Source organism: Ornithorhynchus anatinus, chromosome 20 (assembly GCF_004115215.2).
Source record: "Ornithorhynchus anatinus isolate Pmale09 chromosome 20, mOrnAna1.pri.v4, whole genome shotgun sequence".
In the NCBI taxonomy this organism is placed as follows: Eukaryota; Metazoa; Chordata; class Mammalia; order Monotremata; family Ornithorhynchidae; genus Ornithorhynchus; species Ornithorhynchus anatinus.
In genome coordinates, this window is record NC_041747.1 from 989,735 (window position 1) to 1,111,630 (window position 121,896).

The 121,896-nt window shown below is 46.6% G+C and overlaps 2 protein-coding genes and 1 long non-coding RNA gene across 7 annotated transcripts; 1 reads left to right on the plus strand and 2 right to left on the minus strand.

The window, feature by feature from the left end:
* The first annotated feature begins 20,297 nt into the window (after window positions 1–20,297).
* On the plus strand, window positions 20,298–69,815 carry SGCG (sarcoglycan gamma). Of its 3 annotated transcripts, none has more exons than XM_007664096.4 (8): window positions 20,298–20,520; window positions 50,502–50,699; window positions 56,797–56,898; window positions 59,147–59,234; window positions 60,498–60,617; window positions 62,903–62,975; window positions 66,159–66,282; window positions 67,948–69,815. In XM_007664096.4, exons 2-8 carry the CDS (start codon window positions 50,505–50,507, stop codon window positions 68,119–68,121), a joined length of 876 nt encoding a protein of 291 aa, XP_007662286.1. In that variant the 5' UTR covers window positions 20,298–20,520; window positions 50,502–50,504; the 3' UTR covers window positions 68,122–69,815. The 3 variants fall into 3 exon arrangements, with proteins under 3 accessions (XP_007662286.1, XP_001519219.2, XP_016082255.1); XM_001519169.5 differs by lacking the exon at window positions 20,298–20,520 and adding an exon at window positions 31,358–31,432; XM_016226769.2 differs by lacking the exon at window positions 20,298–20,520 and adding an exon at window positions 31,374–31,432 and having other exon boundaries at window positions 50,505–50,699.
* On the minus strand, window positions 55,300–62,906 carry LOC114805853. The gene is made up of 3 exons (XR_003753908.1): window positions 62,765–62,906; window positions 60,379–60,830; window positions 55,300–56,704 (listed from the first exon to the last, which is right to left on the minus strand). It is a non-coding gene; the product is annotated as an uncharacterized LOC114805853 (long non-coding RNA).
* Window positions 66,924–117,787, minus strand: SACS (sacsin molecular chaperone). 3 transcript variants are annotated; one of them, XM_007664095.3, is made up of 14 exons: window positions 117,285–117,787; window positions 114,938–115,038; window positions 114,493–114,539; window positions 98,467–98,617; window positions 94,342–94,432; window positions 92,450–92,535; window positions 91,793–91,904; window positions 91,340–91,486; window positions 88,292–89,774; window positions 87,271–87,362; window positions 72,833–84,387; window positions 70,823–70,875; window positions 70,326–70,425; window positions 66,924–67,565 (listed from the first exon to the last, which is right to left on the minus strand). In XM_007664095.3, exons 3-14 carry the CDS (start codon window positions 114,513–114,515, stop codon window positions 67,464–67,466), a joined length of 13,995 nt encoding a protein of 4,664 aa, XP_007662285.1. In that variant the 5' UTR covers window positions 114,516–114,539; window positions 114,938–115,038; window positions 117,285–117,787; the 3' UTR covers window positions 66,924–67,463. The 3 variants fall into 3 exon arrangements, with proteins under 3 accessions (XP_007662285.1, XP_028903954.1, XP_039770819.1); XM_029048121.2 differs by lacking the exons at window positions 114,493–114,539; window positions 114,938–115,038; window positions 117,285–117,787 and adding an exon at window positions 102,039–102,084; XM_039914885.1 differs by lacking the exons at window positions 66,924–67,565; window positions 70,326–70,425; window positions 70,823–70,875 and having other exon boundaries at window positions 71,308–84,387; window positions 117,285–117,786.
* Window positions 117,788–121,896: the final 4,109 nt, after the last annotated feature.

The window sequence follows — 121,896 nt, forward strand, 5'->3', positions numbered from 1 at the left end:
ATGGGGCAGGCCCGAGGTTTCTGCCTCCAGGGGAACAGGGTGGAGCTAGAGCGCCATCATGTGCGCACCTCGAAGAACCTCAGCTCCTGTGTGTCCTGATGCAACAATTGCCACAAAAATACAAATTGTCACCCCTGCGGGGTTTTCAGCGACAGTGCCTGGGCCCGAAAGCTGCACGGTGAAAAAACAGGATAGGAAGAACATCGATTCTTTTAAATGTGATGCTGGAGAAGACTTTAGCGCTTAGCAAACGGGAAGCGCTCAGTAAATACCACTGAATGAACTGCGATTAATAATAATGTTGGTATTTGTTAAGCGCTTACTATGTGCAGAGCACTGTTCTAACCGCTGGGGTAGATACAGGGTCATCAGGTTGTCCCACGTGAGGCTCACAGTCTTAATCCCCATTTTACAGATGAGGGAACTGAGGCCCAGAGAAGAGAAGTGACTTGCCCACAGTCACCCAGCTGACAAGTGGCAGAGCGGGGATACGAACCCATGACCTCTGACTCCCAAGCCCGGGCTCTTTCCACTGAGCCACGCTGCTTTTATTAAGCGCTAACTATGTGCAGAGCACTGTTCTAAGCGCTGGGGTAGATACAGGGTAATAAGGTTGTTCCATGTGAGGCTCACAGTCTTAATCCCCATTTTACAGATGAGGGAACTGAGGCCTAGAGAAGTGAAGTGACTTGCCCACAGTCACCCAGCTGACGAGTGGCAGAGCGGGGATTCGAACTCATGACCTCTGACTCCCAAGCCCGGGCTCTTTCCACTGAGCCACACTGCTTCTCTACCGTGGGCTAGACTGCCCGAAAAACAAACAAAGGGGTTTGGGAGCAAATTAAACCAAAGTGGTCTTTGGAAGGCCAAATGACTCGATTTAGATTAGCGTATTTTGGACACATAATCAGGAGGACTGATTCTTGGGAGAAGACACTCATGCTAGGAAAAGTCCAGGGAAGATGTGGAAGACAAGCAGCGTGGCTGAGTGGAAAGAGCATGGGCTTTGGAGTCAGAGGACATGGGTTCGAATCCCCGCTCTGCCACTTGTCAGCTGGGTGACTGTGGGCAAGTCACTTAACTTCTCTGGGCCTCAGTGACCTCATCTGTAAAATGGGGATTAAGACTGTGAGCCCCACGTGGGACAACCTGATTCCCCTGTGTCTACCCCAGCGTTTAGAACAGTGCTCTGCACATAGTAAGTGCTTAAATACCAACATTATTATTAACATTATTAAGAGGCAGACGGGCAGCTTGATGGAAGGAGACCATCACAACGATAAGGGAATAGCCATTAAAAAGGTTGAGGATTATGGCAGAGGACAGGACGTTCTGGAGAAAGTATATCCATGGAGTCTATGAATCGGAAACGACCAGGCGGCCCATAATAATAATAATAATACTAGTTTCTCATGCGGGAGATCACAAGCACTGTTTTTTCCTGCTTATTCAAACAGCACACCTGATTCCGGCCTCCCGGGACTCCTAGGTACAGAGAGCATACAGGGTATCTGGAAGTGGTGCAGTGTAAATCTCTAAAAGCCCCCCCATTCCCCCCACAACCCTACACCAAGGAACAACTCCGAGGCCATGACCGTATAAGCACATCAATTAATCCTTTTGTTTGACAAAAATAACGTCCCTAGGTCAGAGATTTTGTTTCTGTTGGGTTTTTGGGGGGAGGGGGGCGGTTCTTTAAATAGAAAGAAGAGTTTCCCCTGCTTCTTGATATCTGCAACCTTTCACGAGTTGGTTTCGCAAGCCTGAAGTACAAGGTCGATCCACCCATCAATTAATAATATCGATGGAGCCCCTACTGTGAGCAGAGCACTGTCAGTGAGCACTTGGGAGAGTTCAATAAAGAGATATGATCCCTTTATTTAAGGAGCCAACAGTCAAGTGGGGGAAGCAGACACTAAAAGAATTTACAGGCAAGAGGAAGGAGGAAAAGGGAACTGGACGTACTTTAGCGCTTAAATAGTAGGGCACGAAAGATCAGTACCTAAGTGCTTCAGGAGATTGTGACGACTCAAGTGGTGAAGTGGCCCGGAAGTGGGGACCTGGCATTTAGGGGCATGACCTGGCATGTGGAGCGTAGAGATCGGTCGGAGAAGACTTACCGGAGGAGTTGTGATTTCAGAAGGGCCTTGAATCAATCAACGGTATTTATTCATGAGCACTTACTGTGCGCAAAGTCCTTTATTAAGCACTAAGAAGTAGCTTGGCCTCGTGGACAGAGCAGAGCCTGGGACTAAGAAGGACCTGTATTCTAATCCCAGCTTCACCGCTTGTCTGCCGTGTGACCTTGGGCAATTTGCTAAACGCCTTGGTGCTTCAGCTTCCTCATCTGTAAAATGGGGATTAAGATTGTAGGACATGGATTGTGTCCAACCTGATTACTTTGAACTACATCGGCGCTTTAGGAAGTGCCTGGCACATAGTAAGTGCTTAACAAATGCCATAAAATAAAATGAAAAAAAAAAAAAAAACACCTTTTGGGACACAGTTTAAACAAAGACACCTTGCTCAGGGAGTCACGGGCTGGGAGAGTAGCTAGAGCTGGGGGTGGGAGTGTGGCGGAGCAGGAGACCCACTTTTCCACCCTTCATATTCCTGGCGGGAGCTCAGCTGTGTCCCCTCTGTGCCTCAGCAAGGCCTAGTGGATAGAGCACAGGCCTGGGAGGCAGAAGGACCCGGGTTCTAGCCCCGACTTCGCTACTTGTCTCCTGTGTGACCTTGGGAAAGTTGCTTCACTTCTCTTTGCCTCAGGTACCTCATCTGTAAAATGGGGATTAAGACTTGGAGCCCCATGTGGGATAAGGGCTGCGTTCAACCCGATTTGCTTGTATCCACCCCAGTGCTTAGTACAGTGCCCAACACAGAGTAAGCGCTTAGCAAATGCCACAATTATTATTATTATTACCTGAGATGGCAGTTGCAGGCTGCTGGGTCTCAAGGGAGGCAGGGGGACCGGCGGCTGGGATCGGGAAGATTCCTCCTTCGTTTCCAGGGGGAGCACGGCCGTGCGCCGCCAGGCTTTTGAGGGGAGATGTGAGCTCATCGTTGCTGCTATCTGTTAAGCACTTACTATGTGCCAGGCACTGTATTAAATGCAGGGAAGATACAAGCAAAGCGGGTTGGACACAATCCCTGTCCCACGTGGGGCTCCCAGTCTCAATCCCCATTTTACAGATGAGGGAACTGAGGTACAGAGAAACGAAGTGACCTGCCCCAGATCCCCCAGCAGACAAGTGATGGAGGTGGAAATAGAACCCATAACCTTCTGACTCCCAGGTCTGTGCTCTATCCACTTGCTTTATTCCCAAGCCTGGGTAACGGGAGGGAGAGAGCGTGGTTAGAGAAGCAGGGTAACTTAATGGAAAGAGCTCGAGCTTGGGAGTCAGAGGTCCTGGGAGTCCGAGGTCATGGGTTCAAATCCCGGCTCTGCCACTCGTCAGCTGTGTGACTGTGGGCAAGTCACTTTACTTCTCTGTGCCTCGGTTACCTCACCTGCAAAATGGGGATTAACTGTGAGCCTCACGTGGGACAACCTGATTACTCCGTATCTACTCCAGCGCTTAGAACAGTGCTCTGCACATAGTAAGCGCTTAACAAATACCAACATTATTATTAATCCCGGCTCTGCCACAAGTCAGCTGTGCGACGTTGGGCAATGTCCCTTCACTTCTCTGCGCCTCAGTTCCCTCAAGCGTAAAATGGGGGTGAAGTCTGTGAGCCCCACGTGGGACAACCTGATTACCCTGCCTCTATCCCAGTGCTTGGAACGGTGCTTGGCACAGAGTAAATGCTTAACAAATATCATCGTTATTATTATTTTCCGTGCTCAGGCCTCGCCCGGTGGCAGAGTTTGCTCGTCCCTCTGTCGCTTGGCTGTGGGCACCGCGCCCCGCTAGAGGGCGCCATCGCACCGCATTTTGCCCCTCAACGTTGGCCTTGGCAGCTCCTCCATCCCTAGGAGGGAGAAGGGGTTAAATCTCGGGGTCGGGCCCAGTTACCCCTAAACCTCCTCTCATGGAAGGTCCCCCTTTTAGTTCCTTTCTCTGGGGCTTCTCGGTCTCCAAGTCTCCGACCCGAGGGTTAGCTCCGACTAATACCAATAATGGCATCTGTTGCGCCTACTACGTGCCGAACGCTGTTCTAAGCACCGGGTACAAGGTAATCAGGTTGCCCCACGTGGGGCTCAGTCTTAATCCCCGTGTTACGGATGAGGGAACTGAGGCACAGAGGAGTTAAGTGACTCGCCCAAAGTCACAAGCTGATAAGTGGCGGGAGCCCGAATTAGAACCCACGACCTCTGACTCCCAACCCGAGCTCTTTCCACTCAGCCAAGTTGCTTCTCCAACTGGCAGAGCTGGGATGGGAACCCAAATACTTTCGATTCCTGGGCCCGGGCTCTACTAGTTGACCTCTCTGACCCTCAGTTTCCTCATCTGTAGAATGGGGGAAAAGGACTTGCTCTTTCTCCCTTTATGAATCCCATTATGGATGGACAGTGTTGCAGAGTGACTCCGGGGTATCGCAGAGCCTGCATTTGAAACACTGTCCTCCTCAGTTACAGGAGCTAGAAATAACTCTGCCAGTTTGTATTTATGCCCCGTAATCCCCCTGTGGGAACAGCAGGATCTATGCAGACATTACCTCATTAACCTTCACCATTTTCTCAGGAAATATAGACTCTCACAGGCAGATGAGGAACCTGAGACCCGAACAGGTCAGATGCAGCCCGGAGCTCCGGTGACGAGTTGGAGGGAGATGATGGAATAGAATTCACATTTCCTCCACGCGGGCCTGGGCCCCTGTCGCACTCCCATTGTCCGTGCCCTAAAACCAGAAGGATGTTGGATTACCAGAGGAGTTTGTCAGGTGACCACCCGCTAGGGGAATATCCAGAACCATACCACCTGGTTCCAGCTTTCATTTATCTGGGGAAGTGATTTGGCCTGGATTTCACCAGAACGCCATTGAACAGGAGAAATGAAACAGACTCTGCGTGCGTCTCCCCCGCCCTCCACTCCCCCATCTCCTGGGGGGCTTTTCCTGCTGCCTTCTGTTGGCCCTTGCTGAGTGATTGAGGCTGGAATGGGAAGCCCCATCCTCTGTAAAGGTTGACTTACCATTGGTCAGATTTGACTGCTGCTCCCAAGACTTATACACCATCTGTATACGCGTCCCTTCTTCCTCCTTCCTCCTATCTGTGGCTGTCTCCTCTGGTAGACTGTAAACTCCTCGAGGGCAGGGATCATCTGTTACTGTTATCATTATTATTTTGAAGTACTTGCTAAATGCCAAACACTATAATAAGTTCTGGGGTAGGTACTAATCAGGTTGGACACGGTCCTTTTCCCACAAGGGGCTCAAAGTCTAAATTAGAGTGAATAGGATGTAACCCCCATTTTACAGTTAAGGTAACTGAAACAGAGAAGTTAAAAGACATGCCCAAGGTCACACAGCAGACGAGTGGTGGGACCGGAATTAGAACCCAACTCGTCCTACTCCCAGTTCCGGGCTTCTCTAGTCTAACAACCTGATGGAGCTACAGAAGGGGAGGAAGGTTAGAAGCTGTGGGAGGTTGGGAGCAGAGAGCTTGGGAAGATGAAGCGAGACCACATCACCCCTGATCCAGCAGATCACGTCTTCCGCTCTCCCGTGTCGCGGTATTACTCAAACCAGATTTGTTGTGATGTGATAGCTTCATAGTCGATTAGTATTTGGTAATTAACGCCCCCTCAATTAATTTAGCACACAACCGGCCATACTAATCTCCTCAGGCATGGATCGAGGCTGAAATCATCTGTTGGACTCCGCACCTCTCTGACTGGGATTCAGGCCCACTTCAATCCATCTCCTGCAGAAGAGCGAAGTGCCATTTACAAGCCCAAAGGCATCACACTCACACCAAGGGCCCAGGGAAGAGCACTTGAGGTACTTAAATCTGAAGTGGTGTTAATTAATTTCCCTCTCAGGAGTAAAAGTGTAAGTAAGCTCCGCTTTATTGGTGGGTTCCTATGAAGTCTGTCCCCAGCCAGCCTTTACTCTGCTTTTCTTTTAACAGTTAACAGTCAAATGGGCTGGGTACGTATTGTAGTGGTGATAGTATTGATGGAGTTGGCAGCAGCAGCAGCAGCATTTATTGAGAGCCCACTGGGAACGATGCCTTATACTAGGCACTTGAGAAGAACGAAATAATAAAGTGACACATTCCTTGGCCATAAAGAGCTTACACTCTATCTGGGGAGAGAAAAATATTTACAACTGTGTAACAGGGCGGCTTACTGAAAAAAGCCCAGGCCTCAGATTCAGAGTCAATGTAATAATAAAAATAATAATTTTGATCTTTTAAAGCATTTACTTTGAGGCAAGCACTGTAATAAGCGCTGGAGTAGATTTGAGATAATCAGGTCCCATGTGGGGCTCTGAGTCCAAATAGGAGGGAGAACAGGCATTGAATCCTCATTTTGCAGATGAGGGAACTGAGGCCCAGAAAAGTTAAACGACCAAGCTCACACAGGAGGTAAGTGGCGGAGCCAGGATGGGAACTTAGGTCCTCTGACTCCCAAGCCCGTGCTTTTTCCGCTAGGCCACACTGGTTCTCACCATGTCCGTCCCCCCATCTAGACAGTAAGCTCGTGGGCAGGGAACGGGTCTACCAATTCTATTATTATATTGTACTCTCCCAAGAGTTTTAGTACACTGGTCCCCGCACAATAATCACTCAGTGAATATGATTGATCAACCGATGGAGGCGAAGGAGTCGAGAGTGAGGGACAGAAAGGTCAGTAACAGGATGAAGCTGCACAAGAGGGAAAATGTCCAGGGGAGCAGGGCTGGGAGAGGGCTGAAAGAAATTTGAAGACCTCTGTAACGAGCTCTAAGCATGCAGCGTTTGGAAAAAGCAGCTGTTCTTCCACTTTAAGTGGGTCTGTAACTTGCTTTTAACTAGGCAGACCGTACTTTCCCATGGCACCTTAACATTTCTGCCTACTCCCTGTATTTTTAGAAATACAATTATGAAAAGGTTATATGCATCATTTCTCCCTCTCCCGATGCCCCACCGCTGGTATTTCAAAGGAAAAGAATCTTTCCGCTTTCAAACGAATTCACCCTTGAGGCAAGAACAATGGGCAATTTTGAGCTCTGGAAACTTCATCAGAGCCACAGGGTCTCAAACACGGCATTTGGCATTTCAAGTCAATGGTCTGAGTGCAGGGGGCTGCCCTGCGAAATTCGATCCTGAAGGACAGAGCTGGTGAAACTAATTCATCAGGCCTTTCCTTTTGTTACCCAACTTTCCCTTGGTAATTCACAGACAGATAAATGGCATTTACTGAGCGCCCACTACAGTACTAACAGTATTTACCGAGTTCCTTCTGTAGTAGTAAATGTTTCTTGGTGAATGCCTACTTGGAATAATAATAACAGTGGCATTTGTTAAGCACATACTACGTGCCAGGCACCGTCATGAGCACTGGGATAGATACAAAACAAACAGTTGGGACACAGTCCAGCAACAAAACAGAAGCGTGAGGCCGGTCCCCTGCCCACGAAGAGCTTCCGCTCTAATAAATAAACCAGCGGCAGCCGCAGTTTCATCTTCCCCAGACCAGTGACAGTGACCAGCAAGTAGGTGAGGTGGGGAGGTCCCTGGCTTCCACCGGACAGGTGAGCTGAGGTAAAAAATTGGTCCTGCTCGTCCAGCTGGGTGTTTTTCCATTCGATATCGTGTTTCCCCTTCCTCTTCAGGCTAAGGTATGAGCTCGTATAAGGTGGTTCACTCGCATGTTTGGGGAGGTGCCCAGTTGGAATGCGGGGGGCAGAGGGCAGTTTCTGGTGCTGTTTTCTTTAACTCCCCGTCTCCCAAAGCCAGTGGCCAAGAAGAGCCACTTCTCTCCCACTGCCGCTTACCACGTGGTTTCTTGAGGTTCCCAGTGGGCTCCCAGTAGTCACTCTATCACCACCTCCACTGTGGTCTTCCAAGGGCTTGGTCCAGCACTGGGGACCCAGCAGGGGCTCGGGCCAACCCATCCATCGACGGGCCGAAGGCTCACTTGCAGCGGGGAGAAGCCGAGAAGTCAGATGTAGCATCAGTGGGACACTTAGGTGTCCTAGCTCTGGACAAGGATGGACCTTCTCTCCTGCCCTATTGGCCTGGAATCTGGATCGCTGTCATTGTCCTAGAGCCTGGACTGCTGTCATTGTCTAGACTCTGGATTGCTCTCCAGACTCAAGACTTCCCGGGGACTCAGCTCGTGACTCCAGAACATGTCGCGGGCCTCTGTTAGACACGTTATTAAACACTAACGGGTTTTCCCTTCTGCTTCTCGGCTCATCGTCACCCGACACCTTTTGGCTTGTTCTTTGGAAGAATCAATAGTTTTCTGCTACCGGGAGCTTGCTCCTGCCCAGAATTCTGCATGCGCAAGGATTTTATTCCACATCGGGCAACGCGATGCAGAGTCCAGGGAGGGCAGTTCAAGAACAGAGTAAATATTTAATGACTGCAATGAAAAAGGACAATTCATCACTTCTTCAAAGTCTCGCCTTCTAAACCTACAGCGTATAAAGATACATTAGGCGCTAGCCAAAGTCATTTCCTGTAATGCATGTATTTCTGGACAGACCCGTAATTTGGCATTCACGAGGAGGTTCTCCTCTTTGGGTCTCGACTCAACAGATTCTGGCATCGTGTTTACACCGTGATGGTTTTCTCCTTAGAGTGGCAGCAGGTTATATTTGATCAGAGCTCTACACACAGTGAACTCTCAATAAATACAGTTGATTGATTAATCATGGCACCAGCCATGTCAAATTAAAAGGTAAAACAGGATCACCACTAAAAATTACAGTTCATTACTCAAACCTAGACTTGAGGATCATCTGAGCATCAGGTCATCCCCTTGGCCAATCCAACAGCCATTACGGTTGACTCGGAGAGCCATGACCCTCTCGAGGGCAGTCTCCCCTCCCACAGTTGCACGGGGTGGGGGTGGGGGGCTCCCCATTCAGTCAGTTGATTAATCGCTTGCATTAAGTGCCTGCTGTTGCAGGAGACTGTACCAACATCTAGGGAACATACAATTAAGAGGGAATTACAACAGGTCCCTTCCTATAGAAACCACTGGAAAGCATTTATTGTTTCGTTTGTTTAATGGTGTTTGAATAATAATAATAATAATGTTGGTATTTGTTAAGCGCTTACTATGTGCCGAGCACTGTTCTAAGCGCTGGGGTAGACATAGGGGAATCAGGTTGTCCTATGTGGGGCTCACAGTCTTAATCCCCATTTTACAGATGAGGGAACTGAGGCACAGAGAAGTTAAGTGACTCGCCCACAGTCACACAGCCGACAAGTGGCAGAGCTGGGATTCGAACTCATGAGCCCTGACTCCAAAACCCGTGCTCTTTCCACTGAGCCTCGCTGCTTCTCCATGTTTGTTAAGCGGTTACTATGTTCCAGGCACTTTACTAAGCGCTGAGGTAGATACAAGCTTAAACAGGTTGGACACAGCCCATGTCCCACCTGGGGCTCCCAGTCGTAATCCCCATTTTACAAATGAGGTAACTGAGGCACGGAAAAGTGAAGTGACTTGCCCGTGATCTCACAGCGGCCAACTGGCGGAGCCGGGATTAGAAGCCAGGTCTTTATGACTCCGGGGCCCAGGCTCCATCCACTAGGCCACACTGCTTGTCCATTATTGAAAGCATGGGTCCGGCCCTCACTCCCTCTGTGGTGGACAGGACTGAAGCAGGCTTAGCAGATGGCTCCCGGAAGCAAATCTATTTCCCTGGTCTCTCTGCTCAGAACAAACATCGCGTCAGAGATGATCTCGCATTGTCCAGGGATCGGACATCGAGGTTCTGACATGGAAACGTGTAGACGGTATGAAAAACCTAGATGAAGCTGGGACTCGGGGCAGTGGGTCCCTCGAGGAGCAAAGAGAAGGACCCTGTCAAATCTCTACACAGCTGTGCCCGACTGGCATTTCGCATGCCAACTTCTACGTGAAGATGAAAACCGTGTACTTTTAAAATCTCTCCCTAGTTTGGCTGCGACGGAGAGCCTGGGGGTAAGGATATTCAGATGTCCCTGAAAGCTTTCAAACCAATCAATCAATCAGTGGTGTTCATTGAGCAGCTACGATGTGCAGTGAGTCAATCGGTTGTACTGACTGAGCACCTAATCTGTGCGGAGCAGTGTACTAAACCCATGGGAGAGTACAGTAGAATTAGTAGATACTGCCTCCAAGGATTTTACAGTCCAGCAGGGGAGACAGTCACTAGAATAAATTCCAGGGAAGGAGTGCACAAAACAATTACCATTTTGTACCCCAGGCAAAGCCCTGAGGTCAACCACTGTAAAGCAGCAAAAGAGAACTGAGGTCAGTTAGAAACAGGTAGCTTCTAAAAGCCCTACAATCAGTGTGCGTGCGGCTGTTCTGAACGTTTGCTGCTTCTCTAGGACCTGCTTCCGAGATGTCCAACCTCTCCACGCAGATGTTCTCTCTTTACTGAGGGAGTGAAAGAATAGGCTGGAAAAAAAAAACCACCATTCCATTTGACCTTGGGCAGAGTTGGTTTTTCGGGTGGGCAGCCAGATGGCAAGTGGCACTCTCAGGTCCTCTCCCACTCCATGTGCCATCTGGGTGAGGCTCCCATTCCTGCTGATTCCTATTGGGCTTCCTAGAGGGATGGGTGCCAGGCAGGAGGGGCCGGGATGGCTCGATCTACCCAACGCCCATTCCTACCACTCCCATTGTCTTCCCACCCGTGTGAATGGGTACTTGAATGGACCTATGGTCCACACTCCCATGGATCAAGAAGAAATTCTATGTTGCCCTGTCTTTTCCACTCAGGCACTGGAAGGATGCCGGGGGGGGGGGGTACCACTAGCGTTGTTCTGGGAGTGCTATGCCGCGTGCTAAGTGCTGACATTGATATCAGGGCTCGCTCATCAGATCAGTATCTGGCCCTGTCCCACCCAGGGCTCACTATCTATGCTGGAATCTAATCCAATATGAGCTAATCTAATCTGCAAAGCAGCATGGTCTAGTGGATAGAGCTCGGGGCTGGGAGTCAGAGGGACCTGGGTTCTAATCCCGGTTCTGCCACTTGTCTGCTGTGTGACCCGGGTGACCTCGGGTTAGTCACTTTACTTCTCTATGCCTCAGTTATCTCATCTGTAAAATGGGAATTAATACTGTGAGCCCCATGAGGGACATGGACTGCGTCCAACCTGATTAGCTCGTACCTACTCCAGGGCTTACTTATTACAGTGTCTGGCACGTAGTAAGCACTGAACAGGTACCATAAAAAAAAAAAAAGAGCAGGCTAACCCTGACCAGAGAAGAGCGCATCTATGATCAATTGAAGGTTTGATTATTTTTGTCAGACTCCATACTCAGCTCTTCTGGAGGTGAGAACCCAGGTCTCCTGACTCCCAGTCCTGTGCAGTTTTTAGATCACGAGCCCCCTCAGGGACAGGGACCAGGTCTAATTCCCAGCTGTGTATTCTTTCCAGCCCTTAATACACTGCTCCGTCCACAGGAAGCACTTAATTCGTATTACTACTGCTACGTTCCGCTAAGCCCCACGGAAAGCAACAGAAGGAAGGCTAAAGTCCATATGTGAGAAATGGCAAAGAAAAGTGGAAGCAAAATCAGAAGATGAATTCGGGCTGAGGAGCGGACGCTGGTGGGACCCGGCTGGTGGACACTAATGGGAACGGTCCAGTCAGGATGAGGATAAAACATAAACCTGTTTCAGGGCCTTAGCGGGCCAAGGCAGAACAGTGAGACCCGCTAGGGAAAGAGTTTCCAGATGCCCAATCCTCTTTGGGTGGCAGGAGGTAGGAATCACGGAGCCAAAACCTTCTGGCCGTTTCCAGAAAAGTCACAAACTAATGGTGATGAATTGCCCATAGCCAGACTTTAATGAAGAAGAGCGAATAGCAGCGGCAGTAGGGACGCACGTATTTCTCTAAGCCAGCGATTGAACTCGAGTCACATCTGGCAGGGGGCCACAAATTATTTCAACTCTCCCAGAACATCCAAGAAAGGATGAAAGTCTCAGGTAAAATCAGGACAGCCACATGGCCGCTGGAACTGTGATAGGCAAACAAATGTGATATTAAAAACGCAAACATCTGGGTAGAGAAATAGAATTGGCAGCCGGCTCGCTTCCATTATGGCCATAAAACCGGAGGTGTGCTGGATCCTGATGGAATATGAACTCTGGCAACTGAAGAAGCAGCACGGCCTAATAGAAAGTGTATGGGCCCGGAAGTCAGAGGAGGACCTGAGTTCTAATCCTGGTTCTTCCCATGGCCAGCTCTATGACCCTGAGCAAGCCATTTAGCTACTTTGTGCTTTAGTTTCCTCATCTGTAAAATGAGGATTCAACCCCTGCATTCCCTTCTCCCTGTGGGCAGGGAACATGTCTACCAACTCTGTTATACTCTCCCAAGCGCTAAATATAGTTCTCTGTACACAGGAAGTACTTAATAAGTATGATTGATTGATTGATTGATACTTAGATCCTGGTAAGGATTGCCTCCCTCCTGATTAATTTGTATCTACCCCAGCACTCATAACAGTGCTTGTCACAAAGTAAGCCCTTAACATATTCAATAATAAAAAATATGGAAACAAGGACAGCTGACTTACCCAGGAATTTGAAGCTCCACATAGAACAAAGCAGTGTGGTCTAATGGAAAGACCACCAGCCTGGGAATCAGAGGATCTGAGATCTACTCCCATCTGCATCGCTACTATGTGGCCTCAGACAGGTTACTTAACCACTCTGGGCCTCAGTTGGCTTGTCTGCCAACTCCAATTTCCGGTCCAATTGCTTTCTTGTTCCCTCTTCTTGTTCCCTTTTTTATCCCGAGGTCTCTTCTCTTTACTCAGTTCCTTTTTTGACTTCCAAAAGCCTTCCCATCTCAGTTCCAGAAAAGATTGATGAGTTTGGCAAACTATGTAAGTCTTTCATTCCATTTCTAGGAGTTAATCCAACCCTCAATGTGGATAGTAAAATAGTCAGGAAAAGTACGGACAATTGACTCTAATAAAAACTTTAGCAAGATTCACCAGACTTCCAACTAATGAGCCATGAGTCCAAAATACATTAAGATTTTTTCCTTTTCAAAATTGGTAATCCTCTCATTTCAGAATGGTAATGTGCTCTGATCCCATGTACCTCTCAGAACTAGCAAAAAACTGGTGAAAGGTGGGTGAACACACGAGAGAGGATGTGAAAAATATCTGCTTTATTCACCTTAGTTTTATCCCATCATTAAAAAGTAGCAAAGCTTTGACAAGGGAACGGTAAAGTTTTTGTCTTTGGCCGCTAAAAATCAGCACCTGGGGAAAGGAATTGAGGTTCATTGAAATTAGACATTTTCCCAACGAAGGAGTAGACACAGTTGGAAACTCCAAAATGCTGCCCCGCAGGAGACTGTGCTTCTAACTGCTAATCGACCCTCTTTGTATGTAAATAGCTGAATAATCTCAGCAGCCTCTGATGCTTCTGGACTTTCTAATCAAGGCAGTCATTCGGATCCAACTGAAATTCTGTCATATGTTGAAAAACAAATCTGTGTGTAGGGTGGCCAAGCGTCCGGGCCTGCCTGGTAGCAAAGACTCCGAACGCCCTTATGGCGGATACTTTGATTTCCAGCTTCTCTCTGCCACGGCTCCCGCTGCCGGGTTCTGCGGTTCGGAAGCGGCACCCCTGTTTGCCGGGAAGTGGGAAGGGAAGGCAGTGGCTCTGAAGAAAGATGGGGAGGGTCAGGGGTTCCCCCTGGGACACACTCTGGGTTCCACAGATTTCCCTCAAAGGATTCCGAGTGAGGTCATTACATTAATTTGTGCAGTCTGGAAAATGCATGGTAATGTCCTTTGTGGGTCTTATAACTGCCCGGTGGGCAGAGGGGCCTTCGGTCACCAGGGGTGTCGTCAAAATCTCAAGCTTATTTTCCCCTTCCCACTTAGCAGCAAGGTGACTCTCAGCTACATCAAGAGGGAGAAACCTAGGTATTTCCAGACTTACGGCTATCATATGCGGCAAAGGGCAATCCTTGTGTGTCCATAAATCAGTCAAACGGTGTCAGTCAAAGGTATTTATTGGGAGCGTGTGAACAGTGTATTAAGCACTAGGGAGAGTACAATAGAAGGGAGACATGTTTCCTGTCCTCAAGGAGTTTATCATTTAATGGAGAATGCAGGCAGGCATAGATCCCCATAGCAATTATGTAGATATTCGTCATCTATTTATTTGTATTAATGTCTGTCTCCTCTAGACTAAAAGCTCCTTGTAGGCAGGGAATGAGTCAAGCGACTCTGTCATATTGTTATATTGTATTCTCCAAGGACTTAGTACAGTGCTCTGCACACAGTAAGCCCTCAATAAATACGATCGATCGATTGATGATGGATTCCTAAGAGTAGTGGAAGTAAGGGGTTCAGTCAGTCAAGGGCCTTTACTGAGCACCTCCTGGGTTTCCTGCACTGGAGGAACTGAGTAAATAAATGAAAATTCAAATGAGAACATATTTTTGGCACAGAGTTAAAAAAAGGACTACACAGACTGTCTGACCTCCTCAGATCTCTTCCCAACATTTTGATTTTGCAAGTCTATGATATGCAGTTTTTGCATAAGCTTCCAGGCATAGGACTATTATGCCTTACTTTGAGGTAAGAATTTCAGGTGCTGAATTTAAATGTCTCTAGGGAACCACTCATGCACATGGATTTCATTAAGTTCAGTGAAGCAAATGAAATCTGTTGTTATGAAAGAGTCTCTGACAGCTCATAATTACAGAAAAATAAATGTGCCAGCCAAAGACAGGAATGAAATTAAGATGTCAGTACTGACGGGTCGCGTAACTAAATTTTCAAAAAGCATGTAAGGTCTGAGGAACCATTTTCTGTCTTGGGTGGTGATTGAATTAAAATGACTAAAAACTCTTCTTTTAAAAGTGTGCTTCTAGAAAAACTTCCTTGGGGAGCACGTTCAAAAGAAAAATAAATAATCCAGCATCCTTTGAGAGAGGCTCTACCAAGGCCTATATCAGTAATAATAATAATAATAGTTAAGTCCTTTCTAGGTGCCAAGCACTGAACTGAACAAGCACTGGGGTAGATTCAGGATAATCGTGTGAGACAGAGTCCCTGTCTCACACTGGGCACGGAGTCTAAGGGGAAGAGGAACAAGTATATTTTATCTCTATTTTACAGATGAGGAGACTGAGTCACGGAGAATTTAAATGACCTGTCCCAGGCGACACAGCAGACAAGTGATGGAGCCAAAATTGGAACCCAAGTCTCAGGCCTGTGCTCTTTCCACTAGTCTATACTGTCTCCTGAAACATTTTACCTTCTAAAAGATCAAATTTAGGTCTGGTAACTAAAGTGAAAAGAATGGAACACGTTTGCATAAATGGGAAAAAGAGTTAGCCACTGCACAGCCTAGTGGAAAGAGCACACGACTGGGAATGAGGAGACCTGGGTTTTATTCCTGGCTGTCACCAGCCTGCTATGTGACCTTGGACTAGTCGTCACTTAATCTCTCTGGGCCTCGGTTTCCTCAGTTGTAAATTGAGGGTGAGATGCGCGCTCTCTAGCTCTTAGATTGGGAGGCAGGGATTATGTACGACCCTATAGACTGTAAACTTCTTGTGGGCAGAGAACAAGTCTATTATATTGTACTCTCCCAGGCGCTTAGTACAGTGTTCTGCCACAGTAAGCACTCAATGAATACCAACGATTGATTGGTTATCTTATTTATACCCCAGTGCTTGGCAGGAAGAACGTGCTTAATAAATACCATTTTTTTAACCATTGATTAACTACTTTTGTACTAATCGAGAAGATCCTTGTTTTCTTTTTCCTATTCCCCGCTGGATTGATTTGCTAAATTGTATGGATTACTCAGTCACCGCTGTCGATCTGCAAAAGAGTTCCTCTGGTATGCAAGGGACTGCAGCTGATTTCTTCTATTTGGAAAACAGAAGAATTTATTCTCCATTAGATGAAATGTGAGGAGGGAGAATCTGGGCTGATCAGAGGCCCCGCACCTCCACTGATAGACAACAACTTCCTTTTTGAAGGCAAAAAAAAAAAAAAAGCATCTACTTTCACTCTCACCAGTCAGCCCAAAGTGTTCTCCCGGCAGTCTCTCACTCTTTACTTTTTAATCCTAGTTGCTTTCTCCATCTTTTTCAGTAAGTTATGGTTATAGCTTGCTTTTATAATGGTCTCCTTTTTAAAGGAATTATGTCCTAGTTTCAGAACATTCGAAATTATTAATCATTATGGCATTTTTAAGCACTTTCTAAAAGCTAAGCACTGGGATAGATTCAGGATAATCTGATCCCTGCCCCCACAGGGCTCGCACACTGAGGAAGAGCAGGTGTCATCCCTGTTGTATGGTTGAGGAAACTGAGGCCCAGAGGGGTTAAGTGACTTGTCCAAGATCACACAGTAGGCCTGAGCTGGGACTAGAAATCGGGTCTCCTGACTTCTAGCCGGGTGCTCAAGCCATTAGCCATGATACCTTCCATATATATATATATATATATATATGTATATAACCATTAGCCATGTTACCTTTACTTATTTTGATGTCTGTCTCCACCCTCCTAGAATGTAAGCCTAAAGTGGGCAGGGATTGTCTCTCTTTATTGCTGAATTGTACTTTCCAAGTGCTTACTATAGTGCTCTGCACACAGTAAGGGCTCAATAAATATGATCGAACGAAGGACCATTAGCCACGCTACCTTCCATAGGTATAATACATATATATACACAAATAGAGTGTACACATTGAGAAGCAGCGTGGCTCAGTGGAAAGAGCCCGGGCTTGGGAGTCAGAGGTCATGGGTTTGAACCCCGGCTCTGTCACTTGTCAGCTGTGTGACTGTGGGCAAGTCACTTCACTTCTCTGGGCCTCGGTTACCTCGTCTGTAAAATGGGAATTAAGCCTGTGAGCCTCACGTGGGACAACCTGACGACCCTGTATCTACCCCAGCACCTAGAACAGTGCTCTGCACACAGTCAGCGCTTAACAAATACCAACATTATTATTATTATTACTAATAATAGTAATAATGGTATTTCTTAAGCGCTTACCAATAACAGTAATAATGGTTATTTGTTAAGCGCTTACTAGGTGCCAAGCACGGTTCTAAGTACTTGAGGAGATACAAGGTCACCAGGTTGTCCCACGTGGGGCTCCCAGCCTTCATCCCCATTTGACAGATGAGGTCACTGAGGCCCAGAGAAGTGAAATGACTTGCCCAAAGTCACACAGCTGAGAAGTGGCGAAGGCGGGATGAGAACCCACGACCTCTGACTCCGCAGCTCGGGCTCTTTCCACCGCGCCTGCGTCGGCTGAGCCACCGGGCGAGGGACGGGCACGTGGCCGGGAGGGGGCGCTAAGGCGGGGGGGAGGTGTGAGGTGGGTGCGCGCGCAGCCCGGCTCCGAGGGGGCGGGAGGGGGGACGGGCACGTGGCCGGGAGGGAGCGCTCGCGCCCAGGGGGCGTTAGATGGGGGGGGAAGGTGTGAGGTGGGTGCGCGCGCAGCCCGGCTTCTGGGGGGTGGGGACGGGCACGTGGCCGGGAGGGGGCGCTAAGGGGGGAGGGGGGAGGTGGGTGCGCGCGCAGCCCGGCTTCTGGGGGGGGGACGGACACGTGGCCGGGAGGGGGCGCTAAGGTGGGGGGGAGGTGTGAGGTGGGTGCGCGCGCAGCCCGGCTTCTGGGGGGGGGGGGACGGACACGTGGCCGGGAGGGGGCGCTAAGGTGGGTGGGGGGGAGGTGTGAGGTGGGTGCGCGCGCAGCCCGGCTCCTAGGGCGCTGTGGGGGCCCGGGGCGCCTGGCGCCGCCATGGCCGTGGCCGTGGCCCCCATGGCGGGCGGGCGGGCTGCCGGCGCTCCCCGGCCCCATCCCCGCAAGGCGCCCGGCGGGGGACCGGCCGACCGCGGACCCCGGCGGGGACGGGACCGGACACCCGCGCTCCCGACACCCGCCAGGTAACCGCCTCCCGCGCGCCCCCGACCCACCCCGCGCGCCCCCGACCCACCCCGCGCGCCCCCGCCCCAGCACCGTCACCATGGGATTCCTTAAACGCTTCCTCTGTGCCCCGCGCTGCTCCAGGCCCTGGGGGAGATTATTATTATCATTATTATTAATAATAATAATGATAATAATGTTGGTATTGGTTTAAGCGCTTCCTATGTGCAGAGCACTGTCCTAAGCGCTGGGGGAGATCCAGGGCCATGAGGTAGTCCCACGTGAGGCTCGCAGTCTTCATCCCCATTTGACAGATGAGGTCACTGAGGCCCAGAGAATAATAATAATAATAATAATGTTAGTGTTTGTTAAGCGCTTCCTATGTGCCGAGCACTGTCCTAAGCGCTGGGGTAGACACAGGGGAATCAGGCGGTCCCACGTGGGGCTCACAGTCTTCATCCCCATTTTCCAGATGAGGTCACTGAGGCCCAGAGAAGGGAAGTGACTTGCCCACAGTCACCCAGCTGACAAGGGGCAGAGCCGGGATTCGAACCCATGACCTCAGACTCCCCAGGCCGGACTCTGGACACTGAGCCACGCTGCTTCTCTAAGCAGCAAATTCAAGGTCATCGGATTGTCCCACGTGGGGCCCACGGACTTCATCCCCATTTGACAGATGAGGGACCCGAGGCACGGAGAATAATAATAACGATGGTATTTCTTAAGTGCTTACTCTGTGCCATGCGCTGTTCGAGGTGCCGGGGGAGATCCAAAGTCATCGGATTGTCCCAAGTGGGGCCCACGGTCTTCATCCCCGTTTGACAGATGAAGGACCTGAGGCACGGAGAAAATCATAACGATGGTATTTCTTAATTTCTTTATCTGTGCCAAGCGCTGCTCTAGGCGCTGGGGGAGATTCAGAGTCATCGGATGGCCCTAGGTGGGGCTCACAGTCTTCATCCCCATTTCACAGATGAGAGACTCGAGGTACAGGTAACAATAATCATGGGATGTCTTAAGCGCTTACTCTGTGGCAAGCGCTGCTCTAGGCCCTGGGGGAGATACAGAGTCACCGGGTGGTCCCACGTGGGGCTCACAGTCTTCATCCCCATTTGACAGATGAGGGACCTGAGGCACGGAGAATAATAGTAGTCCAAGTAATAATGATGGTATTTGTTAAGCGCTTACTATGTGCCAAGCACTGTTCTAAGCGCTGGGGGAGATACAATAATAATAATGATGGTATTTCTTAAGCGCTTACTATGTGCCAGGCACTGTTCTAAGCGCTGGGGGAGATACAATAATAATAATGATGGTATTTCTTAAGCGCTTACTAGGTGCCAGGCACTGTTCTAAGCGCTGGGGGAGATACAAGCTCATCAGGTTGTCCCACGTGGGGCTCACAGTCTTATTCCCCATTTTACAGGTGAGGCAACTGAGGCACGGAGAATAATACTAATGATGGTATTTCTTAAGCCCTTACTCTGTGCCAAGCACTATTCTAAGCGCTGGGGGAGTTACAAGGTCATCAGGCTGTCTCACATGGGGCTCACTGTCTTCATCCCCATTTTACAGATGAGGGACCCGAGGCACGGAGACTAATAATAATGATGGTATTTCTTAAGCACTTACTAGGTGCCAGGCACTGTTCTAAGCGCTGGGGGAGATACAAGGTCATCCGGTTGTCCCACGTGGGGCGCAGGTCTTCATCCCCATTTTACAGATGAGAGACCTGAGGCACGGAGAATAATAATAATGATAATGGTATTTCTTAAGCGCTTACTAGGTGCCAGGCACTGTTCTAAGCGCTGGGGGAGATACAGGGTGATCAGGTTGTCCCACGAGGGGCTCACCGTCTTCATCCCCATTTTACAGATGGGGGACCCAGACCAATCCCGGCTCCGCCACCTATCAGCTGTGGGACTTTGGGCAAGTCACTTGACTTCTCGGTGCCTCCTCAGTCACCTCATCTGTAAAATGGGGATTAGGACTGTGAGCCTCAAGTGGGACAACCTGATGACCCTGCATCTCCCCCGGCGCTTAGAACGGTGCTCGGCACATAGGAAGCGCTTAACAAATACCAACGTTATTATTATTACAAGTGGGGGAGGCGGGATTAGAACCCACGTTCTTGGGGCTCCCAAGGTGATGCGTCCCCTCCCTCTCCAGGGCCACCGACGTCCCGTCCCCCCCCAGCCGCCTCTGTGCCCCCTCGGGGGGCTCAAAAACCCGCGGGTGGGCGGGGCGTCTCCCCCGCAGCCTCGGCCCAGCGCTTGGACGAAGGTCGGGGACCTTCACCCGGGCCCGAGGCCGAGGCTCCCTCCACCAAGCCCGCAGAGGTGAAAATCCGCAGGGCAAGTTTTCCCCCGGACCTGCAGGACTGATTGATCATTTTCGAGAAGAAAGGGAGGGGGAAAAAATGTACTTTTAGTCGTCGTCCGTGCCGGGAGTCCCCCACTCGCCCCTGGTTCCCCGAGTGGCCGAGTCGTCCTGCCAGGTGAGTTTGCTTTTGACGTGCCCGTGTTTACGTTTGGTCTTTTGCCCGTTTGTAAAGAGGGAAATATCAAATCGGACACGGGTCGTTTTCATCGCGAATAGATATGTTTTCAGTGTACACATTCCATAACAGACCTTTAAGCCAAAAATGGGAAGGAACCGTGCAAATCCCCGACCCTCAAATATATAGCAAAGAGTAAATAGTGTACAGTGCAGATACGGGATAGTTTGCCTTTTTGAAAGCAGGTAGTTGACGGGTGAAGAGAGAAACAAAAATAATACGATTTTCTAAAAAGGACAGACGGCATTTTGCATCGGAGGTTTTCTGCCTTCTTTAGATTTTTAGTCTGGGGAGGATGGAGACCCTTGTAATGGGGGTGGGGTGGGAGGGGGATGTATTTCCCCGGCAGGGGAAGCCCGATCTCATTATTTGGTACCACTGACGAAGTGCTATGTTAAGGCTGCCTCTTTTAGATACTTTTAGATACCAGGGAAAATGTAACAGCTTTGCCAAGTAAGATCATTTAGTATCAAGACAATGTATTTCTTCTGGCTAGCTAAAATTGTACTGTTAGCCTGAAATTAAAACATTTTAAACACCCGTTATTCTCTCTCCCCCTCCGCCCCCTCTCCCATATTGCATCCAAAATATTTTATAATGGTAATTCAGCATATGTGCCATTTACTCCATCCAAAATCAGAATGTTTCATAGTCAAATATGTTGTTCCGTGCATTCGCTTTGTAATTTATACGTTTCTCGTCATTTTAAACCTGTGTTCTAAATTTTAGGGGTGGAATGTGTGCTCCACACTCTAATGACCTAGGAGAAAATCTGACTTACTTGGGAAAAGGTAGAGTCTTGGTCTTCCACTGGTACAGAGCTTTGCACACAGTGAGCGCTCTATAAATGCAATTGATCGATCGGTTGATTCCGTCAGCGTACAAAACCTGTTCACCAGTGGATGGCCTCTCCTGAGATCACCAGAACAGAGCAGTTCTTCAGCATTCCCATTTTCCTGAAATTATAATCAATCAACCATATTTATTGAGCTCTGACTATATGCAGAGCACTGTACTAAGCTCTTGGGGGAGTACAATAGAACAGTATTGGTATATGTGTTCCCAGCCCGCAAGGAGCTTATAGTCCGAAGGGACTTAAACAGTGATGACTACTTTGGTTTTGTTTTATGTGCTTTTAGTGTTTTGTTGAATACTAACATTGTTACATAAAATACACAAAGTATTTTTGCGTCAGTTTCCCTTTTACTACAGTTTGGAGATATGTTTCGTCCTTCCTATGAAACTGATATTCCTTTTTAGACCGGTTGTTGGTATCTGAATTGCTGCATTCTGAGAGTCCTCCCCTTCTGCTGTGGCTGGACCAAATAAATATTAACAGTGTGTTTGCAGTCTCCCAGACAGGTACATCAGAAACACTACTGTGTTCATTTGGAGCACTTATGTACCCATCTGTAATTTATTTTAATGTCTGTCTTCACTGAAGATCCTCTAACTGGGTGGGGGTCTATCAGCTGTGTTGCACTCTCCTAAGTGCTTAGAACAGTGTTCTGCACCCAGTAAGCTCTCAGTAAATAAAATTGATTGACCAGATGTAACTCTTTACTATAAACAGGAAGAGTCATGAAAGTATTAAATAATTTTAAGTTTTACAGCCTATTTTTTCAGTGTATTCGGATTCAAAAATCCCATAGCGTCACTTGTCCACTCTAGTAAAATACATGTCAGTATGAAACTGCCTCATAAAATATTTCTAGTTGTGAGCATATTTAGTTGGTAAAAGCCATATGTTCCACTTACCGCAAAGTTCGAGTGCTTCATAATTAGACAAATATTCAGAGCGGGAGGAGCAAGTTTGTGGGAGGATTGGGACGGTGCCGGAAGGCTCAAGCTGTGGTCTTAGCCTGTGAGAAAGTGAGGAAGCGGGCCTTAAATTAAGAAGTGGTAAACATGAAATTCCTGAAGATGTCTACATAAAGTAAAACTGTGATGGAGGAAGATGCCCGTATTGACAGGGAACTGGTTGAATCTGGTCTTTGAAGATGAACTTACTGCCCTTAGTCCAAAAAGGGTGCAATTATTGAAGCCTTTCTGGTTTGGGGAGTTTGTTAGTTCATATATTTGGCAAGGGACTTTTGTTTGAGCAATGTGGTGACTGTAGAGGTGACTCTATTAAGTGAAGTGATTATTAATAATAATAATAATGTTGGTATTTGTTAAGCGCTTACTATGTGCCAAGCACTGTTCTAAGCACTGGGGTAGACACAGGGGAATCAGGATGTCCCACGTGGGGCTCACAGTCTTAATCCCCATTTTACAGATGAGGTAACTGAGGCACAGAGAAGTCAAGTGACTTGCCCACAGTCACACAGCTGACAAGTGGCAGAGCTGGGATTCGAACTCATGGCCTCTGACTCCAAAGCCCATGCTCTTTCCACTGAGCCACGCTGCTTCTCACTGAGCCACGCTGCTTTTCGGGTTGTATCTGGGGATTTGGAGATGTTGGCATGTCTCATTTTTTAAAGGAACCCATTGTTTGCCTTATTCAACCTTTTTCTTACATCAATCCTCAATTTTTCTGGAAAGAGAATGGTGTTGGTCTTTTCTCAGGACTCCGAATTTTCAAATATCAGCCATAAATTGATTGGCCGTGTTTTGTTTATATATCTCTTTATGCTAGTTTTATTAATCTTCCATGAAAGCATCTCCTATTGGTCTGTTGGAGTACCGGGACCAGGACAGTCAGTGCAGACCAGGCTTCTTGATTCTGACCATTCCCGAGTCAGAGTAGAGAAATTTGAGGAGAAATTTGAGGTAATCTCAAAGGTACGCCCTAGTGATGTGGCTGGCTGAGTCAGATTGGAACCATTCTGCCACCATAGGAAAAAAGTAAAATGAGGTCTAGTGCAAGGAGCACAGGCCTGGGAATCAGAAGACCTGGGTTCTAATCCCAGCTCCGCTGGTGGTCTCCTTCTTTGGGCCTCAGTTTCCTCATCTGTAAAATGAAGATTAAATTTTAGTTCCTCCTTAGACTGGGAGCCCCATTTGGGACAGGGACTGGGTTCAACCTGATTGGCTTGCATCCACCCCAGCACTTAGAACAGTGTTTGGCACATAGTAAGCACCTAACAAGTGCCATTATCATTTAGGAGATCATAAATCCAGGTTGATTCAGCCTCCGCTTAAATGCATTTAAGGATATGCCAGGGATTGGGAGCTAATGTTTGAAAAAACCTTCTGGTTCTCCAGAGATATTTTGAGCCGCCCCAGCAGCCCTCAGGAGGCATTCTTGAGCTCCTCCGTCCTGATAATGATGCACTCTTTTCTCAGGGATATTGACTGAATAAAATGTTTAGGTGGGAAGGGCAATGTTACAGTAATGACCTGCATGGGCTATTTCCTGGGAAAGAGTGCTCACTGGAATGGTTATATGAGGTCTTTATATACTACACAGATGTGGACGGCCACCTTCTTCCACTCCATGACATCTGTGACTTCTGAATCAGGAGAGCAAATAGAGGGTGGAATGAAGGAGCTGGGAAGCCGAGGGGGGCGGGTACTCATAGATACAGATGCTCAGCACATCAGAGATGTGATGATGTCGTGGGCATCTCATGAGGTTCCTGACTTTTTAAAAAATGGTATTTGTTAAATGCTTGCTATGTGTGAGGCAATCTGCTAATCACTGGAGTAGATATAAGGTAATCAGGTTGAACCTAGATTTTAATCCCGTTCCACCACTTGTCTGCGGTGTGACTTTGGGCAAATCACTTAATTTCTCTGAGCCTTAGTTCCCTCATTGTACAATGGGGATTAAGACTGTGAGTCCCATGTGGGACATGGACTGTGTCCAACCTGATTAGCTTTTATCTACCTTAGCTCTTAGTAAAGTACTTGGCACATAACAAACGCTTAACACATACCATAAAAAAACGTGGCAGAGCTGGGATTAGAACTCAGGTCCTCTGACTTCTAAGAAAACACAGTGCCAGCTAAAAATCTTGGTTTCTCACCCACTTGATCCCTCCTACCTAGTCTGTCGCCCTCTCCCACTACACCACAGAACGTAATCTTTATCCCTCACATATCAGCTTACTCCTGGGACCTGGTTCTTGCCTCTCCCACTGCCCACCTCTTGCTCACCCCTTCTCTACTGCCTGGAACTCCCTTCCTTTCACAGCCCTTCTGAATCACATCTCCTCCTGGAGGCCTTCTTTGATGAATCTCTCATCTCTCCATCATCTATCCTCACTTACTTCCACTTCAGCACATCCGTGTCTCCTAAGGATTTAGGTACTCTTCTCTCCCCCCAGGCCCCAACACACACTACCATGATGCTTATGTATATATCGTTATTCTCTATTGCTCCCTTCTATTTGCTGTAAGGAATTTCATTGTCTACCACACCATATTGTAAATTCCAATTTCATTGTACTCTCCCAAACATTTTTCTACAATGATCTGCATACAGGCACTCAATAAATACTATTGATTAATTGATCCGCGTTAAACTCTAACAAAGAACATTCCAAGACTCATCGAATCCTAGATCCCTCAATAGTTGTTCTTTTGGGAGGAGAGGTGAAAGTTAAGTTTTGTTTCTTATATTTATCTTGTGAAAAGGAAATGTCTCCCAGTGCATGAACAGCCAAAATGTTTCATGCAAATGTTTTCACCACCCGGAAGAAAGCAAGGGACCAGACGTTTTGAGTCGGTTTTGAGAAGTGCTAAGGAAATGCTTTCAAAAAGTTGCAACATACTCACTGGAAAAATGTTTTAGGCAAATTTTTTCTCTCAGTTAAAGCAAGCAGAGAAAACATTTAGACTTAAAAAAAGGTTTCACCACCTGGACTATCCCAGTATAAGAATTTTTACCTTAGAGAGCTTAATGGAAACATTTATTTTTGTTGGAAAAATATATCTTGGCTAATGACATTTGTTGTCTAAAACAGACATTGGGGTTTTTTTTTAGAGAACACTTGTCAGGATAGTGATAAATGTTTGTGATTAAAATTGACTATAATTACAGTACATGCCCTAGTTTGGCATCTTTAGAAGTTGAATAACCAAATTCCTCTACCATGAGAGGTTTGGTTTTTTTTCCATTTTGGTTGGGCTGTCTACCAAACACATTCACAGTCAATTTGGCAATTTATGAGAAAATTCCTACAGTTCCATTGTCCGTATTGCCACACTTCGCATGAGTCAGAGTCGGAGGCTGGAGAGCCAGAGTGCTGGACAGATCTCTCGTCCACTTGTTGCTCAGGCTGCTCCAGAGAGAAAACTCACCATCACCTAGGACTCCAACTCTGAAGTGTCTCTTCCCCAGCTGCCAGACCAGGAAGGGTGGGAAGGAACTCCGCTGATAGCCCCCGACTCCCTGCTTCAGAGGAGTCGGAGGAACAGAGTGAGGAAACCCAGGGACAGATCTCCATGTAGCCCACGTCCAGTATTTTTAGGACGTCTCTCTCCCTGAGCCCGACTCCTCACCTTCTGGGTTCATCTCCATCCTTATCTCCCCATGCACTCACTCATTCTTGTCCATCTCCGGGCCTTCCGCCACTGTGCCCAGCTGCGTTTACGGTGCCTAGGGGAGTGAGAGATGGGTAGGGGAAGGAGAGAGGGAGATCCAAGAAAAAAGCCATCCCTCAGCGAACCAGGAAGCGGGAAAGAAACCAGCCAGCGGTCAGTGCAGTGAGTCAGGTGGGCAGCTTTGCTTTAGCGGGGAGCAGGGGTTCACTGAGGGGGATTGTTGGCAGTGACTCCAGAAACATTGACTCTGTTCTGCACCTGCAATGCCCCCAGAGATTTAGAATGTTAAAAGTTTGTCCATTTTGTCCCTTGCAGGTTCCAGTCAAAAATAAATATTTCCTCAAGACAAAAAAACCCACCTTTCAATATGGGCATTTGTTTGGGATCCATTTTGCCACAGTGAAAGCAGATTACCTTTGGGTTTCATTTCCTCTCCCTCTACTCTGCAGGCTGGGACTGCCCAGCCCAAGGGAAGCATAGGATTGAACATCTAAATTGATATGCTCTATAAAGATAGGCCAGATATTTGGAGGCACTAAGAAGATTTTCAGACTCTGTGTTATCCCTAGTTATTAAGCTGTCTAGGTAAATCAGTCAGATAATTCCTCACTTCACTTGGGCTATGCAGACAGCTTACGTGCAGATATGTAATTAGTTTTTTGATGTTATTCGTTCCGTTCAGTAGGATATTAAATATAATGTGACTAGAAAGTATCCTTGCAACTGTTTGAAGCATCGAGGTTGCCTGATGCAGCGAGATGCATTCCGTTAGATCAGACAACGAAGCGTTCTTCCCCAGGACAGGTTGCCGTTAAGCGCACCGTCCTGGTTTCTGAAGCAGTTCTATTTCTACACATCTTTTCTCTGAGCACTGTCCTTACCCTGAAAAACTGGTTTGCTTGGGTCATTCCAGAATGCAGAAGACTTCATTTTCACCTAGATGATTCTATTTCCAGGGGAGGAAGTAACAGCACACACATACAAACAGGCTGTATTTTCAGTGGGGGTTGCTGTTTGTGCTCAAGGTACACACGAAAGAAAGAAGTAGATTGTCAAAACTCCCTCTCTGGCAAGGGCAGTGCATCTTCCTTCCCCTGTAGTAAATGGCCAGTGTTATCCCGTGCATCCTTAGCGGGCACTCACCATAAGCAGCATTAAAGAAATCAGATGGTGTAATGAATAGAGCCTGGGAGTCAGAAGGTCATGACTTCTAATCCCAGCTCCACCATTTTTCTGCTGTGTGGCATTGGGCAAGTAAGTCACTTTACTTCTCTCTGCCTCGGTTCCCTCATCTGTAAAATGGGGATTGAGACTGTGAGCCCCACTGAAACAGGGACTGTGTCCCACTCGATTTACTTGTATCCACTCCAGCACTTAATATAGTGCCTGGTACATAATAAACGCTTAATAAATATCACAATTAAAGGAGCAAGATCTTTCCAGTGGCCAGTCAGGCAGGACTGATTTGCAGGTCACGGCTTACCTTGCTAGGGACAACAGTTTAACAAGCCCGAGACATGTATTAAATAGGTTGCTTTCTTCCACTTCGGGAAACCTGAAACAAGTGCCAACAGGCAGAGAAGCAGGATGGCCTAGTGGAAAGAGCACAGACCTGGGAGTCAGAGGACCTGGGTTCTAATCCTGACTTGGCCACTTGCCTGCTATGACTTTGGGCAAGTGACTTTACACCTTGTGCCTCCGTTTCTTCATTGGTATAATAGGGATTAAATCCTCCTCCCTCCTACTTAAATTGTGAACCCCAGAGACTGTGTCTGACCTGGTTATCTTATATTTACCCTGTTGCTTATTACAATGCTTGGCACACTGTAAGCTTTTCACTTAAGCCACCATCCTTCTTAGAAGACATCCTTCCCACCCAATGTCGGGAAAAGTGGTTTTGTCTTTCCTTGGGAGGCTCCAGTTACCGTTTGGAGTTCTGAGAGTAGCCAAGGCATCTCCAAAGTGATAAAATGGAAAAAAAAAAACCCAAACCCTTCTTATCACGGATGGCAAGCACATGGCATCGATCACAGTAGCTTCAAAGGGTTTGGATGAGTTTGTAAATGAGAGGCCTTCAATGAGTGATTAGAGGCAACCTTAGGAATTAGAATATTAATAATCATGAGGGCCAGAGACACAGGCAGCATCGAAATGTTCCTTCAAATATAATGTTGCTGTTGTCAGAATAGTCTTAGTAGTAACAATGGTATTTACCGAACACCTACTGAACCCTGTACCAACAGCTCAAGAACCAATCGATCAGCAGTATTTATTGATCGCTTACTGTGTGCAGAACACTGTACTAGGCACTTACAAAAGTACAGGTAGCTGCAGTGCCTTCCCACAAGGAGTTCATAGCCTTCGGGGGAACAGACATTCAAATAAATTACAGGTAGGGAAATAGTAGAGTATAAGAATATTTACATAAGTGCCGTGGTGCTGGGATGAGGTTTGAATGCAAAAGAAGCACAATCTCTACCCATGATCTCTGCTTATACTGCTGATCCTGAGGTATATTTCCTGCCCCAAGATGGAATTTCTTCATTTTTTTCTGCATTAGCATGGGTTGATTTTTTTTTTTAAGGTAGGTGCACTAAATGGGTATCCGTGTTATTTGGAGTGACTACTGGTCTGGTAGCGAACACCCCAATAGTCTGAACACAATGAACTATTCAGCAGTGTATATTTAGAAGAAAAAAAGGATGTGCCCCTTAAGCACCACTCTTATTTAGTCACTTGTCTCAGACCCTTGGACACACTGCTTTTGGCAGAAGACATTCAGATGTGTGCAGCTCAAGAGTTGTTTGCTAAATAGACGAGTTTAGCGGTGGCATCATTATTAGCCCCTCTGCTGTCTGACTAGCCCTAGCCCCACCTTGTGATGGGGTTTATGTTTTCACTAAATAACAAAAGGAAACCAAATGTATCTGAAGTGGAAAAAAAATAAAGATCCTTAGCCGTTCGTTAGTCCTTAAATAGATTAAATACACAACACTAGAGAACACAGTGTGTATGTGCACAAATTCTATATTGTTCATTATGTATATTAAAGTGTGACTCTCCCTCTAGACTGCAAGCTCGTTGTGGGCACAGGACATATCTATCAACTGTTATATTCTTCCACATGCTTAGTACAATGTTCTGCATACAGTAAGCGCTCAATAAATACCACTGATTAATTGTACTACTTTGAATTAGGTGTGTGTTTTGTTTCTTCTCCATATCATAAATGGCTGTATCCTGAGGTTTATTTTCCCATAGAAGTACCTGTTGAAAATTGGAATTCACTTCCTGAGATTCTGGAGCCTTTACATGTGTGTTCTGTAAAATTGAACCTCACTAAACTATTATATGTTCTATATCACAGTAGACAAAATACCATATCACAGTGTGATGATTAGCAGTCTTTACAGGAGCCTGCGGCAGTAGAAGATTGCTCCGTTGCCTGTGGTAGTGAGATAGAGGGAAAAATTAGTCCGATTAAGGTGCAACCGTAGCTTCCTTTTTTCCTTTCTCCCACAATCATTTTTAAAAAGTTCACCTGCTTTCTTGAAGACTAATGCAAGAATACTTTATCCTAAAATCTTAGCTGGTAGATGACGCTCTGATTCTAGTCCCAGTGGCCGCCATAACAACTTATTCCACTTCATAAAGCGGCTTGGAGTAGGTGAAGTCCCTCTGAACATTCCTCTACCCCTTTATACTCCTTTCTCCCACAGTCATTTTTGAAAAGTTCATCTGCTTTCTGGACAGCTAATGCAAGAATATTTTATCCCAAAGTTTCAGCTGGTAGATGGCGCTCCGATTCTAGTCATAGTGGCAGTCAGTCATAACAACTTCTTCCACCTCCGCCTCCCGGGAGCAGAGGTTTCTCCCTTTCATTCTCAAGCAGCATGAGAGCCGAGGGAGGGAGAGGAACAGAGATTTAGACTGCTTTTTCTACCCTGTCGCCATTCGCCGCTGCTTTCGGATAGAGCGGGGAAGCCGGCCTCCAGTTGGTGTTCTGAAACAGACAGGGCGGGAGGGGAATTGAATTCCTTTCAATGAATGGACATCATGTCATACTTATTTTAAGGATGTGCAAATATGAAAATACTATTTTAGCGCCTGGTCAGGCATATAGCTGCCTATGGATTTGATTTGTGTAGGTCGAGGACCGTCACATATCGGTGCGTAATTTTCTGCCTGAAAATGAAGACTCGCTTTATGCTTCTGGAACTGAACTTGATAAAGGATTTCTAGGGAAATAATTCATAAAAGGAATGGAGTGCCTCCCAGGCCTGTGATTAGTTGTGTCTGTCAGTCCTATATTTATGGTCTGCAGCTGTTAGTTGCTCCATGTAAGTTTCAGCCTGCACCGAGTGGAGTGGGTGGTTATGGAACTAGAAAAAACTCTGAGAAGGAACATCCAGAAAAGGTGCTAAGGACTGTGGTCCCACTGCTCAAACCAGTGCTTTAGATGGTAATATCTTATCAGTCTTTCAAATGCATAATTTAAACATTTTAATGTATTTAGCATATATTTTATTCAACATAGGATAATAGGAGCCGAAGAATCTGAAACTTATCAGTTACCTATATTTACGCACATGTTTGTGCAATATCAAGTAATAGATTTGTTTAGTCATCTTAAAACTAAGACATCGGTAAGTGGGTAAATTTGATTAGAAGTTGTGGGCTCATATTAAACAAGAATCCCCTCATTTTTTTATCGACTTGTAAATTAATACTTATTCTACCTAGTTGCATGTGTATTATATCGATGATGTCAAAGGTGTCATTTTGATTTATTGCAAAAATTGGTTTTCATATAGTGAGGGGGATTAATGGACTTGTCAATGAATGAATATAATTTGCTCCTCGGCAAGCTCTAACCTTTGAGGGCTCCTTTTAAGTGGTGGGACTTGCCTCATGCCCCTGGAAACTACATCTGCAGTCAAAAGTTGGGGGGAAAGCGTTTGCCCCGTGTAACCAGAGGTGGAGAATGGTTTAGAATCTTGGAAAAATATTCTCTTCTCATTATAATCCAGGGATTAAAAGTTGAATTCAAAGGAATGCTCTCTTGCTTTTTTTGGCAAAGCTAAGCGGTGCGCTGGAACAAATGCCTAAGCAATTTCAAGTGTGGTGGGAGCTGTTTATGTCACAAGTAAAATTAGATGTGTCTGTTGCCAGTGGAAGGGGATGAAATGTAAGACGTGGCCAAACATGTGAATACATTTTCTTCCAATGATAGTTGGCTTGGCCCAAAATATCCTCCACTCCAGTTTTGAAAGTGGTGGAAAAGTTACACACAGTCTCTCTGGAGGAGACCAAGCAGCTTGTAGTTAGTTCGGCAGTGCCCTTTTTGAAAAACACATCCGAGGTAAGTTTTCCAGTTGCTTTAGTTAATAATTTCTCATAACTTTTTGAAATGTATGGAAATGAGTTATATGAAGTACCAAGAGTAAAATTTTCAAATCTCTTTAGTGAATTTCTCCCAGCTTTTGAAGTGTAAGGAAATGTGTGTTCTGAAGTACCAAGATTAAAAGAGGCTTGGTGTAATTTGTTAATGTGAAGCCTTTATAATAGGATTTCTTTGCGGAGTCCCTTAACAAAGAACTTTCTAACAAATTCATCCAGATGTAAAGAAAAAAATGATCATTTAGCAGCGTATTCATGATTTTTTTCCAAGTAGTTGCTTCTGATGTTATTTAGATGACTGTGACCGAGATTTTTAAGTATGATTCTATGTCAGTTTAACGGCGAACGTCTCTCTTATGTGGGATTTTTATTTTTGTAACTGGCCTATCAAAAAGGCATGATCCGTAAAAGAGAATCATTGGTTTTCCCCTTGAGCTTCTTCCTCTTCCCTCAGCCTGCCGATGGGCTGCGTGCCCTATGTCTCGGGGAGGGTGAAGCCAGAGTGAACTTGTCAGTGCCATTTTCTGGGTTAGCTGGCCGGAGAGCCCCCGATTGAGGAGAGATCAGCTTGGGGAGTGGGGTGGGGTGGGAAGCTGCCTGTCCCAGACCCAGGCATGAAGGCAGAGGATGACCCGCCTCAGCTGCCAGCCCCGAATCAGACGGCAACCTGCCGTTTCTCTCCGGGAGCACCCGGTAAACCCTGGCCGACGCCAGGATGGACCAGCCCCTCTTAAAGCTGCAGAAGTTGGCCCCACACGCCTGCCGGCCCCTTCCAGGTGGGACGCAAGATTTCAAGGGAGGTTATAGAAGGCAACATTTAGCTAAGCTGGATGGCTGATGTTCGCCAGAGATAGCAGCTGGAAGACCAAGCTATTGGAAAAGCGAGTTTATTCCAACCCAGTTAAAGATGTTTTCCTAAGTCTATCGGGAACTGTTTTCTTAAATAAATGAGCAAAAAGGTTTCGCTCAATGGTAGTTTGAAATAAATGTTTGGCGAGGGGTTGAAAGGTTAGTTTTGTGGACATTTTATATAAAGGTTAGTGTGTTGTTGTTTTTAAAGACAAGTTGAAAGTGCATATAAAGAGGATGTGGGTTTAATGGTTAGATTCCGTGATTTTCATGAACCCACCTTCCTGGAAGGTCTTGGGTCAGCCTCGTTTTTAAATCATGAAGTCAGCAGTGAAGTGTCATGCAGACAAGCAACTTCATAAACATCCTCTCTCTCTTGCCCTATGAATCTCTAGTGTCCTTTGTTCACACGTATTTTTAAGTAGTAAAATGAAAGTGTTGATTCAGGTAGGAAATATTCACTCAGTAGAATTTATTGAGTGCTTACTGTTTGCAGAGCACTGTACTGAGCGCTTGGGAGAGTACAATGCAACAATAAACAGACACATTCCCAGACCCTGACGGGTGAATGTGCTTGGTCCCACCTGGTCTCTCGCTTTCCCTCCCTCCTCCCCTTTTTCCCGCCTGCCCCCCTGCCCACATTTGGAACGTGCTGACCTGGAAGTGACCCAGAACCCAATTCTGGAGGACATGGTCTGCCCTGCATCCCTGGAAGAGAGATGTGGGCAATGACCGGTCCAGCGTAACTTGCTTCTGGATCCTCCATGCCCTGGAAACTGGGCCGTGACCAGTCTGGTGCCCCGCGAGGGCAGGGTCAGGGATGGGCCACGTTGGTCCCCAGGTTCTTAATGGGTGGAGGGTGCTGAAAGGGGAATCCAGCTGCCACCTGACACCCTGCACTTGCTCTACATTGTTTGGTAAGCACTCGACACGTGAGACTCTGGTGAAAAGAACAGTTTGAAAGGAGTCCGAAAAGGTCAGTCTCGCTCAAACGAAGAACTGAGCGGTCCACATGTCCTCCTAACTTGTAATGCCTCCTGTGTTGCGAAAAGCATTCAGGCATCAGATTCCAGTCCTGAAAGAAGAATGCTGTCCAAGGCAGAAATGTGTCTTGTGCTACTTAGGACACCATGAAAGAGATTCACCTCTATTTTTCTTGGATTTGGTGAGCCCAATAATTGTTCACCTGTTTCAATCATTTTCCTCATGCCTCAGCATTTAAACAAAATAAAATCACAAAATCTTCTCCTTCAAAATATCCAAATCATATATTAGAAGCTAAAACTCCATTGAAATGCTTTTCTTAAGGAACTCAACTTAAGGAACTTTGAGGATTGACTTGATTGCTAACTCCTTATTTTTTAAAAAAGCAAAAAGGTTAGGGTTGTTGTTTTTTTTTAAAGTTGGATATGAAGTTTTTTTCATATCACAAAAACCTTGTTTGTGTAGTCTACCAAAAACAGTGCTGACTGGGTTCAGAGCATTGATATGTTGGTTTTTAAAAATCTTTCAATCAGTGGTACTGATTGAGTTACTGATTGCAGAACACTGTACTTGGAACTTGAGAATCAATCAGTCAGTCAGTGGTACTTATTAAGCACTTACTATGTACAGAGCACTGTACTAAGTGCTTGGGAAAGTACAATACAGGAAGGTTGGTAAACGTTTTCCCTGCCAAAAAGAACTCAGTCTCTAGAGGAGGAGAATGACATTATTTTAAATAAATTACAGATATGTACCGAAGTGCTGTGGGGCCAAGCGTAGGGTGAATATCAAGTGCTTACAGGTACAGATCCAAGTGCTTAGACATCTCAGAGGAAGTAGGGGAAAAGAGGGCTTAATCGTGGAAGGTCTCTTGGATGAGGTGCAATTTTAATAAAGCTTTGAGGGTGGGGATAGAAGTGGTCTGCCTGATATAGTTGACGAGGGAAGAAGTTCCAGGTCAGAGAGAGGACATAGGTGAGGGGTCGCCGATGAGATTGAGGTACAGTGAGTAAATTGGCTTTAGAGGAGTGAAGTGTGTGGCCTGGATTTTAGTAGGAAATCAGGTAAGGTATGAGGCGGTGAGCTGATTGAAAGCTGGTGTTAAGGAATTTCTTTTGGATGTGGAGGTGGACGGCACCTGCTGGAGGTTCTTGAGGAGTGAGGAGATGTGACTGAATTATTTTCAGGGAAATGAAAGTGAAGCAGAGTGAAGTATGGACTGGGGTGGGGTGAGATAGGAGGCAGGGAGGTCAGGGAGGAGGCTGATGCCAAAGGCGAGGCAGGATTTGAAGAGTGCATAAACTAGCATGGTAGCAGTTTGAATGGAGAGGAAAGGGTGCATTGTAGTGATGTTGTGAAGGTAGAGCCTGTAGAATTTGGTGATGATTGCATATGTGGGTTAAATGAAAGTGATGAATCAAGGATAATACCAAAGTTACAGGGTTGTGAGATAGGGAGGAGAGTTGTGTTGTCTACTGATGGGAAAGACAGGAGGAAGAGGACAGGGTTTGGGTAGGAAGGTAAGGAGTTCTGTTTTGTACCTCTTAAGTTTAAGATGTTGGTGGGATAGCCCCATAGAAATGTCCCGAAGGTGGGAGGAAATGTGAGATTGCAGAAAAGGAGTGAGTTCAGACTTCTACATGGAGTTGGTAATTAAAGCTTCGGGAGTGAATGAGTTCTCCAGGGGAGTGGATATAGCTGGAGAATAGAAAGGACTAAGAACTGAGCCTTGAGGGACTCCCCAGTGTTAGAGAGAGAGAGGCAGAGGAGGAGCCTGCGAAAGAAACAGCAAAGGAGAAGTCAGAGACAGGAGGAAAACCAGGACAGGACAGTGTCAGTGAAGACACGGCTGGATAATGTTTCCAGGGGAAACATCCACAGTTTCGAAGGCAGCTGAAAGGTTGAGGAGGATTAGAAAGATGTAGAGGCTTTTGGATTTGGCAAAAGGAGAAACGACTGGACTTGCCAACAGAAGGTAGGGGTGAATCAAAGATTTCCATCTAAGTACCCCGGAGACAGTAAAAATAGAGGTGCCCTCTCTTAGCAGAGATGAGGAAGCTGGAAGATTTGGGGAGGACCCCATTGAGCCCAGTTTTAGATGGTGCACGGTACCTGAGAGTAGCTGATTTGGATGTGAAAGATTGAGATTATTTCATTTTGGACAGTGCGTTTTTAAAACCATATGGCTTATTGATCAAAATAGTTTGAAAATGCTTGGAGAAGTTCCTACCAAAATACCACTATTTTAATGGAACAATATATACATCACAGAGTACATGATTATGCATGAAAAAATTTCATAGACCATAAACCTTTCATATAGTAGTTACAGAGAATGCAATTTTTTAGGTTCTAAAGATTTCACTGGTATTACTATAAAGTGAGATAATGAACCCAAAAATGATGGATCTTGGTATGATTTCCTCAAGTAGTTGAAACATTAATTTCCACATTTGCATTTTTATTAAATTTGAACTGTTTTCTACTCCAGGTGTTTGGAAACTTAAACTTTTGTCCACGGTTCTTGGGGCAAGAATTCAGCTGCCATTACTTGAAAGGGATTATGAAGCATGGCTTGGATTTTATCCTTTTTACTAACCAGGCAAGCACTTTTGTTTTTAGAAAACATAACCCTCCCAGGGCACCAGCTCTGGGTACTCATTTCAGCTTAATTGGAGTTTTATTATCCATCTCCTAGGCTGTGGTTTTCTGGCTCTCACCAGCACTTAAATCAGCAGGACATTTCATGAATAAACTATGAAAAATACAATATACTACGTATAAGTCAATCAGTTACTTAAGCGATGAAGAATTGCTGGGACATACAGTACGTACTCTTCCTACTGCTCTGATGGGGAGCCCCGTTTGGGACACAGATGGCATCTGATCTGATTATCTTGTCCTTGGCACACAGCAGGTGCTTAGTAGTATAACTAAATTGGAAGAAGTATACTTAAATCGTATTGAACAAAAGTCATTAAAGCCTGTGGCTGAGGCCAGAATAGCTCTGGTTCTTTGTTCCGTCATTTCTGTTAAGATTTGTTTTCACAACTGAAAAAGGACTGCAAATACCTCTTTTTGTAATAGAGAGAACAGTAGATAGGGTGGCCATTGACAACTCTCAAAACTAACGGACATGGGTAATGGAACGTGATGTCACACACTGTGTTGGGGACAGAGTGTAACATGATGATGTCATGCTCCATATAGAACAGGGACTCTATCCAACCTAATTATCTCATATCTACCCCACTGCTTAGTTCGGTGTTTGGCACCTAGTAAGCACTTAAAAAAATGCCATTATCATCATTATTGCAGAACTGTACCAACCTTGCCCGAAATTCGCTCCAGTCCCGCCGGATCTGTCTGAGCCCAGTCATCTGTCCATGCAGTCAGATTTGGCAGCTGCAACTGATAGAGAGGGAGGCCAAACCATCAGTGGTATTTACTGAGCGCTTACTGTGCGGAGACCACCATACCAAAGTGCTTGGGAGAGTACAACAGAGTTGGTAGACTTGATTTCTGCCCACAAGGAGCTTTCAGTTTAGTGGCCAGGTACCAAACCTGGACCTAAAGACATCCGATGCAGACCCGAACAGGGGACAGGCCTGCTGAAAAATGGACTGGAATAAAACAAGACCACTGGCCACCGTAAGTCTAGAGACGTCAAACACCGGCGTGTAAATACCATCAGTTACTCCTTCCATTTTCATTTGAAATTCTGATTTTAATGAAAAATCGGGTGACATGCTTGCTCTTAAATTTGCCTGCAATTCCAAATCGGATTCTAAGCCGAAGTTCTTTGTGGTCCGGAAGGCCAGCTGCCCGGCAGTATACATCAATCAGTGGTATTAAATGAGCACTTTCTCTTGGCAAAATACTGTTCTAAGTCCTTGGGAGAGTACAGTAAAGTAAGCAGACACAATCTCTGTCCCCAAGAAACTTACAACCTAGCGGGGGAGACAGTAAAAAATAAATGACAGGTAGGAAAAGCAACTAAGGATAAAGATATGTACAGACTGTAAAATCGTTGTGAGCAGGGAATGTCTGTGATATTGCTATACTGTCCTCCTCTCCCAGGTGCCTAATACAGTGTTCTGCACACAGTAAACACTCAATAAATATGATTAACTGGTTGATAAGTGCTGTAGAGGTGGGGAAAAGGTTGAGTACCCAAGGGCTTATGGGTTAAGGATTCAGTAATTAAAAATAATTATGGTACTTAAGCACCTAATATATGCCAACCACTGTTCTAAGCACTGGAGTAGATACAAGTTAATCAGGTCGGACACTGTCGCCGTCCCACATGGAGCCCACAGTCTAAAGTAGGAGGGAGTAGGATTTAGTCTCCCTTTTACAGATGAGGTAACTGAGGCACAGGAAAGTGAATTGACTTGCCCAAGGTCACACAGCAGTCACATGGTAGAGCCGGGTTTAGAACCCACATCCTCCGACTCCCAAGCCCGTGCCTTTTGCCTCTAAGCCCCGCTGCTTCTTGTAGATGGAAAGAAGGGGAGAGTGGGTATGAAGTGGGAGGGGGTTCCAGGCAGGGAGAGGCCATGCACAAGGGGTCGTTGGCTAGAGTGATGAGAGTGAGGCACAGTGAGTAGGTTGGAATTAGAAGAGCCAAGTGTGCTGGCTGGGTTGTAATGGGAGAAGTGGGAGGATAAATGGCCCTCTCCTTGCTGTTTGAGTGCCTTGAAGCCAATTATGAAGTGTTTCTGCTCGATGTGGAGATGGATGGGCAAGCACTGGAGGCTCTGAGGACACGGCTCTATCCCCTTCCAAACCAATCCCCTGGGCAGTGTGGTCTTGTCTGAAAGCCACGAGCAATCGGGTAAATATGACTGCCTCCAAATTCTTTAATTTCTTGGCATACTTTTCCATCTGCTCTTTCTTGATTAAAGCACCGCCCTTTAAAAGCAGCAAAATGGTTTTGAAGTAAAGTTTTTGTTAACTGCCTATTCAACATTTTGAGGACTTGCATAACACAAAACAAATTTGAATTGCACTACACTGTAAATCCACCTTTATTCTACAAATGCAGACTTTTGTGTCTAAGTCACTTACAGATAGTGTTTCATAGGTAATTGGTACTTAATAATAATAATGTTGGTATTTGTTAAGCGCTTACTATGTGCCGAGCACTGTTCTAAGCGCTGGGGTAGACATAGGGGGTAGACAACATCAGGTTGTCCCACGTGGGGCTCACAGTCTTAATCCCCATTTTACAGATGAGGGAACTGAGGCACAGAGAAGTTAAGTGACTTGCCCACAGTCACACAGCCGACAAGTGGCAGAGCTGGGATTCGAACTCATGAGCCCTGACTCCAAAGCCCGTGCTCTTTCCACTGCGCCACGCTGCTTCTCTAAATCATCCAGAGGTACACAGATCCTCACTATATTTAGGTTAATTTTCAGCAGTGCGAACCTTCTGGAAATGAGACTACGTAGTGTAGGTACACTATGTTGTAGTCGATTCGCGTTGTGATGTAGATATATAAGTTTATGGTCCATTAACGCTTCTTTGACTCCTGTATTTATTCCTGATGAAGCATTTTTTCATCCATGTAAATTAATAGTTTTGACCCTTAGCTAAGGCGCTATTTGAGTCAAACAGAAATAGGCACATTACCAGCCAAACTTGAATTTAATAATTAAAAAAAAGGGGCAAAAGTTCTGGAATCCCTACCCACCAGGCCAGCTAAAGGAACCTTTACCAGCTCCTTTTCCATATGCCCATGAAAACCTGGGAGATCCCAAGATTTCACTGGGACTGAGGTTTGATGCAGTTTTTCCTGGCAACAGAAAAAACTGGAGAGAAAATCAGCGAAAGCTTCAACTGTGTTCTAGCTCAGATCAATCATTGTTACCTCATTGACATTTTAATGGCATCTTGTATTGTTTCTGAAATGGGGGAAATGATGCACGGTATTTCAGTAATGCCCTTGACAGCAACTGTAGAGATGTAGATTATTTTGTAATACAAAGCTTTAAAAGGCGATATAAAAATTCCTTCCATGGTAAATAGTGCCTGCCATATTGTACCCGAAATTGGAAACATGCCAAGGAATATAAAAACCAGGATCCCAGAAGGGTGTTAAAAGACAAGCCACAACCTCACTGCTTGGCTATGGTTGCCCTCAAAAACAGAGGTTCCCCGGAGGCAGCTTGGAAGGACCCCGGCTTCAAGACCCGCCACCGATGTGCTGAAGGGAGTCCAGTCTAGGATGCTTTGACCGTCTCGGACCCTGAACCCACAGTTGGGTTCACAGTCGTTTTCTATTGGAAAAAGTTCCCCGAGGAACCGGGGCAACCTCCGAGGGGAAAGCCAGAGACAAAGAGCCGTCAGTCAACCAGTGGTATTTATGAGAAGCAGCATGGTGTAGTGGATAGAGCACAGGCCTAGGAGTCAGAAGGTCCTGGGTTCTAGTCCCTGCTCTGCCACTTGCCTGCTGTGTGACCTTGGGCAAGACACTTCACTTCTCCATGCCTCAGTTACCTCATCTGTAAAATGGGGATCAAGACAGTGAGCCCCACGTGGGACAGGGACAATGTCCAACCCAATTTGCTTGTCTCCACCCAGCGCTTACAGCAGTGCCTGGCACATAGTAAGTGCTTAACAAATATAATAATAAATCCCATAATAATAATAATAACGGAATTTATTGAATGTGTCCTATGTTCAGACCACTGTACTGTGTGCAGAGCACTGTCCCATGTGCTGTAGGGAGTCAAGCCAGCCGGTGAACGAATGGCTATTTTACCCCCGAGAGAATATTCCAGGTGGGGAGGGGTCCTAAGCTGTAACCAGTGGACCCAGGATTCCCCCATGTGGGCAAGGATTTGTTGGTGCCCAGCCAGGCTGCAGGAAGAATTCTATAATGGGCCGGAGGAATACAGGCTGCTCTTCACTCTGCTTGTTTGGAGCAGAGGAATGTCACGGGGGAGCCCTGGACAGGGCTCCACAGGGGGTGGCGAGGTCTGGTCGGGCCGGCTAGAGCAGGACAGTTTGCGCTTGGGCGGGCCGGACCGGGCAGTGTTTGGGTGCAGACTCCCTTCGGGGAGCCAGAGCAGCACTCGGTTACTTTACATCTTCCAATTGGCCTCTCCTGGCTGGTGCCTCCTCCGTTAAGGCACGGTACAATACTTGCTCTCTGGTATGAAATCAGGCCAGTCAGAAATGGGCCCAGATCAACAAAGGGGGCTAGAAGGAAAGTTAGCTTTGCCACAAGCCGCCTCCGCGTGCAGGGCTCCGGGTCTATTTTTGGAGGTTAGAGACTGCACCAGGCAAGGGCGCCCCTGTGTTCTTCGAGAAGGAGGAGGAGGGTGGCAACTCGGCTCCATAAAAGCTGTGCTAAACAAAATGGAGTTATTTGAGGTTAAACTCTAATCCTTCGGTTAAAAAAAAATTACCCTCCTTAGGAATCAGAATAGAAACTTCTCCGAGAGAAAATTGTATTTTAGATTCAGACGTTCTTGTTAAATGTATCACAGGAATCCAGAGAGTAGAGGACACATCTTGCAGGTACTCACCGTACAGTGGGGTGAGGGCAGTGAAATCCCAAATAATGAGATTTTAATGTTCAGTGAGGAAAAGTGATGGAGATGCAAGTCCCCCATATGGATCCGCCCATGTTTTTTTTAAAATGGAGTCGGGGCAGATTGGGGGGCCGGCCCCCCACTCAGCGGAGAAACCAGAGACAGTCCTGGAGTGGTGGTAGGCAACAGGCCAGACCCGCTTTTTGCCAACTTTCACTGACCTGGAAGTGTGCAGCTAATTGGCATTTAGAGCCTCCCACCGAGGACCATTCAAATACTTGTTCAGCTGATAAATGTCCACCAATAATTTAGCTTTTTGGTTTGGCCAATAGGAATGTGACCGAATTATCTGCGGAGTTGGAAATATCCAGGTAATGGTGATGCAGAGAGGTTATGGGTGTGTTCAGAAAGCCTTTGTTGAGAGGTAACTCTGGGAATAAAGTTCACTATTTTGGAAGAAACTGGGTGAATCCTAGGGTGGTTCTAATCTGAACAAACCCGCAATATAATATACTTCATATTGCATGTGTCGCCTTGGCCATAATCATTGTTTATTTCAATAATCTTTGTTACCCCGCAATTAGCTTTTTTTTTCAAGAATGGGGTTTATTTACCAGGAAACGAGATAAATAGAAAAAAGAATAGGCTCGCGCCCTAAATTCTATGCCAGTAATATGTGTGTGTGTGTGTGTGTGTGTGTGTGTGTGTGTATCTGTCTCTCAAAGTGATAATATATACTTACATGCTACTTAATTGCAAAAATAAGTTATAAATTTAGAAACTTTTAAAGATTGTGTAACATTTTATATAAACTTTTCAAGTAAAAGATCTCTTCTCGAATGACTAAAAAATTCCAGGAGTGGGTGAGCTAAACTCAGTAAATAATTAAAATAACTAGGAAACACCCATCCAGCAAAATACCATTTTTCATGCACCCATGGGAAATGGAAGACTTTCTCCGGGTGGTCCTTAGTTATTTCAATCTGTGTGATTTTCCTATTTCAAAGTACAACCCTTAATGTGGCCAACTTTCACCTCTTCTAGTTGTGTATTTTTAGTCTATGAATAGAACCAGAATTGTCAGCTGATAAAACGCAGCAGGAACTGTTCATTAAAGTGGGTAAGACAGGCATAGTAAAACTTGGTAGCCATGTCATTCAAGTGGAGTTGGGAATCCTATAGAATGGCCCCTCCATATGGGTAATAGAACATGGCAAATTTACCCTGTTTCTTCTATAACACACGTTTTCATTACACCACTTCGATATAACATAATGGAGGAGCTAGGGAACATTTTCCCCACAACATGTTTCTTCTGTTTTAGCACAGTCTACAAGCAGGTAGCTGCAAGTCGGTTCGGTGTAAGAAGAAACAGTTGTGCGCGTCTGTGGTGTCCGTCAGTGCTTCTCAGCTCCTCCCTCTGCCTGAAAGTACCGTATCCTAAAGCATTTAGCATTTCTTTGTGTTTTTGCACCTTTACATTTTTAAATACAGTAAAATATCAAAGGTGACAAGGGTGTGAAACATTTTTTGCTAGTATCTTGAAACCATCCACTCCCTAACCCCTTCATTCCATGGAATTAATGGTTACTATACTGTGATTTTTTTATAATAATAATAATAATAATGGTATTTGTCAAGTGCTTACTATGTACCGAGCACTGTTCTAAGCCCTGGGGTAGATACAAGTTAATCAGGTTGGACACAGTCCCTGTCTCACATGGGGCTCACACTCATCCCCATTTTACAGATGAGGTAAATGAGGCACAGAGAAGTGAAGTGACTTACCCAAGGCTGCACAGCAGACATTTGGTGGAGTCAGGATTAGAACCCAGGCCCTTCTGAATCCCAGGCGCTGGGCTCTCTCCACTGAGCCACAGCATTCCTCCGTCACATGAGATTCTTCAAGATCACATCCCCAGTCTCCTGTGTTAGAGAACTCCCTGAAAGGATGTTTTGGGGCATGTGATGCTTTGCTACTCTTTTAACTTCCCTCTCCCTTCTGTGTCTCCCTTGCACAGAGTTTGTTTTGTCAGCACTTATATACAGATCCAAAATTTATTTATATTAATGTCTGTCTCCCCCAAACATGTTGCACAACTCTCTCATATTGCACTCTTCCAAACGTTTAGTACAATTCTATGCACACAATAAGTGCTTAATAAATAGGATTGATTGATGGGCCCTGAGGGAATTGCTAAACAGGATGGGCTGTCCAAAAATGTGAGAGCTGTGAGTTCCCAGTTTGCTGACCGGGGTCCCTGAGGAGCCTCCCTTTAACTCTCTCAAAAACTAAAGCAGATTTCCTTGCTCCTGAAATTGGTCTTGCCCCATGCCCCAAGTTTGAGGTGAAGCTGACGAGCGTTCTTGATTTTTGGCATACATAAACTTCTCTTGGTTCATTTGTTGACTCAGAAAATAGAGCGCATGTTTTGAATGTTTACTTCACCGAAAATTACTGCACCACCAAGCCATCACGAAATGTAGTTTTTAATGGTTTAGCTAGCTAGACTGGATTTTTCAAGTGTGGGGTTTCCTGGGCGTTGCCTTTGGTCGCATAGATTGTAGTAAAAGTCTCCCTAAATTTATGAGTGATCCAAGTTCCCTGGTAAATCCTGTGGCGCATTTTACTAGAAAAGACTTAAGGTGGCAGCAATTCTACTCAGGTGTCTCCTCCTTATGCTCGGCTGTCAATCGGTCACCAGGACGTATTGAGCGCCCACTGGGAGAGTGCAGCAGAAGCTAAACACTCGCTCCCTGCCCACAAGGAGCTTACAGTCTAATCGGGGAGCCAGGCATAAAATGTGTTGTCAAAGAACAGGGACCGGAGGAAGAGCAGTGATTTATCAGATGGTAAAGGCTATCCATCAAGCTGCTCTTCCTCTTTGATATACTTGAAGTAGTTGATTCCTGAGGTTTATCAGTGAATCCCCACCAAGTTAGTGCACAGAATTTGCGAGTTCTATGAGCCACATAATTCCACCTGTGTTATTATTACCATCTCCAAATACCCAGCACCTTATTATCCCAAGATTTATAAAATTCATTACTAAGCCAGCAAACCCTAACTGCTGTGAAGTGCAACATTTTATTATCCCACATTTTACATTCCCAAATGTATTTATGTGCAGCTATTCCAGTACATCTGGATGCCTTTGAGCCATAAACTACTTCTCAGAGCTCCAGATGGAAAATCATAAATCCAACTCCTGTATTTGTTGTTACACCGACTCACTCTTCAGTTTCTAAACTGGTGCTCGGAAAACTCAAGCCAGCCACGCTTATGGATAGGTATAAGTCCAGGGTGGGGAAGAAAGTTGTAGTATTTTAGCTAAGCCTGATTTATACCAAGCAGATTTCTGTTCTTTAAATTTACAAAGAGAGTTAGAAAGTTGCTAAATTCCAAACTTGATTTCAGTATTTGCTGATAGGTCTAAATTGCCGTCCTGTTGTTGAGATATTGCTGCATTTACAGTCCTTGTTATTAGACCTGCCTGTCTCTTATCTAAAACTCTATTAATATTCATTCATTTAATCATATTTATTGAGCGCTTACTGTGTGCAGAGCACTGTACTAAGCGCTTGGAAAGTACAATTCAGCAATAAAGAGAGACAATCCCTGCCCACAACGGGATCACAGTCTAGAAGGAGGGAGACAGACATCAAAACAAGTGAACAGGCATCAGAAAGAGACCTTAGTATTCAGATTTTATAGAGTACTGCTGTATCACTTGTTTTTCATTTAGGTTTAAAGTTTTTTCAGGAATTTGCATGTTATCTAGTTTATTACCCACAAGGTAGATGTTATAAGCATTGCTTTAGTACTGGTGGTCACACTGGTGTTGGTGCGAGACTTCACTGTTCAGAATCCAGTCTTGCCTGGATGCTGAGTATTCTGTCCCTTGCATAATCTGTGACCTTGGGCAAGTCACTTAACTGTGCCTCAGTTTCCTTCTTTGTAAAATGGGGATTCAGACCTGATCTTCCTCCTATTTAGATTGTGAGCTGCATGTGAGACAAGGGCTGTGTCCGAACTCATTATCTTATATCTATACCAATGCGTGGCACATGGTAAGCACTTAAAGTCCACAGTTACTGTTTTTATTATTCAATTTGGAATGGCACCGAAGGGTCTGTTCTAAATGTGTTTTTGGTAGGTCCAGGTCTCGGCAGTAAAGATGGCTGGACCCTGAGTTGTCTGTGTATTGTCCATTGATGCAATGGGGATTGCTTGATGATCCATTACACCAGTGCACTAAATTAACATGGATAATGTAAATGGGCTTGTCCATTTTGATAGGGAATATGTTAAGAAAAACTTAAAATGTTTCAAAAATGAAAATTGAGCATTTTCAAATGAAGCTAATTTTTAAAAGGTATGGGTATTAATCATGCAAATTAGTAACATTTCCTAAATCCACATTATATATTTTAATTATATACCTTTTTGTGTTCATTAATTCCTGAGAGATGCATTCTCTCTCTCTCTCTCTCCTCCTCCCCCCGGCGTTCCCCTCTCCCACACACCCACATTGAGTAAAGAGTGAAAACTATGGCTGCAAATTTACCTTTTAAGGAAAGAAATATATGTATGATTGTCCTTCACATTCAAAGAACACACTACTGATGATGAAATTCCCCTGTTTAGGGCATATTTGGCCGAAAGGCCAATTGCAGGACCCACAGTCCTGGCCACACCGTGCACACAAAAAGGCATGTTGTCCTTCAGAGAACATGATTACGTGACACTGCATTACATTACATGACAACCTGATTACCCTGTATCTCCCCCAGCGCTTGGAACAGTGCTCTGCACATAGTAAGCGCTTAACAAATGTCAACTAACAAATACTACCCTTGCTCAGCTCTGTGGATACAAAGGGGAACATCCATTGCAAGAACCAGGAAGTGAACACATTTAAGAGCCCCTCAAAAGTCTGGGGAGTTCACTGTTGGCTTACGAATGACAACAGGTCCACAAACTTCCAAGTTTCCATTCACAAGTGAGACTTCCCATCCACAAACTGAGCTGAATAGTGGTAGTTACTGAGGACTCCCTGAATACATTGCCCTGTACTAAGGGCTTAGGAAACAGTGGCAGATTCCCTGCCATCAAGAAACTTACATTCTAATGGGAACAGATGCAACATTTGATAGATTTCCTTTCCTACTTTGAGTTTACCTGGAGTTCAATTTCCTGTTTTCAGCACAATTTTACAAAACATGATTAAATTACATCTTTGTCCCTCTGCTAATTTATCCAGACTCATTAAAAACCCTCTTTGCCAGCCTCCTGCGGAGTGATCCTGTGTCTGTAATAAGCAAGTAGCTTAGAATGCTGACTGAAAATGGATAGGAATATCTGTGCTGTGCAAACCCTTCTCCCCTAAAAAAGACTGGACAGAAAAGCTTAAATTGAAAACTAAACATTTATGTACATAAAATTATCAGACTTCCTTTAGGAAAGCAAGTGTTATCAATTATGATTATTATGTGGGGCTCACAGTCTGTATTGAAGAGAGGAGGATTTAATCCCCATTTTAGAGATGAGGTCATAGGCACAGAGAAGTTAAGCGACTTACCCAAAGTCTCATATCAGGCAAGTGGTGGAGCCGGGATTAGAACCCAGGTGCCCGACTCTCGGACCCATGTTCTTTCCATTACGCCACACGGCTTCCCATTTGCATGTCTTTTTGTATTTATGCTTATAAAGTAGTCATCGGTAAAAAAAAGTCCCTGTTCCATACATTTGTCGTCTCCCGTCTGACAGGATGAAGAAACTGAGGCCCAGAGAGATTAAGTAACTTGTCCTCGGGCACCCTGAAGGCTAGTGGCAAAGCCAGAACTTGAACCCAGCTCTTCTGACTCCCAATTCTATGCTCTTTCCATGGGGCCATTACGTCTCCCTATATTGCTGGAAGAAAAGAATTTCTGAAAACCACAAATTTTTCCTCTAAACCCTTACTGATCCTTAGTTGCGACAGTAGGACTATTAAAATGGAAGTGGAATTTAGCGATAGAATGGTAGTTTAATGAGAGCATGAAGCACTCGTTTGGTGAATTCAGAGCATGGTCTTGTATTTGGGTCATTTTTCGGAGATTTTTAGATTGCTGAAAAAGTGTGAGGATGGCACCGATTCTTGTGTTCCCAGATCTTCCAGGGCTCTGCCTAGGCCACACGGTAGATGCCCGAGGCCATAGCCATCGCCCTGATTCTGGGGCTTTGCCACCCCGCAGAGCTCTTACCTTTCCTGCTGAGGGAGGGGTGGATTGGGTTGATGTGAACAGCATCCTGCACCCCCTTTCTCCTAGCATGCCCACATATGGCCCCTCTCTTCTACCTGCCTTCTTTCTCATCCTTTCCCAGGCCCTCCACAATGCTTGCCTTCAGTGCTGTTCCTCAGAAACACTCATTTTAAGAAAAGTGGCGGGTGTGGACGTCTTGCATCCTTCCCCCACCAGGAACTTCCTTTTAGCACCTTTGGGGTAGCAACAAAAAAGGCGGGAAGAGCCACAGAGGGATGTGGGGATGGAAAAAAACAAAATATTGACTGGCACTCAGGCAAACTGGAGGCAAAGACCCTGCATCATTGCAATCACTTCCATTGGCAATGCATTTGTGAACTGCAGAGAAGCAAAAATAATGATCCTGCTGAGTCAATTTACGTCTCTGCTTTTCATCTTTCTCGTCACTTGCCTCCTCCATCTGAGGGAGCACCCATTTTGTTAGCAGACCTTTTCATTTTAATTGGAAAAAGATCTTTTCTGAAGGTTTAAAGATGCCATTATGGCTAAGTTACGTTAGGCCTTAGGTTTCATCGGCTGTTCTGGCCAGCAGTGTTCAGACTGGGCAGGACAGCGATTTCATATGCTTCAGCTCAATCCATCTCTTGCTGGGGTTCAAAGGGCTCTGGGGATGGGGGAGGAGGAGCCAAGCTCTAATTTTAAATGATCTCAGACAATAATGGAGAAGGTGGTAGATTTATAAATTATTTTCCCAAACCTTTTATTGCTGTAATAAGATTGATGAGTATGTCATAATTCATTGGTAGAAACTTCTTTCATTTCACGTCTCATCAACCAAGCATGCTACTCCATTTTCCAGTATGATTATTAATTCAAAGCTCTCTTGGTCTGAACAGTTTATTTTATAGGTAGAGATCATACAAAGTTCCACTTCCACAAGTGGACTGATTTTAGATTTGAAAAGGCGATTAAATGGCACTGAAGCAAAGTTTATTCAATTTCTCTCTTGCCAGCCCGAACCAGATTTTTGTCCTATGCAGTGAGGAGAGCCTAAAGGTCTGGGGTTTGGGTGGGTTTGATGGAATCCTATGCTAAGTTCCTTATATAAGAACTTGGGTAGGTCAGGGATTTGAACTTCATTTGGGGAAAATGGTGCCTAAAATGTTCAACTACAGAGTCTTTTCTCATGTGTTGGTCAGTGTTGCCTGAGGTATTCCAGAAATGAAATGGCCACCGATTTTTCTTTTCCTGGCAATTTTAATGCTTTAAAACATGAAAGATTAGTGGTGTAAAATGGAGCCAGCAACGATGGATATCTCGGTACCGACCCACTCAAGGCACAGTAATAAGAGCTCTGTGGGGAGGAACTGAACGTCAGCAGAGGGAGAAGCAAAAGCAGCCTGGCCTAGTGGATACAGTCCGGCCCTGGGAGTCAGAAGGACCTGGGTTCTAATCCTGGCTCTGCCACTTGCCTTCTGTGTGACCTTAGGCAAGTCATTTCACTTCTCTGTGTTTCAGTTACCTCATCTGTAAAATGGGGGTGAAGACTGTGAGCCCCAAGTCATTCAATCGTACTTATTGGGACAAGGACAGTTTATATCTACCCCAGTGCGTAGAACAGTGCCTGGCACAAAGTAAGCACGTAACAAATATCATAAAGCGCGGAAGGAGGTGAAGGAAGAGCCAGCAAGAAGTCAGCACTGACTGTTAAAGAAAAGCTCGTCAGCACCACACATGAGCCTAATGCAATATTATTTTGTATTTCTCAAAAAGTGGCTCTTTGTGAGCAAATGCTTCATAAAGGGAGACAAAAAGGCAAAGAGAAAACAGCGCCAGGTGCTCCAAAGAGTAAATATGACAACACACCAAATAATAATAGTAATAATAATGATAATGTTGGTATTTGTTAAGTGCTCACCATGTGCAGAGCACTGTTCTAAGTGCTGGGGTAAATACAGGGTAATCAGGTTGTCCCTCGTGAGGCTCACAGTCTTAATCCCCATTTAACAGATGAGGTAACGGAGGCACAGAGAAGTGAAGTGACTTGCCCACAGTCACACAGCTGACAAGTGGCAGAGCCGGGATTCGAACCCATGACCTCAGAATCCCAAGGCCGTCCTCTTTCCACTGAGCCACGCTGCTTCCCAGTCTTGGGAAGCAGTCAGTTCACTGTGGGTTATGGCAGCAGCTGCATGTGGTTGAGTGCCCTTCTTATGACTGAAATGCAGATGTTGGTGAAAGCTCATCTTCACTGAGGCCTCTTCTTTTGGAAGAACGGAAAAAGAGAGAGTGTTCGTGCTTTAAGGGGGTTGGATTGTGGTAGGAAGTCTTTAAAGCATTTGGGCATTTAAAAAAATTACACTTTGGTTTTAATTAACTGCTTTTTGCCTCAGTTTCCTCATCTGTAAAATGGGGGTTCCATACCTGTTCTCCCTCCTACTCCTCCCTCCTGACCAAGCCCTCATTTCCTCTTCTCCCACTCCCTTCTGTGATGCCCTGATTTGCTTCCTTTGTTCACGCCTCCCTCAGTCCCACAGCACTTAACGTACATACCCGTAATTCATTTATTCAGTCTCCCTGTCTAGACTGTCACCTCGCTGTGGGCAGGGAACACGTCTACCGACTAGGTTATCTTGTTATATTGTACTCTCTCAAATACTTAGTGACTGGCACACAGTAAGTGCCCAGTAAATACTATTGATTGATTACTCAGACTGTGAGCTCCTTCTGGGATAGGGACTGTCCAACCTAATTAAACATCTACCTACCCCAGTGCCTAGAAGAGTCCCTGATACGTAGTCAGGGCTTAACAAATGCAATAACCATGATAATGATGACAGTAATGAAAGGATTTAGCGCTGGATTTGGTTCAAATCCAAAATGGAAAGAATTCATTGTTTTTCTTGACAGTATTTTGAGGTTTCTTACTTCTAGTCAAATATTCATGAAAACCTGGGTAGGTTAAGGTATTAGTAAAATAAATTGCTAGATGAACTGTTTAGGTTGGGAGCTACATATCTGTTTTGCTTAAGCATTGTTAAAAATGCAGTCAAGTCTCTAAGATTAAAACTATCTTTCACATTATTAACTCTCTGGCTTGAATACAGTTGAAGTGAAAATTCCTCTTGACTTTGTTTTTGACCATTTCTTTTCTTATAGGGATTATTAAGGGCATGTTTTGCTATTCTGACAGCCATAGATATATTGTATCTGAAACTATTTCAATCATGAAATTGTGAAAAAAAATATTTTTCTCCCTTTTCTTGTTGCCCTGCCATTTCCTTGTGGTGATATGTTTTGGGGGCATGAGACTACTTTTCCAGGCACAGGTTGGCTCTGTGATATAATTCTTTTACTTTTTAGGAAAACACAATTTTAATGTCTAATAAGTACTTTTTCTTCTTCTGTAGCAGATGGTACGCGAACAATATACTACAACGACACAAGGCACTAACCTAGAGAGGCCAGAGAACCAGTATGTCTACAAAATTGGCATTTATGGCTGGAGAAAGCGTTGCCTCTACCTATTTGTCCTCCTTCTACTTATCATCCTAGTTGTGAATTTTGCTCTGACAATTTGGATTCTTAAAGTGATGTGGTTTTCTCCAGTAAGTGTCTTCTTTTAATTTTCCATTCCATTTCCACTTCATGTTGAACATGTTCTTTCTCTTTTTGGCTTATTGTATCACTTGCCCTGTTTGGAAGGTGTCTTAGGAAGAAATTTGCTTTTACCTTTGCTCAGATGATGCTTTTCAATTCCCCTTAAAGTTTACAGAGAGCAACCATCATCTGTGAGCCTTTTCATTTCCACCTGCATCCACTGTGTTCTGTGTGTGTCTTCCTCGTTTACTAATGATCTGGGAGGCAGCATTATTTAAGAAAAAGAGCCTGGTCCCCAGTGTCAGGAAGTCCAGGTTTTAGTCCAACTCTGTCCCTTGACTGCTGTGTGACCTTGGACAAGACACTCAACTTCTCTGGGCCTCCCTTTTCTCATCTGAGCAAAAAAGGCTTGTTTGTCCTCCCACTTAGACTGGGAGCCCCAGAGGGACTGTGTCCAATTTGATTCTCTCGTATCTATCCCGGTGCTTAGCACAGAGTAAGGGCTTAATATTTACCATCATTATTATCTATAAATGTTGAATAATGTTTTGCTTGAAAAAGACTGCACTGCATTTGAATGAAAGAGTTTTGTTAGGGGATGTCTGCTTCTGTGTATGTCTATCATTTAGCCTTTTAAAATTATTTAGCGTTTAGATGTGACCACTTGCCTATGTTCTTTTATCACTGTAATTCAAATCTTATTTTCTGATCCACTGCTTTTTATAGTCTAAGATTCGACACCTAACTAGTACAGTGCTCTGCACTCAGCAAATGCTAAGAAAATACCATGGATTGATCTATCTCAGGGTTTCTCTGATTCCTGAATTGGCTAAGGGAATTCATGTTGTTCTGGTTTAGACTGAGAAATTATATATTTTCATAAGGACATGGGAGATTTTTCACTGCAGTATGCATGGGCATTTTGTGTAATTTTGTTCATGGTAATTTAAAGGACAACAGGCCTTAAAAATCTTCAAGATAGCACTTTTGTCAGCCAACAAGGAAACACTTCAGTGGATATCAAAGTTAATTTGATACAAATATGCCTTCTGATATGAACAGATGATTTAAATGAGGTCCTTACAAGAAAAGTAACAAAATTTATACGCTCGGCTCCTGCCATGCAATAGTGAGTGTCATTAAAGTGCCAATTAATTTGAGCTGTCTTTTTTATAGTATTACTAAGCACTTACTATGTTTAAAGTACTCTTCTAAGCAGTGGGGTAGATGCAAGTTAGTCGGGTTGGATGCAGCCCCTGTCCCTTAACGGGCTCACAGTGGGTTATATTGTACTCTCCCAAATACTTAGTACAGTGCTCTGCACACGGTAAGCACTCAGTAAATACGATTGAGTGAGTGACTGAGGGAGAAGAGGTGAAGAAACTGAAGCAAAGAGAAGTTAAATGACTTGCCCAAGTTCACCCAGCAAACGAGTGGCAGAGCCGGTATAGGTGCACTGACTTCCAGGCCTTTGCTTTTTCAACTAGGTCATTCTGCTTCTTAGAAAGGTTCTGCTTCTCAAATCACCTCTGTTTAAAAAAGTGAAATATCCAATGTTATTACTTAGTGCAGTGCTCTACACACAATAGACGTTCAATAAATACTACTGATTCATTTAAGGATTAGGTGATTGGGATCGGTGAATTCCCTCCCCAACACCTTACTTCCCCAGCTGTTCAACACATGTAAATGTATTTTATTTAATATCAATATCAGGAGAACCATAAATCTGAAAGGGCTTTATATGAAATTGTGTCTTCTTTAGTATTACGTCTGTAATTTACTCAGAAGATGTTGCACTTGGTTACGGGCCAAAAAATGCAGTAAAATGCAAGATGACCTTTCCCAGAGCTGGCTGTGATAACTAGTAAAGGTTTAAATCAAATATAGGTTTCAGGATTGGCTTTTTCCCATCAAAGACTCAGAGCCATTGTTGGTATCCCAAGCCTACATGAATAGAGCCTTTTTTCTCAGTTCCACAGAATACTGCAAGAACATTTTAGTTGATTATAGTATTTGTACTGTTTCTGAAATGCCACCTACAGAATCTTTTTTGTGAGTTTTATCAGCATTTGCTTAAATATAGTAAAATGTTTAAGTTCATTGTGTTGTTGCTTTATGCAGCTCATTTGAGTGAAGAATATAATAATAGTAATTGTGCAGTGTTCGTTAAGTACTTTACTACGTACTAGGCACTGTAATAAGTGCTAGGGTTGATACAAGATAATCGGGTAAATAATGTCTCTTGCTCACGTGGAGCTCACAGTTTAAGGGAGAGGGAGAAGAGGTATTTCACCCCATTTTACAGATGAGGAGAGTGAAGCTCAGAAAAGTTAAATGACTCACTCAAGATCTCACCACAGACAATTGGCAGAGACAACATTAGAACCCAGGTCCCCTGATTCCCAGGCCTGGTCTTTCTCTACAAGGCCAATATTTTGAATCATTTTATCACAAAAATATAGAATAACTGAAGCAGCTGCTGCCACCTTTCAATGGCCTCTAAGAGTCACACATATACTAGCTGGAATTGGAAGCTCCTCGTGGACAGGGTACATGTCTAGCAACTCTTGTTATACTGTACTCTCCCAAGTGCTTACTGCAGTGCTGTGCACCTAGTATACGCTCGATAAATACCATTCACTGATGCTTCATCCATACCATATTTAAATTCAGATGTTAATTTTGTATTATAATGTGACTAAGTAAATGGCATGTAGATGAATGCAAAACCCCTATTTTTATGCAAAATCTCTGTTGATTTTGGCACTTACTCTTGGCATGAAGCTGCCCTGACATTAAATTCACCTTTTCCCTGTGAAGAGGCTGCTAAAACTAGGTTCTCCCCCAACCCCATTCATCAACCAAGCAGGGGTTCTTTGTAACTTTTGGCTTCCGCAGTGATAGCTAGTATTAAGTCACTGGGTGGATAAATGGAGCTTATCTTTGTGTGCATAAACAGCACTGACATTAGGAGTGCTTGAGTTTTCAGAGTGCTCACAGCCAGCCAATATTTTCCATCAACTCTATGTTACAGCCATCCAGAATCTGACAACTTCTCAGTCAAGGATATGGAAGCAAACCACAGAAAGGGAAAACAAAATGAGACATAACTAATGTTATTACCCCATGCTCCTGTTTAGCGCTCAAGTAGATAATATGACTCAGACTCATCACATTCATTACCAACGCTGATTTTGCTGATCCTCTGCCCCAGCTCCGTTATCGCAGCTAAACGAGCCCACTTACTTGCCAAGCAGGTTCCCCAGAGGGTCATCCAACAAGAGGTACTACAGGAGGAAGTTGTTATAAAAAAAAGTCACTAATCGGACGGCCCTGGGGCCCAACCAGTGACATGATGCATGAGTCTGAGGTCTCCAAGATCTTTCAGGAGAGCAGCCCGGAAGGAGTTCGCTAAAAAATGTCTCCATTAGGTCACCCCACTGTTCCTGTTGTGCTTGTTTCTGATGTCAGTTTTATTTCATTTTTTACAGAGAGACTGTAAATGTTGGCAAAATGGACTGTGAGCCTGGGAGAAACCAAACTCTCCCCTCAGATGTTTCTAAGAGTTACAGCTCCTACGTCAGTGTGCCCTGCCCTTCCCTCCCTTCCTCTTTCACTGCTGTCTTTCCCTTCTTCATTTGGGCCCTACAAAGGCACAGGCAGCTGCCGCTGCAGCACTCACTGTAGCTGCGGTTTTAACTATTTAACTCCGAGTCGCCGGGAGCCCGAGGTTTGGCTTCTCCAGCACACGAGACCCTACTGCTTTTTGTTCTTGTTTTATGGCTTTGTCCGTGCCTTTAGCACGTCTGCATTTTATTGTTTCTTCTCTCCTATATACCGGCTGCCAGTCTCCTTTTACCCCCTTAAAATTTTAGATCAGTAGCCCACCCCCGAGGTCCAGAAACTCTGTAATTTCCACCTGTATGTTCTTTCACAGTGCGGAGTACAGTGCTCTGCACACAGTGAGTGTTTGAAAAATTCCATTATTAGTACCACTATTACTTTTGCCTGCCCCTAGGAATGGGGGAAGGATATCTCTGCTGTCTTGGTAACAACAGGCAGGGTGCCACTGATCCTATTTTTTTAATGATATTTGTTAAGCTCTTACTATGTGCTGAGCACTGTTCTAAGCTCTGATCCTTGACAAAAACCTGTTAGGGCCCTATTTCCCTTCATCTGATTTTTGAGAGTCTTGCTCTTCTTGGTCTTAGTTTATCGACTTTTCACGTGTGACCAACCTACCTCTACCCCTAAGCACTTAGATATTCACCCCAGCCCAAAGGACTTGTATATGTATCGTTATAAACAATTGCTTCTCCTGCCTGTGCTTAATTTACTGTCTGTGGGAATGGGCTACTTTGCCCACACATTTCAGAGGTAAGAACGAGGTAGCTGGGCAGGCCGCTGCGCCCAAGAAAGTGACTCGGCACATAGTAAGCGCTCAATAAATACCACTGATGATGATGTTGACGACGACTCCTCGCCAGATGCGGAGTGGGTGGAAGGAAGATGTTTTCTCCTCTTCAGCTGTTGAGGGTGGATACTGAATGCTGGACACTTTGAACAGGAATGTCAGTCAATTAATCAGTAATATCGATTAGGCAAAGCTGGGTGCAGAGCACTGTACTAAGCAGTCGGAGGAAAGAGTACCCTAGAAATAAGACGTGACCCCTACCCAAGATGAATTTACAATCTTACAGGAGAAACAAGCAGATATGATTTTATTTATAGATAATGGGAGCCAGAGGGAAAATATCAGTACAACTGGTAATATTGAAAGTATGGAAAAGTAAGTGGAGTACATGAGTGTGCTAGATAATTTATATTTTATACTTAAATCATCTATATGTTTATATAATACATAATGTATATTACATGCATGTACACATATAAAATTCATATAATGATACAATTGGGATGATGCTATTTGGGATGCTGAAATTTGAGATGCTGAGATTTAATCTGGGGAAACCTCCTAAAGGAGGTGGGATTTCAGGAGGTTTTCAAGTTGGGTAGGGCTGTGATCTGGTGGGTTTGAAGGGAGAAGGGCATGAGCAAGAAAGGAGAGGCAAGGGTGAGGGACGGTGAGAAAGTAATCTTGGAAGGAGGAGGAGTGTGAAGAGAACAGATATACAAGGCAAGAGCTGTGGAGAACTTTGAAGCTCATGATGGATTGGGAGTTTCTGCCTGATGCAGAGGGAAATGCAGAAGTCGTTGGGGAGTGGAGAGACAGAATCAGAGAAAGAACTCTCAGACTGCACCTGGGGGAGCAAAGGAGAGCCGAGAGCTGTTCTTCGTTTGTGCTTGCTGGTGTGATTCGTCAGTTTAGCCTTGGGCCAGAAAGAATCAAATGTAATTCATGTCCACCATTGACATTGGTTAATTTATTTCTCGAGTGATTGCCCTGTGTTGTTTTTGGAGAATATCAACCTCATGTTACCTTTATATAATCCGGAATTCCTGGGAAAAGCAGAAGAGAACATTTTAGAAGAGACCTGTTTGACAGTAGCCAAGCTGTTCTATTGCTCAACAGTAGTAGAGCCCCTCCTCCTCGTGCAGAGAGAACCATATGGAAACCTAACCTATCCTCTCCCACTTCTAACCCACGGCTTGTTCCTTTCTCCCCACCTGCCACTCTCTCCCCACTCAGCTTCTCCAGTTACATCTCTCCCCTCCTTCAGAGGCTTTCAAAAAGGCCACCTCCTCACTCCTCTTGTTCCCTCACGTCTCTTCTTTCCGGTCACGGGGTCCCTCAGCCATCTCAGAACCTTGTGCTTTGGCCTTTCCGTGTGACTCACCTGGACAGTTGTTTGTTTTTTTTAATTTGTCTACTCTCATCCTCTTTTAGCTATTTTTGTCAACTGCGTTTCCAACCTGTGTCTGATGCAGAGGTGTGCATACAGAAGGCACTCAAAAGATGCTGATGATGGCATTAATCTGTCAGACGTCGGGTAAAGTGAGAGTGTCTAACCGTAGAAACAAAGTTCCAGTGTAGATTGATCTTCGACTTCTGGAAAGTAATACAAATACAAAAAGTGAACCCTAAAAGGGAACTAAAAATTATTGAGCTATCATTTCCTCTTGTCCTTTTTTTTTTCTCAGACTGGAATGGGACATTTACGTGTCACAAAGGATGGACTTCGTCTAGAAGGGGAGTCAGAATTTTTATTTCCATTGTATGCCAAAGAAATTCACTCTAGAGTGGTAAGTCTAAGTAAAATATTTAAAATGATGTGGGATTGTATAAAAGTAGATTTTGATAGCTTTGGCCAAAATCTGTAATGTATTTTGGAGGTATTTTATATACCATATGCTCACCAAGCATCCATAAAAAATGAGATGTTTTATGTAAAATTATTGGAGTTTTAGCTAAGGAGTTTATCTCATGGTGCATAGGGATAGTCCAAATAATCCTAATTTTAATATACTTTGGAATTTGTATTAGTCTCCGGAATCTACACCTGAAATGAAAATCTTAATAACAAATATAATTCAAGCTCTATCCAGTAGTGCAAACCAATTTAAATTCAAGTGATTTTCAAAACATTTCAAATTGCTTGATGAGCACAGAATGAAATCTGTTTCCTAGTGGCTGACCTGTGCTAACTATGGAATAATGGGATGGTGGCATGATTTTTTTTTTCAGTTGATTCAGTATGACTATTAAAAATGATGCTAATAAAATAGGAATGTATTACTAAACCTTCCCCAATTTAAACTCCATTTTTCTCTGCAATACTAGACCACACTTGCCCTAGAATTCCACTGAGAACTCTTGTGAGATGTATGTTTCCATTCATCTTCATGCAGTTTTATAGGTTTAAGTTGAAATACAAAAGATTAGGTTATACCTAAAGGAGAATTTTTATCTCTGAGGGTTTTTGGGAGATGTGTGGGTGAGTTTCAAGGAGAGACTAGTTTAAAATCCAAGTCAACCTCCCATTTGAGGTGATTTAAGCCACTTTTTCACCAAAGGAAAGAGCCCAAATCAGAGCCGTGGAGTCTCTGACCAGTATCCAATTTCATCATCATCCAAAGACTGTTCCGACCCCTGGTTTTGCCAGTGTAGAAACCCTGGGCTATTCCGGGGACCAGCGTTTATGACCAAAATAGTGGGTCCTGACCGAGTCTGCCGTGGTCCAGCCCGGGACTGGCCATGGTTGGGATTCCCTGTTTCATGGCAAATTCCAGTCCAGGGTGGCAGCCGGGTCCACATTTCCATTCGTGGGCCGACACTCGCCAGGAGAGAGACAGTTCCCCCTACTTCAGGCTTGTGTCACTTTGACCATCATTTTGAATCCTTCTTAAAAATGAAAGAAAAGAACTGCAGCATAAAATGACCCACAATAAGACATTTCCTAGGGTTTAGCTAATGAAGATAGAAGTAAGGTAATTAACACGCCTTCAGAAATTAAATTAACAGATAAATTAAGGGAATTTTCAAACATTCCCTAAGTTCCGTATTAGATTAGGATGTAGCTCATTGTTGTGCAGGACTTTGGCTCCCATCTCTTGCACCCTCTGGATACCCACACTAGATTATGGAAATGTAATGATAGAGGATCCACCTCAAATTTCATGATCATTTGGGTTATTTTGGTTATTTGTTCTTTGATTAAATATGTGCATACAATTCCTAATTAAAAATCACTTTCCAGTCCCTTCCATAGTTACAAGATGACAATAGAGATGGTTTTAGATAATTTATTTGTGAAACAGTGCATTGTTTAATATTTTTTCTCAGTATGTGGTCATTTGGGAAGCAGTTTTCCATAAACTTACTCAAAATGCTAGTTTATTCAATTGATCAAGTTTGACACACTGTCCTCTGGGCTAATTGAGGACTAATAGTGTTTCTTCATTGTGCCTACAGCTCAGGGTGGCTTTGCTAGCCCCTGCCTGTTGAGTAAAAGCTGCTGCCTCTCTGATTCAGATGAAGTTGCTTTAGATGAGGGAAGAAATCATTTGCTCATGAGGAACACTGTTCTCCTCTAGGACCTTAGGATAAAATTAAACTATGTTCATGATCTTTCTAGTCCCACCTATTTTGTCTGGAAAATGTTGAAAGGCAGCCACTTTATCCTACTCTCTGATTTCCCAGCTTCATCCCCCCCCCCCCCCAACAGGCCTAAATTTAATTGTGGTAACTGTGGAATTTGTTAAGCGCTTACAATGTGCCAGGCACTGTTCTAAGTGCTGGGATAGATACAAGTTAATCAGGTTAGACATAGTCCCTGTCCCACATTGGGCCCACAGTCTTAATCCCCATTTTAGAGAAGAGGGAGGTGAGGCACAGAGAAATTAAGTGACTTGTCCAAGGTCACACAGCAGACAAGTAGCGGATCCGATATTAGAACCCAGGTCCTTCTGATTCCCAAGTCCATGCTCGATCCACTGGGCCAACACTGCTCAATAATTAAGACTTACTGACTCACTAATCTTTCTGCTTCAGGACTCATCTCTGCTTCTTCAGTCGACACAAAATGTGACTGTAAATGCTCGCAACTCTGAAGGGGAGGTCACAGGCAGATTAAAAGTGGGTGAGTTTTAAACTTTATCATTTTGCACGCATTGAAATCATACTGTTTTCCTCTAAGCTTGTAAAGGAGCAGTTCCCCAGGGCCACACCGCAGTAGCAGAGCAAGGGGGAACACTATGGGGATCCGAAGAGAGTCTGGGCACATGTGAGATGTGAGCGCAAGGTGAAGTGGGGAGAGAAATGGCGTGCGCTAGTGGAAAAAGCACGGGCTTGGGAGTCAGAAGACTTGGATTCTAATTCTGGGTCTGCCCCTTGTCTGCTGTGTGTGACCTTGGGCAAGTAACTTAACTTATCTGGTCCTCAGTTATCTCATGTGTACAGTGAGGATTAAGACTGTGAGCCCTTTGTGGGACAGGGACTGTGTCCAACCTGATTAGCTTCTATCTACCCCAGTGGTTAGTACAGTGCCTGGCACATAGTAAGTGCTTAACAAATACCATTAAAAAAAAATGATGGTGTTTCTTCATTAAAACCATGACAGGTGGGGAAGAGACTAGTGAGGCATGTCATATCTAAGAAAGGAGTGCCCTGAAGACAGTTTCATAAACCTGACTTAATTAACAACATCATAAAATTGCCCGCTTTTCTTTCTCTATCCCAGAAGGTTTTCATTAAAAGCTTCATTTTTCCAGATAGCATCTTTCTTATCTCTACGATAAAAGCCAAAATGTATTGCATCTCTGGGTTGCAAAATAGACCATTTTTGCAACTTTCATTACTGTCCAGCTGGGTTATGAGAACCAAGTGGGACAAGAGAGAAGTAGATGAAAGATAAGTTATGAAGGTTTCAGAATTATTTCCGAGCACTGAAAAAGAACTTGCTATCAACGGGAAGAAAGATAGAGTTGTGGATACCCCTTTCCCCCACCCGTTCTGCCTGCAGGGTCCTAGAAAATAGGAGTTACAGTTCAGATTCCTTTTTATAAATAAATAGCCTCCGCTATGGCCGAGATTCTGGCTGCACGAGCCTGGAGCTTGCCCGGTGGCCCCAAGCCCCCGTCCCCTGCTCCTTCAGCAGCCCTGCATGGTCCATACGTCTCCTTTCGCACATAACCCTCCGACCGGCTGAGGTGAGCATACATCCCAGCTGTCCATTAAGACTGGTCATCACAAAGGTTCTCTAAAAGATGTAAAGCCCTGGTTACCTTGATGCAATGAGGGGAGAAGACTGCACTTGTAATAATGGGTGAGGATCGACTGGCGGGGAGAAAGGCCAATCCGCTCTGCGCCCGGGTAACGCTGTGGTGTTTGGTGTGTCCCGCAGGTCCCAGAATGGTAGAAGTTCACAGCCAGCAATTTCAGATCAACTCCCAAGACGGCAAGCCGCTGTTCGCCGTCGATGAGAAGGAGGTGGTGGTCGGTACCGACAGACTTCGCGTCACAGGTTGGTGGGCCGCGCCGGGCCAGCCTCAGGGAGTCGGTCCAGTCCCAACGAGGGTGCGGACTCCACGCTAGGGGCCGGGTGGATTCAGTGCAGAATGAGCTGCAGGACCCCGATGCTCAGCGAGATCTGCCCTCCTTTCCGTTTTCCTGCGCGGACGCCCAAGCAGGTTGAAAGCAGGTAGCTCCTGGGTTTTTCTCTCGTGCCCAGACCCTTCTGAAAATTAGGGTTTTAGGTAGGAAAAATCAGAAAATGCCCTTTTAACTCTTCTTCCCACACTGGGTTTTCATCTGAGCCGCCCCCCGTCCAAATTGCCACCAACTCTTCTCAACTTCTTATGCTTATCCTGGTGTTCCCCTCCTCCTGGGCACCCTCCCCACCCCCCACACAGACTGAACCGCCCCATTTCCCACCCTCCTCAGACAAATCCCCATCGGAAGTGCTGCTCTGTGGCCCCTGGTCTGGCTGGGAGGAGCTCTCAGAGTGGCAGGTGGCCCTGAATCTGGTCTAGAGGAGGCTTTTTTCCATTTGGCTGGGCTTTCAGTCATTTTTTTGCCTGCACGTGCTGGCTTGGACCTGCAGACTGGGGCTGGGGCTTTGAGATTGGGTAGGTGAATCCCCTAAAGGCCACCACTCTGCATTTCTGGTGCCCAGGCCCAGAATTGTTTTCAGACTCAAAGTCTAGTTTGCAAATGACAGTTTCACCTCTCCCGTCTGTCTCTTTTTCATTTCCAAGAGACGTTTCGGAGCCCGAACAGAGGGGCTCGTCGGAAATGTTTACGGGAGGGACTGCTGGAACGAGGACCCCGAGGTGACAGGGAGCCACCTGTTGTCATTCTTAATGGAGCTGAAGCTGGGAGCGTCATCGGCGAGGGGATTGTACCTGCTCAGAAGCAAAATGCTTCTTTGGATGTCATTATATTACATAGTACCCACAGAAATGCTGCCAAAAGTCTGCCTGGGCACTAAGCAAGTCCTTGCACAAGGCTGCTAGGTTTTACAATCCAAAGAAATTGGCTTAAATCCTGTGGGCCTTAAACCCAACTTCTGTTGTTCCTCTTCTAGATATTTTGTAACATCTGTCTCTATCGCTTTTGGTTTTTTCTGGTGTAATGCCAAGTCCAAAATAGCCCACCTGACTGGCCTCAGGCCCAGAAGCCCAAACCGGCAGGAGGGGAGATGGTGGGACTAAGAGCTCGGGGTGGGGGTGGGCAAAGAAGACCACTGTTCTTCCTCTTCTCCACATCTCTTTGTTTTTCTCCACTCATTATTTCCAGGCCACTGGGCAATGGGGGTGGGTAAAGGCACTGTGTGAATCAGCCAGAGTGGCTCCTCTCAAGTCACAGGGTTCCATGGGGGTAAAAGTGACACCCTCACTCCCCGCTCCCTATGGGATTTAAAAATAAATACAAATAACAAAGAGACTCGGATCCAGAAACAGAAGGGAAAAAAAATGCAGAAAACAGGAAGTAGGCGAGATCTAGAAACTCAGCTTTCTCATCTCACCCGCTGCTGACCTTTTCCTTACATCCTCATATCTGCCTCCCTCTCCTTTTCCATCCATCAGATCACCTCTCTCTGCATCTGCAGGGCCTTTCAGAGAGCTCATCTCCTCCCAGGAGAGCACTCTGGCCTTCACGCCCTGTGTGCCTCATGTATGTATCGTTATATTCCATGAGTCCCTCATATCTGTAGCTTATTTTAGGATCTTTCTTCTCCTTGAGATTTTAAGCTCCTTATAATAATAATGTTGGTATTTGTTAAGTGCTTACTCTGTGCAGAGCACTGTTCTAAGCGTTGGGGCAGATACAGGGTCATCAGGTTGTCCCACGTGAGGCTCACAGTCTTCATCCCCATTTTACAGATGAGGTAACTGAGGCACAGAGAAGTGAAGTGACTTGCCCCCAGTCACACAGCTGACAAGTGGCAGAGCTGGGAACTGCCCCAGTCTGCAGGTCCAAGCCAGCATGTGCAGGCAAAAAAGTAACCGAAAGCCCAGCCAAATGGAAAATAAGCTCCATAGGCACAGAGACCACACCTTCTAATTCTACCGAAAACTAAGCGCTTCGTACTGCTGTCCTCTGCACACATTACGCATTCCATCAATACTCCCGAATGATTGATTGGAAACTCTCTGTCACCATACTCACCTTCCGACTCTGTAGCTGAAAACTTAGCAGTGATGGAGTTCGATTTTTGTCTTTAAGCGTGATCAGCGACATCAAACTTTCCTTGGTCAAGATTTCAATTTCCTTTTTGAGACGGATTTTTCTCCTGCTTTCATTCAGGACCCGAAGGAGCTCTCTTTGAGCATTCTGTGGAGACGCCCCTTGTCAGAGCGGAGGCATTTAAAGAGCTTAGGTAAGGATGGAAGTGGTGGTGGTGGTGAAGTGGGAATTAATGGAGGAAGGGGGGGTTTTTCCGGCATGTAAACTTAAAATCCACAGTCTAGGCTTCCTGCTGGGCAATCTTCACCCGCCCTTTTAGATAAAGGTAAGGCCGACATCTGGTGTTCCTGGTTTGGACGTTAAATGGGTAGTTTAGATTGAGACCTGTAGCCCCTGGGTTTCTAAGTACCCCTCCATCCACGGACAAGACTTTCAGTACCCCAGAGCACCAAAGACAGAAAGCCAAGACTGGGAGCCGGGGATCTGACCGTGGAAACCATGCATGCCGCGTGGCGGATGCTTCTCTTGCCTTTATGGACCGTCATCTGGAGTGGAAAACGGGCCCCCGTGGATTTGGGCTCCTCGGAGGGCGGTGGGGATGGGAGTCTGTCAGTCCACTGACAGTGACCATGTGGTGGGCACTGCGTGACTCTGCCTTTATTACTGTTTTCAGAGAAACTATCATCCCCTCCAGCAGTCACTGGTATTGAATCCCTACTGGGTGCAGAGCACAGTGCTAAGCACTTAAAAGAGTAGAGCAGGAGCAAAAGACTCTGTGTCCCAAAAGAGGTGACAATTTAAGGAGGTAGAAAAACTCAAATTATGTACAAATAGAGGAATGGGGTTGGGGAGGGGGCGGTAGTAGGACGGGGAAGGAACAGAAGCAACGGTAACAGCAAGAGTCGGGAATGACAACAGCCGAATAAATGGTAGCGTTCATCTAGCGATACCTGCACGCGGGCTAAAGAGGGAGGCTATGAGGGCGTGAGCGGTGCGGTGGCTGTTGGGAAGGTCCGATCCACAGCGGAGGACTGCGGTCAGGGAAGGCTTCTCGTGGAGGAGGGCAGGATTTTAGGAGGGCTGAGTTGTGGCGGATTTGAAGAGGAAGCGGGAGAGATGAGGTCAACCGTAAGCTCCTTGTATTTATCGAGCACTTAAGTACGCAGAGTACCGTACCGAGCATTTGGGAAAGCGCAATACAACAGGAGTCGGCAGGCACTCTCCCCGCCCGTAAAGAGCTTACGGCGCGGAGGGGGAGACAGACATTAATATAAATACGTTATGGATGCTTACGTGAGTGCCGTGGGGCCGACGAGACAATCCGGGTGCGAGGGCGATGCAGAAGAGCGAGTAGAGGAAGTGAGGACCGTCGGGGAAGGCCTCTCGGAGGAGATGGGATTTTAATAAGGCTTTGTAGAAGGGAAGTCCTCCCCCCAAGGCCTCAGTACAGTACCCTGCACATAATAAGAGCTCAGGAAATACCACCGATGGGTGAGGGGATAGTGAGAAGGTCGAGCTAGGGCAGAGCGGGCGAAGAGAACCCACCGGAAAGGGGGAGACTGCGGGCGGAGAACCTTAAAGCCGATGGTCGGGGCTAGGCAATGCTGCATTTAGAGCCGTGCAATCTCCGAAGCGTCTATCGAACGTAACTGCTGTTTCCTGGCTGCTTTTGGAAGAGAGCAGGGTGTTGAAAGCGGCCCAAATGGTGCTGGCTGAGATTGTCACGCTGGGCTGATGGAGCGGGAAACAGCTCTCGAGGTCGTGGGCCTCTGCTGCCCCCCTGTGGCCAGCCAGGCCTGTTGCCTCGGGGGGTCTAAGAAGGGATAATAACAACAAACAATGTTGGTATTTGTTAAGCGCTTCCTATGTGCAGAGCACTGTTCTAAGCGCTGGGGGAGATACGGGGTGATCGGGCTGCCCCACGTGAGGCTCCCAGTCTTCATCCCCATTTTACAGATCAAGTCACTGAGGCCCAGAGAAGTGAAGTGACTCGCCCACAGTCCCACAGCCTGCAAGTGGCGGAGCCGGGATTCGAACCCATGACCTCGGACTCCCAAGCCCGGGTTCTTGCCCCTGAGCCACGCTTGTGTAGGGAGGCCCGAAAAACCCCATTTGGAGTTTTCGCGCTTGTCCGGGTTTTACCTCTGGGGAATCCAGCCGCCGCTCTTCGACGGAAAGTCGGGTGAACCGGTCGGTCCTCGGTTTCGAGAAGATCTGAGCCGAGGGCCCCGCCGCGTGCAGCCCATTCCCGTCCTAATGCTCTCTGCTGCTTTGACACCGTCGACCACCCCTTTCTCCTTGAAATTTTATCCACCCTTGGCCTCACCGACACCGTCTCCTCCTCCTCCTCTCTCTCGGACCGCTCCTTCTCCGTCTCTCTTGCCGGCGGCTCCTCTGCCTCCCTCCCTCCGACAGAAGGGGTTCCTCGAGGCTCCGTTCTCGGTCCCCTTCTCCTCTCCCTCTCCGCCCACCCCCTCGGAGAACTCATTCCCTCCCATGGCTTCAATGACCACCGCTGTGCGGATGATTCCCGAACCTACATCTCCAGCCCTGACCTCTCTCCTTCCCTGCAGCCTCGCATTTCCTCCTGCCTTCTGGACGTGTCCCGCTGACACCTCAAATTAAATGTCTAACACCGAACTCCCTGTCTTCCCACCCAGATCCTATCCTTCCCAAGGTCCTTCCCATCACTGTACACACCACCACTATCCTCTCCGTCTCCGAAGCCCGTAACTCATTCTCAACTCATTCCACAGGCCTATTTAGTGGCACCAGATCTCGTCCATTTTAGCGTCTCGACATTGCTGAAATCCGCCTTCTCCTCTCCGTCCGGATTACTACCGTGCTGTTCCGAGCACCTATCCCGTCCCACCTTGACTACCGTGGGAAGCAGCGTGGCTCAGTGGAAAGAGGACGGGCTTGGGAGTCGGAGGTCATGGGTTCGAATCCCGGCTCCGCCCACTTGTCGGCTGTGGAACCGTGGGCCAGTCGCTTAACCTCCCTGCACCTCAGTTACCTCACCTTTAAAATGGGGATTAAGAATGTGAGCCTCACGTGGGACGATCTGATTAGCCTGTATCTCCCCCAGTGCTTAGAACAGGGCTCTGCACGCAGTAAGAGCTTAACAAATACCAACATTATTATTACTGACTACTGCATCTATCTCCTCGCTGACCTTCGGCGTTTCCTCTCGAGCGGTCCAGCCCCAGGGACTGCCACGGTGCAGGCTCGACGGCCCGGCGGCAGCCTCCTGGGGACCTCAAACCCTGAGGTCCCTGGGGTGGTGGAGGGGAGGGAAGTCTGTGTTTTATAGCAGAAGTGCGCCCAGCCTGAAAGCTGCAGGGGAACAAATATCTTCTCTCTCCTCTGTCCTCAGGCTGGAGTCCCCCACCCGCAGTCTGAGCATGGACGCCCCCAGGGGTGTCCACGTCAGAGCCCAAGCTGGAAACGTGGAGCTCCTCTCCCAGATGGATATCAAGTTACACAGCAGTGACGGCTCGGTGAGCGCCCACTCGCACACCTTTACACGAGCCCACAGACACACTCATTCTCACTCGCACACAACAACTCACATACATTTTCTCTCAGTCTCTCACACGAACTCATTCACGTTTCCTTACACCCAAACTTGCATTCTCACTCTCAGTCATTCAGTCGTATGTACCCAGTGTTTACTGTGTGCACAGCGCTGTACTAAGCGCTTGGGAGAGTACAAGGTAACAATAACACACACATTCCCTGCCCACATTGACCTCACAGTCCAGAGGGGGAGACGCATTCTCTCTCTACTCATACACACTGATCTCACATACACAACATACTCCTAGCCTACCCACCCATTCACATTTACACAACTTACACTTTCCCCTTCACACAGCCACGTTTTTCACATACTGAATCATACCCACATATTCTCACTCCCCAGGATCACACGTTCACGTCACACTTACTCATTTCTCTAGCCTTTAAGCTCATTTTAAGCAGGCAATGTGTCTGCTCATTGTTGAATTGTACTCTGCTAAGTGCTTAGTACAGTGCTCTGCACAGAGTAAGTGCTCAGTAAATACAGTGGGTTACATACATCCGAATTTCACAACACATGCCACCACCCCACTCAGATACCCTCTCGTTCGTTCATTCATTCAGTGGTATTTATTGAGCGCTTACTATACGCAGAGGACACCCCCCCCACCACCCTCTTTCGGTTCCGGGCCCTTCCGTCTCCTCCGTTTTACGCTGGGGAAACAGCCCTTAGAACTCGGTCAGGCAGGCGTCTGTCTGTTTTGCCCCAGCAACATCACGTAGTCCTCAGACACGACAGTAACCGCAACGGTCCTCCTTTTCGGCCCCCAGCTATGCCAAAACATACGTGCTTTGGAGGGAAGGGGGTGGTGTTCTTCCTCCCGGGGCATTTTGTCAAGAGTACGTCTTCCCCTCGTCACAGCAGATGTGAGGGTCCTTCCGCACTGAATCGAAACTTGATTTATTCCAAAGGGCTTACACAGTCGTCACGTCATTTTTTGCACAGCAGCCCGAGCCCAGATCGGCACACACCAGCACCCAGCTGGTCAGCACACTTCTGGGGAAGACCGTCCGAGTGCGGTGGCTCCGTGGTCCTCGGCAGTTCCATCAGCCTCCCTCCCACAGGCTGAACTCCTCAAGTGGCGGGACGGGACCGGAATTAACCAAGTCGGTCTCCCAGCAGACAGCGCACCGCAGGGCGTGTCCGAGGAGAATGGACCGCAGCTGCAGCATGGCAGGCTGAACTGTCCTTGCTCTGGGCCTTGAAGAAGACAGTAGGAAAAAACAAAACAAACAGATCACAAAAGCAAAGCAGGGGTGTTCCCTGCAACCGCTGTCGTGTGTCTAGGGGCCTGTCTTTATCATCTTTAACTGCAGCGTGGCTCGGGCCTTTGGGGGGATTAGACCGGAGCGCCCCGGTTGGAGTCGATCCACTAAGTCGCTAGTTCCAGCTACAGGGTTTTTCCGGCAAACAGACCCGCAGTAGAGTAGGAGGAGCGTCATCCTAGGGGTAAGAAGGTGAATCAGACACAATTGGGATAATGTGGTTTGATGCCTACTTTTGATAAAGCTCTGATTTACTGCCTTTTCTCTGATTAACAGCTCCCGCTCCCCTCCTCTCACTGTACCATTCTCCCATCCAGGTGGTGCTGGATGCGGAAACCGTGTGTCTGCCAAAGCTGGTCCAGGGGACGACGGGTGGACCTGGAAGTCCGCAGAGACTCTATGAGATCTGTGCCTGTCCCGACGGAAGGCTTTACCTGTCCGCCGCCGGGGTGGGTTCCACTTGCCAGGAGTACAGTCGGGTCTGCCAGTGAGGCATCTCCCGGCAGGGCTGCCCCTCCTTCCCTCTCTCTCTTCACGCAGTGAGTTTCACTCGCCCTAGACCATCGGTTATCTCGCAACAAAACAGACATTTGCACCTCGCCTCTCCCCTCTAAAAGTAAAGGCCACAGTCAAGCGACTTGAAAGATCTGAGTGGAGCCCGGCGTTCCGAAAGAGTCGAGGGGAAGAGGGCCACTTCAGGTTTCAAGAAAACCAAAAGAATTTTGTTTCCTTTGCCGTGCTGTTTCATTCTCGTTACACTGAAGAGGAAGAACTAATTGAAAAAAACTTCTCCCTCTGCCAGCTCTCTCCATATACGGAAGCACTTGCGCCTAAGGCTCTGGCTTGGGAAATTCACTTCTTCTGGGGTGGTTGGAAAGAGGTGACCCAAGCAATCACCTGGGAAGCTGAAGGGTCTTTTTGAGAGGAGTGGAGATCTGAGTTCAAATGCTGACTCCGCCACGGGCCTGCTGGGTGACCTACGGCAAGTGACTTACCTTCTCTGTGCCTCAGCTTTCTCATCTGTAAAATGGAAATTAAAAGGGTATTTTTCATGCCCCGCCCCCCATAGATTGTGAGCTCCGTGTGGGACAGGGACTAAATCCAATCTGATTACATCGTCCACCCCAGTGCCTGACACACAGTAAGTGCTTCGAGTCCACATAGTTTCAGTCCATCAGTGATATTCATCGAATGCTTACTGTGTGCAGAGCACTGCGCTAAATGTTTGAGAGAACAGAGGAGGAAGAAACAAATTATTTTTTGAGTTCTCTGTAAAAAGGAAGAGGACCGTATGCACCCTGAGAGGTTGAGAGGGAGAGACAAGTTTAAATTACTGTCCTCGTGGGCCCTCCACACACTGCGGTCGTACGAGTCAAACCCGAAATGGCTCACTGGTTTTTGAAGGAGAGAATGGGATCCGCCACATCTCTAACTGTATTGTACTCTACCACTAAAGATGCTGATTTTTAACCAGTAAAGATAATTGGGCTTATCTTCAAATTACTGTTTATATATCATCAGGCAGGAATTCATAATCACCTATATTGTCCCCATTCCCTAGCAAACCCTACCCAACTTTCTAACTACCTTTTGTAAGGGGGGAGTTAATGGCAGAACGTCAGTTAAAGCCACTCCCCTCTGCCACCCACAGTTTCTGACAAGACAGAAGCAAACCTTTTGCTGGCTACTTTGTTGTCCTCCTGGGCTGTCTCCCAGTGAAGGCAGGCAGCGGCTGGGCTTCCTCTTGCCACTTGGCCCCGTCACTGTCTGGGAGAACCAGGCTTAGAGATGCTAGGGCCCCCTCTCCTGCCCTGGGGCCAGGGAAGCAGAAAGGTTAAGCCTGGCCCTGCAGCCACCGACAAGGGAGGGACATGAAAACAAGGCGGTTCGGTGACCAGCAATCCAAAAACCCCTCTGGCTCCCCGCCAGAGGAGCCGCTAACATCTACCGCGCAGAGTACCTTTTCACACACTTGCCCCTCTACCTATGTAAATTACTATTCAGGCAAACCAAATGTACTAGGATAAAGTAAGTCAGAAATAAATGTGAACTGAGGAGGTTTCAACAGTTGAAACCATCTGTTTCGGTCTGTATTTCTTCCTTTGTACTTCGACTTTAATAATCAAATAACTGAAAATGCTGCATCTCATTCACTTTAAATAAAAGGGTTTTTTTTACAGACGTACAAGATAGTCTCTTTTAGGCCTTCAAATGAAATGAGTTCTAGACTATGCTGTCGGTTTGGGGTATCACACTTTAAAAAAGGAGCTAGTAAAACATAACCGAGACGTGACCCCGCCTACATTAATCGATTTCTCAGTTTCCCCAGCTGCATTACTGAACGTTAGAAAAAAGGGCACCATCATAAAATGGTGACTGTGGAGAAGAAATACTTCTAAACGTTTTGATTTTTCCCTCGGCAAGAACGTGGGCAGTCACGTGGGGCTCGGGAACGCACTTGAGAAAGGGTCAGTGGCCTCGCAGTTGCAGCAACGTCAGCGGCTTGGTCAGGCCCCTGGCCTTAGTTTGACCTCTGTCCTTACCGCTTTCTCAATTTCCTTTTCCACCCAGTCGAGCGGTACTTGTCACCAGCTCTGCACACAGTAAGTTCTTAATAAATACAATCGAGTAAATGAATGCATATCGAAGATAGCCGGGAGCAGGAGCGAGGGGTGAAGGGAGGTCAGCAACTTACCTGTGGCAGTGGACTGTAACGCCGGCGGCGGGGCTTACCGACTCCTGGGCACGTCAGCAAATAGCAGAGGATGGATCGCCGGGTTGCCTGTATCCCCACGCTGGTGAAGCCCCGGGCCCGGAGGCCCCAGGGAAAAACAGGAGCCAAAGCGAGGGGAGAAAAGAACCCAGAAAATCACATTTAAAGGCTGAATTTTGAGAAACGCTGGGGAAAACGGTCATCCTTAGCTAGATGGGAACAGGGAGAGGCCGGGCCAAGCTTTCCTCTGGGACTCGGCCTTAAGTGTTCGTGGTCTGTGGGGAGAGGAGGAAGAGAAGAGAGGCCAGTCCACCCCACCCTCTGGAGGAATATGATCAGATTCCCTCGGCAGGGTGTCTTAGGCCCGGTTTAGAGCAACCCCTCTCTTCGGTGAGCTGATGGTGGAACAGAGAGCGTTCTCGTGAAACTCCATTTTTTTCCCTTGCAAACCCCAAGGCCTTTCAAGTTCGCCCTCTTACCGGGTTTTCCAGGGCATCAGGGCTCCTCGCCGCCAGGTGATACGGCTGATCCCCTGAACACACGACAAATACAGACAGAAGACTGTGTAGAGACCCGCAGGTTCACCCCGGAGAACGGCGTGGAGGGACGGACACTCGGCAGCTCCTCCCCTGTCCAGCCTCACGCCGTCCCGGTCTCCCCGGCGCTACTCTGGGCCCGGGAGGGGACGCCGCCGGGAGGGTGAGAAACTGGCAAGTCAGCCCTCACCTCCCATTATGCTCAGCTCCGATCGAACCTTTACTAGATGGGACTAGGGGCTATCTTGTCCCGGGCGTCCCAAACAGACCTGGGAAGAACGCCGGCAAAGGGGCCTAAAGACTGGAGAGAAGCCAACCGAAAGGGGAAGAGACACTCAGTTAAATCATACCCAGAGGCTGAACCCTTCAAAAATACCTGGGGAGAAGCTGCAGCGATTTGGGAAGAGAGCCACAAAGTTAACCATTCATTTTTCTTTTTCTGTACATTGTTGCTTTATTAAAATTATGGCACTTAAATATACTAGCATAACTAATTACATGGCTTAACACCCAGCAGCAATAGTTTCCCCAGAGGCAAGTTTCCTTTGGGCACTGATGATAGTGAACATCTTTCAACGACTGCTTTAAACCCTTAATTGCAGAACTTTTTAAAAGTCTCGGCATTTCTTTTTCTTCTGGATTGCAATGATTCGTCTTAGCCACTGCGCTCGTATCAGCTCATGTTGTTACTTGCTTTTCCTTTGCATTTTGCAAAAGAAATGCGTCTCACTGTGCTTGCTATTAAGTAAATGGTCCGCGATAACTGACGTTTGGAACGACGAGCATTCCACGGCAACTGTGGTCAACTGGTGATTGTAAAAAAAATTCCATTCGCTAGCTCATAATTTCTCGGGAAAAAAATAAAAACCGGATACATGACACGATCACGCTATCGTCGGGTACTATACAATCTTGAGTTTGTAAAAAGGAAACGAGAATCCATGCAACTCCGCGTTCCAGAATGAAAGACGCTTAACCCAAAGGGGACCGACCACGGCCCAGCCCGGTGCCTCCGACCCCGGCGGACAGGCAGACCGGAGGTCGGTCACCTGCGCACTCCAGGCCCAAACCGACGGTGACGTTTTCTGGAAATCAGACATCCACACGAACGGAAGAGTCACGAGTTGGACCACGTGACCGCTGGCAATTTGGCGTGCCAGTTAAGTCGGAAACCACAATGTTAACATCGGGAGATACAAGTTGCCACCGATTCAGGTCACCCACATGCACTCTTCATTAAATAAGAAGCTTGTAAACAACCAATGTGTGTAAAAAAAAATAATCTTGCAATGAAGATGGCTAGGCCCCTCCGTGCACCTTAAAATCTACTATCTTCACACCTAGTCAAGTAGCATTGAGGTTAAAACACTGTACCATTACGCGTATCGAATCTCTTTTAGGACGTAAAACAGCAACGGATCCATCAGAACCAGCTGATAAGAGGGCAAGGATTTAGGGGGGGAATAGAGTCCACTGAAAAGGAAGGAGATCCTCTCCGAAGATCTGCCCCTCGCAATCCCCCGAGGGCTCCTCGGTTTCGGTTTCGCGATACGTCCGGTGTTGTCGCCGCTCCGAGGCCAGATGCCTTGTTAAAACCAACAGTGAAATGAGATGATGCGAAACAGAACGTAAACGGGCCCCACCTTCCGTACCGCCAAGCTTCGGTTATAGCAAGTGCCGTGCGAAAAGGGTCATCGTAACCACCGCACTGTACACCCACACTTAACATTTCGCCGCTCACAACTTTCCCACAAACGAACAGAAAAGGCCCTGTCGCCTCGAGCTCGGTAGCGACGTCCCGTTCGCGGTCACGGCCGGTCAGGCGGGCGGCGCCGCGCCCGCCTGCGCCCGGCAGTCCGACGGAGGGGCGCGAGCCCGAGGGGGCCCCCTGACGTCGCGTCTCCTGAACCAGCCGGTGCGACCCAAGGGGCTCGCCCCCGCCCCGTCTCATACCTTCTGCTGAATGAAGTTTTCAAGTTTGATTACGATGCAGGCCGTGCACTCCATCACCCGCATGGCGACCTCGGACGTGAACCGGTCGTTGGGAATCTGGGGGAAAGGAAGCAAGTCGGGGTAGCGGGTCTTCAGACTGTCCACCCCGTAGGCCTCCAAGGTGTGGACGTCGTTGGTGAGCCCCTCGAGTTGTTGGCTGTACTCCTCGATCTTCTGGGCGAGGGCGGCGGGCTTTACGTCCTTGTCGGACTTGCCCCTCACGGCGTAGTCGGCGGCCACCAGGGCCAGCTTGGTGGCCAGGTAGCACTTGAAGCACACCCACTCGTTGGCACTTTTGTGGAGGTCATTCCTGGCGGCTGAGAAGTTGGCCCGCGCCTGCCTGAGCCAGCGGCGCGCCTCGACCGGGTTTCCCACGGACTTGAAGGTGGGCGGGACGAAGAAACGCTGGGAGTACGCCTGGCCCGCCGAAGCCGGGCCCTTCTCTTGGTTCCGCTGCTGCCTCTCCGACTTGTGGCTCGTCGCCTCCTGGTTCCACGACGTGTAGAACCTCTGAAACGAGTACTTGTCGGACTGGTATCGGGAGGCCGAGGTCGAAAACGTCCGCCTGGATGCCCGGTCTATGTTCTGATCGATAAACGCCTGCTTCTCTAATCGGTTGATCTCATTCTGCAGATGCTTAAAAACTTCCGTGGCCAGGTCGTGATTCTCCGGATTTTTGTCCGGGTGCCACTTGAGATACAGCCGCCTAATGATCTTTTTTCTTTCTGATTCCGGAAGTTTCCAGGCTTGCTCTATCACGGACGTGACCTCCCTCAGCACGTCGGGCAGCAGGTTGGCCTTCACCTTTTTGGGAGACTGATGCTTCGAGGACGCGGGCTTGTGGCTCTCCCGGCCCGAGAAAAGGGGGGGGATATTCCGGGGTCCCGGGACGGGGAATTCCGTGGGGCTGGTGGGGGTGGACGGGGCGCTGTCTCGGCCCTGGGAGCTCTCGTCGGGCCGCGAGAACCTGTACAGATCGAGGGAGCTCACTATCTTGTACTCGCTGTAGCCGATGTCAATCTGGTAGAACTTGCCCAGAAAGCCGGATCCGGCGTCGTCCTCCCTCTCGACCTCCTGCACGACGATCGCGTAGGTGTACGTCGGCTGGTACGACCCATAGATGTCACCTCCCTCCGCGTCGACGAGGTAGCCCACGTACTCGCCGGGGTAAAACACGTTCATTGGGTCCATGAGCAGGGTGTAGTGAATCTCGGCGGGTATCGGCGTGCCCGGCATCGGCAGTTCGAGTTTGGACGGCTCGGAGGAGTCGTACTTCACTCCTAAACTGTCGAGCTTCTCGCTGATCCTGTAAATGTCGTTGCAGCCCAACATGGCGATTAAATAGGAGGTGTCAGAAATCAAATTATCCGTTGCCGATTTAAGGGTCATGGCGAGCGCCAGCAGGAAGTTGATGTCCTTGCTGTCCGAGTGCTGGATGTACAGCAGAATCACGGCATTGCCGTACCGCTTCAGAAACGCAAAGGTTTCGCTTTTGCTATGAGGGATGGGATTAAATCCCTTAACTCGGAGTGTCGTCTGAAGCTTCTCAAAGCAGGACACTTTCAGCCCTTCTCGTAAGGCTTTGCAGAGTCGGACGGCCTTCTCTTCGTTGGCGAGGAAAGCGTTGTCATTCTCGTGCTTCATGATCCGGATGAGGCCCGAGATGAACTGCTCCGAAGACAGCAGGAGCTGCAGTCTTCCTTGAAGGGAACACAGTGCCCCGAACTGGCAAATCTTGGGGGTCTCCTCGTCCAGCTGTTCTTCGAGAATACTGCTTAGGAGCCGGGGCCGCAGTTTCTGCGGAAAGAGCATGATCAACTTGGTGTGGAAGCCGTGGTCTTTTCCCAAGTAGCACTGACTGAGATCGACGAGCATCTGAACGCCAATGTTCCCCTGGATTCGACTCTTGTAATGAGGCGCGTCGTCAAAGACTAAGACGCTCGACTTGACCAGTCTGCCATCCTGCCCCGGGAGGTAAAGCGTGAGGTCGCGTACGCTCTCGAGGTCGTTCCTCACCTTAGCGGAATCGTTCTGCAGGCTCTTGAACAGGCCAGAAACCACCCTCTTGACCGTGCGCATTTCGTTGGGATCCAGCTGCTTCCCCTCAGAGTTCTTGAATATCCGGCTCAGCACCTCGGCGTACTGCTTGGTGGAGATGACGTCCTCGGCACCGAGGAGTTTGAAGAGCTGGTGGAAGGTGCCGAGTTCCAGGGGCAGCTTGTACAGGTAAGGCTTAAAGTCCGCCTCGTACTCCAGGTTTATCACCACCTCTTCCGGCTTCAGAAGCTTCCAGCCGTCCTCTACCATCACGAAGGCCACCCCTCGGAGTTGGAAGCGGAACTCCCTCTTTTCGGAGCTGAGAAACTCGTAGATGCTCCGGAGGACCCTGGCCCGGGTCTTGACCATGTCCTCGTCCAGAGTCGTTATGTTGCAGATGTTCCGGCAGTTACCGATGACCTTGTCCAGGGGAGGGTCCAGGTTCACGTTCAGCATGGTCAGCACTTGTTCGAGCTGTTCTTGGGGGCCCAGGCTGCTCTCTTCCTGCTCTCTGATGCTCAGTGGGGTGGCTTTCTCCGGCAGAATCGGGCAAGAGGTCCACAGCAACTGCAGGACGTCCGACTGTTTGAACTTGGGGTTCACCTGCGCGCCGTGGAACCGTATAAGCGGGAGGGTTCCGTTGACCTCTTGGTATTGCGGGTGGAAGCGCACAAACTCAGCTGGGGCACGCTCGGGGCACAGGAAAGGCACGAGAGACAGTTCTTTCAGAAAGTTTCCCGTCAGTAAGTCCACTCGCTCTTGGAATATGTGGTGGAGCAGAACATCGACCGCGGTCTGCAACGTTTCTTTGGACCAGTTCTCGGTATTCGCTCTCATGCTGACCTCTTTGGCAAACTGCAACACCTGCTGCTGGGAGAGAACGTGCTTTAGGCCGATGTTTCTCAGGAAAGCCACCCACGACGTCTGGAAGGCGGCTTGATTTTTGGGTTTCGTGAGCTGTTCTAATTTTTTGAAGAAATCGCTGGGTATAAACATTTTCTCCGGCAGCATGACTTCGAAGACGCGCACGGTCCTGTCATAAAAATGCTTGGCAGGCTTTAGTCTGTTAGTGGCGTCGTGAATTATCAGGAGGCCTTCCAGCTTTTCAAAAAGTTGGTCTTTCATCTCGGACGACTCTTCGATGTTGGACAGTCGGTTCTTCAGATAGATCAGGTGCTCCAGCTTCGCGTCGTAAGAGAGGTTTTCGACCTTGGGCAGGAGGTGTCTCAGGTAGACTTCGAGATCGTCCACGGGGACGCAGCCTAGGAACCCGTAGAGTTCCTTCAGGTGGACCTTTTCTTCGAGGAAAGCAGAAGAAGAAGACTGGGTCCACCTCTCCACTTCAGCAGCGGGGATGTTTTTCGTAAGGACGTAGCAGGCCCCAAATCTCGCAATGCTCATGTACCGCCCACTGATGGACTTGTAGCAGGGAAGGGACTTCAAAATTTTCATGTCATCCTGAGACATCAAATGACTTAAATTGCAATTAAAGTACATCAGGAGCGCCTCGAAGTCGCTTTCGGCTAATTTTTCCGTTCTAAACGTCGAGGTCTGGACCATGTAATGAATGGCCTTCAGAATACTCAAAGGGTTGTCGATGTTTGCCGTGTGCCCTGACAGGTGAGGGACTAGAACATTATCTTTGGAGCAGATTTTGTTCAAGGCGAGCTGGATGCAACCGGCTTTCATCAGGGCATGGAATACCTTATCACTCTGGCCATTAGGGAAAACGGCTATATGCATCAGGCTTAAGGGCAGCAGGACATCACCCTCTGGCACCACCAGCTGATTGGCCGACACGGTAAACTTGGTGCCGGGAAGCAGAGCCCAGTCCTTCAGAGTGTCGAGGACCACGTCAAAGGGCGGTTTCATTTCTTCCGGCTCCTCTTTCGCGCCGACAGACTCGCTGACGAAATGCCAGGCGTTTTTGAGCCACGATTCGCTCGCAAAATTCTCCTTCCACCTGGTACAGTTCTTGGTCTTGTATTCCCGAGGCAACACGGAGGCTAACAGGTCGGCAAAGCTGGTGATGTCAAAGTCCTTGGCCACTTTGCAGCTCAGTAAGATGCTGCTGTACCTCAGGTACAGCGTATTCATGAACAGGTCCTTGCGAGACGGAATCAACTCGTGGTAGGTGGTGAGAAATTTTGGTCGCTTCGCGTCGAAAGTCTGCAAGACGCTGTCAAGCGTGATCAGGAGAGGCAGTCCCTCGATTCCGATCTCATTCTCCTCGGCGTCCTTAAAACAGTAGTCCACCAGAAGCTTTAAACTGTGAAACAGTTTCAGGTTGGTCTGCTGAAGTCGACAGGGCAACTTGCCAATGTGGCAACTGGAATCCGGTGAGGAAAACGTCATCAGGAAGGCCCGGACGTCAGCGGGCGTCACGTAGCTCACAGGAATGCCCGCGTCAACCAGGCAGTGGTAGAGATGGGAGGTTTCGTCACAGTTATAGACCAGGTTGAATCCGATTTCTAAGAGCAGATGCTTGAGCCTGTAAACGTTTTCCGCCAAGGTCTTACGTGTCGTGATGTTGTACTCGGCGTTTTTGAGGTGCTGCAACTCGTCCTGCAGCAGGTTGTCAAAGAAGGGCCTCGTTCTGTTTGAGGCCGACATGTTGATCCAGGTGATGACGACGGCCGAATGCAAGTCAGAGCCATCCATGTTCGGGGCCCGCACGACAGGTAGGAGACGCTTCAGATCTTCATGGATACAGATGTAGAGCGCTTTCACGAGGCAATATAAATCCGGCTGCAGGTCAAGCCGGCTAACGGGGAAGAACGACAAGAACTTCTTGAGGGTGTCTTTCACCACGTGCGCAGGGGTGTTTTGGAGAACTGAAACGGTGGGATCGGTCCCCGGGAAATACCGCTTCTTCAGCTGGATGAGCAGCTCTACGTACGCCGGGGCAATCAAGGCCGTCATCAGGCTGTTATTCCAGTCGCTGCGCACCCCAACGCCGTTATCGTCGCGCCACAGGTTTCTCCGGGCAGAATCGAGAGCAAAGTGGCCGTTCACGTGGAAGGGCAACCCCGTCTCCAGAGACAGCGGCAAAAAGCAGAAGGCTCTGTGGGGCTTTTTGTAGTTATGCGTGATGCAAGCGGCCACTCCACCCCGCGGGAAGAGAGTGATGTCTTGGTTCTTGTGAGCGGAGATGACGCTCTTGGATACCTTGTCCATACTTGAGAAACCTGACCTGTTGCAAATGAGCCACGTGGTAAGGTTTCCTTCCGAGTCCTCAGTATCCATGGTGTAGGTGATCTGTTGCACCGGGATGTCTTTCAGTTGCTTTTTTTTGGTCACGCTGTCGATCACCGACGCGTGGAACTGTTTCCGTTTTAATCTGTCTCCGTCCGTGATCTTCCCCCTCACTGAATACAGTACATTCAGGTCTCCTGTGGTTTTTTCTATTTCACAAATGGAAATTTTCTCCATGTGATTCAGGAACATCAGAAGCTCTGCCCCATCGGAGCGCAGCTTATCCAAAAGGTTCTGGACCATTCTGTCTGATGAGGGAACTGAGGAGATTTCTGAGACTTGGGCCATCTCCCCATTCCGGAGTGGAAAGCGAAACATCGTGCAGTTGTCCAGTTTGAAGTGAGTTCCCAAATAGAGATCCAGCACATCCGAGAACTGGGTCCTAAAATCCGCATCCAAGTCTCTAAACATCCGCCCGGGGCTAACTGAGGTGGCCCCCGGGGCGTACCTGGCGTGAGGGTCGAAGATGCAGAGAATGTCGTTTCCCGAGATGAAAGAAGGGCAGTCGGTGATGTGGTACACGGAATTGAAGCCGATGCCGTACTGGCCAGTCTTGCACGGGTTGCCTTCTTTGGTGCCCTTGCCGAGGTTCTGGATCCCCCGGACGTCGTCTTCCGTGAAGGGCTGATTGTTGTACACACACAGGGCTGGCCCTTGGAGGGGCGCCCACTTATCATCGAAGATCCGGTCAACCGGGTGATGTCTAGGATCAAACACAAAACAGATTTCGGTAGCTTTCGCGTCGTCGGCGTTCTGAAGGAGCTCTTTCAACATTTCCTTTTCCGACGGATAGGCGTTGAGGATGCTCTTAATTCGGCTGGTCAACTTTTCCTTCTGCCCAAATTCGGTCCCAAGGGTGGTGAAGCAGACATTGGAGGCATACCGCTCTAGGGCTTTGTGACGCTTTGGGACCGCTCCCAGTTTGACCGCCACCTCTCTGGGGATATCGGCGTGGCAGTAGTTTACCTTGGTGTCTTTGACTTTTATCCACGGGCAGTCATTATAGCAGAGAGATTTAGCAGGTAGAAGAGCGAGATTGGTGTCCGGCAGCAATATTTCACCATACTTCTTCTCACAAAATTCTTGCTTCTTTTCTCGAATGAGGCTCCAGATTCCTTCGCTAATGATTCGCCGGCACAGCTGAAAGTTCTCCTCTGTCATCTGCTGCATCTGTCTTTCTTCATTGATCGATTCCAGGACGAGAGCAAAATCTTCCACTGTAAAAGAATGCCTCACACCCGTGTTCTCAAAAAGTTCCCGGAAATTGTTCTTGTATTTATTGGGTAACTGATAGAGGTAGGGGGCCGCATCAAAATTCAACTGAAAAGAGACTCTGGCGGAGTCAACGTAGACATTCTCTACCAGGATGAACCGGCAACTTTTGAGCTCTTCTACAATCATCGTCTTGGTGGATTCGTTCTGCAGCATTGCCTCATGAAGGAACTTGTAGCAGGCATTGGTGATATTCTCTTGGTACAAGGTAATTCCATCAGAGAACTTTGCAACCTCTTTTAACTGGCTCATCACCAGGTCCACTGTTGGTTTTTTAAGCAAACCCAAGAAACCTTTGACAGCCAACGATATTGAGCCGCAGCCTTTAAAGGAATGAGAGCTTTCATTGAGAATGGGTCGCAGGAGACAGACTACATCCTGATGGTCAGCAGTGTACAGGTCAGTCGCTGCAAACATTGTTTCCGCTTTGAAATGGCTCCCTTTCCACTCCAGGGAGAACCCTGCCGGCTTTGTGAGAAACGGGAGGAACGGTATTGTTTGATACTTTGCGGCAAATTCTTTCGCTCTAGGATCCCCGATCTTTAATTTCTCATCGATAAGATTTAAGAGAATACTGCTCCTGAGGCAAGCGGCCAGGTGATCGCTTTTGTTGATTTCCGCCACCGACTCCGTCCGTTCTATCATGTCGTCCCATAAAATATCGTCCTTGGCCATGCCCAACTGAACAAGTTTAATCAAGACAATGGGATTGAGGTAATCCTGGGCAGAGCCATAGGGAAATCTCCCATCCTTGATGTCATACAGCTTTGCCACTCGTCCTTCAGGATGGATCAGCCTCGAGGGCAAAGCCAAGGGATGGCCCTCTAAAGAGGAAGGAATACAAGGAGTCCCCCGCAGTATTCCCGAGAATTCTTCGACCTTCTCATTTAAAACAAAATGCATCAGAGGGTCCCGAAGTTTGGCATCAATCTCCCGAATATTTGGAAAAAAAACCTCCGAAAAGAACTGCCTCTCGGAAAATGTGTTCTCGAGGAGTATCTGCCTGCAGCCCGCTGCTTCGAACCCTGATTTTACGGAGGAAGGAAGTTCTACAGCACAGAGATTCTTTGATCCCGTCTTTTTGAGGTACTTCAGAAAGATCTTGAAGGCTGCGGGCCCAATAGCTGGCCTCTGGAGCAGGCAATCGTCGAGAAATCTCACATTCTTCATGGACACCCAGGTAGATCCGTCCGAGAAGACCTTGGTCCCTTCTTTCCCTCGGCCGTGAGCTATGTCTTCGTAAAACCCTTGGCACACGATCGAGAAATCGTCATGAACTGAGTCAGGATCCGGCCACACTGCATAGTAAGTGTAATCCTGGAGCTCCCCGTTGACCGCCATATCACGCAGGACTCCAAGGGCCTCTAAATAGGCTTTCACTATGACGTGCCTCATGAACACGGTGTTCCACCTTCCCTTCGTATCGGTCTTCCAGATTTCTTTTCTATTTGAGGTCACAGCAAAGCATCCATTGATGTGGACCGGCAAGCCCGTTTTGATTCTCAGAGGCAGGTAGCAGAACACTTCGCCGACGTGCGATTTCACACTCCACTTTTGATCCTGGGTTTCGGAGAGCAACACTCCGACAGCGCCACAGGGCACGAGTCCCAGCCTCCTTCCACTTTCATTCAGCGAAAACTTAAACGCCTCCCCTGCATCCATGCACGTGCAGAGAAGCCACGTGGTTGAATCGACTGTTTTCTGGGGCAGCTCGTCAGCTGGCCTTTTCGCCTGCCCGGATTTTGCAATTTCAAAGAAAGCAGCAGGATCGTCCTCTGGTCCTCTGAAAAGGGGAGACTGCAAGTCGGCAATTCGTCTGAAGACGTGGTGGAATTCCTCAACCGTGATCTGTAGAATGCAAGCTGACTTCGGCGGGTCGCTGGGAATCTTCCTACCGCTGCCGCCCCCACCCACCTTCATGAGCTTGGCGGCTTCTTTCAAAACGCTTACCGTGGGTGCCGTCAGCGCTTTCGAAGAGCAGAGAGTCTTTTTGATGATGACCGTGTCTTGTGCTAAAGCAGGATTCGTCTCTTCGATCTTCAAGTACTTCAAATGCATCGAGTTTACATTTTGGGTGAAAATGATCAGCCGATGGCCACAGAGGCTGAATTCATCCACCAGGGAATAGATGTCGGCTGTATTGTAGCAGGTACCGCTGACTTCACTCAATTTAGCTTCCTGCTGAGTTCTGAAGGAAAGGCGGAAGAGCGTTCCTTTGTAACTGTAAGGGGCTTCCACGGTCAAGGGCAACTGACAGCCAAACACATCTATAAACGGCTTGAACTGATTAGGAAACTTTCTAAGCCTTTTCTGTTGTTTACTCCAATTAATCTTTATCCCAGGGTTAGACTTGTCCTTAATATGCTTACTGAGATGGTTAATATTTGGATCGAACATTATCATGAACTCTCGGCTCATAATGATGGGGATATCGGTGATGTGATACACGGAATTAAATCCCAGGCCAAATTTCCCCACTTTATCAACTTCGCCTCTTTTCAGAGACTCGCCTAACCTGGTGATGTTGACAAAGTCTGAATCTGAGAATTCGGAATTGTTGAAGGACCACAGGGCTGGCCCATGGCAGGCTGCCATTCCCGGGTCCAGGAGATTTTCCCTTATATCCATATTCCTTCGCATATCAATCATAAAATTGCACTCGGTGGCATTTGCATCGTCGGCGTTTTGAAGCAGCTCTTTAAAAATATCTGAGACCGACGGGTATTCTTCCAAGATGTTCTTAATTCTAACCGTAAGGGGTTCCCTTTGCCCTGACTGTTCGAATCCCATATTTTCAGGGTTAATCAATCGCGTGCTGAGACACGGTACGTTTAACCACTCGGCGGTTTTCATGGGAATATCCTCATGAACCAATACGATTGGTTCCACAGCATCTTCGAGTAGATCGTTCAGGTCATCAACTTTAATGTCACAGTAACAGCATTCGTGAATTGGTTTCATGATGAGCTTGGCAGGGTTTTTGCTATAGTGGACGGGCACCGGCGTACTGAGGCTCGCGGGAATCTGACTGCTGTACAGCCAGCGTATAATATTCAGCATGAGATGGAGATTTTGCTTGCTCTCCTCATCACTGAGGTCTCGGTCACTCTTTAGATAGATCTTCTGAATGACCATGGAAATGTGATCCGACGTCAACTCCTCTATTGAACCGCAAGCCTTAAACAGCTGGTGGAATTTGGCCATGGTCTTAGGCACGCTGTGGAGGTACGGCTGCAGGTCCAGATCGTGAATGGGCTTAATTACCGCCTGTGCCAGGGGGCAGAACTTTTTGCCGGTCCAGACCCAGGGAAACTGCAAGGCTTTAAAGGCATCTTTGCCCTCGTCTAAATGATCGTGCATGAATCCATAGATTTCAAGCAGGACATGCTGAAACTGATAATAGTCTTCATCGCTAAATGTCTTAGAACTATGCCAGTCAACAACTACCTTAAAGTGCTTTAAGACAGCAGCTATGCTAGGCTTTGTGGAGATGCCCAGGGCTTTTTCCAAGTTTGCATGGACCCCTTCCACAAGAGGAATTGACGAGCCAACTAAAATGGCATGAGCCACATCAGCCATTTCTGGGGGCGAGCAGAGGTTGCAGAGGTCCCCTTTCCACACCAGGGACCCCGGATAGTTTGGGGGCCTCTCCTTGCAAGCTGGAACCCATTGGCTTTTCTTCAGTGTCGCTTTAGTTTCAGGCAACTGCACCAGTGAGTGATTTCTGTTCAAAACCAGTAGGAGAGTTTTAGCTTTCCTTAAAAGTGCATCATGATTTGGGCTGGAACAGCCCTGCAAGTCTTCAATTTTATGTGCCACCTGTATAATGTCCTTTTCCTTAAGACCGGCTTCGTGTTTCAGGCCGATCTGCCTTAAGGAATGCAGAATATCCAAAGATGAGGTAAAAATTGTAGGCGGAAAGCATTTGTCTTCCTCGGCATAGAACAGATCCCGTAGAACTTCCACGTCGGGATCAAAGAGCTCGCCGGCTGCGACCACCTTCTCCTGTGAAATAGGAATGAATTTTAATGGCGCTAGCCACTCGATCACAGACGAGTTCTCATTCTTCAGGGAAGACAGATTCTCCAGGATCCATAACATCAGTTTTGTCGTTTCTTCCCGAGTGTAGAAAGCATTTTCGATGTCTTTTAAAATAAGCCTTAAGCAGCTGGTGCTCTTCAGCTGCTCCACTTTTAACATATTTACCAAACGAACAGTCGCTTCATCAGTGCTGTCAATGACAAGAGTAGAAAGTCTTAGGCCCGGTGGGAGCTTGGCAGTGGGATGCAGTACTTTACCACCCTTCAATCTGGTGAAAGATGAATTCCCTTCATCAGATGAATGATTCATTTTTTTAAATATTGTCAGTTCCTGAATGAGTCTTCTCTCCTTTTCACCTATATTAGTTAGACTAGCTAAAAATCTTCTAAGAGCATCTTTGTGTGTTGGAAGGAGAGAGGCGACCTGATTACACAGTTTCTGCAGTGACATTCTCTCCATTATCTGCAGAAGAGCACTTGGTAAGGGGCTATGTACATATTTTTTTAGAAGCGGATGCTGTACAGAGGCATCTAGCTTTTTAAGGACAATCCCTCCAAGTTTTTGGACAATGTCAGCTAAAAATTCTGGAAGCTGGGCCTCGGATTCATCATCTAAAATGACGGAAGATGGAATGCGGAGTCGAATGAGTTCCACAAACGTCTGCCCTTCCTCCAGGGGTGCCTTGGGGATGAGCGGCATCTCATCAAATAAAGTCAAATCTTCTGAAAAATGAATGTAGAGATTCTTCCAGACCATCTTAAGCCATGCGATAGGTGGGTGGTCTCTGTCTTCTGCCAGTGGATACCAGGGAACTACTAAGTCTCTGCCAGGCCACAGTGCATTCATAACTTCTTTGATAAGCCGTGCAAATCGTTCCTGGTTCAGGAGTTGCAGCTGAGTGCACGGTCGCCCTGTAAGTGATCCAGATCAATATGGTTACCTGTCTAAAGTAGAACTTTAATATTTGTTTCCTCTCAACACAGATTAACTTGAGATCCAAAGGAATATTCTCACATCTGGATGCCAAATATAGCTGGGCACGGCTAAAAGAATACCCTGGAAAGGAATGATACGGATTCTTGGTGGGCTTACCTATGACAGTCCTTGGAGAAAAATCCCCCTTTCCACAAATTAATCCAATACATTCAGTGGAATTTCTTCCTGCCCTTAACTGGGAGCAATTACAAAAGTACAAAATGTAGAGTAGTACTGTAATTTGGCAACTCAGACATCCCCACTGCTAGACAAACATGCATTTCCTTTTCAGGGTTTGCATTTAGGCAAACCAAGTGAGCCCCGGACAGTACCTGTATAGCCAATACAGAAAGGACTGTAAAATGAGGATTTTTGCACAAGACCCTACACAGCCAGCCTGATTCTGGACTCCACCAAGAGGAAGTTGAGGCTTGTGGAAATGAGCCCTGGAAAGGGAGAGAGCATCCCCTTGCTTTCCCCAAACATAAACAGCGGGCTCTCTCCCCTTCGGCCCCTAGGAAACACAGGTGTTGAGATCAGAATACAGACAATATTCTTGCACAATGAAAAGCTAGTGGAACCCAGTGACCTACCCACAAAACCCATTCTTATGAACAAGTGAACTGTTGGGTCGTGATGTATGGATGGTAGAATGCTGGGTTTAAAAGACACACGCACACACATGACATGCCATTAATACACCAATCTTGTTCAATCAAAGAGCTACAGAGCATAAATGGCAGGGGAGGGGAGGGACCTATTGTAATTTGATAGTCTGATTTTTATTGTTTTGAGTGAGGAGTCATTTTGGTTTGGTTGAAAATACAAATGTTAGAGAAAACTGGCTTCATGCACTAAATTAGCAGCTACACTATTGCTCTTTGGAATTTAGCTTGACTACATAGTTTTGGAAAAATGGCTTTCTTGGATAAACAATTTTATGCAATGTTTTCTATATTGGTGGGACAGCACTTGTGCATACTGCTAATCCTTTACAGAGGCCTGGCTCATAAACTACTAGGTCTTACCACAGAGAGGTAAACTGTGGTTGAAGTCTCTCGAGACCCATTGTTAAGACGTCTCTGGTGTCGTCACTGCACCTGAGAACCCATCCATTTGAGCGGAGCAGTAAGCGTATTATTTGTCGATCCAGGCCCTCCACTGACTCTGCCCCACCACATTATTTGTCTCAACAGTGTAGAAAACATTTTAAATAATTTCCCCAATAATTCATCATGATCCCCTGACTTTTTGTTCTAACCACTATTTCAATCAACCCGCTGAGGAGCTCCTGTGTAGAAACGCGAGTCTCTTTAGACTCATAATTACAGAACGGTGAAAGCCCAGAGGCAGCACAGATTCAAACCCTCCTTGGGTAAGTCATGTAGCTTCTCTGTGCCTCAGTTACCTCATCTGTAAAATGGGGATTAAGACTGTGAGCCCTATGTGGGACATGGACTGTGTCCAAACTGATTAGCTTGGATCTACTCCAGTGCTCAGTACAGTGCCTGGCACAGTGAGTGCTTAAATACCATTACAAAACAAAAACAGAAGCTGTTCCCTCCCCACTAAATTTGACTCTGGTGAGTCAGCCCCAGAGACCACCACAGGCAAATCCCATGAATTGCCAGAGCCTTCTGATGCCCAGGGTGACTGATGGCCCTCAACTCAGAGTGCTGTTATCTGAGTCACCCCTGGGATGGGAAGGTCACCACAAATCTCCCTGATTGTTGCCCCACCTTCTGGGATCAGCATCTAACCAGGCCTGGCCCAGCTGGCTCTCGGGGATGTTTGCCAGGAGTCATGTGTGCAGCCAGGGGCTCTTAGGGGATTTCCCTGATATAAGACGGGGAGCCTCCAAACACTTCACACTCCCTATCCCGGTGTCCTATCAGATGTTCACGGAATATAATCATTTTTAAACATAGAACCGCTTCATAACACCAGGTTAATCATTCTTTGGCTATATTAGCAAAGCATAGGTCTGTATGACTTCAAATAAAAAATCCTGTTAGTAAAGTTTTCAAATCACCATAATTCTCCCATTAGTGAAAACATGACTAATATCAGAAAAAAAATATTTTAGCATTGTATTTTTTATCTGGTTTCTTGGACAATGGAAAGGAGAAGAAAAGCTTAACAACCACACAAACACCAGGCTTCAAATCAGCACAAGAAGAGGTCAGGAATCCTACCTGAAAATCCCCAGAGAAGCTGTTGTGCTATAACATAATCAAATTCACTTCTTAGAAATGTTGGTGATTTTCACAAAAACATGATCAATATAGATATAAGCCTAAATCCTAAAATAAAGTTATTTCTGCAGGGTCAAAGCAGATTTCTATTTTTGCATGAGAACCAATCTGGCAAAAGAAAAGTTGTTTCACTGCACAAACTACCTGTATAAAAATATCAATTTTTCAATGCAAATACACTTTAAAAACATGCATCTAAATTTCCCACAAGTTTACCAGACTTCATAGCGAAGAGTCAAACTTTACCCACCAATGACTCTAATCTTCTGATATAAAAAAAGATTCAAGGCAATCCCCATTAAACTCCGCTATGATTATTTGAATGGCATTCTCTATTTGAAAATACTTGCAACTCATAGTCATTTGTGGTAAATAACCATTTGGAAAAACACGTGTCCCGGATTTAACAACTTGTATGCATTTCATAGCACCTACCTCAAAGAGTTATTTCAATAAAACACAAAACTTCTTCAAAGATGAAGTCAGAGAAAATATAAGAAACAACTTCTCCATTTTTCCAACTGACTTTCTTTTCGATACCAGAACACAAAAAGCTGATGTTACCTCGGGTTTGGGCGGCTTCCTTTAAAGAAGCTAGAACTTGAGGTTTCAAGTCATCTAAAATCAATCTTCCTTCAAGGCCAGGGAAAAGGGACCTATTAAGTCCAAGAAAATAAAAGGAATAATATTAACCACATCGTCATCATTCTCTCCATCATCTTCCAAAGCCCAAATGGAAAATCCAGAGTTCAACTTTTCTAATTTCTCCACAACAGAAAAGGAGGGTATTAAAACTAGGCCAGAGCAGTGGTCTCTGTGACTCCAAATGATAATAAATGACACTACTGAGGAATTAGATGTTAGTCATAGAGCCAACACTCCAGTCCACACTGAGGGCTCAGGAACTTTGCTGTTGCCAACACAGAGCCATTTATTCACCAGGTGCAGTGACTGTCTCTTGGTCTTTAGGCCATTCAGAAGCTACTGCCTCAGAACGGGTCCTGCTTAGCCTCATTTTTCCCCTCTCTATACTCCTGGAGAGGGTGTTGAAGATATAAAACCAACTTTGATCTGCTAAGCTCCCCTCTAGACTCTAAGGTCACCGTGGGCATGGAATGTGTCTGTTTATTGCTATATTGTTACTCTCCCAAGCACTTAGTACAGTGATAGATGGCATCAGAATGGAATTTCACCAGTTAGATGATCTGACAGCAAATCAAGGCCCCAAAAATCCAAGTCACAGAGGTTGAACTAACTCGGGCTTACCCGGCAGACTGAGACACATCACGGCAAGGGCCCTGCTACTGCAGTATCCCACTACCTCAGCATTCCCAAAGAATACGGGTCATTCGAATCCAGGTTATTTTCTTTAACTTTAAATAATTGAAATGGGCTACCAAAGCATTCATCAAGCGTTTGTGAAACCATAATTATACCATAATTATAACTTCTGTGTCTCTTTCCCTGCGATAAAAAATATACGTGGTCTACTTGGGCAACAAATACGCAACCGTTAGTGACAGGGTTTCTAGAGGGAGAAAACACCCCTGGAACACAAGAAATGGTGCAAGGGTGTAAATTATACCTTGGATAATCTTCAGAGGTGATGTAAACTGCATCTTGCTCTGCTACAGATGAAGAAAAGGGAATAAAACTTCCATTTTGCAGTGGTAGAAGCTCCAATCCAAGAAGTTCACTGTAAGTCTCATCAGAGAGTACAAACTCTAAGAGGTGAATCTTTTCATCGGCACTGCCAGTGGGCCCGGATTTCCTTAGCACCTGCCGCACCAAAGCAGGGGTCACCTTCTTCAGAGGCTTGGCACTACCGGCAGCAAGCTGGAGTGCACTTGTAATGTTGGCTGGTACCCTGACTACCTGTTTCCCTGAGCTCTGGAGGTAGTTAAGCACAGCTTTTGTGCTTTCCAAACTTTCATCCAGTTCTGAGAAGTAGGCCTGCTCCAACTTGACCCAGTGTTTACTGGCGGAATAGAGAACTGCATGTTGGAAGAGCTCTTTGAACAGGGGTTCTAGAATCGGCTGCCAGTGGACCCGGACCTTGTTCAGGTCGGGCCAGAGTTTATAGATAACCTCCACGGACCAGGGGAAGTCGGAGTTTCTTTCGGTCTCCAGTCGTTTGACCGAATCCAAGATGAGCGTGGCATAGACTTTGGGGACAACATGGGTGACCAGGAGCTCGTTCCATACAGCCGACGGATCCCGCCACTGATCCAACTCTCGCCACTTGATACTCCTCCTGTTGTCAGTGAGTCCAAAGAATCCACTGATGTGAACCGGGAGACCGGTTTGGCTTTCTTCCCCGGGAGGTAGAGGAAGAAAACAGAAAGCTTTCCCTGAGAAATCAGACGCCGCTCCTTTTTCTTCTTCACTGTTGGACAGGGGCATGGCTATGCCAATGGTTGGAATAAATTTCAAGTCGTCAGCCAGGCAATCGAGTTCATTGCATATTCCTCGACCACCCACGCTGTTGCACACTAACCAAGAGGTTTTCTGGGCATCTTTCGTACTCTCATCTTCTAACGCTATGTTTATATGATAGGTCACGCACGTTATGCTGTTGCTTGGAACCTTCTTACAGTAATTACTTATAGCGGTTCCTAGGATCTTGATAGAATTGGGTCTCTCGTGTTTCAGGCCCTTGTTCTCACTTGCTGTTACTCTAAACACCAATCTCTCTGTTCCATCAGCCTCCCTGATGTGTAATGAGATATCTTGCACACTCTTCAGGAAGAGAAGCACTGTATCTGCATCTGCTCTGAAAGATTCAAACAGCTCCAGAACTTTTTGCTTGTTGTACAGGTTACTACTCAGCTGGGAAGGCTGAAGGCGAAGAGGAAAGCGAAAAAATGTTCCGGGAAAATTGCCCTTTTTAAAGGTTTCCTTGGTGCTTCCAAAAATGCCAACGAATGGGGAAAATTGGTCTGCAAGTTCATTAATTTCTTTGCTGTCCGCCTTTAGATTCCAACACTGCCCTGATTCTTGGGGTCCAAAAAGGGCTTGGTGGGGATCTAATATTCCGATCTGATCACCACTGAAGATACAAGGAACATCTGTAAAATAAGAGCCAACAAATGGGAAAAACTCCAAATAAAAGGGATATCCAGACACCTAATAACTCTAGTCAAAGCAACTGCAAATAAGTTACTTCAGTAACATAACAGTGGCTCTAAAACCAGAATTCCCGAATAGTTGAAGTAATATACTGATGGGGAAATATAAATTACAAAATTCCTCTTTACTAAGGAAACAAATTCCATCTCAGAAGACCTCCATTCTGGTCCCATGATCTGCCATTACCCAGCTGGCTAACTTTGGCAACCCAGAAACTTGTCTTAGTTTGTGACAGTGAGCGTCTTAGTAGATGCCTCAGTTGGTGTCTCTGTAAAATGGTCATTAGACCTGAGTACAGCACCCTTCCTCCTTCTCTTCCCCTCCTCTCATTCCTGAGCTGAAACACAATGAGCGGGCCCTAGAATCAATCTGAACTTAAAACCAGAGTTTTCCACCCTCTTAAAAGGGGAGGTGAATCACAGTTCGAGGCTCGGGATTTTTAAGAACATCAATCTTTGCTTGGGGCGGCACTACAGACATCAATCCACATTTTAAATGGAATTGGTACGATACAGATTTAAATGGTAATAAAAAGTATTCGATCAAGAGTAAGGTTAATATCTCATCCCTGCCTGTCAGCTGAAAAAGGGAAATTTCAGCTTCAACGGGTTACTTGCTTGGATCCCTCTAGATGGTTAGCTCATCTTGGGCAGGGAATGTGTCTGTTTATTGTTGTACTGTACTCTTCCAAGCGCTCAAAAAATACAGTTAATTGAATGAAGGAATGAATGAATCTCAACTAGTCTTGTGCTTGCTCTGCTGTATTCCTGTTTACTGTCTCTTCGGCCTGAAAACTTCCTTTCTGCTTTATTAAATGCTTAACTTCAAAAGAGATGTTTAGGTGAAAGTCCAGATTAACATTACACTGTTATTTTCTTCCTCCACATCCCATTGCCTACAGCATTGTGCTTCTGGTCAGTTGAGTTTACAAAACTCACAATAGGAAGTCTGCAGAGAGACAGGTTAGGGTTGCTGGCCATACAGTTTATGCCTATTCCTAAAGAAGGACATCAAGGATGGCAGCTAACATAATCTTCCTCCGAGAATTCTCTGGTGCCTCTACCGGAGATAGAAGGCTAGCCTGGCACTAGACCTGATGTGGCAATTTTCATGTTCTGATCTTCTTCTCCCCATAAATTCTTCTTGAGTTTCATAAAATAATTCAACTTGCAAAAGAAGCTGAGTTGAAGAAACTGTTTCTGGATCAGGGGAGGATTGGGCCATGTGCATATAGTTGTTGCAGGTATTTCTCTTTAGATACCAGAACGATCAGTTTAGATAACTGACATTCCATAATGTGAGGTTAAGTACTTTACTGATCACTTCAGTTACACTGGGAAAATGTCATTTCAACTTTTCGAATCAGGAAAGGGGTTAAATACCCAATTCCACCGGGGTTTCTTACAATGCCAGAATGCACCAGAGGCAAATTAGCAAAACTCAAAGACTAGGGTTAGGGCTAAAACAATTCTAAATATCAAAATTAAGAAGTCCTATATGATACCTGTTATATGATAGACAGAATTAAATCCAATTCCAAATCTTCCAACTTTAAGAGGATCATCCTTCTTCCTGCTCCTTGCTATTTCCTGAATACCGTGCCAGTCCTCGGGGGTAAAAACCGCATTGTTATACACATAAAGTGCCGACCCTAGAAAATTCAAGATACGTAGGGGAGACAGTTAGTCATGATGACAATTACCGTAACTCAAGGTTCCTGTAAATTCCTGAGAGCTTTGACTGACGCCTTAAGAAGAGCGGCAGTTGGTACGAGAAAATGTGCACATGGGGACAGGGGAGAATGAAAGAAGAGAAGCAATTTCATTAAGAGCCATCGATTATAACCAGATTTTGGATGTGTGGGAAGCACTGGTCTCCTCAGGAAAAACCAAGAGAGAGTAAACAATTTCAAAATATCAACGAGGATAAAATTTGACCTTTACGATTGGTTACTTACCCTGATATTGTTCCATCTCTTTGGACCAAAGAGTTTCTGTTCCATATTTAGTCTCATCATACAAAAATTTAACTTCTGTGGCCCCAGCATCTTCTGCATTCTGAATTAACTCCTAAAAAAATTATAAAAACATCATTTAACATCCTAACATCATTTAACCCCCATAATGATATTCAATAATCTTCACAGATAATCCAAGAATCTCATTTTGGCCAATAGTTACAACAACCTCCCCAACCAAGCTTTTCTCCCAAAATTCTAACTAACCTTGGGTTTCACTTAAGTTTATTTCCTCTTCCCACCTTTTGCTAGGACTTAGTCTGTGGCTAAATCCTGCCAGATATTTCTCCACATTATTGTCCATGTCCACCCCTTCCTCTCCATCCCAACTGCCATTCCTTTGGTCCAAGTGCTTCTCATACCCGCAACTAGATTCCTTTTAGCAATCTCACCAGCCAGAGATACTCTGCTCCTTGAGGAAGGCAAAGGGAGAAAGGGATGGGAAGCACAAGCTACAGCTAACTTCATACATTGTAGCAGGCCAGCTCTCGTCCTAATGCACCCAATTTGAAACAAATTTTAAGATGTTAAACGGGACTGTCTATTTCAATTTTTAGTGAACAAAACATATATAAGCAAGAGTAATGAATTCTGTACCTTAAGAATCTGCCCTCCTTCTGGATATCTTCTTAAAATATCTTTTAGAAAATCAACAAGTGGTGGAGTTGTTTGACCAAATCGGCCTAAAAATGTAAAATTTTAAAGGCGGATGAGTTCACTGATGCATCAATTTCAATGTTAAAACCTCGATTTTGTAATTATTTTATGCTATTATCATTGCCCCATTGCAACTGAAATGTGACTTAGGTAGATTCACCTCAAGAAACACTTACATTTGACTTAATCAGGACAACTGTGGTGTAATGGAATCATAAAACCGATTTTTCACACATTCCAAATATGAAAACGAAGAGTCTGACACGAGAGACCTCGGGACTGAGAGACCCTGTGCAAAGGAACGGAATACAGTGCTAGTGGCTGGGCCCAGCACCATTCATACTCTCTCATCCCTGCCATTTGTGGAGTCAAGGGAGTGGCACATTGAGAGGGACATGCAAAGGTGCCGTAGGTGCAAGATCCATTGGTGGCTGAAATGGCCACCAAGGCCCAGCAGGCGGTTACCTCGGTAGGCACTGCGGTTTTTCCCATCCACAATAGCCAGCTGTTTTCAAGATTCATGCTGGACCTGTCCACCTTTTGGACCCCACAGGTGGATCTTCAGTCAGAAAACTTGACCTCCGATGTCACAGCCCCAGGAGACAGAACCAGGATTTAAACCCAGTTTTCCTGGTTCCCAGAGCAGTGCTCTTTCTACCAGACCAACAAATGAACTATATTCTGAAGAAAGTCTAAACAGTAATAGTATCCAACATAGCTACTCAAATATTGCTCGGCATAAAATAGTGAGCTTTTGGGGGGCCCACCTCTTACCTTATCAGTTCTCTATTTCACTCCAGGATTACTGGGATGGATTTATTTCTCCTCCCTCAAAGGGAGAAGTGGAATATGGATTGCCTCACTGATGGAATGGCTGGAGGTGGGAGAAAGCCTCTTCTGCCTTGCCAGAAAATTATTTCTGGCTGGGAAGGATTGGAGCAAGATAATCTATCAGCCCTACAAGATGAGATTTGCTTTAAGGTGTACTCACCCAAGTGCTTGAACTCAATCAATTATATTCCGGGAACACTTAACGGTGTACAGAGCACTGTACTAAGCATTTGGGAGAGTATAATATAACAATATAACAGAGTTGGTAGACATGTTCCCTGACCACACCGATCTTATAGTCAGGAGGGGGAGAGAGACATTAATGTAAAAAAAAAAAAAATTACAGATATGTACACAAGTGCCATGGGGCTGTGGAAGGGGTGAATAAAATAAACAAATCCAACTGCAAGGGTGATGCAGAAGGGAATGGGAGAAGAGGAAATGAGGGCTTAATCAGGGAAGGGCTCTTGGAGGAATGTGCCTTCAGTAAGGCTTTGATGGAAGGGAGAGTAATTGTCTGTTGGATATGAAGAGGGAGGGCATTCCAGGCCAGAGGGAGGACATGGGCGAGAAGTCGGCGGTGAGACGGATGAGACTGAGGTACAGTAGGCAGACTGCTATTAGAAGAGCGCAGTGTGAGGGCTGGTTTGTAATAGGTGAGCAGTGGGGTAAGGTAGGAGGGGGTGATTGAGTGCTTTAAAGCCGACGGTAAGAAGACAGATAAGCATTGGAGTTGGGTAAAAATTGGAGTGGGGTTAAAAAAAACCACAACCCTTGACACTAATTTTCTTTCTATTATTTTAGATTAACTCACTTAACCGGCTCCCAACTCCAACACTGGATTGAGGAACTCCCTTCTCTACTCCAAGTAGGTTCCCTTAACTAGACTCCCTATCCATCCATCACTGCTAATCTTTTTCTGCTTAATATCCTCTCATCCCATTTTTTGTTGGGAGGCCATTTTGCAAGGCTACAGCAGTCTACAAAAAAAGGCAAAATACCTCCTCCTTTTAGGCCTTTTGATTGAAGATTTAGAAAAATATCACAACTATCAGAATTCAGGAGGTCCCCAACCTTGGTCCAATCTGGTAACTGAAAAGAAAAAAAAGAAAACCAATGTCTAGTTCAAATGAAATAATTTTTTTCTGGAATTCAGCTTCAGACTCTTTATGTTCAAATATATGAAAATCTATGTGCTTAATAGTTTCTTAATGTAGTGAAGCAACTATTCTAACAACCATGGTTTTTGTTTTCTTTATGTAGGCTTGACAGTCAAATGCTGAGTACTAATAGTTTTAAACTCCAAAATACAAAATACTGCATGTGTTATTATCAAATTTTACTTAATCCCAAACTAGGCACTCAGCTTTCAGGGTTTTTTTTAATATATATTTCAATTTTTTTTAATTCAATTTGAGAAATTCATTTTGTTTTTGCTACCTGCAATGGCATTTGGTTTTGTCATATGTGGGCAAAATTATTCAGTGGCTATGAACTTTTAGTGATACCTTCTGCAATGCCCTACTTGTCAGTCATCAGACAATGGCATGCATATCGCTTTTTCGCAGAACAGGTCTAAAAACAATACTAGGAAATGTGAATTATCCTCCAAAGAAAGACAGGGCATATTAAAACATGCAGAAAGAAAAGCACAAACATCTTCATTATATTAAGGCAGAGGTCTTTAAGGGAAAATTTCCTCATCAAAAAATATAATTTCAGGCTGGATTTTAATGTAGCCAATAGCCTAATTGAAAAATTAATTTGCTTTTTAAATATTTATTATTGCTCCAGATACCCAGGCCAAGATGATTTTGTTAATTTTTACTAAAAAAGAATTTGATTTTCAAGATTTCATAATACTAAGTAAATATGTATTCATATATTCAGTTCTCTCACTCTGAGTTTTGAACTTAGTGCTAACGGAGGAAGTAAAGAGTGTTCTTCGGATAACGCACATTTATCTGGATAGAACACAACGCAAGGTTGAAGAAAGGGCTATGTACTGAAAGCACGGTGCTGATCACGGTAAATGTATTATCGTGCGATTTTCCATAACACGGAAGAACTGAACATACTTATACAATCAGTAGTGAAAAAGGCAGAGTGCCGGCATCTCTGTAAATAGATGCACAGATTACACATAGTCACACTAGGGATGATGAGGCCAACCAAAAAGGACAGGAAACTATCCAGACCTGCCTGTTCACTACAAAATGTCTGGCACTGCTGAGCAAGGCTGTTAATCAGGAATTCAGAGAGACAGAGAGCTGAGAGGGAAATTCATTTCCTATTAAGCAATCTTATCAGACATTTACCCATAACTCTGCCCAATGCAGATTTACAGATTTATTCTGAAAATGCTTTCCATTTACTTAACCCGTGATCTTGACAGAATAAAGCCAAGATGTGATTTATAATTCTATTCATTATTACCCCATAAACTGCTAAAATGAAATGTTTCATCTCTTTAGTTTTCCAATCCTCAGAATAATTCTCAAATCATCACGTTGATTCTAAGGGCCAAAATACTTCATCAGTATATTTGAGTCCAGTAAGTGGACAACAGTGGAAAAAACCCCCAAAACCAATAACTTCAGGGTAGTTAGCAAGTAGAACACCACATTACTTCCTTCCCAGAAGGAACAGGAATGTGTAGGCCGGTGGTAAATAGACAGATGGAATAAAAAAAACTCTTGCAAATATAGATGCTGTAAACATAAACAGCCATCAGATGCCATCAGATCTCAGATATCCTTGAAATGTATACTGCAGTTTTGCCCTCTGGAAAACAGGGTGGAGAGACGTTAAAAGCAACTACTCCTGGAAGGGTCAACTACCATAACAGAGAAAGTTAGGGGTTTTTTTTGGAATTACATAAATAGAATTCATGACAAGTTACCAACAATATTATATTTACAACAACAAAAATTCCTAACTAAATAAAAGGAACACCGCAGAGTGGCTCAGAGAAACAAAGGCATGGGAGTCAGAGGAACTGGGTCCTAATCGCGGCTCCACCACTCGCCTGCTGTGTGCCTCTGTTTCCTCACATTTACAGGTGGATTTAATACCTGTTTTTTTACTTGGCATGAGGACTATGTCTGTCCTGAAAATCTTGTATCTATCATAGCATTTAATACATTGCTTGGCACATGTTAAGTACTTATCAAATGCCACTATTACTATTGATGTTTTACACCCAGCATGTGAAACTTTGGAAGAAGGAAAAAGGTGATCAATGTTTCCTGGTTTCAAACTCACATAAGAAGTTATGGTAAAATCATTTGGGCAAGAAATATGTCTACCAACTCAGCTGTATTGTACTCTGCCAAGCGCTCAGTTCAGTGCTCTGCACACAGTAAGTCCTCATTAAATGCCATTGATTGATCATTTAAAATCCCACGGAACCACCATAATAGCCACTCCAAAACTATATTTCAAACATTTTGCTAAGAAGCAGTGTGGCCTAGTGAAGAGCGTGGGCCTAAGAGTCAGAAGGACCTGGTTCTAATCCCCTCTCTGTCACTTATCTGCGGTGTGATCTCGGGCAAATCACTTAACGTTTCTATGCCTCAGTGACCTCCTCTGTAAAATGGGGATTAAGACTGTGAGCCCCATTTGGGACAGGGACTGTGTCCAACCTCATTAATAATAATAACAATAGTTGTGGCATTTGTTAAGTGCTTAATATGTGCCAGGCACTGGACTAAGCACTGGGGTGGATACAAGCCAATCGGGTTGGACATAGTCCCTCTTCCACAGAGGGCTCCCAGTCTCAATCTCTATCTTATAGATGAGGTCACTGAGGCACAAAGAAGTGAAGTGACTCACCCGAGGCCACCCGGCAGACAAGTGGCAGATCCAGGATTAGAACCCATGCCCTTCTGACTCCCAGGCCCAGGCTCTAACCACTACGCCATGCTGCTTCTCATAAACCTGTGCACCTATCCCAAGGATTTAAAACACCTAGACTGTATCTAGAACAGTGCCTGGCACATACTACGTGCTTAACAAATACGATTTTTTAAAAAAGTCTTTCTGACTCTAGGAATCCCCGAATCACTACTGGGTGAATGATGATGACGGTATTTGATAAGTGCTTACTATGTGCCAATCACTGTTCTAAGCACCGAGGTAAATACAAGGTAAACAGGTTGTCCCACATGGGGCTGACAGTCTTAATCCTCATTTTACAGATGAGGTAACTGAGACACAGAGAAGTTAAGAGGCTTGCCCAAGGTCACCCAGCAGACAAGTGGCGGATCCGGAATTAGAACCCACGTCTTCTGACTCCCAAGCCTGTGCTCTTGCCACTCAAGTCGTGCTGCTTCTCCAATCCAACCCAGCCCAATGTGTTTCTCTCACAATACAGTATTTATTCCATCGTATTTACGGAGAGCTTTCTGTGTGCGGAGCACTACACTAATAATAAGGTTGGTATTTGTTAAGCGCTTACTATGTGCTGAGCACTGTTCTAAGCGCTGGGGTAGACACAGGGGAATCAGGTTGTCCCACGTGGGGCTCACAGTCTCAGTCCCCATTTTACAGATGAGGTAACTGAGGCACCGAGAAGTTAAGTGACTTGCCCAAAGTCACACAGCTGACAAGTGGCCGAGCTGGGATTTGAACCCATGACCTCTGACTCCCAAGCCCGTGCTCTTTCCACTGAGCCACGCTGCTTCTATACACTAAACACTTGGAAAGTCCAATTCTGCAACCAACAGAGACAATCCCTGCCCACAACGGGCTCACAGTCCAGGAGGGGGTGGAGACAAACCTCAGGACAAGTAAACAGGCTTCAAGAGCATCAAGAGAAATAAACAGAAACAGACACATCGTTAATAAAATAAAATAAATAGAATTACGTACATACACAGACACCCAAGTGCTGTGGGGTGGGAAGGGGGGGGTAGGGCAGAGGGAGTGAGGGGGAAGCGGAGTGTTTGAGAAATGTCTCAACCGTTCCCATCTCTCCACCGGCGAGGTCTGGACGAGGCGGCCTCCCCAGGCCGGCTGCCCCGCGGGTCCGTGGATCCTGGGCCGTGCCCCGACACACCCTGGGACGGGGGGGTCCGTGGATCCCGGGCCGCGCCCAGCCGCACCCAGCTGTCCCCGCCTCTTACCTCTCTGTTGCGGTGCCACAGCTGCTGCTCTCCCTCGGGGACGCGGGTGTCTGCGTGGAGGAGCTCCTTCACCCCGCGGACGGCGGAGGTGGGTGGCACGTGGTAGGTCCTGCAGCCCAGGCCGCCGTGGAGGACGGTCACCCGCACCGACCTGCTCGGGGACAGAAGCTGCGCGGTCAGTGCGGGGCGGCCTGCGGGCCCGGCGCCCCCGAGAAAGCCCCCTCATCATCATTATTATTATGGCATTTGTCAACCGCTTACTCTGTGCCAGGCACTGTACTAAGCGCTGAGGTGGAGACAACGTGGCTTAGTGGCCAGAGCCCGGGCTTGGCAGCCAGAGGTCTGAATTCTAATAATAATGGTGTCGTTTGTTAAGCGCATACTCTGTGCAAAGCACTGTTCTAAGCGCTGGGGGGGGGGATACAAGGTGATCGGGTTGTCCCATGTGGGGCTCAGAGCTTTTAATCCCCATTTTCCAGACGAGGTCACTGAGGCACAGAGAAGTGAAGTGGCTTGCCCCAAATCACCTAGCTGGCAAGCGGTGGAGCCAAGATTAGAACCCACGACCTCTGACTCCCAGGCCCGGGCTCTTTCCCCTGGGCCGGGCTCCTTTTCTAGTTCTAATCTCACCCCTTGTCATTCCTTCCTTCCTTCGATCATATTTATTGAGCGCTTCCTATGTGCTGGGCACTGTACTAAGCGCTTGGAATGTACCATTCGGCAAGAGATCTGTCAGCCGGGTGACTTTGGGCAGGTCAATTCACTTAGAGAAGCAGCGTGGCTCAGTGGAAAGAGCCCGAGCTTGGGAGTCAGAGGTCACGGGTTCGAATCCCGGTTCCGCCACTTGTCAGCTGTGTGACTGGGGGCAAGTCACTTAACTTCTCCGGGCCTCAATTCCTTCATCTGTAAAATGGGGATGAAGACTGTGAGCCTCAGGAGGGGCAACCTGATTATCCTGTATTTACCTCAGCGCTTAGAACAGTGCTCTGCACATAGTAAGCGCTTAACAAATACCAACATTATTATTCCCCGTGCCTCAGTCCCCTCATTTGGAAAATGAGGATTGGGAATGGGGATGGTCTCTCTCTGTTGCTGCATCGTCCATTCCAAGCGCTTAGTCCAGTGCTCTGCACATAGGAAGTGCTCAATAAAGACCACTGAATGTTTAAACAGTGGTTTGGGAATGGTTTAAACAGTCACCATCTAGACTGTGAGCCTGTCATTGGGCAGGGACTGTATCTACTGCTGAACTGTCCATTCCAAGCGCTCAGTCCAGTGCTCTGCACATAGTAAGCTCTCAATAAAGACGACTGAATGTTTAAACAGTGGTTTGGGAATGGTTTAGAGAGTCACCGTTTAGACTGTGAGCCCATCACTGGGCAGGGACGGTCTCTATCTGTTGCCAAACTGTCCGTTCTAAGTGCTTAGTCCAGTGCTCTGCACACAGTAAGGGCTCAATAAATACTACTGAATGAGTGAATAATAAGCGCTCAATAAAGACGATTAAATGTTTAAACAGTGGTTTGGGAATGGCTTAAAAAGTCACCGTTTACACTGCGAGCCTGTCACTGGGCATGGATGGTCTCTATCAGTTCCCGAACTGTCCATTCCAAGTGCTTAGTCCAATGCTCTGCACGCAGTAAGCACTCAATAAATACGATTGAGTGAACGACGAATGAATATTCAGTGCTCAATAAGGACGATTAAATGTTTAAACAGTGGTTTGGGAACGGCTTAAAAAGTCACCGTTTAGACCGTGAGCCCAGCAGTGATGAGGGGATGGTCTCTATCAGTTGTTGAACTGTCCATTCCAAGCGCTTAGTCTAGTGTTCTGCACACAGTAAGCACTCAATAAATACTATTGAATGAATGAATAGTAAGGGCTCAATAAAGACGATTAAATGTTTAAACAGTGGCTTGGGAATGGCTTAAAAAGTCACCGTTTAGACAGCGCGCCCGTCACTGGGCAAGGACAGTCTCCATCAGTTCCCAGACTGTCCATTCCAAGCGCTCAGTCCAGTGCTCTGCACACAGTAAGCACTTAATAAATACTATTGAATGAATGAATAGTAAGCGCTCAATAAAGACGATTAAATGTTTAAACAGTGGCTTGGGAACGGCTTAAAAAGTCACCGTTTAGACGGCGAGCCCGTCACTGGGCAAGGATGGTCTCTATCAGTTCCCGGACTGTCCATTCCAAGCGCTTAGTCCAGTGCTCTGCACACAGTAAGCACTCAATAAAGACTACTGAATGAATAATAAGCGCTCAATAAAGACTTTTAAATGTTTAAACAGTGGTTTGGGAATGGCTCCAATGTCACCATTTAGATGGCGCGCCTGTCACTGGGCAAGGACGGTCTCTATCAGTTCCCGCACTGTCCATTCCAAGCTCTCAGTCCAGTGTCTGCACACAGTAAGCACTCAATAAATACTATTGAATGAATGAATAGTAAGCGCTCAATAAAGACTTTTAAATGTTTAAACAGTGGCTTGGGAACGGCTTCAAGAGTCAGCATTTCGACGGCGCGCCCGTCCCTGGACAAGGACGGTCTCCATCAGTTCCCGGACTGTCCATTCCAAGCGCTCAGTCCAGTGCTCTGCACACAGTAAGCACTCAATAAAGACTACTGAATGAACAGTAAGCGCTCAATAAAGACTTTTAAATGTTTAAACAGTGGCTTGGGAACGGCTTCAAGAGTCACCATTTCGACGGCGCGCCCGTCCCTGGACAAGGACGGTCTCCATCAGTTCCCGGACTGTCCATTCCAAGCGCTCAGTCCAGTGCTCTGCACACAGTAAGCACTCAATAAAGACTACTGAATGAATAGTAAGCGCTCAATAAAGACTTTTAAATGTTTAAACAGTGGCTTGGGAACGGCTTCAAGAGTCACCATTTCGACGGCGCCTGTCACTGGGCAAGGACGGTCTCCATCAGTTCCCGGACTGTCCATTCCAAGCGCTTAGTCCAGTGCTCTGCACACAGTAAGCACTCAATAAAGACTACTGAATGAATAGTAAGCGCTCAATAAAGACTTTTAAATGTTTAAACAGTGGCTTGGGAACGGCTTCAAGAGTCAGCATTTCGACGGCGCCTGTCACTGGGCAAGGACGGTCTCCATCAGTTCCCGCCCTGTCCATTCCCAGCGCTTAGTGCAGTGCTCCGCACACAGCGGCGCTCCAGAAATACTCTTCATTCATTCGATAGTATTTATGCGCATTTACTCGGTGCGGGGCACTGCACTAAGCGCTCGGAATGGCCAGATCGGGGGGGGGGGGGGGGCGAATGAATGGGCGCCCCACGTGGGCCTGGCCCTGCACCTCCCCCAGCGCTTCCAACAGTGCTTGGCGCCTAGGAAGCGCTTAACAAATGCCATCCTCGTTATGAGCATTATTATGACGTGCCATTATTATTACAAGGGCATCGGGTGGGGCGGGGTCGACGCCCCCTTGGGCTCTGAGTTTGAATCCCGCCGTGGGAGGGGAGGGAGGCCACAGGAAGGAGAGGGGATTAGGCGCCCGCCCTCCCCCCCACCCCCGGCCCCCGGCTCCTGGGCGCCCCCCCGGTTACTCACATGTCCGTCCCCGCCCCGAGGCCGCCGCTCTCCCGCGCCCCAAACTGCGGGCGCCGCGGCAGGGGAGGGGGGCCGCCGCCACCACAGCCGGCCGCGGGGCGCGCCCCCGGGCCCTCCCCTCAGGGCCGCCGCCCCGCCCCGCGCGCCCCCCAGCCAATCAGCGTCGCCGCCGGCCTCCAGGCGCGCCCCCGGACCCTCTCCCCTCGGGGGACCCTCCGCGTGCCCCCCCAGCCAATCAGCGCCGCCGCCGGACTCCAGGCGCGTCCCCGGATCCCTTCCCGCGGCGGGGAACTCCCCCCGCGCGCCCGCCAGCCAATCAGCGCCGTCGCCGGCCTCCAGGCGCGCCCCCGGACTCCCTTCCCTCACGCGGGCGACCCCCCGCGCGCCCCCCAGCCAATCAGCGCCGCCGCCGACCTCGAGGCGCGCCCCCGGACTCCCTTCCCTCGGGGGGGCGACCCCCCTCGCGCCCCCCAGCCAATCAGCGCCGCCGGCGGCCTCGAGGCGCGCCCCCGGCCCCCCTCCCCTCGGGGTGAAAACCCCCCGCGCGCCCGCCAGCCAATCAGCGCCGCCGCCCGGGCCACGAGCCCGCTAGTCGGAGGAGCGGCGCGCGCCCAAGACCGTTACTTCCTACCCGCCAGAGCGCGCGCCGCCCCGCCTCGGAAGGGCCGCTGGGGGCGCTGCGGGGAGGGCGCCCCCTCCCCTCCCCCCCGGGCCTGACCCCCCCCCCCGGCCAAGCGTTCAGCACAGTGCTCTGCACGCGGCAAGCGCTCCCTCTTCATTCATTCACGCGCTCAATCGTATTTAGTGAGCGATTACCTGTGCAGGGCACTGTACTAAGCGCTTGGAAAGTACAATTCAGTGACAAATAGCCACCATCCCTGCCCACCACGGGGCTCACAGTCAAGAAGAGGGGAGACAAGCATCAATCATTCATTCATTCATTCAATAGTATTTATTGAGCGCTCACTATGTGCAGAGCACTGCAATAATTTCATTCAATAGTATTTATTGAGCGCTTACTCTGTGCGGAGCACTGTACTAAGCGCTTGGGATGAACAAGTCGGCAACAGATAGAGACGGTCCCTGCCGTTGGACGGGCTTACGGTCTAATCGGGGGAGACGGACAGACGAGAACGATGGCAATAAATAAGAGTCAAGATATAATAATGTTGGCATTTGTTAAGCGCTTACTATGTGCAAGAGCACTGTTCTAAGCGCTGGGGGAGATACAGGGTCATCGGGTTGTCCCTCATGAGGCTCACAGTCCTCATCCCCATTTTACAGATGAAGGAACTGAGCGCTTACTACTACTAATAATAATGTTGGCATTTGTTAAGCGCTTACTATGTGCAGAGCACTGTTCTAAGCGCTGGGGTAGATACAGGCTCATCGGGTTGCCCCGCGTGAGGCTCACAGTCCTCATCCCCATTTTCCAGATGAGGGAACTGAGGCCCAGAGAAGCAAAGTGACTTGCCCACAGTCGCACAGCTGACAAGGGGCAGAGCCGGGATTCGAACCCATGACCTCTGACTCCCCAGCCCGGCCTCTTTCCACTGAGCCACGCTGCTGTACTAAGCGCTTGGAATGTACCATTCAGCAACAGATCGAGACAATCCCTGCCCAATGACGGACTCACAGTCTACACCAAAAAAAATGGTTGTTAAGCGCTTACTATGTGCAAAGCACCGTTCTAAGCGCTGGGGGGATACAAGGTGATCAGTCTGTCCCACGTGGGGCTCACAGTTTTCATCCCCATTTTACAGATGAGGTCACTGAGGCCCAGAGAAGTGAAGTGACTTGCCCAAAGTCACACAGCTGGCATGACCTTTGACACCCAAGCCCGGGCTCTTTCCACTGAGCCACGCTGCTTCTGTACCAAAACAAGTAAACAGGCATCAATATAAATAAATAGAATTATAGATACATACACATCATTATAAATATGGACCTATATACACAAGTGCTGTGGAGGGGGTAGAGCAAAGGGAGCGCGTCGGGGTGATGGGGAGAGGAGGGGGACCTGAGGAAAAAAGCGGCTTAGTCTGGGAAGGCCTCCTGGAGGAGGTGAGCCTTCAGTATTCATTCATTCAATTGTATTTAAACAAAACTAAACCAGTAGATAGGCATCAATAGCCTCAATATAAATAGAGAGAATTATAGATATATACACATCATTAATAAATAGAATGATAAATATGTACATATATACACAAGTACTGTGGGGTGGGGAAGGGGGTAGAACAGAGGGAGGGAGTCGAGGAGATGGGGAGGTGAGGAGGAGAAGAGGAAAAGGGGGGCTTAGTCTGGGAAGGCCTCCCGGGGGAGGTGAACTCTACTTTCCAAACGCTTAGTACAGTGCTCTGCACACAGTAAGCGCTCCATAAATACCATTGAATGAATGAATGAATGGCTTGTCCCTCCAAAAATAGCTCCCGCCTACCTCGTTGGCTTGGATTGTCATTTTGTTGAACACGGTTTTTGTTCTCCGAGTTTAAATCACATATTAAGCCATGTGGAGAAGCAGCGTGGCTTCGTGGCAAGAGCATGGGCTTGGGAGTTAGAGGACGTGAGTTCTAATCCCGACTCTGCCACTTGTCTACTGTGTGACCTTGGGCGAATCACTTCACTTCTCTGTGCGTCAGTGATCTCATCTGTAAAATGGGGAAGAAGACTGTGAGCCCCACCTGATCACCTTGTATCTACCTCAGTGCTCAGAACAGTGCTTGGCACATAGCAAGCACTTAACAAATACACTTATTATTATTAAATCCATTTCTGTGTCTCCTGTGGGACAGGGACCTTGGCTAATCTGGTTACTTTGTAATTATCCCAACACTTACAACGTAGTAAGACTTAATAAATGTCATAACATAGCAGGGAAAAGATGCTGAAAAGAGGTATAGAAAAAGAAAGAGGTATTTAAAAAGTAGGGTATGTAAATCGGTTAAGTACAGAAGTGTTCAGGGGGTTGTACGTAAGTAGACGAAGATATGACCCGGAGTGGAGGGAATCAGGGAGGACCTGCTGGAGGAGGTGGACTTTCCGGAGGGCTTTGGGAGATGGGTCCCCTGTCTTCAAGGAAGGGATGAAGGAAATGAGCAAAAAACCAGGGGCAGGAGAATCGAGAGTGAGGCAGAAGCCCCTGCAGGGCCTGAGCAGAGTAGGAAAATGGTCATGAATACAAAATAATCTTTTCTATGTGTGTTTGCTGCAGATCCAAACTGTATGATCTAATAATGTTGGTATTTGTTAAGCGCTTACTATGTGCCGAGCACTGTTCTAAGCACTGGGGTAGATACAGGGTAATCAGGTTGTCCCACGTGAGGCTCACAGTTAATCCCCATTTTACAGATGAGGTAACTGAGGCACAGAGAAGTGAAGTGACTTGCCCACAGTCCCACAGCTGACAAGTGGCAGAGTCAGGATTCGAACTCATGACCTCTGACTCCGAAGCCCGTGCTCTTTCCACTAAGCCACGCTGCTTCTCTGTGATCTGTAAGGTGCTGCCGTAGTAAGAGAAAGCAGTGTGGCCTAGTGGATAGAAGGATCCGAATTCTAATTCTGGCTCCACCACTTGTCTGCTGTGTGACCTTGGGCAAGTCACTTCACTTCCTCTGTGCCTCAGTTACCTCATCTGCAAAATGGGGATTAAGACTGTGAAGCACATGTGGGACATGGATTGAGTCCATCCTGATTAACCTCTATCTACCCCAGTGCTTAGAACAGTACCTGGCACACAGTGAGCGCTTAACAAATACCATTAAAAAAAAAGTGATAGGGTTAGGGAGATTTTAAGTCTACACAATCTACTGATTCTGCTGAAGGTGAAAAACAGAATTATTTCTTCACAGCTATTCCACAATTTTCACTCCTCCCACCATTCTCCCGCCATAAAAAGGTGTTCTAGAACTCAGGCCAGGAACCAGAAACAGATGAGGGTCTGGATCAGATGGAGTGTCTGGGGTGAATAGGTGTCTAGCTATACTTTCTCCCACTGGAAAAAAAAAGCCTACAAAGGGAAGTGGAGAAGGGCAAAACGATACACCCTATGGAAAAGAAACGGCAAAACAACGAAAATTGAGAAACGGTGTAGTCTAGTGGGTAGAGCACAGGCCCGGGAATCAGGGGGACCTGCGTTCTAATACCAACTCTACCACTTGACTGCTGTGCGACTTTGGGCAAGTCCCTTAACTTCTCTGTGCCTCAGTTACCTCATCTGTAAAACGGGATTGCGACAAGCCCCGTGTGGGAAACGGACTCTATCCAACCTGATTAGTTTGTATCTACCACAGCACTTAGTATAGGTGCCTAACACATAGTAAACACTTACATACCATTTAAAAAAAACAAACCTCCACCCTCTGGGAGAGTTATATCAGTCAGAAATACCTAATGAACCAGTTGTGGGGTCAAATGATTTCATAGACCACTCCCGGAACAGAAACAGTTCTCCAAAGCCACTGTTCCACCCCAGGAATAAATACTCTTCCAAAGGGCACTCAACCCATATACAAACACCTCAGGGGGTAGGGAAAGGAAACAACTTCAGTAGCATCCTCCCTCTCCCTCCACTCCCCACCGTAGCTGAAAAACACTCTTGGAGAGGCCCTCACTCCGTCCAAATGTTATCCCTGGTGCAACACCTCATCTTGCCTTGTAAAAATTCCTTTAACTGGAACCGCAAGCAGGCATTCCAGCGGAGGCAGGGTGGAGACTGTGGTGAGCAAGAGGCAGCTGGGGTAAGGAGGCTGGGCAGGGCGTCTGAAGAGAAACAACCTGGCCTAGTGGATAGGGCAAGGGCTTGGGAATCAGAAGAATCTGGGTTCTAATTCCGACTCTGCCACTTGTATGCTGTGTGACGTAGGGCAAGTCGCTTCATTTCTCTGTGCTTCCGTTACCTCATCTGTAGAATGGGGATTAAAACTGCGAGCCCCACGTGAGACATAGACTTTGTCCAACCTGATTTGCTCCTATCTACCCCAGGGCTTGGTACGGTGCCTGACACATAGTAAGTGTTTAACAACGCTATTTAAAAAAACCAAAAAAACGAGGCTGAGGACTGCCAACCCTCTTCAGCCCAGGCCCATTGCGGGCAGGGTACTGACACTGAAAGGGTTTGGGGAAGCAGCCCATGCCGTCGCAACAAAATAATAAACGATACAGCATATGTGCATGAAGAGCCAGATATGAAATGTCCTCATTTTCACTATTTAAAACCCTGGTGTTCACTCGTGGGACGGCATCCAGTCACATTGTTTAAATTCTAATACCTTCTGGAATATAACATCAGGCTTCTGAGTTAACATGTCTGCTTTTCCGACTTCTAATGGAAACAGTCTGCAATCCCGAAAGTGCCGTGAAGTCTGTAACAAAACAGCTAAGAGGCCATTGGCCCCTGCTGCTTATATGACTCTCTTGTGAATCAATTATCAATCAATAGGAGCAATAGCACAGAGCACTCATCTAAGCGCTTGGAAGAGCATAACAGAGTTAGGAGGCATGATCCCTCCCCTTGAACTTACAATCTAATTTTAATGAGAAACAGCTATGCGGTTACCAAAAATATCTAACAAGCACCAGCCAACCAGATTTAACTGTTGCGGGGAAACGGGGCACACAGAGAAATGAGAGAACCTTCAGTTCAGTCCTGCCCAGCAGTGACAGAGAATGCCAGAGAATGGTACTGTTATTTGTGGTTAAAATGACATTTCTCACACCAGGTATCTCTAGCAATGCCAAAACCAGATGGGGATCCCCAGAGCCATTCAGACTCTGAATGTATCCACCCCGATTGTACGTACAGCTGAATGTCAACTCATCCATCCATGCAGCAATTTACTAAAGATCATGCTCCCCCTACTTCTGAGAACCAAAGAGCTGAACATCAGACTTCCCCTTAAATTAAAATAAGGCACTGGTCCATCAGTCCATGCTAACTGGATGGGTAACAAAGGATTTACTTATCGTGCAAATTAATTTCTTTATGGCCCCACACTAGTTCCTAACCCAACCTGGCAAAAGCATCTCTTTTTGTGGGGAGGAAAGAAGGCTTTCGTGCATTCTATGCTTTTACCAAAGACCTTTTTCATTCATGCAAAGAAAAAGAGGCCTGTTATACATTTCTCTAAATACCAAATGTCTGTTAATTGTAGTTACTTTTTTTATACTGCCTCATTCTGCTGAAGAAATGCTGACAACAGGATAAGTAAAGCTCAGTGCTTTGCATTATTCTAGAATCAAGGGGAGCAAACCGCAAAAGGTGTCTAGATTTTGATCTCTCGCTTTCTTTTGTCTCTCCTCTCTCTCAAATAACAGCAAACAGGAGGCTTCAAATGCCTGAGAACATTTGCAGTTGTGAGTGCTTCCCCTAGCCAAAGAGAGCGGCTGCTGTGTAAAAATAGGCAGGAGTGGCTCAGGACAAAAGGGAGAAGGGCCTTGAGGGACAAGGCTTATATACTACACAGCCTAAATTGAGTCTCACAGACAAAACCTCTCTACCACAGAAGTCTTTAGATTTCCAGAATGCTCACTCTAACCAATGCACATTCTAACCAGTGACAGTCATGGGACCAGTAACACCTTCACTTCTTCTCACTCTTGTGAGAAGGACAAGGAGAAAGAGTCGTATTTATTAAATGCCTATCGATTGCTATGTGATTTCCTGAGCATTTAGGAAAGTAAAGTAGAAGCCAAGACGCATTCCCTGCCTTCAAGGGACTTAGACTCTTACAGGGGAGCCAAACAAGGAAACAGTGAGATTCTCTCAAGAGGACAAATCTGTTCTACTGAGATTTCACTGTAAATCTCAACATCTCAGCTGCTGCAATCCTGAATATTGAATCATTACTCTCTGAAGCGTTTTGGAGTTCTAGATTTTTTTTTTAATAGTTCACTGGCTTCACCACAGGTATTGCCATCTTCCCATTCCCCTGTCTCCTCCCGTCACCCGGCCTGCTCTGTCCTATTTCCCTACCTGTACAAAGGCTGAAAAGCTGGGATTCCCTACCCTATCCAACTTCTGCCACTTCCTGGATCACTGTGTTAGCATCTGGCAACAATGGAATCTTTGGGAAAAAGAAATTCAGTGTAGGAATATTGATCAAATAAATCATGTCTTCTCATCAAAAATAACTAAAGCTGGAACTAAACCCACAGATAAGTGTCCATAACCTCCACCAGAGTTCAAAGAGCATAAATCATTCCAGCCTTGTTGTTTATTATAGTTACCAGTAGATGACCTTTTAATTATGATCTTTTCTTCCCTTTTCATTTAAGTTGAGGGATAGTTTGTACATTGTTGCAGTCGATTCTGCGCACAGTAAGCGCTGGATAAATACTCCTGATTGACTGATCACCCCTAAGTGCAATTTTATGTGCATGAATAAGTTGTGCTTAAAAGCAATTGCAAAATAACAAATTATTTATAAATTAGCAACCAAAAGAATTATTACAAAATACTACAGAGGGAAATGAAATTGGTGAAGAGAACTACGGTATTTCTTGCAGCTACTGTGGAAGGACCTTCCCCTCCCAGACTGAGCTCCCCCCTTTTTCCCTCTGCTCCCTCTACCCCCCACCTTCACCTCTCCACAGCTAAACCCTCTTCTCCCCCCTTTCCCTCTCCTCCTTCCCCTCTCCCGTCCCACCCCCTCAGCACTGTACTCGTCCGCTCAACTGTATATATCTTCATCACCCTATTTATTTTGTTTATTTTGTTTAATGAGATGTACACCACCCTGATTCTATTTATTTGCCATTGTTTTAATGAGATGTTCTTCCCCTTGACTCTATTTATTGCCATTGTTCTTGTCTGCCCGTCTCCCCCGATTAGACCGTAAGCCCGTCAAAGGGCAGGGACTGTCTCTATCTGTTGCCGATTTGTACATTCCAAGCGCTTAGTACAGTGCTCTGCACATAGTAAGCGCGCAATAAATACTACTGAATGAATGAATGACCTTCCACTGGGGGCAGGAGCAGTGGTCCAAAAATTGACAGGGAAAAGGTGGCAGCAAAGGAAGCAAGATAGATATAGAGGGATAGGCAGGGACGGGGGAGAAGCAGAGCTCCTACTCCTGAATGCACACACACATGATCTTCCTCTCTGCTAGCCTGCTTGGAGGAGGTGCTCAATAAATACTATCAATGAATTGGGGAGAAAGGCACTGTCGAAGAAGGACAGCTTTTGGAAAGAGATGCCAGAAGAATCTTCTTCCTGGTGAATCTTCCCTCCTCTGGGTCGAAGCTCCCAGGATCAGGCCTTGCAATCGGATCGTTTCAAACCTGTTCCAAAACTGCCCAGGGAAGTTAGTAGGCAACAAATGACCCAAGCCCCCCAGGAAATCAGCAACCCTACGATGTGAGTATCAGGTCACATGGCCCAACTGGGCCTGATGCCAGGGAGGAAGAGGAAGAAGCTCTAAGCATCCCGAGAGACAACACGACAGTGCCAATATCCGACAAGCTGACTGCCAAAGGAAATGCATTCCTTCATTCATTCAATACTGAGAACTTACTGTGTGCAGAGCACTATACTAAACACTTGGAAAGTACAATTCAGCAATAAAGAGAAGCAATCCCTGCCCACAACAGGCTTAAAGAATAGAAGTGGGGAAGACAGACATCAAAACAAGTAAGCAGGCACCAACAGACTGTGAGCCCATTGTTGGGTAGGGATTGTCTCTATGTGTTGCCGCATTGTACTTTCCAAGTGCTTAGTACAGTGCTCTGCACACAGTAAGTGGTCAATAAATACAACTGAATGAATGAATAGCATCAATATAAATAAGTTTCACCACACAAGTAAACAGTGATGCTGAGAGGGGATGAAAATAATAATAGTTGTGGCATTTGTTAACCACTTACTATGTGCCAAGCATTGTACTAAGCTCTGGGATGGATACAAGCAAATCAGGTTGGACACAATCCCTGGTCCACATAGACTCAATCCCCATTTTACAGATGAGGTAACTGAGGCACAGAGAAGTAAAGTGACTAGCCCAAGGTCACAAAGCAGACATGCAGTGGAGCCGGGATGAGAACATATGACCTTCTGACTCCCAGGCCCAGGGTCTAACCACCATGCCATATCGCTTCTCATAACTCACTTGGACCACATGAGGTTGGGACAATGAGTAGCAATAGTCTTCTCACACTCAATGAATGTGCTAAACACCAGCTTAGAATTGAGATCCGCAATATTTCCTTACCAAATATGAGAAAGTCAAAGTGCACACAGCGATGACAATAAACTTGCCAACCAAAATCTACAGGCCAGAAGGGGTTAATCGGCTCAGACTCCTGCCTGTGTTGCTTTTCATCATATGAAATATTGAGGAGACGATAATAAGGAAAGATGGATACCAAGGAGGGCAAAATTCTATGTTGCTGCGGAGGGAGACAAAATATTGGGCTAGGTCTGCTCCGTTGGTCTGGCTCGGAATGGCATTTCTTAGATTCTCACTGATTTTTCTTATTGCCTTCCACCACTGCCCCCTGTTTTATTAGAAGAGAAATTATAAGAAGGTAGCACGTGACCAATGTCAGCACTGAGACATAATCAGTGGTTTATCCAGCCTAGCATTCATCCTCGGGTAGTGACAACTTGGAAGAATGGAGTGATCGTTGTCACTTGAACTGTTTTCTTCTCAGCTACATCCAAACTGGCCCATAATTTACCACTTTCTTCTTAAGGAGGATTTTCTGTAGGTAACTGATCTGCTGAAGGGCATAATAAGTAGGTTTCACTTTCAGTGTGCTTTAAAACGTTTTCCCAAAAGAATAGATGCTGTGATATTTTGAATTATTTTACACGGGCCCAGGTGCCAGATGCCTACGATCCAATAACTACAAATATTGACAAGTTTCACATATTCTTCTGATAAAATGTGTTTTCAAAGAGCAGATGGCTTGGTAAAATCTTCTACGACGAAAGTCTTGAAGACCGAGGCTTCAACTGCCACTGCATATATAGCTGGGCCAGCCGAGAGTTAGAAAAACATTTTCTGAAATTGTAGATGAGATTGAAAGATCCCTCTGGGGAAAGTCACAAGGCGATCCAAACCACCTACATTTCAAATTTCTACAAAGAGAGACTCAAATTTGGGAACCCTTTCCGGGATGACAAGGTTTCATTATGTCACTCCTGACCCAGCCTCATTTCTGTTTGCTGTTCCAATAGTCTGATTTCACTGACAAAAGAATTTTGCGGGGGTCCAGAAGGCATTAGCATGCCTAACTGTCCCTGGTTGTTCTAAATCAAAGTTTAATCTAAATCTAAATCAAAATAAATTAAATTATTGAGCACTTACTGTGTACAGAGCACCGTACTAAGCACTCGATTTGTACATTCCAAGAGCTTAGTACAGTGCTCTGCACGAGGTAAGCGCTCAATAAATACTACTGAATGAATGAATTAATGAACTTGGGAGAGAACAATACAATAAGACTTGGTAGACATGATCCCTGCCCTCAAACAGCTTACAGCCTAGAGGAGGAACAGACATTAAAATACATTTCAAATGGGGCAAAGGGCAGAGTATAAGGCTATGCCCTTTACACTGTAAGATCCTCCCTCTGCACACTGCAAGTTCCTCATGGGCAGGGTATGTGTCTACCAGTTCTGCTGTATCCTACTCTCCCAAGCACTTAGTTCAGTGAGTGCTTTGCACACAGTAAGTGCTTAATAAGTCCCAGTGATTGATTGATATGCATAAACGGGCTGTGGGTCTCAGGGTGGAGTGACCATCAAGTGCTTAAAACGGACAGTATTAATGGCAATCTTAGTTACTGATGTCTGGGAACTTGGCTCTACAATGTTAAGATGAATAGACTAAAACATTCACCTTGTGCATAAAACAAAGCAGGTGCAATATCTTTAGCTCCAAAGCCAGTTCAAAAATGGGGAAAGAGGACAGAGTTCACTTGGAGCCACTTGGAAATGAGCAGAGGCCCTAGCAACACTGCAGCCATGGAACACATCCATGACAGGGAAAAGCTTTTAAGACTGGGACTGAGATAAGTGCCATGCAATCTCTTCTGAGATCTAAAGTGATGATCTCCTAGGGCACTGGGCCAACTACAAGGCAGAGTGAATGCAGGGCACAAACGCCAACTGCGTATCCTTAGGTTTGAGGTCGAAGGGGCTACCTGACGGCCCTGTTGACTCTAGCTTCCCATTGTTTCCACTGTAAAGCTGTTCACTAGGTTGTTCTCTTGATGTTTTCCTTATACCCTGACTACCCCAGGAGCTGCATTTGCCCTTTACATCATAAGCTCCGCACTGTTTTTGAACTGATTTTCCATGTGACCTTCCCAACACCTAATGAGCTCAGTTCTCCTAGAACCTTCTGACAATGCGGCACTCCGAGTTGGACCATCGTTCCCTAATTCCTTAAGGGAGCTCTAGTCTAGAAGGTGTGAGGATGTTTGCTTAGGGTTTTCTACCCTGGGGAAGGTGTTCTCCCTGTCTCTCCAAATGCTCAGCAGTAAGGCAGCTTTATTTCAGTGGGAGATAAATAGACCCAACTATTCTCCCAGGGTGTGTAAGTAACGGGAGGGCTCCCTGCGCTCTTGCCCCCAAACAACTGATTCAGGAAGCTTACGGACAAATCTGGGCACAACGGCAAAATTAATATAGCTGAATTGGGCTGAGAGACTTTCCCTTCGTATTAAAAACCCAGACATGAGACCATAAATGGATTTGCAAATTGAGTTAGTTTCGTAAAGTGCCTTCCTGAAAAGGCTAAATATGTCTTTCTTGGTAGACTGTCTCAAACCTGTAAATAAGTTCTTTCAAGGGTCAGACAGGACTGGATAAAAAGGCGATTTACTGCTGAGGAGGAGTAAAAATGAGATTGCGGGGTTGGGGGGGATCGTTCCACAAAGGGCTCCCTAAGAATCGTCTGGTTATTAAAAGTAACAAGCACAGAGCATGGAGATAGATAGGTATCCCCTGTCCTCAAAAAGCTCCAGGGTTTTTCCACGTCACCTCAGTTACCCTCACCAGGCATGTGTCCATTTGTTCCATAAGGAAGGAAACTGATGCACAGAAATTAGGTCTCCTGCCCCTGGTCCCCCGGCTCTGCAGTAGCAGTCTAGATCAGCACTCAAGTATCCAACTTTCAGTCCATTCTTTTTTCACGGGGCAATGGGAATCCATTAGTTGGCTTCCTATAGTAACTTCTGCCAGGAAACACAAAACTCATGGAGCCACCTTGTAGTAATGACATTTACTGAGCATCCCTTAGATGCAATACAATGTAACACAATTTTACTGGACTTCCCCTCAGTTTATATTTATATGGAATTTAAATTTTTCTAGTTGAAACTGATAATATCTTTGCGCTTGCCTTTAAAACATGCCTCTTTTTTTCTTTAGTTCTAGTAGTTTCGGAGTCAAGCGTACGTAAAAGAGTATCACTTCAATTCGTGTAACTAATAAAGTTAACCCATTTACCTGTTCGAATCCTCGGCCTCCATGCTTTGTTCTCCTGCAGTCTTTTCCTGTTAGAGACAGGAAAACGGATATGGAAGTTTGTTTTCCTTTCTTTGGTGCTGGTCTCTCCTTACCCTCTCATTTCGCCCTTGAAGTCCAGTTCTCCCCAGCCAGGATAAGGTCTTTTTTCAAGGACCACTCCATCCCCTGAGGTCAGAAATCATTCATGGTTGGGCTCCCCTCATGTGATACATTCCCAAACCAGTGATTGGCCCTTCTTTGCGCTATGCTCCTATCGTCCAACTCCCCAGTGGAGTCATTAAAAGAGAACTGGCTAGCAAATGGAATCCTTGGCATTACTCCCCACAATTTTCACTCCGTTTCCTGAGGAGATATTTGGGGAAGGGGGAGGAGAAAGGGATGGGAGTTGTAAGGGGAAAAAGGGAAGATGTATAAGTACTCTTACTGATTCTTCTTTCTCCTTCTCCCAGGAGGAGTAGAGTAGGACAGGGATCGCATCCCTTCTTTGGGTGCCGCCAGCTGCTTCTTTACATCAGTTCTGGGATTCTGAAAGGGAGAGCAAGAAGGCAGGGAGAAAGGAACTGAAGGGAAGGGCACAGAAAAGTCATTTCTTCATAGCAGTCTTTAGCTACAGGGAGTTTCTAATTATAAACTGTCTGCTACATTACCCAACTACCAAGCTTAGATCTTTCTCCCCATATCAGATATCAAGATAAACAAACTGTAAACGAACATACACACATGCATATAAGCGCACACACACACACACACACACCTGCTCACATTAGCTTTCCTGCGGAAGCCTTGGGTCAGCATAAAAGGGCCAATCTCAAGGCCTCACTATTTCTGTTCATCTTCTTGTTTCTCACTCTCTATAACTTGGCAATCGTGCCAGAAAAATACAGAAGTTTTACGTACTTGCTTTCACCTCCAGCATAATACGCTCTGTCATCCTCTGTCAGGTCTCAGAGCAAAGATTCCACAAAACCCAAGCCCGCGCTTGAATAAATCAAGTCATATTTGGAAAGAAAAAAGCGAGTTTGGGATGTTGGAGATTCCCTTTGTAATTAAAAATTATGAGAGCATTTGATTTTTGAGAGGAAATCTGAATTTAAGAACCTAGTCTGTGTCCTATGGGCGAATTGTTGGAGTAGCGATATTTCTTTGCCCTAATTCCCCTCTTCTCCCAGGGACTTGGCAGTGCTCCTCAAGACCAAGAGAAAATATTCCCTAACTTTCCAGGCTAGGAATTTCAGACAGAGGTAGAAATTGGTTTTCTTCCAGAGCCAACAAGTATTGGACCAGAGCTTAGAGGAGAATTTCTGGATTTTTGGAGGCTGGGGCTGGACTTGCTCAGCACCTCACGCTTCTCTAAATTTTTTTTTTTCAAATGAATGTGTATGAGTATGTGGTCTTAAGAGCAGTGAGGGTATTTACTGAGCACTCCTGGATGCAAGGCACGGTAATAATAATAATAATAATAATGTTGGTATTTGTTAAGCGCTTACTATGTGCCGAGCACTGTTCTAAGTGCTACATTTAAAGTAAAGCCAATTCTGCTAGACAGACTCCCCGGCCTTAGAAGCAAAGAACACCAGAGGATTGTGCTCTACTTTGATCTATAATATCTGAATGCATTTCCTTATAAAACTAGAGGGAAGGAAAACCCATGGGAAACACTTAATAATGAACATTTTATACACATTATGCACTTTTCTGGAAAATATTTTCTGCTCCCTTGGCATATATAACCCAGATAATCCTTAATTAGTTCAATCCCTGGAAATTTTCTCCATTTGCAATTCCGTGTCTGGCACCGAACAGTGGTTGACCTGCATACGAACAAACTTAACAGTTAGCTCCCTTAACTAAAATTATTTTGGGGTAATACTTTGGTAACCATGAGTAGACAGGCTGCTTCGACTGGTATAAATCAAATAACCGGCTATTCCATGCATTGACTCACTCTGACCCCTAACTATGACCCTTCCTGGGGGAGAAGGTAGGCTCACAGAAGGACACTAAATGCTCAAGTGCTGAGTACAGTGCTTTGCACACAGTAAGCATTCAATAAATACAACTCAATGAATGAATGAACACTTTCTGGGTTGGGCTTTTAGGGAAATTGTATAGAAAGAGATTGGCCACAAATCAAATGTCTTTTTCTGGTCTCCCCGGTGAGCGTTCACTATATATATATATAAAATTGTATTTGTTAAGCACTTACTATGTGCCAGGCACTGTACTAAGTGCTGGGTTGGATATAAGCAAATCGGGTTGGACACAATCCCCGTCCCATGTGGGGCTCACAGTCAAGATCCCCATTTTACAGATGAGGTCACCGAGGTCCAGAGAAGTGAAGTGATTTGCCCACGGTCACACAGCAGACAAGTGGTGGATCCGGGATTTGAACCCATAACCTTCTGACCCCCAGGCCTGTGCTCTATCCATTAGGCCAGGCTGCTTCTCCATGCACAAGGAGACCACAAGCAAGAGCCACAGCCAAACACAGACCAAGAACATGTAAGTTGGCAGGGGTTGATGTACCAGGCGGGGCTTAATGCCACCTTTTGCTTTGTGCGTTTCACCTCTGCTTCAGTAATGCTTCAGTCCTCGAGGCTGAATAGCTGGAGGCAGATCTGACTCCAAGAGCAACTGCCTTGGGCCCCAATCCCAAACTCTGATGTCAGTGGACGTCAGTCCCCGATACCAGGTTGGCGTCTAGTACCAAACACCTATACGCCTTTTCCTCTGGCCACCCCGTGAGCCCAAGTCAAAACGCACACACTGACCTTCCTCCTGGGGAACTTGAGATGGCCGTCTGAACCCGGAAGCATCAGCTGACCAGCAGGTCAGAAATCTCGGTGCCGCCAACACCGCTTTCCAATCCCAGTCTACCCCCAGGCCTGCCGGCAACTGTGGCTAAGCACCATACTGGAAATTCATGCCAGTGACTGCGAATCCTGGCTCACATACCAATATGCCCGGAGACTTTGAGGGAGATCACTTCAGCCCACCATGCTACCTCTGAAACAGTGATAAAGAAGAATTTTGAAACACCCAGCAAGGGGTCAGGGGGAAACTGCTGGTAAAAATCTGGAAGTGGTACCTCATACCCATCAGTAGAAGCAATATCTTTGAAGCCAGGCCCACACCAAACCAATGACTCAGTCACTCGTTTGACCTGGTCGTCCGGTTCTGCGGCCAATCAGAGATTTTCAAGTAGCAAATGGAAAAGGATCTGAGCGACATCTTACTTCTGATTTGAAATCACTTTCCTCTGACTCAATGAAACAGTTTCCCGACCAAAGCTCTGTCTCACCAAAATTAGAGGCCTGGGTGGAAGCTATCCGACTCAGCATCAATCTGAGTAAGCGAAGGAAAATTGCTGCAATTGCGGGGGGTGGGGAGGGGGGGTAGATGAATATTGATGCTTTTTTTTTTCTACATTTCAATAGGCCGAGAATAGAATTTCAGAAGAGCCTTAAATTTGGTATGAGAAATACCAGAGTCTGGCTGCCAGGGAAAAGTGAGTCAGAGTGATTAGGAAGTCGTGAACTAAGATCTAAGGGTGGGGAGGGCTGGCTTTTGAGGAAGCAAAGAGGGCAGGTAGAATGTGAGGGAGTCAGGCCTTTGGAGCTGTTGCCTACATTTTCCATCAGATTTAGTAGTACTAATAGGAGCAGTAGTTGTAATAGAAATGGAACTTACTGAGCACTTACTGAGTCCGATGCACTGTACTAAGCCCTTGGGAAAGTACCACAGAAGCACAAGACATGTTTCCTAGTCGCAAGGAGCTTTTTTCACTCCTTTTCTCAGAAGAGTACTCCATTGCTGGCTCACCTAAATCCAAAGACACATTCTGGGGGGGGGGCGGGGGAGGCTGTGCAAGAACAGAACACAAGAAATGTCACCCTTGGCTAGATTAATGGCCCACCTGGCCCACTGTTCTTTTTTTATGCTATTGGTTAAGTGTTTACTAAGTACCAGACACTGTTCTAAGAACTGAGGTAGATACAAGATAATCAGGTTGGTCACATTCCCTGTCTCACAAGGGGCTCACAGTCTTAAACCCCATTTTACAGAGGTGAGGCACAGAGAAGTTAAGTAACTTGCCCAAGGTCACAGCAGACAAGTGCAGAGCCAGGATTAGAACTCAGGTCTTTCTACTCCCATGCTCTTTCCACTAAGCCATTACTGTTTCTCAGTGTTCTGCCTCTGCCAGATGTTGCAAGGGATGTTTAGAGCAACTGTGCATTGTGGCTTAGTTGGGGAGTCTGAGGAAAAGAATTCCCTATCACACAAAAAAAATAAAGATCTCCAGTAAAATTGGATTAGTCAGTGCATGCATTTCTCCTGCAATGAGGGGGGCTTCGATAAACCCTTGGAAAAGAAGAAAACTCACACTAGAGCCCTCCGGGCTTATTGTTGCCTCATGCCTGCTCAGTTTCTCCCATGGCCACGTGGAGTTCTATCCAGATGGGCGCACGTTATCAGAGGAACATTCTTTAATTCCCCAAAACGCATTGGAACGTGGGTTGTGTGGAAGACTTCAGTGTGCTCTTCCACTATTTAATTCCTACTGGCCATGCTCCGATAAAATAAAAGCTCCCCATCATTGCGAGAGAAAGCAGGCAGGCCCAAGACAATCAGAGTCATCCCCTAGTGACCACTCCACAGCTGCATCCTCCAGAGCTCCCCATCTCAGCCCAGAAGCCCCCAAGGCTGAGGGAGATTCCAGGGCTCCCAATGGCACCAATGGACTTGGGAGGATGCCAGCTGGAACTGGTCTGTGTCCCTTCTCCACAACCTGCAAAACAAAAAAGACAAAGGAGAAAAACCACAAAAAAACAACCCAAATATGCAACTGGTTTGCCAGCACTGAGGAGCCAACAGCTAAGCCCCAACCCTCCAATGTGTGTCCCCGAAATAGGAAGACGAGAAAGGAGGCAAATTTTCTGATCTTTGTGTTTCCTCCATATAAAAGCCAGTCCCTAACCTTTGAAATGGCAGTCAGGGGATCTGGCAGCGAATTCTCTACCCTGTCTCGGAGGCCGCCGGGTACCCAATAACTTTTGCTCTACAGCCGGCACACGGAATGGAACGAGCCAAGTTCTACGCCTTGAAGGCTCCACCTAGAAAAGCGCCTGCCTTTTGCCCTCTTCATGGATGGCCCAAGAGGGCTCTCTGGTTGGGAAACGCTATAAGCTCCCAGAGGGCAGGAGTCGTATGTGTCGCTTCTGGTGTGAGCTCCCCAGTTCAATACCTTGCCTCGCCCCTCAGGAGGCATTTAGTACAGACCATTGGTTGATAGATCGATTGGTATTGATTCGGAATCCGAAACGGCAGCGGACTGGACTCTCGGAGAGGACTCTAATGACCCCCTCTCGCCCACATGGGGCCGTAATAAGAGGCCCCAAACTTTCTGACTGCCATCCAGTCTGATGTTCGGGGCTGCAGTCAGCACTTTGGTGATGACCCCATGCCAGGGAGGGCACCGTCTCCCTGCGCTTTTCCATCTGGCCTTCCAGGAAAGAGTCAAAGATCAGCCCTCGCTGGGACCACTTCTTAGCAGACAGAGTCATTAGTCAGGGACAGGGCAGGAAGGGCCTGCTGGGGTGAAGATAGCGAGGCTATTCAGGAAGCAGGCCCCCCACCTTATCCTCTTCCACCTGGTGGGGGGTTTTTGTTTTATGTCAGGCCTGCTCAACAGCAGGAACCATTTCCTTTTCTACTTCTGAGACCGGGTTAACTCCCTTAACTCCACAACTCCCTAGTGCAGATGGGAAGGGGCAGCGGTGAAGGGGTGGGGCAGAGAGGGGTGAACAGGAGAGAGAAGGGATGGAGCGGGGAGGGGCAGGGAAGGGTGAGAGGGGGTAGGGAAGCTTGGGGCGGGGGTGAAAAGGTGTGGGGAGGCATGGAGAGGAGTGGGAAAAGGACATTTCAGACAGGGCTCGGCCATGCTGGACAGAGGGAAAACCGACTATATGACCTCTTCCTCCACTGCAGTCAACTACTCGGGAAAAGAGCCAGCTTTGCTTGCTGCAGTGCTAGCATCCTCGGCTCGGCAATTTCTGGCGCTGTACTGGAGCGGGGCCTGGGATCTCTTTACCCACCGGGAGAGAAGTATACCTCCATTCTGAAAACCTAGTAGACTGAGATGTTTCTTTGAAACATCTCCAGGGAAAAGTGTTTGTAAAATCCTGAATTTCATCCTTCCCTTCAGCAAGGAACCTGAATCATTAAACTTTCATTTGCCACCTTCTGTAAATCCCTGTTCGGCTAAGCCTTCTTATTCCGTGGTGAGAGGGGGTCCCTGAGGGTCCCGAACCCAACAAAAGCAAGGGCCGGATCGCAGACACAACTTCCTGTACCCAAAGTCTCCTCGTGTCTTTCTTGATGCCTAATGGAGGATGAATGTCACCGAGGAAGGCTACCATCGCCTAAGCAGACAGGACTCTCGCTGAGACAGGAAGATTAGTCATTCCCCCAGAAGTGAATTGAAGACAGATGGAAGGCAGAGGGAGCTCAGCAACTGGCCCTCATGACAGCAACTGTGCTAAAATGGGACCAAAGGTCGCTACGAAAAGGGATGTAGTCCAAGTGGCTTTACCTCTCTCCTTGACGCCATTTTCCACGCGAAGAAACCACAGATGATGAGGTCGCAGCCTTAGTGAAAGCACACACTGCAAGCTCTAAGTAGCAAATACTAAGAATGGTGCAGAACAAAATCCAATTCAGCCTAAAGTGGACAGGCAAATAGATTTAAAAACAGTTGCCGAAAAGGGCTATTCACTTTTATAAAATATTTTGTTGAAAATTCTGTCATAACCCAACTCCAATAATAAAAATGTAAATGCAACGCTGCGTCCCCGCTGGAAGTGGGTGAGAATCCCCCAGCTCCCAAATTTGAGGATCCTGGGGAAGAAAGGATTTGGAAAGCCTTCTCCAACAGGCACTAGGAGAAGGAGATTTGGATCAGTTTGGATTACCATTAATGCCCTGATCTTTACTCCAGGTGGTTCTAAGGCAGGTGCAAATGTGCCATAGATCAGAGTTCAAAAATCAAAAAGTTACCTCCACTTGTGAAGAGGACAAAAGCCCTGAGCGGTCGCCGCCCTCCAGTGCGACGGCCCCCTGTCCCAAGTTAGGCATCCGGTCTACTTGATGCCCATGGGCGCTCTTCTCCACCCACCCCTGCCATTTGACTGACTCTCAGTTACCTACACGGCTGAATGGATGAATGTAGCTCTTTGGTTTCTGAAGCATAAGTTGTTTTCTTAATCTCTCTTTTTTCTCAAAGCTACTGGATCATTCCTGACCAGCTCAGCCCTGCCCGTTGCCCCGGATCCCATTTTCATGTCTGGAGGATGGCCTGCTGACCCCCGAACTGCTGCCTCAGAA

What these genes read in the sequence shown, in the direction of transcription:
- SACS (XM_007664095.3), bottom strand. Translation starts at nt 114,515, where the DNA reads ATGGAGGCCGAGGATTCGAACAG. An exon ending in GAGGCCGAGGATTCGAACAG is followed by an intron (nt 98,618 to 114,492) that starts GTAAATGGGTTA and finishes GTCCCCGAGCAG; the next exon opens with GTCGGTGCGGGTGACCGTCC. An exon ending in TTCTGTCTATCATATAACAG is followed by an intron (nt 89,775 to 91,339) that starts GTATCATATAGG and finishes CTTATTTTACAG; the next exon opens with ATGTTCCTTGTATCTTCAGT.
- SGCG (XM_007664096.4), top strand. Translation starts at nt 50,505, where the DNA reads ATGGTACGCGAACAATATACTACAACGACACAAGGCACTAACCTAGAG. An exon ending in CACAGGCAGATTAAAAGTGG is followed by an intron (nt 59,235 to 60,497) that starts GTGAGTTTTAAA and finishes TGTGTCCCGCAG; the next exon opens with GTCCCAGAATGGTAGAAGTT. An exon ending in GAGGCATTTAAAGAGCTTAG is followed by an intron (nt 62,976 to 66,158) that starts GTAAGGATGGAA and finishes CTCTGTCCTCAG; the next exon opens with GCTGGAGTCCCCCACCCGCA.